This window comes from Castanea sativa, chromosome 6 (genome assembly GCF_040712315.1).
Source record: "Castanea sativa cultivar Marrone di Chiusa Pesio chromosome 6, ASM4071231v1".
Classification (NCBI taxonomy): Eukaryota; Viridiplantae; Streptophyta; class Magnoliopsida; order Fagales; family Fagaceae; genus Castanea; species Castanea sativa.
The window spans coordinates 23,712,621-23,856,799 of record NC_134018.1 but is presented as its reverse complement, the minus strand read 5'-3'; the positions used below and the strand labels follow the sequence as shown (position 1 = coordinate 23,856,799).

The 144,179-nt window shown below is 36.2% G+C and overlaps 9 protein-coding genes and 1 pseudogene across 26 annotated transcripts; 5 read left to right on the top strand and 5 right to left on the bottom strand.

Annotated features, from left to right (window-relative positions):
* Positions 1 to 10,055: 10,055 nt before the first annotated feature.
* On the bottom strand, positions 10,056 to 12,975 carry LOC142637874 (OPA3-like protein). Its single transcript, XM_075811828.1, has 4 exons — positions 12,687 to 12,975; positions 11,382 to 11,516; positions 11,091 to 11,177; positions 10,056 to 10,349 (listed from the first exon to the last, which is right to left on the bottom strand). Exons 1-4 carry the CDS (start codon positions 12,813 to 12,815, stop codon positions 10,188 to 10,190), a joined length of 513 nt encoding a protein of 170 aa, XP_075667943.1. The 5' UTR covers positions 12,816 to 12,975; the 3' UTR covers positions 10,056 to 10,187.
* Positions 12,976 to 21,709: 8,734 nt separating this feature from the next.
* Positions 21,710 to 22,576, bottom strand: LOC142639681 (uncharacterized). Its single transcript, XM_075813827.1, has one exon. It carries the CDS (start codon positions 22,574 to 22,576, stop codon positions 21,710 to 21,712), a length of 867 nt encoding a protein of 288 aa, XP_075669942.1.
* A 5,291-nt stretch (positions 22,577 to 27,867) lies between these two features.
* On the bottom strand, positions 27,868 to 28,758 carry LOC142639680 (uncharacterized). The gene has a single exon (XM_075813826.1). It carries the CDS (start codon positions 28,756 to 28,758, stop codon positions 27,868 to 27,870), a length of 891 nt encoding a protein of 296 aa, XP_075669941.1.
* Positions 28,759 to 34,208: 5,450 nt separating this feature from the next.
* On the top strand, positions 34,209 to 47,585 carry LOC142640834 (histidinol dehydrogenase, chloroplastic). Of its 7 annotated transcripts, XM_075815124.1 has the most exons (16): positions 34,209 to 34,370; positions 34,507 to 34,547; positions 35,009 to 35,160; positions 35,916 to 36,037; positions 36,136 to 36,188; positions 36,316 to 36,388; positions 36,530 to 36,631; positions 36,705 to 36,806; positions 36,936 to 37,007; positions 37,090 to 37,152; positions 37,266 to 37,307; positions 38,619 to 38,678; positions 38,816 to 38,926; positions 44,185 to 44,355; positions 45,397 to 45,487; positions 47,047 to 47,585. In XM_075815124.1, the coding sequence occupies exons 3-16, from the start codon at positions 35,025 to 35,027 to the stop codon at positions 47,328 to 47,330; spliced, it is 1,482 nt and encodes a 493-aa protein (XP_075671239.1). In that variant the 5' UTR covers positions 34,209 to 34,370; positions 34,507 to 34,547; positions 35,009 to 35,024; the 3' UTR covers positions 47,331 to 47,585. The 7 variants fall into 7 exon arrangements, 6 of the variants coding, with proteins under 6 accessions (XP_075671239.1, XP_075671240.1, XP_075671242.1 ...); XM_075815125.1 differs by lacking the exon at positions 34,507 to 34,547 and having other exon boundaries at positions 34,262 to 34,370; XM_075815127.1 differs by lacking the exon at positions 34,507 to 34,547 and having other exon boundaries at positions 34,326 to 34,370; positions 36,136 to 36,192.
* A 24,537-nt stretch (positions 47,586 to 72,122) lies between these two features.
* LOC142639679 (putative mitochondrial protein AtMg00310) lies at positions 72,123 to 72,593 on the top strand. Its single transcript, XM_075813825.1, has one exon. It carries the CDS (start codon positions 72,123 to 72,125, stop codon positions 72,591 to 72,593), a length of 471 nt encoding a protein of 156 aa, XP_075669940.1.
* A 1,319-nt stretch (positions 72,594 to 73,912) lies between these two features.
* Positions 73,913 to 77,353, top strand: LOC142639071 (trifunctional UDP-glucose 4,6-dehydratase/UDP-4-keto-6-deoxy-D-glucose 3,5-epimerase/UDP-4-keto-L-rhamnose-reductase RHM1). Its single transcript, XM_075813169.1, has 3 exons — positions 73,913 to 74,131; positions 74,953 to 76,528; positions 76,619 to 77,353. Exons 2-3 carry the CDS (start codon positions 74,966 to 74,968, stop codon positions 77,060 to 77,062), a joined length of 2,007 nt encoding a protein of 668 aa, XP_075669284.1. The 5' UTR covers positions 73,913 to 74,131; positions 74,953 to 74,965; the 3' UTR covers positions 77,063 to 77,353.
* Positions 77,354 to 77,665: 312 nt separating this feature from the next.
* LOC142639678 (zinc finger BED domain-containing protein RICESLEEPER 2-like) lies at positions 77,666 to 81,412 on the top strand (annotated as a pseudogene).
* Positions 81,413 to 91,391: 9,979 nt separating this feature from the next.
* Positions 91,392 to 106,228, bottom strand: LOC142640842 (zinc finger BED domain-containing protein RICESLEEPER 1-like). 2 transcript variants are annotated; one of them, XM_075815140.1, is made up of 5 exons: positions 106,069 to 106,228; positions 98,790 to 98,870; positions 92,026 to 94,023; positions 91,863 to 91,927; positions 91,392 to 91,748 (listed from the first exon to the last, which is right to left on the bottom strand). In XM_075815140.1, exons 3-4 carry the CDS (start codon positions 93,995 to 93,997, stop codon positions 91,872 to 91,874), a joined length of 2,028 nt encoding a protein of 675 aa, XP_075671255.1. In that variant the 5' UTR covers positions 93,998 to 94,023; positions 98,790 to 98,870; positions 106,069 to 106,228; the 3' UTR covers positions 91,392 to 91,748; positions 91,863 to 91,871. The 2 variants fall into 2 exon arrangements, with proteins under 2 accessions (XP_075671255.1, XP_075671254.1); XM_075815139.1 differs by lacking the exon at positions 98,790 to 98,870.
* A 181-nt stretch (positions 106,229 to 106,409) lies between these two features.
* Positions 106,410 to 118,463, top strand: LOC142640672 (NADH kinase). 4 transcript variants are annotated; one of them, XM_075814866.1, is made up of 7 exons: positions 106,410 to 106,591; positions 113,178 to 113,432; positions 113,580 to 113,660; positions 114,313 to 114,464; positions 114,570 to 114,717; positions 118,097 to 118,229; positions 118,420 to 118,463. In XM_075814866.1, the coding sequence occupies exons 1-6, from the start codon at positions 106,508 to 106,510 to the stop codon at positions 118,226 to 118,228; spliced, it is 852 nt and encodes a 283-aa protein (XP_075670981.1). In that variant the 5' UTR covers positions 106,410 to 106,507; the 3' UTR covers position 118,229; positions 118,420 to 118,463. The 4 variants fall into 4 exon arrangements, with proteins under 4 accessions (XP_075670981.1, XP_075670980.1, XP_075670979.1 ...); XM_075814865.1 differs by lacking the exon at positions 118,420 to 118,463 and having other exon boundaries at positions 118,097 to 118,317; XM_075814864.1 differs by lacking the exons at positions 118,097 to 118,229; positions 118,420 to 118,463 and having other exon boundaries at positions 113,187 to 113,432; positions 114,570 to 115,400.
* Positions 117,237 to 128,975, bottom strand: LOC142640673 (E3 ubiquitin-protein ligase CCNB1IP1 homolog). 8 transcript variants are annotated; one of them, XM_075814869.1, is made up of 12 exons: positions 128,734 to 128,975; positions 127,676 to 128,624; positions 121,981 to 122,054; positions 121,598 to 121,665; positions 120,008 to 120,082; positions 119,848 to 119,920; positions 119,476 to 119,521; positions 119,275 to 119,305; positions 118,912 to 119,171; positions 118,648 to 118,807; positions 117,641 to 117,929; positions 117,237 to 117,563 (listed from the first exon to the last, which is right to left on the bottom strand). In XM_075814869.1, the coding sequence occupies exons 5-12, from the start codon at positions 120,075 to 120,077 to the stop codon at positions 117,557 to 117,559; spliced, it is 936 nt and encodes a 311-aa protein (XP_075670984.1). In that variant the 5' UTR covers positions 120,078 to 120,082; positions 121,598 to 121,665; positions 121,981 to 122,054; positions 127,676 to 128,624; positions 128,734 to 128,975; the 3' UTR covers positions 117,237 to 117,556. The 8 variants fall into 8 exon arrangements, with proteins under 8 accessions (XP_075670984.1, XP_075670985.1, XP_075670982.1 ...); XM_075814870.1 differs by lacking the exons at positions 127,676 to 128,624; positions 128,734 to 128,975 and adding exons at positions 122,167 to 122,239; positions 122,346 to 122,948; XM_075814867.1 differs by having other exon boundaries at positions 127,676 to 128,975.
* Positions 128,976 to 144,179: the final 15,204 nt, after the last annotated feature.

Here is a 144,179-nt window from a genome sequence, read left to right as displayed (position 1 = left end):
ACGAGATCACCAACGTTGAATCTTCTCACCTTCACCCTCTTATTGTAGTATTTGGCCATTGCTCCCCTATACTTTTCCTTCCATTTCGTAACTTCATCTCTCACCTCGTTGATTAGATCCAAATTATTTTTGAGTTCTTGGTGATTCCTCTGCTCTTTGAACGCTTTGATCCGGATATTCATCAATCCTATTTCCACTGGTATGACGGCTTCAGTTCCAAATGTCAATTTGAATGGTGTTTCTCTTGTTGGCACTCTTGTGGTCGTCTTGTATGCCTATAGAACGTTAGACAGCTCTTCTGGCCATACACCCTTTGCCCCCTTAAGCCGAGTTTTGATAATTTTGAGCAGCCTTCTATTTGTCGCTTCAGTTTGACCATTAGCTTATGGGTGTCTTAGAGAAGAGTAGCAGTTTTTGATGCCTAGATCTTGGAAAAATGTTTGAAACTTGGGGTTGTCAAATTGCTTCCTATTGTCTAATATGATAACGTATAGAATGCCGAATCTACAGATTATGATCTTCCATACAAAGCTGGTGATCTTGGCTTCCGTGATCGTAGCTGTTGGCTCGGCTTCCACCCACTTTGTGAAGTAATTGATTGTAATGATGAGAAATGTGTTTTGCTTCCTTCCTATGAGGAGTGGTCCCATTATGTTGATCCCCCATTGAGCGAAAGGCCATGGGGCGGTTATCGGCGTCATTGTCACACCTGGTCTCGTTTGGACGTTTGTGAAGCGTTGGCACTGGTTGCATGCTTTGACGGGGTCATATGCATCCTTTTGTAGTGTTGGCCAGTAATAACCTGCTCTAAGTGCTTTTCCTTCCAGATATCTTGCTCCCGCATGGTTACCACAGATTCCTTTATGTATCTCTCGAAATAAATAGTTGGATTCTTCTTTGTTAGCATAAAGGAGATAGGGGAAGGAGTGTCCTCATTTGTATAGGGCGTCATTAATAAGGAAAAAATGATTAGCTCTGATCTGTACATTTCATGCTTCGTTCCTATCTTCTAAAAGTTGTCCTTCTTTCAAATAACAAACGATGGGAGTCATCCATTCGTCTTGTTCTTGTATCTTCATTACTAGCTCTCCTTCAGTGCTGGATTGTCCCCTTGTCTCCATGCATAACTCAGGAGATATGCCATGCTCGTCTAACGAGGCTAGTCACGCCAAGAAATCAACTTCAACATTCTTTGCACAAGGGATTTGCTGGAACTCTACACTGTCGAAATATTGTAGGAGTTCTTTGACGATCTTAAGATACTTTTGCATTCTTTCTTCCTTCACTTCATAATTTTCTTTTACCTGGCCAACTACAAGCTGAGAATCGGCTTGGGACGATGAGAGTCTTGGCTTCAAGTACTCTTGCAATACTCAATCCTATTAGAAGTGCTTCATACTCGACTTCATTGTTGGATACTGGGAACTACAATTTGACCGCGTACTTCAGGATTTCTCCTTCTAGTGATATGAGGATCACACCTGTTCCTCCGGATTTCTTGGTGGCGAACCTATCTATCTGTACCGTCCATGTCTTCTTTTGAGGCTCTTTTTCTTCTTGAGGAGAAGTAAATTCTATGATGAAATTAGTGAGAACCTGGGCTTTGATTGCTACCTAAGATTGATATTCTATGTCGAACTGGCCAAGCTCTATAGCCCATTGGACGAGGCGCCCTGCTGCATCAATCTTGTTCATCGTCCTTTTTATCGGTTGGTCTGTCATGATGACGATGGGATATGCCTGAAAGTAGTGACGCAGTTTTCTACAAGTGATTACTAGGGTGAAAGCGATCTTTTCTAACCTTGGGTAATTCGCCTCAGCTCCTTGAAATGCTTGGCTGGTGTAGAATACTGGCCTTTGCACACCTTCCTCTTCTCTAATCAGTGCTGAGTTTACGGCTGTGTTGGATACTACCAAACAGAGTTACAACTTCTCTCTTGTTTCTGAAAGGCTTGACAATGGCGGCTGTGTTAGGTATTCTTTTAACTTCGTTAAGGCTTCCTCACATTTGTTTTTCCATTGAAAGGCCTTCTTCAAGACCTTGAAGAAGGGTAGTCACTTGTCTGTCGCTCGAAAGACAAATTTGTTCAATGTCGCAACTTTTTCCTGTTAAGCTCTGTACATCATTATTACCTCCATTATTTTCTTTATCTTGTCTGGATTAGCCTCTATGTCCCGTTGAGATACCATGAATCCCAAGAATTTTCCTAATGAGACAGAAAAGACACACGTTGTAGGGTTTAGTTTCATCTTAAACTTATGTAGTATGTCGAAAGTTTCCCTCAAGTTGTCCAAGTGGTTTGCTTCATCATTGCTCTTCACCAACATATCATCTACATACACTTCCACATTTCTTCCTATTTGAAGAGAGAACATGCGGTTCACCAACCTTTGGTATGTTTCCTCCTGCATTCTTCAGTTCGAAAGGCATCACCTTATAATAGTACAACCCTTGGCTAGTGATGAATGCGGTATTCTCTTGATCTTCCTCATCCATCATGATCTGATTGTAGCCGGAGAAGGCGTCCATGAAGCTTAAGAGTTTGTGTCCGGTAGTTGAATCCACCAGTTCGTCAATTCTAGGTAAGGGAAAGCTATCCTTCAAGCATGCCTTGTTGAGATCTGTGAAGTTGACACACATCCTCCACTTGCCGTTGCTCTTCTTTACCATCACTACGTTTGCTAGCCCCTCAGGGTAGAACACTTCCCTTATGAAGCTTGCCTCCAGAAGTTTGTCAACCTCTCTGCTACTGCCTTATTACGTTTAGGTGCAAATATTCTTCGTCTTTGCTGTACTAGTCTGCACTCCAGATTATCATTGAGATGATGCTGGAAGACTCTTCTGTCGATACCTGGCATATCCTCATGCTTCCACGCAAAAACGTCTTGGTTCTCTCTTAAGAAATCTATTATCTTCGTCTTCTTTGAAGTTGAAAGTGCTAAACCTATTTTCAAGATTTTGGACAGATCCCAGGGACGACCTCAATTTCTTGTGGCACTTATGACGGTTTGGGGATTGGTTCAGATTCGTCTATTATCCACGTGTGGTTTTCTCCTAATGTTAAGGCAACTTGATAGCACTCTCTTACAAGGACTTGGTGTCCTCTGATTTCTCCTATATCGTGGGCTATAGGGAACTTAACCTTTAGGTAATAGGTTGATGTTGCCGCTTTCAACTTGTTGAGTGTTGGTTGTCCAAGAATGATGTTGTATGTTGATAGGAAATCTACAACGAGGAAATCAATCTCCTTGGAGACTTGTGCTAGATAAGTGCCTGCAATTATGGTTAGCTTAACAACGCCTTTGGGAATAACCCTGTCCCCGGTGAAACTTACCAATGGGGAAGTGAATGGTCAAAACCTTTTTTTTTTATTCAGCTTCATTTGTTGGAAGGCTGATAGATAGATGATGTTTGCTGAGCTTTTATTGTCTACTAGTACTCGATGCATGTTGAACTCTTCCATCCTGAGCATTATAACTAGCAGATCGTCATGGGGCTATCTAACGCCACAAGCATCTTTCACAGAAAAGATGATATTCAGTTCGCTGTATCTAGGCGTTTTTTAAGGTGGGAACCGCGAGTGTACACTGTTTACTTCTCTTGCATATGCCTTCTTTAGGGATTTAGAGGATCCTCCTGCTACCAACCCTCCTGAGATCATCCTTATTTCTCCTATGGGTGCTTTATTCCCCTCATCTCTAGCTCCTTTTCTTTCTCGTCCCTCTATTGTCTTCTATACGACTCCGTTCTTTGTACAAACTTCTGTAATTTTCCCTGACGGATTAATGTTTTTACTTGGTCCTTCATATGTCTGCATTCGTCAGTACGATACCCATGGTCCTAGTGGAATCTGTAGTACTTGCTTTTATCTCTTACTTTTGTTGGAGTGTAAATGGGTCTAGACCATTGCAGAGAAGGTTCATCTTTTATTTGCATCAACACTTGCTCGATAGGCATCACTAAGGGAGTGAAACTAGTAAACTTAGGTCTTCGATCTAGGAGGTTCTTCTTTTTGTCCTAAGTATGCTCAATACCCCATGTTTCCTTCTTTCTATCAAGGTTGTGACTGGTTCCTTCATATTTTTTCCTTTTGGTCGTCACTCCTTTAGTTATTATATCGTCCTCTGCGTTTATATACTTTTGGGCATTGTGAAGTAATTCTGCTACTGTTTTCGGCAGACTCTTGGTGATTGAGAAGAAGAAATCTCCTAGTAGCAATCCTGCTTGGAAGGTCATCAGGATGACTTGATCTTTTGCTTCATCCACATGCAGCAACTCTTTGTTGAAGCGCGTCACGTATTGCCTTAGTGATTCTTTCTCTGCCTGGCGTATGTTGAGAAGATGCCCAGTTGGCTTCTTGTGTCATTTTTCGCCAATGAAATGACGAACAAAGCCTTTGCTGAGCTGGTCGATGTTTGCAATGGTGCCTGAGGGTAGCTTGCCAAACCACACCTTGGCTGCGCCCTTCAACGTTGTTGGGAAGGCCCTGCACATTACTTCGTCTGGGGTCATCTGTAAAAGCATCAAAGTCTTAAATGACTCAATGTGATCCAAGGGATCTCTTGAGCCATCAAAGGACTCTAGTTGGGGAAGACGAAACTTTGGTGGGAGTGTACGGTTCAACACTTTTGTGGTGAATGGTGAATCCGTCCTTCAGATCATTCCGTCTAGGTTCTCCATGGCTTTGTCTTTTACCTCATTCCTGAGTTCATCCATCTCCTTCCTTATGTTACGAAGCTCACTCTGCATTCTAGACAAGTTTTCTTCTGAAGTTCTTGTCCTCCTGTTCGCTTGGCTATCTGATCCTTCCTTATTATGGTTTCCTTCGATCCTCTGATGCTTTTCTTTATTCTGGTTCTCCATGATCCACTATCGTTCCTCATTCTGGGATTCAACGGCTCTCCTCAAGTCTTCATTCTGGCGAGTCACTTCTTCCAAGCTGGCTTTTAGGGCTTGGATTTGCTGTGTAGCATCCATCTCGTGCTACGGGGTTCTCGTTTGTCACTTAAGAAAGATGGCTTTGAATGATAAGCATTTCCCACAGACGGCGTCAAACTGATGATGCGAAAAATCACCAAGTTAAGGACCTTGTCTCACTGGATGGACAATCCTGTGGTTGGTTGTGTTCTTGGTGCAAACCTACAAGAAAGCCTGGGAAAGAAGTGTAATACACCAGTGTGGTGTTTGCCAAAAACACTCCGATGCTTAAGTCAGAAAGGGAGAAAATGTTTTAGAGAGAAAAAGTGACTTGGAGTGGTTTTTGGGTGAGTATTTGTGTGTACATTTGGATTATGTTATCCATTCCTTTTATAGTTGTTTCCTCTCTTAATGGGTAATGGTTTTCGGCATTTATGAGCAACAGCTAGTATGTCATCAATGGGGGCTCTGAAGTACACAACTCACTTGTTACCGTTGCTTCGTCCATTAGGTTTCGTCATCAATGTGCGCAATAAATGTGTAACGCTCGTTTTGGTCGTCATTAACGTGGAATGATAATCCCATGTTATTTTCTGACTCATCAGTTCTTTTATCCAATTCATTTGATAATTTGATAAATCCATCTTTATTTATGTATTCTGTGACTATTAAATAATTTTATGTTTCAGTGAAGTTTTTTATAAATTAATTCCTATTGCTCTACACATGAAGTTTTTTTATTGTAGTTATTATAATTTCATCGATAGAATTTCTTGGTCCCTAATTTCCATGTCAACATTTTATGTTGCAAATGTTAACACATTATTATTTCTACAACAAGGTAACGGTGTTATGATTAAGGATCATTGACACATTTTGAGAAAAAATAGGGACCAAATTGGTATTGAAAATTTTCTAGGGACCAAGAAGTATAGTTTAGTCTAATAAGTTCTACATGGAGCTTCCCCCTCAAAAAAATAAAAAAAAGTTCTACATGGATGGTGTGGTCATGGTTTCAACACCCCTTGGCTGTGTGTAACTTCTGCAAAAGAAAAGAAAACCATAGCTACCACCAATATTTTTAAAATTAAGATGTTTGATCTAAATGTTTGAGTAGAAGATATACCGTCTATTTTGGAAGTTGTATGCAAAAGGAACTTTATTCAGCAATAAAACTTGTAGGGACTCAAAAGATAGTTCAGGACCACTTAGAATAGTGGTGTGCAGTATTTTAAGCCCAACATAATTAATTTGTAAGAGAGTGGGCTTTTCGAGTCAACTGCAATGCTAAGTAAGATCCAAGCTCGAAATTAAAAGGATGAAGGCTTCAATCATGAATAGATGATGCACAAATTCAATATAAACTCTTCCTTGGGCTTGTTCGAGGATGGATTGTTCATAAACAGTCAATGCCAATCTCACTACAGATTGATACTCAATTCTCTCCCTTCTTAGTTTCCACTTGCCAATCACATTTCTAGAGGGGTTCCTTTTCTTATATAGCATTTTATATTGCATCTCAGTCCTCCACTTGTACGTCTCGGGGGAATGATTTGGATGCATTTCCCATCAGGACCCTTCTGGAGGTGGTAGTGAATGTTGTGAGCTGTAGAATCACTGTTCAGGTGTCTTTTCCTTATAAATGCGGCCAGATTAGTTGGTGCAGAGTATTGAATGTAAAGGTGACGGTTACCTTCTTCAGATATTTTCTCTCTTCTCTATTTGCACGTCTCTGATGTCTTCTATGGTGTCCCGCTTTTGGGTGTAGGTGGATAACCGAAGCATCCTGAGGTGCTATCATTTCTTGGGCTGGACCTATGGGCTTCACTTTGTGTTCGAATCCCTCCCTCCCACAAAACTTTACTTAGTTTTTTCTCTAAAAAAAAAAGTAAGTTCAGATTGACTATAGGAAGATTCTATATTAAGTAAAAAAAAGAAAAAGAAGAAGAAGAGAAAATCAATAGGAAGGATGATGTATGTTAAAAGGGTTGGGATTGTGTCCAGTGCATCAGTGCACTGGTCATGTTAGATCCGGACACATGTCTAGTTTTAGACATATGTCTATATCCTAACGTGTCTATGTTAAAAAACCATTTTACTAAAATTAATTTAACATGATTCTTTTTTCATATTTTATATCTTTATTGATTGAAAAAAAAAATGTTATAATACTGTATATTTCTTTTAGTAAAAAAAAAAAAAGAACTATATATTTATAAAAATATTACTAGAATCACGATCCCAACATCTAGCTCACAACTCCACACCGATTCAACCCTGTAAACGGTTTAAGAACTATCTACTTCAATTTCATGGTCTGGCAATCAATGATTACGATTTTAGCAAATATGCTAGTAATAATCTATTTAGAAAAAAATTAATAATTATAACAAACAAGTCAAATATTGAGATTTGAAGTATTCTATTTCAGCAAGGATTAAAGCAATTACATTATATCCTTGAAAGTCTTTTTTTTTTTTTTTTTCTCCTAACATGAATTAAAGCAATTTAATTACATATTTCACAACAAATGAATGAACATGCATTCTGCATCATGAAAATCCAAATATATAATTAAACTAAAATAAAAATTCGAGGCAATTTCTAACACAAAATCTTTCAAAATATAATCTCATAATATTCATAAAAAAAATCATTAAAAATCCTTTTTAGGAGGACAACACTTTTTCTTATCTAATTTATCTCAAGTATTAGCAAAATAATGGGGGAAAAAACCTAATCCATATTTGATCGAGATTACCATCTATTTTAATTGTACATCTCTTACATCAACCCTCAAATTCTGTTATATTTTCAAAGAAATTCCTATAGAGTCTAAAATCTTTTAATAAATCATCTAGATTTGGAATCGGTTCTGGAATAATAAGATCACCAATGCAACCGTTTGAAGATTCAAACAATGAAGTAGGCTTCAAGTTCTTGTCTCTTCTACTTTTACTATTCTTCTCTTTTACGATTCAAAATCTCCAAGCTTAGAGAACCCCAAGAATCAACTTTTTTATTGACTTTTACGGTCTTAGTTTTGGTCCTCGATTTCCGAATTATTATTGGTAGCTCTTTGGGACCATGACTTTCTTCCATAGTTACAAGTTACTTTATGCGTATTCCTGTTGAAACTTGAAAGGGGAAGCAAATTCTAGTTGAATAACACAAAGTTGATTTTAGAGTTAAAAAAAGATTTTAGATTGACAATAACTTTAATGAGTTTTCAATTCTCAATGCTGAAAAATGATCGATCAACTTTTATTGGCCTAACTCATAGTGATCATTTACAATGAATTACTCTAAATGTCAAATGATTGAACTACTGGGAGCAATTCACTTACAATGCTTAGTTGACATTCATAAAAAAAATTACCTAATAAGTTGTGAGATCAATACATCTCTTTTAATAACAAAAAGATGGATATTATCAGGGAAAAAAAAAAGAGATTTTTCTTAGAAAGCGGAATTAGGAAGGGGCTTACGGTGATAACTATGGTGTGGGGGTGGTTGATTGAGTTACAAAGCATAGTTCGTGGTGGTCCGTAACATGGTTGCTTTTGTGGACATAGTTGTTGACTAGAGGATTATTTATCATTTTTGTTGTTAATGGAAGCCACAACTTCAAAAGAGATTGACACATGAGCCAATTCTATTACTCCAGTTGATGGTGCAATTGCAAGGGAAGATGTACACAGGGACCAACTTGAGATGCAACATATTTTAGGGATGAACTCAAAATTTGGGTAAATTTTAACACCAATTGATTAGGTTTATTCTAATGTTTTCGTATTGCGGTCTTTCTTAGAGTTACCTGGATAACTAGATGCCTCTTGGTACTGCGTTAAGGATTAGACAACCGATTTTGTGGCACACCTTGTGCTCAGAAGAATCTTGAAAATTCATAACACTGACTTCCCAAGAGAACCTAAATATCAGCAGGAGAACGCAAAAATTTGAATTTTAGCGTTTAGGAGGAAACTAAAATAAACTAGTTGACATCATCATCTTTCTTAGTTGCTTTCAATATCGGTAATATATTGCTGTATTGCAGACTTGCTAGTATCTTAAGACCACCCCTAAGAAATTCCACCTTGCCTGAGGGAATACGTATACGTGTAGGCAAAGGTATAGACTTTGTAAGCTCCTGATTGGAATCTTACAATTTGGTTATCCTAAATCAAATAGGATTTGTGATATTACAAATCAGCCAATACAGTTGGGCTGTAGGAAAAGTTCCATATATTGTACGTAATTTTGATACACATTCGCGTTGCATGCCACAAATTTTACATTACAATTTTCTTTTTTCTTCTATAAAGCTATGCACATATCACATGATGCTACTCTTCATGACTTGGGTTACTTAAAATCGGAATCAATTGCAAACAGGTAGGTGCGACCTTTTACTACAGCTTAAAAATTTCTGACAAACGGTAAGAGAATTTTCAGTCTTTTCCATGTGGTGCCTTGTGTTTTCGATTGTCTTAAAAACAGCTTATATATATATATATATTTGTTTGTATAAGTCGGTTGGAAACTTGGAATACTACTTGAATTCGGAGAAGGGCTTTGCTGGCTTATATGTATGGGGCACAACGCTTCCATTTTTTTTTTTTCAAATTTCAAAGACACCAACACATAGTAATTTGTCAGAAGTTCCATATATTTTGTTTTCTAAAACTCTTTACTGCAAAAATTGTACAGTTTGAAACTCTAATTTCTATAGCATTCCCAAACGGGCTTAGTGCCTACTGAGAGTTCCAATGCTGTGTGTGTTAAATAAGTTGTTGTGTTTTTACTATAGAATACAGTAAATGTCTTACTCCCCCTCTCATATAATACTAGATCTCACTAATTTGATTCACGATGAGATACACTATTTATATGAGATGAATGAGTCCAACCAGAGTATTGTAATATTTCCTATCGAATATGGTGAACAAAGGCCTACTTTTTTTGGACGCAATATTAATTAGACAGTGGCATGTCACCAAGATGACATATGATACATACATCATCTAACATCATTAATGCACTTACTTCCAAAACTAGTTTATTAAGAACAGCCTTCCTAATTCTGCATTTTCAAAAATCCACAGTAGAATATTCGAAAATTTTAGTTAATGTCAGTTCAGTGTTGGTTTCATTTATGAACTTTTTAGCAATAGAACTCAATTTTGCCAAAAAAAATATCTGAGGCCAAGGAAGAGCCAAAGCTTCTAATTCATGGAACCAAAAGAAAAAATACATAATGGTGTAAGAGTCACATTGCATTTATATAACTAGGTCTTCCCCACTTATGCCCTTCCAATGTACCAGCGTGCCAGAGTTTGACGAAATCTAAATAGCCTCTTCCTTGCGCAGATTGTCTGTACTTCAGAACTTCCAATTCTCTTTCTAAATCTTTGTTCTTTTGCTTTAGTGCCTAGTAAAGTGTAAAAAGTGGTTACAGTTATATATCTAATGGAACATAATGGATAATCTTAACCAACTCTCATGGTGTTGAATATGAATATTGTTTAAGAAACAAAAGTTGCACATTGTATTTCTTTCAATTTGTCACAAAACGATGACAACAGGAAAATAGAGTAATCTCGAGAAAATTGATAAAGATAATAGCATCAATAATTACAATGATAGAGCTTTCAGCTAACTTCCAACAAACTAACAAACAGATGCAACCTACAAGGCTATACTGGATTTTCCAAGAAGGGCTATAAAGATTATTGGTTTTTACTGCTGTCATAATGGTTTTTTGGTGAAACCCTTTTGAACATTATGTTAATCAGACATAGTTCTACGGATGAATAGACATCCATTTGAGTTGTAACATCTTTTTTCTTCTTTCGTTTTTCTTTTGACTGATTGAATTTGATCTCACTGCTTCTACACTAAATTAAATGTAGCTTACCATCATATTGGGAAATTTGTGATCAGTATATTCACATTTGATTAGAAATAAATTCAACAATCAAAATATACTTTGCAACACAGCCACTTCAACATGCACTCTCTATAAAAAATAGTTAAACATATTGGAAAGCTTATAAAAAAAGTACAGTCATCACTTTTTTATTATTATAACAGAGTTACTAAAATCTTGACTAGGAACTCATAATTTAAACATCAAGTAGTGTGAGGGAGAAACAATTGCCATATCACTTACCTCCATTTCTTGCTTCCTTTTTTCTTCCGTTCTAGCTTCTGCTCTAGAACTTCTATGCACCTCATATATCAATAAAATACCTGCAACCTAAGTAGACAAGCAGGGGAACTTAATCAACTTATAAGAACCTAATTTTCCCGCTGGTACATACAACCTTTTTTTAGGGGGGGGGGGGGGGAGAAGAATGGTGTGAGTGATGGTGAAAGCCTGCATATTTTGTCTTCGCATAACATTAATTCTTTTTTGAAGCAGATAACGAGGATAGAGTATGACAGAGGGTATAGTAATTACCGTGAACACAAAAAGTTCCCCCAAAAGTTCAAAAGCAAGTTGAACAGCTCTTCCTTCATCCAGAGGGCGGATCAATGCATTAGTTGCATGTCCATATAAGCGTCTTTGCACTGTTGTTGTGAAGCGATGGTTTGCCTGATTCCAAATAGTATAACCATGAGATTGGAAGGTGTAATTGTGAACTCCAAAAAAAATGCTTTTGGAAATGACATGGCAAATTGTCTCTATTGCATTTTGAAGAAGGTCCATTTTGTATTTTATTGAGATTTTAAAAAAAAATTAGTCAACATGTATAGACTATATAGTAGGGGCAGCCTTCTCTCTCTATGGATTGAATCCTAGACCACACTTTATTAAAGGCACAGACATGCCAGTAAGTAACAAGGATTCTATTAATTTTTGGCATCGGTTTATTCAGTTAAGGCCCAATTGTCATGTTAAGGTTGTCACGAATTTTATTGTTTGAATTATTAACACCTCCAGGAATTTATGGACCACGCATTATGGCTTCAGATGTGGTATGCCAACAAATTGAAAACAATCCATTTCAATGGATATTCAAACATAGAGAACACATACATACAAAATCCTCAGTTTATGTATGTGTGCAGAAAGAATTACAGGAACTATGTAGGAGAAACAGGATGAACAAAGCCACAAATTAATCCGCATGAGGTTGTTTGAGTAGTAATAAAAGTCTAATGAGTTGGGCAGTAAGCTTAACTCCATTACTCATAAAAACTGAAATTCAATATTCTTCTTGAAACCCTGGAGATGTCACACCAACCTTAGTCTAATACTGCAAGAAACATTTGTGAGATCATGCAGATAATTCGAATTCTATCAAATTGGCCATTGCCTCTCTTTTTTCTAAGTCAGACAGGTCCAAGTGGTCTGAGATAGACATTGAGACCATTCTATATATGTTTTTACTAAAGATCAAATCAAGGAGATGAAGTAATTATTGTCTGTGACATAGTTACTGTAGCACAATTAGGTTGTATACTTGTATTTATAAAAAAAAAAAAAAAACCACGTACAAAACTCTCACTTTTATCGCGTGAGATCCTTAATCAAGATATTAACATCACTGTTTGAAGAATTATAACTCACCCTTATGATTTTGTTGGTTTGGTCATTTAAAAAAAAAAGAAGCTTTCAGATATATCTTAGTCATGCCTTTCTACAATCCATGCAAAGTCAATCACTAAAAAAAAAAACAAACAAACAAAAGGGTGCAAGCCAATTGGGATTATGTATGAAAGAAAAATTTTAAAAACAAAAGAAAAGGGTGAAATAAAAAACCTGGGCAATATTGATGATGAACTGGCGGAACGTGGGGTGCAAGCCAGCCTCTTTTTTGAGCCTATTAGCAATGGGTTTGGAAATAGTTCTTAGGGCTAGTGTTCCAAGCTTGAAAAGAGGCAGTACCATTGTGCTTTTTTTTTTGGTAACCAATGATGAGTTCAGGCATTTCAAGCACAGTACTGTGGGTGAGAGGCAGATTTTATGTGCGGAAGAGTTGGATGTTTCTTGTAGAAGAAGAAAGAAACCGAAGATATAGCAGCAGATAGGGTATAAGGTTTTGGGTTCTGCCCTTCCCTTGCACTCTCTAATTCAAGTGTTGAGTTGAGGTTATGGTTTTAGAAACCGGATTGGCTGGTTCAATTAAGAACCGGATACTAATTTGATCCGATTCTTTATAATAACCGGAAATCATTAAAAAAAAAAAAGTGAGTTTAACCGAAAACCGCCGGTTTGACCATGAAATCAGGAAACCGGTACGGTTGAATCGGTTTTGTTGAGAAAAGTTAAAAATGACGTTGTTTCAGTTGCTTTCTTCCCCATTCGGCCTTCTCTCATTGACGCAACAGTTACTTTGTCGTAGCGGATGACCAGAGTGAAGGATTTCTCTTCCTTATTTTGAGAAATCTTAAATCTGTTGTTAATGTAGTATAAAAAAAATGTTGCTAATGGGATGTGGTGAATGAAACTTTTAGATGTGTGGGTAAAATAAAATTTGGAGAGGTAAGAGAAGCAACATGAGAAGGGTGGAGGAAGGTATTTTGGTTTGAACTATTGATATGTTGCAGATGCAAAGAGATGGACGGGCTTGACAGAGAAGGTGAGAGAGAGATAGAGACGAATGGTTATGGGAAATTGCTAAATTGGGTTCTGATGGATTTGTTACGGGAAAGTGGAAACTGGAATGGCTGGGACTTGGGAGATGAGTTTTTTTTTTTTTTTTTTTTTTTTTAATTTTATAGGATCATAATTTTTCATTCATTACAATTTGAGATTTATACTTTTTTTCATTAATATTAGATATTTAGAATTACTAATACAACCAAGAGTATCATGAAGTTAGTTTAAAAAATGAACAAATATTACACATTTATTTTGTAGCAAAAAAAAAAAAAGTTTTAATTATATTATTTTTATTTTGAGAATCTAATTTATATGTAGATAACGCAATTTGAAAATCAACAGAAGAGTAACCCTATTTTTAATAGGGGAAAAAAAACTCTGTGCTTTTATTTTACATATATAATTTTTATTTTGAGAACATAATTTATAAGTTGATAAAGAAATTTGCTAACAGGAGAGTGATCTTATTTTTTAGGCCATGTTTTAGTGGGAGTTAAAGTTGCGTTTTTACTGGATTGTTCTTTAGTTTTATCTCTACCTACACATAGGGATATAAATGTATTTTTGAACTAAAAAAATGAGGAATCCAAACAGAAGAATTCCCTTAAATAGTAGTATAGAAGTGGGTGAGTGTTAAATTGTTAGTAACGGCTCGGAGAAGTAACCGAAGTGGGGTGGGTTTTTTTTTTTTTTTAAGAGAAATGATATGTCTATAATATTTTTATAACTAATCATAAGTAGCAGATTGTTATTGGTTTTTATTGTTGGGGTAAAAAAATAATCTTAATATTAGGTTTAAAACTCTTTTCCTTATTTGGTGGAGCTTAGAAAGTCATGTACTCTTTTACATTTTTAACAATGTTTGTGAACATATGTGAATTACTTTTAATATTTAAATGATATTTATTATATAAGTTGTGTGTAAAATTATATATATAACCAAAGCCTCTAAAGTTCCCATAGTTATTCACGTCACCACTATTTTCTTTTTCTTTTTATTTTAAGTTTTATATCTTATATATTTATTATTTCTCTTCAACATTTAATTATCTTATCAGTGCTGCAATAGTTTAGTTTAAGTAAAACTCTATTAGATATATGTTTCAAGAGCTTGAAAATTCCACTTCAACTAAAATTCTATAACAAAAATTTCAACAAATCTATAACATAAAATCATTATATATATATATATATATATATATATATATATATATATATATTAAATCCTTCTTTTACATTTAAAACATGCAGTTATCTATTTCTCTCTTTTTGAGAATTCTATAATAATATATGAGTCTATACGGATCCTGCGTGAAGTCAAGTTGCTCAGGCTTTTATAGCATCCTGATATTTTTGAAATTAAGCGCATCATGTTGCCACCATCAAAGAGGGAGTTCAAAGACATGCATTTACGTTGTCTTTGAGCTAATGGCGTCTGATCTTCACCAAGTGATTAAAGCTAATGATGACTTGACCCATGAATATCATCAGTTTTTTCTTTATCAGATACTACGTGCATTGAAATATACGCATACATGTAATTTTCTTAATATCTTATCTTTTTTTTTTGTGCTTTTCTTTAGTTTTAGTCTTTGTTTAGCTCCCGTGAAATTTGTGGTGCAAAGTATTTAGCATCATAGGTAATACTTAACCTCTTATTCAAATTTGAGAGGGTCTTCAATGTCAGCATTGATTATTTTTATTATCAAGTTGATATTTTAATTGGTTTATCAAGCATGGGTTAATTAGAGGTTGAGGAGTTTAACAAGGTTTTGGGCCTATGGAAAGCATGACTTAATGAATAGCAACATGAGAGAAGTCGATGGAGGGGAGGAGACTGGAGAGTTTTTGAACTTTTTTTTTTAGAGTATTTCGTAGTGTATTATTTTGGGTATTGGGTACTTTGTTTTCTAAGTAGGAAATAGAAAACCTAGGTATAAATAGTTGATTTATTATTTGTTGTTTCATACTTCTAAATTGTTTCCGTAGTTTGTAAGTGTATGGAAAGAATTAGCGTTATTTGGAGTGTGGTTTTTAGTGGATAAGTTTAGAAAAATATATAGAGGTAAGGTTTAGAATATATAGCAATGTATAGATCCTATGAAGTTAGATATGCTATGCATTTTTCTGCAAGGAAATATATGAACTTAACTGAAATTTTACGTGATTAATAATGTTATTTATTTTTTTATTTATGGATTGTGGCAGCATGGTTGAGACTTCTATGTAAAATATAGATGGAGAAAATACAAAAAAAGCTAGAAGTAATAAATGCCTGACATTATTTAATATTTGTTAATTATCATGTGCATCACATGGGTTAGCGACTAGTTATTAATATTATTAAAATTAAATATATGCATCACTTTTATTTTTATAATTTAAAAATTATTAATTAAATTATTTATGATGCTATCAGTTTTTTTTTTTTTTTTGGAGAAATAAATACACACACAAGTAGGGAGAGGGAAAGAGATTCTAACACAAAAACACATCATAACTCCACTCAAAAGTCAAGATAACTTTTAAGAAAACGTGAGACAAGTTATACTAAACACAACACACTCTCTTGTGATGTTATTTATGACCATTAGTTTGATCTCAGTTGGACCATAAAACTGGTAACCAGCCTTTTTTTTTTTCGGTTCTTTGATAGTACTGGTTTTTAAAACCATGGTTGAGGCCCATTTTATTTTATTTTCTTTGTCCCGTCCTACCCTGTTTTTTTCTTTTCTTTTTATTCCTTTTGTTTCTTGTTAAATCTTTTTTATTACATTTATTTATGTTAATGCTTATATCCTATGGTTTTTCTTCTTGGTTCATTTAAATGGAATTATTATTGATGATGTGTCCTTTAATTCAAGAAAATTCCTTTTGTAATGCATATCAGTTGAGATAATAATAATCATTTTTTTAAAGACATACTTAAAATTAAAAATTAAAAAAAAAAAACACAATTCTTTTGCTATGTGTATGCTTTCCCTATCATTAAGGGCTTACTTGTGAAAGAGAAGTTCTATATCCACAATAGTTTCACAACAAATCCTAAGTGACGAGTTGTTACAAGTTATTATTGGTGAGTAAAAATGTAATTACAGTGATAGGATCAAATTAGAACCAATAATAACTTATCACCTATGATTTGTTGTAAAAGTATTATGAAAATGTTGTGGATTTAACACTTCTCATTATGAAAACATCTGCCATCACGAGTAAAAATCCATCGTTTGGATTGCATCAAGATAGATAAAGAATATGCTAAAAGACTTTATTAACAACACTATAAAATGAGGTATACTAGGATAGAGATTACAACTCTATTGGTTTTGATTTGAGAAATTAGGCTAAAATTAGGCATAAGAAAATTTTATAAAATCATTTTTTTGTGAGGGAAAAAGGTGAATGGCTTGTGTAAGAAAAAGGGTAAAAAAAATTAGGCTCACAAATGATGATAATATGTGCACTTTTCATTTTTCATGTGTGAAAAATCCCTATTCTGATTTTCAATGCTTGTTTTTCTCTGTTTGCTATTACAGAGTTGTACCAAATATGAACAAGTAATGTTGAGCATATTTTAAAAAACTGGAATGGTTAAAGAACGGAAAAAGGACTAGTTCTCGGTTGTTCTTGATTATTGACCAATTTTTCATTGATTTTGATCGAGTTTTGTCGATTTTTTTGGTTTTTACTGGATCGGTTTCAAGTTCAATTCTTGATTGAATCGGAGAGTCCAATTTTTCAAAACGGTGATGTTGAGAGAGTATATGAGACTTGAGAGAAAGAGAGAAAGGGAAAAGATTGGCTGCACAAGTTACAATGCTTTTTTATATAAATTTTTTAGAATTAATAGGTTATAATGCTTATATAAAGATGATACTCTAACATTTTGTACAAATTTGAATAGTAATATATAATTGAATGTAAGGCTAATTTTATAACTAATATCCTTACAGTTCAATTGGTTAACACCTTTATAAAAAAGAAGAAGAAGAAGCTAATTTTGCAGTATTTTGTGAACAATATTTGCTATTTGCATTGGGTTTGAAATGAATGGATGTGAAAGCTTTTAGTCCACTAAAGTTTAAAGTTGTAAATGATGTTAAAATTTGTTACAATTTTTGTCACGAATATTGATATTTAATTTGTTGTGATTAGAGTAATGATACTTTCATTTGAGTCACCACTTTTAAAAAGCAAAAATCACAATTATTTGTCAAGCACCTTGCATCTTCTATACATCTAAAGACAACTTCTAATTATTTAAAAATGCCAAGCTCAATAAATAAAATTAGTAGAGCATTATTATTGGTGGTGCTAAAAAGCCATATTGCTATTTTTAGCACCACCAACTACAAAAATGGGGCTGCATTGGTGGAGCTAAAGCCAAAAAGTTTGGTTTCTTAGCTATAGTGGCTGTGCATTGTAGCTCAAATGTTGAATATATCATTATCTATATCTATATCTATATGTGTGTGTGTGTGTGTGTGTGTGTGTGTGTGTGTGTGTGTGTTCACACTTGTAGTACCATTTAAATAATTTATTTTCTTTTCTTATTTTTTTTTCTCTTCCTTCTCATTCTTCCCGTTGCTCTCTCTCTTCACACTCAGTTCGCCTCTCTTCCTCATTTTCTCTTTCTTTCTCCACCGTTAGCCTAATCACCAGCTCAAACTCACTTGTTACTTAGCTGACCCACCCCTGACGTCGACCTATCTTTCTCTACCTCGCCGATCTCCCCTTAACCTCATCAATCTCGCCTTCCCCTCCACCTCGCCGGTGTGGGTCGGGTTTGTCTAGGTTTGTGTGGTTGGCTAGTTTGGATCAATGGTTTTAGTGGTGGCTAGGTTGTTGCTAGGATTGGTGGCTAGGTTGTATATGTTGTGGGTGAAATCAGGTTGTTGCTATTATGGGTGGATTGTTACAGTGGGTTGTGGGTGGGTTGTTGAGGTGGGTTTGTGGTGGTGGTGGTGGTTGTTGTTGTTGTTTCTATTTTAATTTTATTTTTATTTTTAATTAGAGTTGTGGTGGTGGATTTTTGGGTGTTTAATTTTTGGATTTTTGTCATGTTGAATTTTGGGTTTGCCTTGATTTGTGATGGTTGTGGCTTGTGATTTGTGGTGGCAATAGTTGTAGTGGTGGTAGATGTGACTGGCGACGGTGTGGGTGTGTTGTTTGTTCACAAATAGGGAGAGGAAGAAAGAGAAGGGAAGAATAAAAAAATATTTAAATGAAGTAGCTAACAAAATAGAATCATTGATGTTGGGAGTGTTGTGAAATGGTAAGTTAAAATAAATAAAGTGGCTTTTTGTGGGACCAAAAAACTAAAAATTTGTCTCCACCAATGTGGATGCTCAGAGCATTATTATTGGTGGTGCTAAAAAGTAAACTGTAATGGTGGAGCCAAACTTAAAAATTTTAGCTCTTCAACTACAGTGCACAACCATCTATAGTTGTTAGCTGTGCACTGTAGCAAGAAGTTAAAGCAAAAAATATATATTTGATTAAACCTTCAATTAAAATAATGTTTCTTTCCTTTTTTTTTTCTTTTTTTTTTCTCTCCTGTTACATACTCTCTCTTTGTTTCCCAAGCTCTTTGGTTCTCTCTTCCTCCATCTCCCTTGCCCAGCTCCGACCATCTTTCTCCCTCAACTCGCCACCGACCTAACCCCCAAGTCTCCATTGCCGACCCATTTTCGGCATTTGTATTTTAATATGGGTTTTGGCATTTGTGTTTGTGTTTTGGCGTGGATTTCGGGCTGTGTTTGTGTTTCGAGTGTGGGTTTTGGGTTGCGTTTGTGTTTCAGGCGTGGGTTTCGGCCTCTCTCTGCATTTCGAGCCAAGTTTTTGTTGGTCGTTCTCGATCTATGGGTTTTGTTGGTTTTATTCCGATCTGTTGGTTTTTTCTGCACATATTTCTGCTCTTTTTTTTTTCTACTAGTTTTTTTTTGTTCTTCTTCTTCGCTGGTTCTTGATGGGTTTTGGTCATAGTGGTGGGGTTGTGGCTGTGTGGTGGTTTCCATGGCTTTGATGATGGTTGTGGACTGAGGTTGTGTTTTGACGGTTGAATGATATATTACTTTATTGCAGTGTTTATATTATATGGACAAAACTTAGATACAACCTACTATTCCTTAGGTTCCCTGCTCAAATTTTTGCCATCTGGCTAGCTTAACCTTAAACAAACAATGTTAAAAAACTTTATTTCTTTTTTATTATTACCCCAGTCCTGCAAAAGAGCAAAAAACCCCATGGCATCATATCTCTCCTTCTCCCAACATCAATCTAAACCAAACTGAAGCCAACAAAATCGTAAGAAGGGTAGTGAGTTTGGGGTAAAAGTTTAGAAGGTAAGGATAAGAAGGAGAGGGTGTAGATGAAGAAGTAGGAGTTGGGATTTAGGAAGGATAAAGTGGAATCCTACAAATAGATTGGATGTGGGTTTGAACTTCGAAGAGATTTTGCAAATCTTTGGAGATTTGGACATCCTAGGAAGCCATAAGAGTGAATATAAGATTTTTTTTTTTTTTTTTTTTTTGCTGGTGCTTTTTGTTGGCTTCGTGATTTTGGAGATTTGGACATCCTAGGAAGCCATGAAAGAGAAGATAAAAGCTTTTTTTCGCCTTTCTTTTTTGGTGCTTTTGTTGGCTTTGGATGATTTTGGAGATTGGGACATACTGGGAAGCCATGAGAGAGAAGATAAGAGTTTTTTTTTTTCTTTGCCTCTTTGCTAGTGCTTTTTGTTGGTTTTGGATAATGATGCATAGGATCATTCGCATCAAGAATGCTATACTGCTAAAAATGCTATTAATAGCATCCAACACACAAATGCTATATGCTATAATTTTTGACACCTTACTATAGTGAGCTGCCATCTCTAGCAGCAAACTGTAGCAAGGTGTTCAAAAAAACTAATATTATATTTACTCTCTCTCTTCCTTTCCTTAAAAAAATAATTTTCTTTTTCTCTCCCTTTCTTCTCTGTACCAATGCCGTTTTTCTCTCTTTTTTTCCCTCTCTTCTCACCGGTTCTCTTTCCTTCTTCTCACTGATGGATCATGGTGGTGGTGGATCATGGATCATGGCTGAGTTTTGCTCCTTTTTTATGGATGTTTTTGGTCTGATTTGGTGGATTGTGGCTGAGATTCAGTTTGATTTCTTCTCTGGAATCTCCGGTGGTGGCAGAGATTTGGTCTGATTTTGGGTTTTGTGGTGTTGTCTTCAAATCTCCGATGGTGGATGTTGTTTTTTTTTTTTGGTTTTCGTGGTGAATCTCTGTGGGTCTCCATGGATCACTAATTTGAATCTCTATGGGTCTCCATGGGTCACCGATTTTGGGTTTTGTGGATGCTTTTGTTTTTTAGGGTTTTGTGGTGAATCTATTGGGTCTCTTTGTGGGTTTTTTGCTTCTGCTAGTGTGTGTGTGTTTGTTTTTTCCAGTTGTGGTGGTTGAGATGGATATGGGTTTGCTGGGTTGAAATGGAAGAGTGTGAGTTTATTTGGATTGACAAGTGGGTATGGGTGGCTGGAGTTTCTTTCTAGTGGTAGTGGATGGGGTGGGTATGGGTTTGCTGGGTGGAGAAGGTAAGTGTGAGTTTGCTTGGTTGAGAGTGACAGAGAGGAAGAGAGAGAAAGAAATATATATATTGAAGGATAAAGAAATAATTAAATGAAGTGGTAAAAAATATGGAATCTTTGATATTTGATGTATTGTAAAATGAGGTGTTAAAATAAATAAAGTGGTTTTTTGAGATGTTAAATGCTAAAATTTTTTAGATCATTGATGAGAATGCTCTAACAGATATAAGATTTGCTCATTTAATATCTCTACTTATTCTTAGCAAAAGGAACATATCTAGTCTTGCACTTGGAGAGATTTGAAACTGTGGCCATGAGTTCTTTTATGGAGATTAAAAAAAAAGGAAAAAAAAAAGATGTATTTTGATGCCGTTTAACTGAACAGTTTTTTTTTTAAAATTTTTTTTATAGTCAAGATTATAGAACTTTCATTAATTGGGGGATAAATCCAAAGAAAATACATCCATATGAATATGGTCCAAGATGATTGGGGGAGTGTCCTCCACCCATACAATGTAGTCCAGTACCTTACACGCATTTCTAGCAAGCACATGTACTGTTGTGTTACAATTCCTGTGAACGTGTTGAGCTTTCCAAGACTTAAAATTCTACAGCCTGAACTTAGCTCCCTCCACTACCTTCTGGATAAAGCATGGAGTGGTGTCGGGGTCTGATTCCGTAAAGGCCACCATGATGGTCTTTGCATCTCCTTCCACAATCACTTTGCTTAAGCCTAAGTCCCTTGCTAATAGAATACCCTCCTTTGCTGCTTGAGCTTTTGCCTCCATTAGACCCAGAGGGAAATGGAGTTTCTTACTCATCGCCCCTATCAAACAGCCTGCCTCATTTCTGATTACTACACCCATCCCACAACAACCATCTTCTTTAAAGACTACCGCATCAACGTTATTTTTATACCAACCAATTTCAGGAGGACGCCATTGAGATCCAACCCGAGGAGGCTGCCTGGGAGTTTGTATGGTTTGGGAATTGCTATATTTGTACTCCTCTGTGTATCTGAGTGCTTCACTAACAAGGACTTTTGCGGGCTTACATCTCCCCTCATGTTTATATAGATTGCGATTGTTCCATATACACCACGTCATTGTTGCAAATGCAGCCCAATCTATATCTTTTGCCTTTTCCCTGAGTTTCCAGTAAATATCAAAAAAGTCTCGATGGGAATTTTTCCAACTAGGGAGCTTCTGTCCCGATTCCTTCCAAGTTTTAGCAGTTGTTTTACAATCCCATAACACATGACCTGAGGTTTCCTTCTCACCACACCAAGCACAACCATCCCATTCGGTCACCTTCCGTTTAGCCAGGCAAAAGTTTGTGTGCAATATATTTTTTGCAAGCTCTCCACTGGAAGTGTTTAATTTTGCCTGTACACCCCAGCTTCCCAATTGACTTCCATGTATCAGCCATTTTGGAAGGATTGGAGCATTCTCCTCTTTCTCCTTTTTCCTTTTCATCTTTCAACTCCTTGAAAGCTGCCTCATACGCGCTCTTGACATTGAATCTCCCATTATTAGACCACAACCATATTCTGGAATCATTGGGTAGACTCGGGTTGATTGGTATCCCCAAAATAGTTTCAGCTTCAAAGGGGAGAAAGTATTTCGCACCTTTTCGATGTCCCACAAGCCCCTCTCCCTATCCAAAAGGTGCTCCACCCTTTCAACCATTGAACCTTGGCTTCTTGGGCTGACAGCCTTAAAGGAATTAGGAGTAGGGAGCCATCTGTCCCACCACACATTAACACTCCTGCCATTCCCTTTAATCCATCTCAGTCCTCTGTCAATGGTACTCTTGGATTCCTTCAAGCTTCTCCACGTGTATAAGGGATTATTTCCTAGCTAGGCTTTCATAAAACATGACCTTTTAAAATATTTTGCTTTTAGCACATTGTGGAGCAGCGAGTCCGGGTTTTGGATTATCCGCCATTCTTGTTTAGCTAAGAGGGCTAAGTTAAAAGCCTTGAGATCCCTAAAACCCAACCTGCCATCTTTTTTCTTCTGACACATCTTTTCCTATGAAACCCAAGCCATTTTTCTTTCATTTTCCTTCTGCCCCCACCAGAAATTCCTAACTATGGCATTTAAATCCTTACACAACGAGTCCAGGATCTTAAAGCAATTCATGGTATACGTCGGGGTGGCTTGAGCAACAACTTTAATGAGTATTTCTTTTCCCGCCCTCGATAGCAATTTACCCTTCCACCCCACAATCCTTCTTCCCACTTGGTCCTTGATACAATTGAATGCCTTCTTTTTCCCTATCCCCACTAATGGTGGCAGCCTTAGGTATTTTTCATGTTGTTTTATAATTTGAGCCCTGAATAGTTCTTTCACCCCTTCCTTCACTTCACTTCTAGTATTTTTACTGAAAAAGATAAATGTTTTCTCTTTATTCAGCTTTTTCCCCGACTCCTTCTCATACTCCTCTAAGACTTGGCTCACCCGATTGGCTTCTTCCAAAGTTGCTCTACAAAAGATGATGCTATTGTCAGTGAAGAATAGGTGGGAGATTTTGGGGGCTTCTTTGCATATTGTTGTTAGGATGTGTGCCCTTAAATCCTATTGTATGATACTATGTATGACATTATATATGACATTAATGTTGTGATTAATAAAGTTGATTTATTATTATTATCTAAAAATAATGGTAACATGAATATTGAGACATTATCATATAGTCCATGAGATGCATAGTATGCGATTTATGTGAAAAGTCACAGAAGATATAAATCACAAGTTCTTTGTAAACTCAGAATTTTAGTTCGTAGTCGGTGATGAAATTAGGCATTTTATCTGCGAAGACTATAACATATCAACTACGATGATTTGTCTTGATCATAGAAATGGAGATTTCTAGTTGGTATGTTGATATGTTTTAAGAGTTAAAACATATTGAACTAGACCGCTGTGAGATTTATTATTCTCCTAACGACTGTCAAATGAATAATAAACTCACGACTTATATTTAGATGAACTCTTAATCCTGAGAGAATACTGGACTTGATCATGAAGTGTAGGTTACTTTGATATATCAAGAGTGAGATCTAAGGTCACGATCAAAACCTCCGTATGTTGGGCAGTCACATTTAGTGTTGATGGAACATATATTCTCAAGATGGAATTTATAGTCTCTTAACGGAGAAATAAAATATTTCCTTGAGATAAGTTTAATGAGTTTGGTTATTCAGAGTGTTAGGCCTAACCACTTTAGTAAGGAGTTACTAAAGTATATATTTATGAAATTGGATTTCATAAATATATGGTGAATAACTTAAAGGATTAAACCGGGTACTAAAGGAATTAAGATGTAGTAATTTTCAAAGTGGCAGTCTACTTTCATAACTTTGTATTACTACGAATATTTTATGAAGGGGTTGCATGTATAATAAAATCTTGGGATATAATTTATAAATAAGGCTTAAAGTGCAACTATATTTATATAGTGGTATTAAATATAGTTAATGGTAACTTTGGACTTATCAAGAGTTGACTAAAAAGCGCAATGCCCATTGGAGCTAGTGTCTTATAGGTCCCTTTTGGTCCCACTCCATGCCACATACTAAAGCTTAATTGGAAAGGCCCAAAAGCCCAGCCCAATTAGATAATCAGTTAGATACAAAGGTAAAAATATATAAGATATTATGTGTGTGAGATACTATTGTGAAATAGTGTGTATGTAAGTGAGAGATACACTCTTATTCTCCCTTGAACTGATTGAGAGACCACACCTTTTGTACGTTAGTGGAATTGGAGTAAAGATTAAAAGCGTTCCCAAGTGTTTCTGATCTTTATTTTGAAATTCACCGCTTCAAGGTACGCTTTTTTGTTTTTGAATTCTGAAATTTACATAGTGCATGTTATCAATTGCGAATGAAGTAGATTCGTTTATTTTCCGTTGTGTATGTTTTGTATGCAATACAAACATGTATTTTTCCAACAATTGGTATCAGAGTGGTCTTCAATTTTAAATTGTATAACATGTTTTGTGAGTTTTGGAATCAATATGATAGTTTCATGATGTTAGAAAGTTATGCAATTGATTTTCTACATGGTTGATTGAAATTATGTTTTAATGAAAATTGATATTGATGTTATGATGTTGTTTAAGTTTGATATTAAGTATGTTAATTTAAACTTTAAGGCTATAGCATCAATAGAATTCAGTTTTGATGTCAATCTCTGTCTATTATGTTCATATGATGGTTGTTTGTTCATGAAAAATTGTTGAAAACTGACTTAGAAAAATTCTGGAAATTCAAAGTTCACGAGTTTCGATCGGTTGAAAATTGCTTTCAATCGATTGAGTGAAATAGGGGCCAATCTGCTTGATTCAATTGCTAGTCGATCAATCGAATTTTATTTTTCGATTGATCGAGCAGCGATCAATTATCGATCGAGCCAGGCAGATTGTCAGGTTCAAATGTTTTTAATTTTTTCGACCGATCGAGGGGCACATTTGATCGATCGAAAGAAGTAAATTTTGAATTTTTCTAAGTGTTTTCAAATGGATTAAGTGTAAGGCTGTGTGTGATTGGATGCACATGATTTTTAAATAAAAACCTTTAATTTAAAATATCTAGTGGGAGAGAGATACAAGGGTTGGATCTCACGGCCTCCATTGTCGATTCATAGTAGTATGAAATATATACTTTGTCTTTGCTTCGAGCTTAGCATTCCATGCGGAGAGTATTTATTTCATGGTGCTACAAGATTGAACATCCTAGTTTATCGTAGTTTGATCAAACACATTGTCTTAGCCTTGAGTTTTGCATTCCATGCGGAGGGTGTTTTGAATCATGGTACTACAAGAAAAACTTGTTAAGGAAGATGAAATGTGGCTACACATGATTCTAGACAATGGTACACACTAGACTAAATACTATAATATCCTCTATGCTGATTTCTTACTATAATTATTTAGAGGCTAAAGGTATAACATTATATTATTAGTGTTTGACAAAAGTTATCATGAGAGCACTAATAATGAGAATAATTATCAATCAATCATAGTATTTAATATTCACTCTATGCTGAGGGATATTGAATATGAGATTGGGTTGTCGTTGCATATATTATATTGTGGTTTTATTAAGATTCCATGCTATATGTTTATATGCTAAATTGATAATGTCCAGTTTACTTATTATATTCATGTTTATTATTTTTAGATTTAAATCATGGCATCATTTAGCCCACTTGTTGTTATTTTTAATCAAAACAAACCGACTGGATCTAATTATGTTGACTGGAAAAAAAATTTGAACATTGTTCTTACTGCTAAAGAGCACAAATATGTGCTTACTCAACCATGTCAAAAGTTTCCTTCATTAGATGCTCCTCTTGAGGAAAAACAGCGATATGATCGTTGACAGAAATCTAATGAGATGGCCAAGTGCTATATCCTAGTATCTATTTCAAATGTTCTACAACATCAAATGCAGAATGTAGAACTAGCTTCAGACATTATGCTAAGTCTGAAGGAGATGTTTGGTGAGCAAGGTAGTTCTGCAAGGCTTTATAATACCAAAATGGTTGAGGGCACTTCAGTTAAAGAGCATTATCTTAAAATGATCTCTAATCTGAATACACTGGAAGTTTTAAGTTCCAATATTGATGGAAAATCCCAAGTGGATATGATACTCCAGTCACTACCGGAATCATTCAAGAAATTTAGATTTAATTATAATATGAACAAAAAGATTTATTTTTCGTCTGAATTGATGAGTGAATTGGTAGCGGCGGAATGCATCCTTGGTACTTCTAGCGTCGATGCTAACATGGCTGAAGCTTCTACTTCTGAACTTAAGTTGAAAGACAAGGGTAAGAAGAAGAAGAAGAAGAAGGACTTCACCAAGCAAGATGGTAAACAAATTGCCTTAGAAGTTGCCAACAAAAGAAAGAAAATCAAAAGAAAGTGTTTCCATTGTGGTGAGAAAGGACATTGGAAGAGGAATTGTCCAATTTTCAAAGCTGCCAAGAATAAGGGAATGAAAAGTTCATTTCTTCTTGAAGTAGATTCGTTCATTTCTTCAAAGCTGCGAATGAAGTAGATTCGTTTATTTTCCGCTGTGTATGTTTTGTATGCGATACAAACATATATTTTTTCCAACAACTGCTACTCCATTAATCCGCCCCATGCCAACTTCTATTTGAAGCATCTCTGCCAATCCTTCCGCACACAACAAGAACAGGTACGGTGAGATAGGATCCCCTTGGCGAAGACCCCTTGAAGGAATAATCTTTCCTTTTGGTTCTCCATTGATTATAACAGAGTAGGACACCATTTTCACACACATCATAATCAGCTGAATCCACTTTTCCTAGAAGCCTATCCTCCTCACCACCCCTTCTAAGTATCTCCATTCAACCCGATCGTACACCTTGCTAATATCAAGCTTGACTGCCATAAGTCATTTTTTTCCTTTCTATTTCATATTTATACAGTGCATCGTCTCAAACGCTACAAAAACATTATCTGTGATTTGTCTCCCTGGAACAAAAGCACTTTGAGCATCTCCTATGACCCTTGGTAGGATTTGTTTTAGTCTATTTGCAAGGACTTTAGACACTTTCTTATAAATAACGTTGCAAAGGTTGATCGGTCTAGATTCTATAATTTTTTTAGGACTCTTCACTTTAGGAATCAAGTAGATATAAGTTTCATTCAAGGAACAAGGCAGCCTTCCAGAATTTAATATCTCTAAAGCACAGTTTATTACGTTGGGGCCAACTATATCCCAATATTTCTAGTAAAAGATAGAAGACATATCGTCAGGGCTTGGGGACTTTGTGGAATGCATTTGGTTGAGTGTGATCTCCTCAGCTCTGAAAGGCTTAAGCAAGGTATCATTCATCTCTGGGGTTACTTGGTTCTCTAGCCCAATCACATTGACCACATGATCACTCGGGTGCTCTAAGCTGTAAATATTAGCAAAGTAATCCAGGATTATTTCCTCTATTTTTTCTTTTTCCTCATACCACTGCCCATCTGACGCCCATAGGCCTTCAATCCTGTTCTTCCTTTGCCTTTGTGTTGCCGTCACATGGAAAAACTTTGTATTTCGGTCTTTACATCTAATCCATTCTACTCTAGACCTCTGACTCCACATGACTTCCTCTTTTACCAGTGTTTCATTTATTTCCTTTTTTAGTGACCCTGTCTCTTCTGTAGTCTTATGCAAAAACTTCCAGTTCCACCCTTGGAGATGGACTTGACAGCACTTGAGTCTATCTTGAATCGTGAATTCTGGATCTCCTCTAAGAGGGTCCCAAGCTTCCTCAATGATTTGTCTACATCTATCATCTCGGGTCCACATAGCGTCAAACAAGAATCTTTTCTTCACAGGTCTTGATGGATGTTTCTTTTTCAAAAATAGGGCAAGCATACAATGATCTGAAGTAGACATGGTTATATGATGGACAGTTGATTCCTTAAACATACTTCTCCACTCATCATTTGCCACCACTCTATCTAGTTTAATCAATGTCTTTTGCTCTCCTATTCTGCCGTTGCACCATGTATAACGTTGCCCCATAAATCCCAGGTCCATAAGCCCACAGTTACTCAGGCATTCCCTAAACTCCCACATCTGAGTTGCATCCTTTTCTAGCCACCCCAATTTTTCCTCTACATGCATAATTTCGTTAAAATCTCCCAAACACAACCCACGACATATCACATTGTTTGTTCAAACAATCCAATAAAATCCAAGAAATTTTCCTCTTACTTGTGTTTGGGTGGCGTAAAATCCCGTAGCTCTCCACGGTGCTTGCTCCACCTCACCTTGCACCACCACATCTATGTGTGAATTTGAACAACTCTTCAGCCTTATCTCTGTCCCTTTCCTCCAAATCATTGCTAGACCACCGCTTTTTCCATCATTAGGAACTGCAATCCCCTCTGTGTATAATTTTATTATGGAAGCCCTTCATTTTACTGATGCCAGCTTTGGTCTCCACAAGGAAAACTAGGATCGGTTGCTTTGATTTCACCTCATTGGTGAGAATCTTAACCGCCGGGGGTGATCCAAGACCCTGGCAGTTCCACACCAATAAACTCATTGGGCTCGGCGGTGCTGTATCGCAATCACTACCACATCGCCATTCGTAGTTGAGTTTTCCTTCCCCTGCGCTTTTTGAGGCTAACTCCATTTGCTGTGTTTCACCACAAAGCTTTAGAATCAAGATCCTTTAGAGGGGTCGGGCTCTCACGTTTAGCTTTACCTGTGTTTAAGACTTCTAATTTAGTTGGGCTTGACTGATCCCGTACTTCTTCAGCTCGATTCTCTCGAGCTCTCCACTTCCAATGCCCACTTGTTGGGCCTAGACTTTCGGCGGTCTAGCCCATCGCAGTGCTATAAGTCATCGCCATTGGGCCTCGGTCTAATTCTCCTATTTCACTTTTCCTCACATCCGTTGCCACTTCTTTGTTTGGGCCTATATTGAAAACAAAATTTGGGGCCTGCTGCCTTTTTGTCTCTATATCCCACTGCATTTCTTCTCCCACGATTCTTTAGCTTTCATCCTCCTTTTGAGGTTCATTTCCTAGGATAGGAAAGATGCTATTTGAAGGCAGCACTGTAGGACTGACCTTACCCATTTCGTGTTTAATTTCACTTTTCTATATGCCCTCTTCTGTCACTTTTGTCATTTTTCCTTTGTTGTTGCTTCCTTGTAAAGGAATCATTGACTCAGTTCCCCCATCATTCGCCACGCCTCCCTCCTTTGGCCGAGGCGCCGTTGTTTCCTCGTCTTCGCTAACACGCACCACCGCTTCTTGATTTCCTCTTCTCCCATTATCAAGATCTAATATCCTATCCAAAGGGGCCTTACTTCTCGTTTGAGTGACTTCTCTAGTGGACTTCCTTAGTAACTCCCCCCTTAGCCACGCTCCATACTGTAGTGTCTTTGGATCAAGTTGTCCACCACTGATTTTCACCTTGGTGCACTCTCTTAAATCATGACTAAGGAGGCCACAATGATAGCGAAAGTTTGGTAGTTTCTCATATTTAAATTGCACCCACCTTCCTTCCCCTCCTTCAATGGTTACCTTTTTTCCACAAACTAACTTCTTCGTGGTGTCCACCTTGACCCGAACTCTTAAGCATCTACCCCACTGTACGCCTATCTTAGCAACATCCACATCTAGAACCTCGCCAATCGTTGAGCCTATTAAGTGCCCTATTTCCCTCGTTCTACTTTTGAGTGGCAGGTTGTGCAATTAGATCTAGAATGGAGACCATTTGAGAATCATTTCCTTTGGTGTTTGTTCCCCTTCGAATTCCTAGAGGATTATGAGTTGTTTGTCGTAACTCCATGGATGCATATCCAGGACTTTCCTTTTGTCTCTTTCATCCCTAAACTCCACCATGTACATCTCATCCTCTATTTCTAATGTCACACCCCGCCCCCGTATGCATGATATTGTCCTCTTTGGACAGCCCGAAAGCTTTCTTAGTCCCTCAAGGTTTTGTTCTTCCCCAAGTTACGTTGGGGAAAATGCCTCATACATAACAAGGGAGGGCATTTCTTAGAAGCACATCCCCATGTGCTTCCCTAGGCAATGTGGGATTCCATGAAATGCAAGACCCCCTTTTAGGTCACTATAATAGAATTGTGATGCCCTAATTTGATTGCGTGATGTGTGTGGGTGTGTGATGAGTCCCACATCGGGTATTTACTGGGTAGATCTGAGCTTTATTAACAACTACAAAGAGCCTCAATTGTGACTAGTCCTTTTGAGATATAGCGCAGATGTGGCTAGCACTTTTCCTTAGGTCATTACATATGGTATCAGAGCCACCCTAGTAATCCCGTGTGGGCTCGAAAACACTACTCCACAAAGTGGGCCCTAACGAGGACGTTAGGGATTTAAGTGGGGGAGATTATGATGCCCAATTTGATTGATTGTGTGATGTGTGTGGGTGTGTGGGTGTGTGATGAGTCCCACATCGGGTATTTATTGGGTAGATTTGGGTTTTATTAACAATTACAAGGAGCCTCAATTGTGACTAGTCATTTTGAGGTATAGCGTAGATGTGGCTAGCGCTTTTTTTTGGATTGTTACATCTGATATCTACATACCTTTATTCGGCTTCCATACCATTCTGAGATTTTTCTTAGCGCATCCAGGACTATGCTTCTCTGTGAGAGTACTTTCATAACTAGACAATTTTTCCCCAGTTCTCTAGTTGCCTTAGTGTTGTTGCTTCCCAACTCCACCTTCTCGTCCTCTTCTTCGGTGAAGGATAGTTTTGCCAAAGGAATTCTAGCTCTTCATCCATTTTTTGTGAACTGTCTTGCCTAACCCGTGGGAAGGCACTACACTCTTGCAGAGGATAAGACCTCACTGCTTCCACATGCACAAGCATGAGAGCATTGTTTAAGTGAACAGTTAAACTAGCAACATAGCTGAAATTTGAGGGGAACCTAAGAAATAGTAGCTAAGGTACTATATATTTAAGTTTTGCCCATATTATTTTATTATATTGGATGCTAAAATAAAACTACGGATGCTGTTGGGTGTTTTGTAAAATAAATAAGGTAACTTTTTATGGAGCCTATTTGCTAAATTTATGGCTCCATCAATATAGATTTATTTGGTAGGTTTTTTTTTTTCTTCCAAAACAGTGTAACAAAGAAAGAGTAAAAAACTATTTCAAAGGTTAGAAATACCATTTTTAGTTAAAAATTATTATATATTCTATATTATATACCATTTAGAAATACCATTTTATATTTTATATTTAAATCTTGTGTGTTGTCTCCTCCCCAAGTCTCAAGTTCCATTCGCCGCTCTGTCTCTACTCTCTACTTTGCCACCTGACCTACCTATTACACTCCTACCCCCACCCCCAGCGTGCCGTTGCCAGTCACGTGACCATTGTTCCTCTCCAAATTCAAAGGTCATTTCAGTCTTTTCACATTCAATAACATTTATATATGTAAGTATTAGGGTTTCATTTGTTTGATTTAGAGCATCTCTAGTAGCTTCTCCAAATTTTTGTACTGTTTGGAGAGTGAAAAGTTACATCTACCTTTTACCTACCTACTTTTTCAAATACACTTTCCAAGAAACTCTCTATCATTTCTCTATCTCATTAAAATATTATTTCTTCGTTATTTCTTTAATCTTTTTATATTAGTTTTTTAATATTTCTTTATTCTTCCTCTATTAATTCCCATTTATTAACTATATTTTTCAAATTTCTAACACAACATGTTTAGACCAATCATATATTTTTTTTCTTATTATTCATTAACGTAATTAATTTATTTTAAAAAAAAACTTACCATAGTTATCATTAAAAAAAATCCACCACACACCGCATGTTTAGACCAATACTTTTTCTTTTTCTTATTATTCATTAAATTATAATTAATTTCTTTTTAAAAAAACTTACCATACTTATCATTAAAAAAAGTTTATCACACATGTAGATCAATTAATTTTTTTTCTTATTATTCATTAAATTATAATTAATTTCCTTTAAAAAAAACTTAACATACTTATTATCATTAAAAAAAAAAGTCCACTAGATAGGCTCACACCACACTTATTATCATTTGCCTAATTTTTATCTTTTAATTATTTATATTCCATAAATTATCATATATTTTTCTTATTTCATTTGAAGAAACCTATCGAAGCTTAATTTAAGGAATTATTGTTATTATTATTATTATTCATTAATTTATAACTAATTTTCCTTAAACAAAACTTATCATTAATGTCTACACATTTTATTTGAGGGAAAATTATTTGGTACTCTCGGAGTACCATAAATGCATAGTCTTCTCTCTCATATGAATGGTGGGTCCCACCATGAATTTAATTAGTGAGACCCACCATTCATGTGAGAGGAGAGAGTATACATTTATGGTACTCTGGGAGTACACAATAATTTCCCTTATTTGAGAATACATAACCGGCCCTTCCTATTTTTCACATACCTTTCCTTTTGTTTTATTCTCATCAAACACACACACACATACACAGAAAGGAGAAATAGCCGAGAGAGAAAGAAACTGCTGCCTTGCTCCACCGCACCGCCACCACACCCTCGAGGAAGACTTGCCTCACTTAAGCTAAGGACCTTTGCGAAGGCCAGTGCCATAGGGGGTGGCAATTTTTATCCAAACCCCTGAACCCACCCAAAATCCACTTAATTTGGATAAGTCTTAACCCAACCCAATTAAATATTTGGGTTAAATGGATAAAACACAAATGGATAATTCAATTAAATGGGCTTTGATGGATAAACCACTGGGTAACCAATTACCCATTTAAAATTTAAAGTTTAATACTTTGAAAAACAAAAAGCCAAAATCCCTAACAAACAATGATTAGTCTCTGGTTGAAAGTTTTGAGGATATACTGTGCGAAAGCAAAAAAAGAAAAAGAAAAAATCACAGCAGTTACAGCCTACAGCCAACCGCCTCTTCCTCTATCTAATGTAAAAATTTACTCCATTTTCTAGGCATTTTCTCAGCTATCAAACTAGACAAAATCTAAACACCTTTCCCTTCTCGATTTTGCCTTGTAAAACACCCACAAAACTTCACTCACTCACGCATAAAGAAGAAGATCATAGAACGAAAATTGGGGGAAAAATCTTTGGGCTATGATTTGGATTCATGGTGTCAAAAGTAACATTGGGGGGATCCAAGACGATGTGCTATGATTCGAACTCCATGACATCAAAACCATGGATCTCATCCACTTGAATATGTCTTATCAATCTGTAATTACTCTATATTTTCCTATTTTTTTACTTATCTTTTGTTTGGTTGCCAAGAAAAGTTGGGAGGAAAGAAAATCTGCAGGTTAGTTTTAGTGTTCTTATGTTTTGAGGGAAAGGTGAATTAGTTTTGCCAAAAAAAAAAAAAACTCAAATGATTTGCATAGTATGAGTGTTAAAATTGTTCACAAGTAAGAGAATTTCTTGTTGAATTGCGGAATATGAATTTTATAATAGGTTAAATGGGTGGGTTACTAATTAAGAAGGTTGGGTTAGTAATGGATAATTAATTTATATATAAATGGGTCATAAATGGATAAATGGGTAATTACTCATCCAACTCATTTATGACCCAACCCGCCCATTGACAACTAGTCCAGTGGGATCAACCAAATCCTAAGAGAGAGAAGTGTCGATCAGCCAAGTAAGAACAGATTTCATCATCCACCATCGCTCTACACTGCTGCTCATCCTCCTCCCCACGACAAAGTGCATGCATTTGGGATTGGGTCAGATCGGTTTCTTTGTCATATTTTTTTCCTGTTCTTGATCTTTTTTTGTTCTAATTGTAGCTTTGTTGTTCTAATTAAATTGGTTTTATGAGAACAAGATTGTGTTGTGTTTTGATTGTTTATTACTGTTTAGATACATCTGAGAAAGAGAAATGAGTTCCATTGAGAAGGGAGGTGAGTGAACAAAGAAGGAAGAGAAAATATATTTTTTTATTCAACTTGGCATTTTTTTAAGAGATTATATTGTTTTTGGAGTTGCTACAGTGCTCTCCACGTCAAGAGAGCTACTGTAGCAACTCAAAAAAAGAAAAAAAAGAAAAAAAAAAAAAGGATACTTTTTGGATTTTGGAGAGGCTGTTGGAGTTGATTATTTGTGGGTTTGCTCTCCAAAATTGGGTAGTCTATTGGAGATGCTCCTATTATTCGCGTTGAACCGTACATGGCGGGTCTCATTTGCTAAATCTGAATAGTCCATTTTTCTCTTCGTCTTCTTCTGCCCTCTAAGTCCTATCTAACAGTAACACTTCTGGAATTCACTAATAATAATATTTTAATTTTGATTTTAATAATATACTTGAGCGAGTCAGTGTCAGTGTCAGTGTCATATTACATATAATACTTTTGATTAAATGAAGGTGGTGGTAACTGGTAATGGACAGACAGCTTCAGCTTCTTTGCTTTAACCCGACCAAACCCACTTTCCTTAAACCCTACCCGACCCGATTAATTCTTCACCCATTCGGTGCCCCCAAACCAATTTCAACCCGCTCTTGTCGCTTCCCTTCAGGTACGTCTTCAAAGTCAAACTTTTAGTGATTTTATGGTTCTATTACTATAGTGCTGCTGACTTGAAAACTGGTTTGGAATCCTAGTATAGTATGGTATAGATTTTACCATTTTGCTTGTGTATAGTATAGGAATTTTTTTATTGCATCTCTTATCTTTTAGACTTTTATTACAGTGCCCGGCCCCAAATATTGTTTTGGATTTCACTTTGGAAACATATGGGAATTTGAGTAATGGTGATTTTATTTTATAATGACAAATGAATTTGGGAAAGTGGGGAAATGGGTCTTAAGGTGGATGGTTGTTGAGTGTGTGAGCATGGGTATGCTATGTGGAAGAAAACTGTGAAAGAGCAAGAGTTGGGAGTAACATAGGCTGAAAATAACATTTTTGGGTTCTTCTGTGATTATTTTTGCTGATGGCATATAAATTGAAGTTCTAAACATCCATCAAACGAGTATGAAAATTTTTATTAGTTTCATTTTTGTTTGATTATCAATATTGATGCATGCGGGATCAATCATCCTTTGATTGGTAAACGTTTCATGTAACTTGGTTCTTGTGCCTGCTAAAGTAGTATCTCTGTGTGATTTTGGTTTTTGTGAGGAAATCGTGTCTTTGAAATCCTTACTCTATTTTATGGACCCCTGGCTCAAACAGGAAAAAAAAATTCATTCTCTTTTTAATTAATGTAAGATACGTCTTCCTAATAGTTTCTTCTTTTTCTTGATTTTCATTGGTTGTTTGTTGTGACAGGAATTCTTTGTAAAGGTATAAAGTGTTCAATGAAGTCGTACAGGTTATCGGAACTTTCTCAAACTGAGGTTGAAAGCCTGAAGGCTCGTCCTCGTATAGATTTCTCTTCCATTTTCAGCACAGTAAGCTTTTTTGGCTTTTTCTTTAATAATCCTGCAATTTAAATTAGTTTTGTGTTCATACAAGGTGCTTAGATAGATTTGTTTATTTATACTATCAGGTCCAGCCCATTGTTGATGATGTTCATAAAAGAGGCGATGCAGCAGTTAAAGAGTTGGTGCTCTTTTACTTCCCTTTATAAATTTTATATGTTTTGTGTATTATTTCAGAAGGCTTCACTTCACCATGAAGCTTCTTTTGTCATGAGTTTGACTTGATGATGTTCACATTTCTTTTGCAGCTATACTGCAAAGTTTGACAAAGTTGAACTGGAACAGATAGTTGAAAAAGTCTCTAAGCTCCCAGATCCAGTGGTATATTATATAGACATTCTTAATACAAATAATCTTAGTCTTTATGATTTAATTTGGAGTCCTTTACACCAATTGCATTTCTTGTTCATGGAGGTTTTGCTGTTTTGAATGTTTACCCATTATAACTTTGCGTAATCACAGCTAGACGCAGTTATTAGAGAAGCGTTTGATGTGGCATATGACAATATATATGCATTTCATGCTGCTCAAAAATCAGCTGAGAAAAGTGTTGAGAACATGAAAGTAAGTCAATATTGCTTCTTTGTTATTTTGGTTACCTTACTTTCTATTTTCTAATGTGTTCTGAAATTTTCAGGGTGTCAAATGCAAACGGGTAGCAAGAAGCATTTCATCTGTAGGTCTTTATGTTCCAGGAGGAACTGCAGTTTTACCTTCAACAGCTCTGATGCTTTCAGTTGTAAGTTGATCTGATTAATTGTGTGTTTTTTATTTTTTATTTTTTTTATCGTTTCTAATCCTATAATTTTATGTTTGTGGCTGTCTAATTCATCACATTCAGTTGACATATTTTTATCTTGTACTCCAGCCTGCGCAGATTGCTGGCTGTAAAACTGTTGTTCTTGCTACTCCCCCTAGTCAGGATGGCAGCATATGCAAGGTTTTTCCCCCTTAAAAAAGCTTTTGATTGAATTTCTATTGAGGAGATTATGTACTGAGTGCTGATCAATGTCTTTCTGCAGGAGGTACTGTATTGTGCTAAGAAGGCTGGTGTGACTCACATCCTTAAAGCTGGAGGTGCTCAGGTTTGAAAGATCTTAAAAATACTTTCGTATGGTTGAAGTATTTTTTTTTATCATGCAGGTTTATGTTTCTGCACTGTTTAAATTCCAAAGTCTAATAGTTCTGCTCTTTACAGGCGATTTCTGCCATGGCGTGGGGGACAGAAACATGCCCCAAGGTGCTATTTTCCTATGAACTTGTTCCTCAGTGGCTGTTAGCTTATGCAGATAATATGTATAGCTGTTTGCTTATATAATCAGAGTATTCAGAATAGAGTTGATTATAAATCTTCTTATAAAAAAAATCAGATTAGCATTTAAATAGCCTATGACACTGAGGTCCACCCCATTTTGAATAGAACTGATCTTTTTTATTGGTCATTTTGAATAGAACTGAAGGCACAGAAATTTTTTCCTTGTCTTTAACACACTTAAGTGTAAACGTAAGTGGCTGGACCTGTTTGCATAGTATGGGGGTCCTTTGCATGAGGTTTGTGAATGTAAAGTTTTTAACCTACCTACATAAAATTTATACTAATTTTATAAAGAATATAAGTTTTTGTTACCCGTGTCTCTTTTCTGATAGATGAGTTGTTTGTATTAATTTGTCTATGGAAATGTCAATGGCACTGAAGGCATCCTATTAGCTCACAGAATGATGAGGCCTGCATTTTGAAAAATTAAGTAATTTATTAAAACAATGCCAAGGGAGTGCATCCAGAGAAACAATATGAATATGAGAGAGAAACCACACCTATGAGCTTTGACTCAAATGGAACTTCTCCCAAATGGATGGAGGGTGCAGTTGTAGGTTCAAAACCCACTGGGTAATGTTTAACTTACCAATATGAGTCCTTTACCTTAGCAAATGAAGTATATACAAAAGTGGCCTTAAGCTCAAGAAATAGATGTCCTACCCCCTCAAATGACATTTTAGTTTTCTTCAACTCGGAACACCAGATTAGACCATCTTCTGTTGAAGTGACCTTGCCAACTAGCAAGCATCTTTTACACTAGTGTGGTGAAACTCAAGTCAGTCAAAAAAGAGAACCATGAAATACCACTACTAGCAAGTGAAAGAATGATTCAAGAAAAGATGATTGGTTGACAAATATTGACTTTTTTTTTATTCAAGTTGTCAATAATTACAATTTTCTTGAGATGGTGATGTAGTCGTAGAAGATTAATTTGTCACTACTTTCCAAATTTGTGTGTGTTCTAGTTGGCTCAATTGATAAAATGTTTTGTTATCAAATAAGAGATCTGGGGTTAAAATCTTGCCTTCACCAAAAAAACAATTGGTGTCTTGGCCTGATGATAATGAGCAATCATCATGAAGCGGACATCATAGGTTTAATTTCTAATAGATCTATCAAAACACCACTTTGCAAATTTGCCTATTCAAGACTTATTTTATTGGACCCTGGTGTAAGGTCTGAAATTTTATTTTCAATGTTTGTTTCCCTTTTTTACTCCCTTGTAATTTGCAGGTGGAGAAGATTTTTGGCCCTGGAAATCAATACGTCACAGCTGCAAAAATGATTCTCCAAGTATGCATTCTTTTTGTTGATTTAGAGCTCATTCTCATGGATGCAATTTGTATAAATTTTATAATAATGAAATAGAAGTGAATATTGTCGTCCTTATCTCTCTCTTAGTACTTTCTCTCTTCAATTTTTCCCTGCAGAACAGTGAAGCCATGATTTCGATTGACATGCCTGCAGGCCCTTCAGAAGTCTTGGTCATTGCTGACAGTCATGCCAATCCTGTTCATGTAGCTTCAGATTTGCTTTCCCAGGTGCTTACTTGCTTTGAAAACTCTATTTTTCCCCCTAAAGGAGCACTTTCATAATGCAAGCTTGATGCTGTGCTTTGTTTTGTTTTCTGAATAAAATAAACATTGTAGTTGTAAGGTTCAATTTCATGAAGCTCATTCTGCTTTATGAAGTTTTACATCATGGCAAGTTGCATTTTGCTTAGATGCTAAGTTCAATCATGAAAGATAAGTTTACTTCATACTTCTTTTGTGGACATCCAAACAAGCAGTGGAAGATCAAACTCTTATTGAATCACCTCTTCCTACCTTAAATTGCCAAACATGATGTAAGAATTTGTGTTTCTCTGTTCCTTATGTGCATGGATGGTGGATTCTCTTTAAACTTCAAATTTTCTTCATTTATAGACTTCATTAACTTATTAGTTACACTTTTTTGATTGTCTTTGTCATCTTCTCTTGTTCTGTACTTGAGCTTCCTTTTTTCTCTTTTTTTTTTTTTTTGGGGGGGGGGGGGGGGGGGGTGGGATTATTATCTTATACATCAATTGCATGCCTACCAATGCTCACCGTTGGTGGGAACCACATCCCATGGAGTTCAAATGTCGTGAGATGTTGCTTGCATACAACCAATGGACAAGATACTACTCCTTAGAGAGTGTTGGTGGGGGTGGGGGGGGGGGGGGAAGGAAGATTACATGGGTGCGACATACCCATTAACTGGTCTATAATAAAATTACTTAACTAAGTTCTTCAAATTTACTGAGTCCTAAAATTTGCAAATTGCATGGAAAAATTGCTTATTGTATTTTCTTCATGTATGCTCATGTTGTGTTCATGGTGGAATTTGATTGATTTTGCTCTGTTCCTTTTCTAAGAAACTAATCAGTCATTGTCCCCCAATGTTCCCCACGACAATTATAATAAATAGAATGCTGAAGCTTTGAATGTCAGTATTTTGAAGTCTGAAACATATTTGTGGACCTGGTAGGGGGGGGGGGGGGAGGAAGAGTACATGGGTGCGACATACCCATTAAACTGGTCTATAATAAAATTACTTAACTAAGTTCTTCAAATTTACTGAGTCCTAAAATTTGCAAATTGCATGGAAAAATTGCTTATTGTATTTTCTTCATGTATGCTCATGTTGTGTTCATGGTGGAATTTGATTGATTTTGCTCTGTTCCTTTTCTAAGAAACTAATCAGTGCTAGTCATTGTCCCCCAAAGTTCCCCACGACATTTATAATAAATAGAATGCTGAAGTTTTGAATGACAGTATTTTGAAGTCTGAAACATATTTGTGGACCTGGGTTTTCTAGCCATAGGGTGCAATCATAGTCAGCAGACATACTTTATATCAATGACTAATCGTGAAGATGTATGAAAAGAACACTTACATCTAAAATTTTCAGAAACTATAGAGAGGCATCTCCATTTTTTTTTGGATAGGTAATAAAAACTTTATTGATAAGAAAAGTACAATGAGTTTACAATACTCACAGCTAAAAAAAGGGATACAAATAGATCAAAGGGAAAAACTAACAGAATTAAGGAAATCAAACAAAGAAGTACAATGCGTAAAACCCTAAATATGAGACCACTCAACAAAATCCTAGATAGTAAAGAGTTCAACACGTCCACAGTTCTTTCAGTGTCCTCAAATATTCAGGCATTGCGTTCCTTCCAAGTTAACCAAATAAGACACGCCAATACCATATTCCAAACATTGGAAGAATGAATGCCCAACCAATTCCACCATGTAGAAGTTAGAGAGACTACTATCTTTGACATCACCCACTGAACCCCAAACAAGGAGAAGACTTCACTTCACAAGATATGGACAAACTTGCAATGTAGTAATAAATGATCTATGGTTTCCTCCTCACACTGACATAGGCAACACCAATTAACAAGAGTCAAGTTCTTCTTAACAAGGTTATCTATTGTGAGAATCCCACCCCTAGTAGTTGTTCATATGGAAAAAGACACTCTTCTAGGAACCTTAACACTCCAAATGCATTGGCAAGGGAAAAAAACCGACGGAGTTTTTAATAATGATTTATAAAAAGAACGCACATCAAAGACACCACTACGATTCAATTGCCAAACCATGGTATCATCACCCCCATAGGTATTTTGGATGAGATATGCGCAAAGAAAGCACAAAACCTTGCTGTCTCCCTATCCTGAAACTCACGGTGGAAGAGTAAGTTCCAGCTTCTATCACCCTCCATCAGGTGCAATGTCAACCATATTAGAAATCCTAGCTTCTTTATCGATAGCACAAGCAAACAATTTCGGATATAATTCTTTCAAAGAAGTAGGATTACTCTAAGGATCATGCCAGAACCGAATACGAAAACCCTCTCCCGCCGCATACAACACACGACCAAAGAAACTCTCTGCCCCTTTCCTAATGTTCTTCCACATCCCACAGCCATGCGTTCCTCCAACAGCTCTAGCACACCAGCCACCACTACCTTCCCCATATTTGGAGGCTATGACTTGATGCCATAAGTGTGTGACCTCCTTCCCAAAGCGCCAAAACCACTTCCCTAGTAAAGCTTGGTTAAACAACCCAATCCTCTGGATTCCCAAACCACCTGCCTCCACCAACCACACAACCTTTTCCCAAGCAACAAGTGAATATTAAATACATTAGTAGATCTCCCCCATAAGAAATTCCTCTGAACCCTATCTAATTTGTCTGCCACATGTTGTGAAATAGTAAACAAAGATAAATAATAAGTGGGAAGGCTTGATAAAGTACTCTTCAATAAAGTAAGCCTATCCCTTTTGATAGATATAACCGCTTCCAACCTGAGAGCTTTTTTCCATCCTTTCTATAATAGGGTTCCAAATTGAAGAATCCTTATAATGAGCCTCCAAAGGTATACCCAAGTAAGTCATGGGAAAATAGCCAACCTTACAACATAAAATGCAAGCCAAAGCATCCAAATTCCCAACCTCACCAACTGGCCCAATCTCACTCTTACCAACATTTACTTTCAAGCTTGTGAAAGCTTCAAAGAAGATCAAAACCATACAAATATATAATAATTGTTCCCTGGAAGCGTCACAAAAAAGAATGGTATTATCAGCAAACAAAAGATGAGAAATGTGGAAACCTCCTCCTCCCACAATGGGGCTTGCTTGGAAACCGCTAAGAAAGCCTCCATCTTTTGTCTTCTTCAACAAACTACTCAACACCCCCATCACCAACAAGAACAAGAGTGGAGATAAGGGATCCCCTTGATGAAGACCACGAGAACTACCAAAGAAACTAGCTGGAGACCCATTGATAGGTACTGAAAAGCGAATTGTAGAAATACACGCTTTCATCCATCGACCCCACTTCTCCCCAAAACCCATCCTCTCCATATGATAAAACAAGGCACTTCAGTTCACATGATCATAAGCTTTCTCAATATCCAATTTAACAATCACACCGGGAATTCCACTCTTCAATCTATTGTCAAGGCATTTGTTTGTAATAAGAACAGAATCAAGAATCTGTCTTCCCCCAACAAAGGAGTTTTGGGAGTTGGAAATCAGTTTATCCAATCCACATCGAAGTCTATGTGCCAACACCCTTGACAAAAGCTTGCACAAGCTACCCACAAGGCTAACAGGGCGAAAGTCTCTAATATTAACCGTGTTAGTCTTCTTAGGTATCAAACACAAAAAGGTGGCATTGAGAGATTTGTCAAAAATACATTCTTTATGGAAGTCTAAAAAAGATAGCCAAAATATCCCTCTCAAGCACACACCAACATTTTTGGAAGAAGGCCATGGTAAAGCCAGTAGGACCAGGAGCCTTATCACCCTCAGCTTCCTAAAGAGCCGCAATGATCACCTCCTTCTCAAACTCCCTTTCTAGGGAAAGCTGATCGGTTTCATCCAAATTTGCAAACTCTAGGCCAACAACAGTGGGCCTCCAAGATTCCGACTCCTGATATAAAGACTCATAAAAAACCCACCGCTTGATCTTGAATCTCTGACTCTGCCTCATACAAATTACCATCAACCTCCGCACCCCTCATAGTATTAGCTCGTCTATGAGAATTGGCAAGCCTATGAAAAAATCTAGTATTATTATCCCCTTCTTTTAAAAATAGAGCCTTCGATTTCTACCTCCAAGAAATCTTTTCCAATCAGTTCTTGTTTTATCTGCTGTAGACAAAGATTGCACCCCATCTCTCAAATCAAGATCCAAGAGTTCAGACAAACATTTTTTCCTAAAAGACACATCCCCAAAACATGTTTATTCCAATGCTTCAAATCTCCCTTAAGAGCCTTGAACTTCACACATGATAACAGATATTTGATTTTATATTAAAAAAATCGGATTCACAGTATCTTCTCTTTTTACTTTATTAGGAAAATACACAGCTCCTGCACCTCGACCTGCACCAGATGGTAGTCTTTTGGATCAATGGCTGTAGTAACAAAATGAGTACTACATCATCTTGCACTTTTCAAGAAGATCTTTGATGCTAACATTAAAGATTTTCAGAAGTACATTCCCACTACAATGGTCCAGAGTTACAGAACTCTTATGGCATTATTGTTATGCCTGGTAGCTAGACATGGGTAAGCAGTTCTAGATAATAAAGTTTGACTGTTTTGAGTCTTCTGACCATGTTAAGTTGTGGGAGGAACATGCTGTTTTGCTTTGGAAACTGAGACATTGCATTTTTGCTGACTTATCTTACCTTGCTGTATAATTTTTCAAAAAAATAGTTTTAAGTGAGCTTATAACCAACAGCCATTCTGAGCTACCTACTTATGTCACTTGTCTGTATAATATTCCAGCATTAGTTTTGGTAAAGCTTGTAACCAAAAACCATTCTGGACCACCTTTTTTATTTTATTATTATGATTCTCATAGAAAGTACTTAAAATTTCTATTTTTCTCAATTATATTGCTCTGATAACATGATATAAAATAGGGAACTGTATTAATTTGGTTATTATGTACAACTTAAGTTGATTTGATTATCTATATGTACCATTTTTTTCTTAATTTTATTTACTTATGTTATATGACCTGCCATTGTTGTTATGTCATATGTGCACCTATAATTAATGATTGATCTTTCTCAAAACCTTATCTTTTCTTGAGTTTGACACCCTCTTTTCTTCAATTGTGTTTACTGCCTGACATCTTTATTTAAATGCTAGTCCTTTTAACTCACATGCATTAGAGTGATTCCTGGTTTAGTTTGTTGAGAGCTTGTACCTTATATGATCCCCTGAGTAACTAATTTTCCATTTCAGGCTGAGCATGGTCCTGATAGTCAGGTTGTTCTTGTAATCTCTGGGGATGGTGTGGATTTGAAAGGTATAGAGGAGGAAATCAGCAAGCAGTGCCAAAGCCTTCCAAGGGGAGACATTGCTTTAAAAGCATTGAGCCACAGTTACAGTGTGTTTGCTCGTGATATGGTTGAGGTTAGTCCTATCATGACTGGATTTTCAAGCTTCTATCATGCCATTTTATGTGTGTCATTGGGGTTTTACTGTTTTATCATGCATATAATGTTAGTCTATCTTTGAAGTTTTCAGCAATTGAGATTATCTGTTGAATAAATTAATTAAAAGTGTGTCATTTCCTTCGAAGAGCATATAGAGAGTTAAGGTTCCTCTTCGTGTTGCCTTTTTTACATGGATTAGCTTCCTTGGGTAAGATTCCCACTATTGATAACCTGCGCAGCCGGAAGGTCTGTGTAGTTGAATGGAGTTACATGTCTGGGGAGACAACTGATCACTTGTTCCTCCATTGTCTGCATTCAGTGGGTTATGCCTTAGAGGATCATTGATGTGTTGGTATGTTGGAAAGGGAGTTATGTTAGATGGGGTAATGGCACTGTTTGGTGTGCAGTTCCTTTGTGTCTGTTGTGGATGGTATGGAAGGAACGGAATTGTCAAGCATTCGAGGTTTTGGAGAGACCTTCTATGGAGCTGAATTTAGTTTTTTCTGCATGTTTTATGAGTGGATGGCTGTGTTATCCACCCTTTCAGCTCCTTTGCCTACTTTCATTGATAGTTGTACTTTTTTCTTGATTATTTTGTTCTTAAGTATATTTCTTGTATACTGAAAATTCTCAATAAAAAAAAATTTAAGAGAGAGAGAGAGAGAGAGAGTTTACGATCTTCTACTTGTGAATTCTGATCTTTTACATCCCTTTAGGTCATATATACAATAATTATACTTATGAAATGTTGTGAAAATGAAAGTTTTTACTAGTATCACTTTCTGATCATTATTGATATATATGCACACTGGCTTGTGTGTATCAAAATTGGGTTAAACATGTTGCACACAAGTTGTTTTACACAGTTGTACACACATTCAGTTGCTTTTTGGGGTGTGTAAAACTGTGTAAAACAACTTGTGTGTAATAAACACTGCTCATCAAAATTTATTTACTTGTATAATTTTTGAACTGTAGATTTGATTGTTTGTGATGACAACATTATTGGTCTTTGCAGGCAGTCTCTTTTTCAAACTTATATGCACCTGAGCATCTGATCATTAATGTGAAGGATGCAGAAAAGTGGGAGAGTTTCATTGAGAATGCAGGTGAACTGTTGGAATTTTGATGTCATAGTTGTTATTACTCTAGTTTTCCATCCTATGAAGCACGGGTGCGTTTTGGGTGCGGGTGCGGGTGCGGGACTGGGACTCGGCAATTTTTGAAAAAGTAGGGTGCGGGTGCGGGTTTGGCGATTAAAAAATTATTAAAAATATTTTTATTTATATTTTTAATATATTGCTAAGCATACTTTTTCACATTATATAAACATATACCAAATTTAAGAGTAATAGTAGATAATAACTGGAACATGATGTTCATAAATTAAATACAACCCACAATAACTATATAAACTAATAATAAATCAAACCCAAGTCACAACATTACAACTTATATAAAAAATTAATAATAACTATTAACTATTAACATCACAGTTCACAGATTCATAATAACTATATAAATTAATAATAACTATTAACATCACAACATCATAGTTCACAGTTAAAAAAATCAGATCACAACATCACAATTCTGAGTTCACAACATCACAATTCAGACTAAAAAAATCAGATTAGCTTGAGTTTGATACCTGAGTTGAGACTCTTGAGAGTGGGTTGAGCTTGAGAGTTGAAAGTTGAGACTTGAGTTGAGCTGTGATGAGTGGGTCGGTGAGGTTTGAGTGGTTGAGTGAGTGGCTGAGTTGAGACTTGAGTTTGTGTGAGTGGGTCGGTGAGGTTTGAGTGAGTGGCTGAGTGTCTCACACTCACAGGGGAGACGGAGAGCAGCGAGAGGCAGGGAGCACAGAAGAGAGGCGTGAGAGAGAGCTGAATGAATTAGGGACTTAGGGTTTGTTATATTAAGTTGAAACAGTGTTTTTTTTTTTTTTTTTTTTTTCGGCCTGAGAATCGGAGAACACAGAGTTTCGGCGATTTCGCCCGATACGGCCTGAGTCAGTGCCGCGTTGGCGTGCATTGTGGAATGAAAAAAAAAAATGGACGTGGCACTGACACGCAGGCAGCGGCGTCCCTTGTGCGTCGCTGCGTCAGGCCGCGTCTGATGAAGGTGCGGCGGCCGTTTGCCCCATCTGTGCATCCTAGTTTCCATCTATACAAATGTACAGGACCCTTTGATGCCAGTTATTACCCAATGCTGGTCCCACCTAAGTGAAGTCCTAAGAGGTGGCTTTTATGCAGTCCTGTCCTGCATGTTTATTCACCAGTCTTTTAAGATGTGAACATTGCACTTGTGCTTGGTGGCCCGAGACTTTACCATCACATTGGGCAATGGCCCTTAGATGTGATGCCATTGTGGCTCTCATTTTATTTTGTAGTGCATTTCAGGTTCTTGTGATAAGTATTTCCCAACCATTAAGAGTTAACATATGCACAATTAAATTGTTGCCCTTGTGTTTTCATTTTCATCACAATAGTTAAACACAATTTTCTTCTTGAAAATTCTAATTATAGCATAGGATTGTCAACAGATCCTTCGGAAAAAAGTTACTAGGTTATAGAAGATCCAAGTTATAGTGGAGATTGTCAGCTCTATTCTTACATTTTTCCTTTTAGGTCTCAAAGAATTAATCCTTGCTCTATTACCTATGCAGGCTCGGTATTTTTAGGGCAGTGGACACCAGAGAGTGTGGGAGATTATGCAAGCGGGACGAACCATGTCCTTCCAACCTATGGGTATGCTAGAATGTATGGTGGGGTGTCTTTGGACTCCTTCCTGAAGTATATGACTGTACAATCTTTAACTGAAGAAGGTCTGAGAAATCTTGGCCCATATGTGGCAACAATGGCGGAAGTTGAGGGACTGGACGCCCACAAGAGAGCTGTAACTCTTAGGCTTCAGGATATTGAAGCTAGGCAGGTTTCTGGTATAAGATGATGTACCAGCTGCGAACTCATTCTCATAATGTGGCCTTTATGGGCTCTGGGGTGGGGTAGCATTGGTTCTTAAAAATATCTTGATTTTTTTTTTTTTTTGCTGAATAAAAATATCTTGTTTATGCCATATGTAATTTGATCAGATATGTAGACATCTTTGCATTTTTTGCTGATCTATGTATTTTGATGAAATATCTATACATTTATTTTGGAATAAATTTTTTTCGTAGTGACAATTTTACATATTTTTGTCAAATCCTTATATTGTTATTATTTTCTGATTAAAGTACAGTTGGAACGATTCTATGAAAATTAGAGGTGCTGACAAACTAAATGATACCCTTGGGAAAGCATGGAAGCCTAAAATATGGGTCTGAAGGCACTATAAGAACGTAATTTTGACCCAACCCTTAGCTATGACACTCTTGGAGGTGGTATATGGTGTACTTGGCATATATAATTATAATCATCTTTTCACATAGGGGTAGATCCCACAAACATGACTCATCCTTATGTAACAGGTTGGTTACAATGCTTAATACACAATTGGTTTTCTTCATGCCTTGAGGCATAAATAAAACATCTTTGAAAATGCGAGTAGTTTTTCAAAAATACTTTTTTCGTGAAAATGTTCATGTTTTTAAAACTGTGCTGAAAAATGTATATTTTCTTTTTTGATAGGCCGAAAAATGTATTTTGATAGTTGGTGCGCATGAAAAATAGTAAGGTTTTTTTGTAATCCCAAAAGTCATTTATAACCTCTTTCTCAAAAAAAGAGTCATATATAACTTAGAACTTTTGTTTGCTGTGTATATATATATAGTTACAAGAGGCATCACATATTCTACAGGAGTTGGGAGTAAAAAGAAACTTAGAAACAATGTTTGACTACTATTCTTAAATGCTGGGGGGAATCTTGCCCGGAGCGTTAGTAGAAAGGTAATATACAAACAAATTTGAAACCAGCCCTGTTGTTACCGATTAATTGTTCACCATCTCATGCAAGCAAATTGAGTCCAATAACTCACAATCAACCACATTCAGCTGTCATTGCAGCTTTATGGTGAATTTATCAAGTACACTAAATCCCAAGGAAAATCTCCTTGATACTGCATCTATTGGCGTAGGCTTTTGACTGGGCAAATCCGAGCCTTTTAAACTGTGAAATAGTGTTGGGTTTTCAACAGGTAGTTAATGGGAGTTGCATTAACGTAAAACAAGTATTATACCCTTATTTTTTGCCGTCCATATTGTCAACTCTTCCAGAGTAGAAGGTTCATCATACAATTTTTTTGAGATGAAAAGTATCTTCATTCACATGTTCCAAACGTCATAGTTCTCAATATAAAGATGGGAAATGAGGTTTTGAACATAAGCAAAAGTGCACTCACTATTGACTGTAGCTATAGCGAAGGTTTATGTAAGGAAAGGATTCAAACTCTTTCTTCATATAAACAGAAGCCACAAAACAATGCTATGGCTAACCAGCAAGTTTATGTACTTATGATGTTAGAAAAACCAGTTTTGCATTTCATACAAAACCCACAGCGAAAGCAACACAATGTTCTACTTCATTCATGAGAGATAACATGTAACCTTGAATTTTTACACAAAGAAAAGAAAACATACCTTGATGCAATGAAATTCAAAAACAAAAACTTGAGAATACCTTCAATCTTCATCCCAATTTCACATGGTGCCCAAGATGAGTGGTCTCTCAATCAGTTCTTGTGTACATTGATTTTCCTTTGGAAAAGTGTATTTCCAAGATTATGTAGAGAAAAACTATTTTCTCTTTCTTTTAATTATACATACGTTTTAACTGTTTTGGCAGTTACTTTATTAATAACTCTTATTAAATAAAAACTGATTATCTAATTGGATTAGCCTTTTGGGCCAGCCCAATTGGGCTTAAGTGTGTGGTTTGAGATGGGACCAAATGGACTAATAAGGTTCTAGCTCCAATGGACCTCAGATTTATCTGTTAACTCTTGACAAGTCTAAAGTTACCATTAATTATATAACAAGTATCACTATGAAAATATAATTGCACTCTAGGCCTTATTAATAAATTATATCCCAAAACTCTAATATGATATCATTTGACCCCTCTATGAAATATTCATAGTGAACAAAGTCATAATAAACTGTCACTTTGTAAACAACTATTTTATTCCTTGAATACTTGGTTTAATCTTTTAGTTATTCATATTTATGAAATCTAATTTCAATAAATATTAACTTTAGTAACTCTTTACTAAAGTGGCTAGCCCTGGATAACCAGTTCCCATTAAACTTATCTCAATGGGATATTTCGTGTCTCTATTGAAAGAGATTATGAATTCCATCTTGAAAATATCTGTTCCCTCAACACTACGTGTGGTAATCCAACATATTGGGGTTTTGACCATTAGATTTCACTCCTAATATATCAAAGTAACTTACATTTCATGATCATGTTCACTATCCTCTCATGATTGAGAGTTTATGAAATTAGAAGTCATGAGATTAATTATTCAGGTGACAATTGTTAATTGAATAATTAATTTCATAATGGTCCAGTTCAATATGTCTTACACACTTAAGATATATCAACACATCAACTAGAAGTCTCCACTTCCATGATCAAGACAAACCATTTTAGTTGATGTGTTATAGTTTTTGCAAATGAAACACCCAATTTTATCACAGACTACGAACTATATTTTGAGTTTACAAAGAATTTGTGATTTATATCTTCTGTAACTAAATCACATAAATCACATATAATGTATCTCAAAGACTATGATTATGTCCAATTTGTTCATTTACAAATAGTCTCATATAATTAAACAATTTAATTATTTATAACATGCCAATAAATTGGATTTTAAGGCACAAACCCTAACATATGATTGGTATATTGAAGTGGGTCTTGAACCCGTAACCTCATCTTTTCATTCTATTATTATAGGAGGAAGAAGTGCGGGTTGAGGTATAGCTTATTAACAGTTATCATAGAAATCTAATTATCAATATATATAGATATATATAAAAGCAGAGACCTCGTGCAGAAGTGCATAAGGTTCTGCCATGTGTCACTTTGTATGAGTACTTTTTCGTTTAGCCTTTCACCTTCCATCTTCTTATTAACGATTAGTTTAAGCCATAAATGTTGAAAATTACTAAAGATTTGGTTCTACTCCCTTTTCCAACTTTTTGAACTCTTTCATTTTTAATATCATTAATTTAAGAAATGAAAGGTTTTCTCCATTCAATGTTAGTTTTCATGTTCTTTTATATATTCCAGTTTCACAAAATATCAAAAGGCCAAAAGAAAAATAGGACTGGAGAGATAGAGAGACAAAGAGTTAGAAATTAGTGTAAAAAAGAGTATGAAATTGTCTTTGGTTTTAGGTGCATATGCTCTAAACTCCTTAACAATACTATCAAAACTTGAAACAATACTATCAAAACTTGATACAATGCTTTCATAACATAAGGGGTTTCTAAAAGGTATGTGCTTTTTGTTTTTATTTATATTTTTAGAAAGTGTTTAATCTTTGTAAGTGATTAAGGTACTCAGACGTAAGTAAACTCATTAACAACACTATCAAAGCTTGATACAATCTTTTCACAACATATGAGGTTTCTAAAAAGTATGTGTTTTTTGTTTTTATTTATATTTTTGGAAAGTATTTAATCTTTATAAGTGATTAAGGTACTCAGATGTAAGTAAAATTAAACGTAAGATATGAAATAGTATAAGTTTATATTTCCCTATTCAATTATTGTTTTATTTTTAATCTCTTGGCATGTATATTTAGTTTTAAGAATTAGAAATTATAAACCTTAAATTTTAGATGTTTAGCCTTCAAAAGTTTATGTGTTTTCTTTAAAAAAAAATACTTCTAAAGAAAAGAAAAGGAAATAATAAAAAAATTTATATTGGAAATAGTCAAATGTAAGAACTAAATATACATGTACATCTTATCAAACATAAAAGGGCATATAGTGATATTTTTAAAGTCTAATTAATTATGGTTACTTATGGATATATTGTGTTACAATTTTTTTCATTCATTATATTTTAGTGATGTATAATACATAATCGAAATTAATTTTTCAAACATTATAACACATATGAGTATTATAGAATAACTAATAACGAACACGCGCATTGTGCGGGACATCCACTAGTTGTATTTAATGATGATAGCTATTTTTTTTAATAAAATTTTTAAGCATTAATATGAACAGGTTCTCTCTCAGGTTCTCTAGAGGCGTCAACATGGACTGCATCAACTAAAATCATTGAGTGATGAGCTGAGCAAAGTAGCATGGTACAGAATAATTTATGCTAATACTTGGAAAGGACAACTATTTTACAAAGCTAGTGAACATAAAAGCATAAAGAAATGAGAAATGTTATGTCCACAATATTTTCACAACATTTTTATAACAAATCTTAAGTGGTAGGTTGTTACTGGTTGTTATTGTTGAGGCCAAAAAGTAATCTTAGTGTTAAATTCAAATTTGAACCAATAACAACTAACTACCAATGATTTGTTGTGAAAATATTGTGAACATAGCATCTTTCTAAGGAAATTAATTGTGGATAGCCCTATATTTATCTCAATGAACTTTATTTTAAAATTCCACGTCCTAATTAATTTTGATACTTTAAAGAATTTTAGGACTAGTTAATTAATGAGTCTTTAAATATGGTATTGTGAATTGTGCTTTAAATTCCTAATTTGACTAGATGTGTAAATACATAAAAAAGGGCAACTCCTAATTCTTTAAAAGAGTCACACACGCGGTGGCCCTTTGCAAATGTGTGCATACAGTTTGTTGATAGTGGAGACGAGTATGCAGTTGAATGTCTCGTTCTACTTCAATAATAAGAAACTCTTAAGGAAAAAAAAAAAAAAAATCTAAGAGCGAAGACAAAAAGAATAGATATGAATTGACATCCATAAAAAGCTGCAACAATAATTCTCACTTTCTGTCTCTCCCTATAATATGCTCAACAAATTCATTATTCCAATAGTACTTGATTAATCAAGGATCTGATTACACAAACAAAAAACTATTGTTTTACTTCTTTGAATTGCCAACTTGAAGTTGAAGCAGCTAGAAGGACTAACTGAGAGATGGACTAATTAATGAAATAGCATTCAGTTAAATGTAATTTCACAAGTGCTAGAAAGCCTTGGGAACTTCAGTATTTTCTTAAGAACACGAACCTTGTCTACTGAAGTTTGAGGATCGGAAGAGAGTGATACTTTCTTTAAGACTCTTGCCCACTTTAGGATATGTCTAACGAGTTTCAGATTATCCTTTGGCCCCCTAAATCCTTCAAATTGAAAAGGTGTAAGATGTGATGTTAGACATATAGGAACATACCTTATCAAAGAGTTGTATCACATATCCCGTAGGACGAATATAGCTAGACACATAGTTCAAGTAAACCAAATTATGAAGCATGGGATGATCACAATCAGATGCATTGCTAAGGGTTTGCAAGACAGCATGATAATCGTAAGTCCCAACAACAATATCACATTAATAAAAGACCATGATAAACGTGCTCTACCTCTGAAGTAGCTGAGAGCAAATGCAAGGATTTTGTTAGGACATATGTGATTCATGTTAGGAACATATGTCAACATTTTATGTAATTGGCTAATCCTTTGACAAAATGGACTTTACTTGTATTTGGTGTTAGGATTAGTGCCCTTAAATCCTATTGATAAAGTTGTTTTATTATTATTTAAAATAATGGTAACATGAATATGAGACATTATCATATGGGTCCGTTTGGATAGAACTTATTTTGCCGAAACTGAAAACTGAAAACTGAAAACACTGTAGCAAAATAATTTTTAAATGTGTGAATAGTGACGTGGGACCCATTTTTAATAAAAAGTGGATGAAAAGTGGAGTTTGGGGGACCCATGAACAGTGCACGAATGCACTGTTCACGGCTGAATTGGTCAACAACTGCGGCTGAAAAAAAAAAAAAAAAGCTGAAAACGCGTAAAGTACTAAAACGCAAACGTGAACGCTGGATCCAAACGTCACCATAGTCCATGAGATGCATAGTATGTGATTTATGTGAAAAGTCACAGAAGATATAAATCACAAGTTCTTTGTGAATTCAGAATTATAGTTCGTAGTCGGTGATGAAATTAGGCATTTCATCTATGAAGACTATAACATATTAACTAAGATGATTTGTCTTGATCATGGAAGTAGAGACTTCTAGTTGATGTGTTGATATGTTTTAAGAGTTAAGACATATTGAACCGGACCGCTGTGAGATTTATTATTTTCCTAACTACTGTCAAATGAATAATAAATCTCACGACTTCTATTTACATGAACTTTTAATTCTGAGAGGATAATAGACTTGATAATGAAGTGTAAGTTACTTTGATATATCAGGAGTGAGATCTAAAGTAATGGTCAAAATCTCAGTATGGGCAGCCACATTTAGTGTTGATGGAACATATATTCTCAAGATGAAATTTATAGTCTCTTAATGGAGGTATAAAATATTCCCTTGAGATAAGTTTAATGGGTTCAATTATTCAGAGAGTTAGGCCTAACCACTTTGGTAAGAAGTTACTAAAATATATATTTATGAAATTGGATTTCATAAATATATAATGAATAACTTTAAAGGATTAAACCGGGTACTCAATGATAAGATGTAGTAATTTACAAAGTGGCAGTCTACATTCATGACTTTGTATTACTACGAATATTTTATGAAATGGTTGCATATATAATAAAGTCTTGGGATATAATTTATAAATAAGGCCTAGAGTGCAACTATATTTATATAGTGGTATTAAATATAGTTAATGGTAACTTTGGACTTGTCAAGAGTTGACAGAAAAGCCCAAGGCCCATTGGAGCTAGTATCTTATTGGTTCCTTTTGGTCTCACTCTAAGCTACATACTAAAACCCAATTAGAAAGGCCCAAAAGGTTAGCCCAATTAAATAATCAGTTATAAGGAGAGACATATACATAATTTTTATGTAAGCAAAAGATAGACATCATTGTGAAATTGTGTGTATGTGAGAGTGAGACACTCTACAATTCTCTCTTGGAAACTGATTGAGAGACCACACTTCTTGGGCGTAAAGTGGAGTTGGAGTGAAGATTAAAAGTAAAACCGAGTACTTCTGACTTTGGTTTTGAAATTCATCACACCAAAGTACACTCTCTTGTTCTTGAATTCTGAAATTTACATAAGACATGTTATTAATTACGAATGAAGTAGATCTGTTAATTTTCCGCTGTGTATATTTTGTATGCGATACAAACATATAATTTTCCATCATTTGGGTAGATCTAGGGTGTGCTTAATGCCTCAAGAAACAAGGTTTTAAGTTTAAGTGTTAAAGTCATGTAAGTCTGTCTAAGAAACAAGTGAAGAAGTGCTGATTCATTAAAACCCAACAGCTCTCAACACCTCTTGATAGCTCTCAACAAGTGAAGAAGTGCTGATTCATTAAAACTCAACAGCTCTCGACAACTAGCTCGACAGCTAGTATTTTTATGTAATTGGCATATCCTTTGACAAAACGCACTTTACTTGTATTTGGGTAAATCTAAATAGGTTCAAGATGATCATTACAAGTGGTTAAGTTGAAGACATGAAGATTACTCAAGAATTGTTAAAAAAAAGTACAATCGAACCTCGATCTGTCGAGATTCATTAAAGCTCGACACATGTCTCGATCTATCGAGCTTACGGGATTCAAACTATAGCCAGTAACGTTTTTACTCTAAAAGGCTATTTGTTTATGGGTTTGTGTAATCCTTATTGGACTAGGAAAGCCCAAGGTTTGTGTAAACCTATATGGAATAGGAGAGCACATTAAGCTCCTATTTAAAGGAGGTGGAAAAAGAAAAACATAACCCTAGAAAGTTTCATAAGGTTTTCTTTTTGAAACCCTAGCCTCCTCCTACAGAAGAAAGAGTTCGTGTTGCGTTTCTTGTACGCCTTTGGGTTCTATAATCAAGCAAAGTCTCTTGCACCAACATTGAAGATATTATTAGTGTTTCTATGTGAAGTTGCTGCAAATTAACTATAAAAATCAAAGGGTTGCTATGGAGTTAGTCACGTACTTGAATTCGTGCAAAGGAGTAAGCCGTTTACTGGGATCCGCGCATCGATTGGTTAGTCACGTACTGGGAGCCGTGCATTAAAAGGAGAGATTGTCACTACAAAACAAGTCCAATTAGGTATTGGGGTAAGGGTTCAACTATAGGTTGGTATAAGGTACTGGAATTCCTTTATTGGTAACTGCTTGTTTTGATAATAGTGGATTCTCGGAGTGGTGACCTTAAATTCACCCGGTGGGGTTTTGCCTTTGTGGTTTTTCCCATTCTTAAACAAATCACCCGTGTCAAATTTAATTTCTGCTACATTTAGTTATTTGGTGATTTGTTTGTACTACCACGCATTTTGCATGTTAATTAAAATTAATTAATTAACTTGGCTAATTAATCAATTAATTTATCATAAGGGGTCAATACATTTTTGGCCTATCAGATTTAACATTGCAAATTGCTCTCATGAAGGCCCATAACCTATTTCTATAATCTCTATGATCCTTAATATAAATACATAGCACCACTTCAGCAATAGTCAAGTCACATTCATCTTCTTTCATTGTACATTTCTCGAACCTTCAAATGGACAACGAACGAAAGGATGGATGGGTGAGACTGAGGATAACTCTGTTGCGGAATGCAGACGTAGGAGTAGGAGTTAAGAGTATTCCCATAAAAAATGTCAAAAAATGTAGCATTTAACATCTCAAAACACTACTTTATCAATTTTAACACTTCACTTTATAATATACTATACGTCAAAGGTTTTATTTTTTTTACCATTTCATTAAAATATTATTTATTTATTATTTATAATTCATTTTTATTCTATCTTTCTCTCTTTCTTTGCGTGTGTTTCTCTTCTCCTGGCAAATCCAATTGACCCATCCCCCTCATGGCCACCACCAATCACCACCCATTCAATGTCACCACCCTCACCACCCAAGCCACCACCCACAACAAACCGACAACCAACCACCAGAGAGAGATCGATCGATCCAAGGCCTCAACACCTAGCAACCCACGGCCTCGACCCATCAGCACGCCATAATCAACAACTACCACAAACTCACCAGAATCTGCCAAAACCCAAAACAACAAAATCATCCACCACCCATAAACCCACCACAAGCTTATTTGAAAAAATCACAACCACTATGATCTAAATGGGAATAATCACTTACCCAAATGACAATCACCTCCTTCGGTCCAATGCCCAATCCTCTACCCAAAAAACAACAAAAAGGACTAGAGACCATCGACCCAAATCCAAATCCAAAACCACTGACCAAAACAACGAACAACCACCACCATAGCCGCCGATCTACACTTCGTAGGATGCCACCATGGCTCTAACAATCTTCAACCTCACCCATAACACATAACACAAACGAGAGAGAGAGAGAGAGAGAGAGAGAGAGAGAGAGAGAGAGCTTGAGACAAAGAGAGGAGAAAAGAAGATTCTGGAGATCGAAAGAAAGAGACTCGAAAAGAGAGTGAGAAAGAAAGAGAAAATAATAAAAAAAATATAGCAACTTGTTACAGTAAGGTGTTAGTTGTAGCAACTTACTGTAGCAAGTTGCTAAATTTTTTAGATTTGGCACCTTTGATGTAGAGCATGTATTAGTGTTTTGAGCTATAAAATAGCATTTTAGCACTTTTAACATCTTTAATGTGAATGCTCTAAATGAAATTTGGTAAAAGTAAAGTGAAAGCTTGAGACTTAGCAACTACAGCCAAGCCACTACAGGTGCTAGGAAGGGAACCTTTGTTAGGTTAAATACTTCAGACTCAAGATGTGTCTTCACTATTCACCCTCTCTCTCTCACATGTAGGGTTTTAGGGCATGTTTGGTTGGAAGATTCTTACTTTTTTTTTAAATAAAAAAATTGAAATCGAAAATAGTTTTTAGATAATAAATTTTACATTATATATGTTTGGCTCCTACTTTTAAAAACAATTTTCAAAATACTAAAAACAAAAAATGATGTTTGACAGACTATTTCTATTTTTAATATTTTTTTTTATAAAAAGTTTACCAGAAGTAACGTGTAGAATCTATAGATTACCCTCTCTTTTTTTGTTGATAATGATAGGATAGTGACCAAAAATACCTCAAAAATAGTAAAAATGACCAAAAATACCCGGAAAACTCTAAAAGACAAAAATACCCAAAACTTGTAAAATGATTAAAATAATAGCCCCACAAGCACAAAATGACCAAAATGCCCTCAATTCCTCTAGAATGAGCAAAAAGACCCTGAAACTTCTAAAATGATCAACATATTGCGAAATTGCTAAAATGATAAAAATACCCAAAAACCTGTAAAATGATTAGAATACCCCCAAAATTGCAAAAATGACCAAAATAACATCAAATCCTCTAGAATGAGCACGAAAACTTGAAATCTCTAAAATGACCAAAATATCCCAAAACCATCTAAATGACTAAATACCTCGAAACTTTTAAACGGGCCTAATATACTCAAAACCTTCAAAATAACCAAAATTTTTTGGGTTATATTTTGTCATTATGTGGTTTCAGGAGTATTTTGGTCATTTTTGAGGTTTTAGGATATTTTTTTGACCATTTTAGAATGTAAACACAAAATTTCTCAATTGCGAAAAATCAAACAAATTGAAAAATGTGTTCCATAAATATAATTTTGTATTAATCAAGTAGTGAGTACAATTTTTGTTTTGACTCTTTTACAAAAAGTGCTCCTCTGATTCTATCTTCTTTATGTTCTTGACTCAAACACGAAATTTTCTTCAATTTGGTTGGAAGATGGATCAAATGATCTTCATAATGAATCTCTCGCTTTAAGCTTGTTAGAGATTTGTTGTTCTTCAAGTTCTTCAAAGATTCTTCAAGTCCTTTGAACGTTCTTCAAGTTCTTCAAAGATTCTTGAGACAAAATTTCTCCAAAGCTTGGGCTTCTTGAAAACTTGGTGTTGAAAATGAGAGGGGATGTCCTCTATTTATAGAGGTTTTAGAGGATAAGCTCCACTTTGAATTGGTATACTTGAAAATATGTAGTAGACTCTGTGAGCGGCTGCGAAATTTGGGCCCTCTCAAAAAGAGATTCGGGTGCTTGTAAAGGCACCTCTCTTTTGGGGTTGTGGTGTGGAGTCGCCACTTATTTTTTATACAAAAAAAGAAAAAAAAAATATAGATAACATGCTTAAAATACTTCGACTATCATTGATTAAATAAAGAAAAATACAATTTTGGTATATTAACCTTACAAGGCTTTGGGTCCTAGTTACAATCTATGCAAAAGAATACAAAGTTTTGATCCTAGTTACAATCTACCAAAATCAAAAGACAAAACACTAATCTGCCTACCCAAAAACCCTAAGCTCGAGAGCTAGGTTATAAAATGAGAAGGTGTCAGGCACCTATTCTACCCAGACAGAGTCTGGTTTTCTAGACTCTAATGACAAACACTTGACAAAAATTAATCTAAGTACATTTGCCTTATGAATATGTCCTCCTTTTAAAGAAAAATCAGATCTATTTTGACATTTAAAAAAACTAAGACTTGGTTTGTAAAAAAATTAGATTTGTTTTTGTAAAAAAAAAAAAGAGATTTTGTTAAAAAGAATCAAATATGTTTTTGTGTAAAGTTAGAAAAAAGTGATTTTATCAAGAAAATAAGATCTGTTTTGTAAAAGAAAAGAAAAAAAGAGATTTTGTTAAAAAGAACCAGATCTATTTTGCAAAGTTAAAAATAATTTTAGGTTTGTAAAAGAAAAATTAGATCTGTTTTTAGAAACAAAAAAAATAAATAAATAAAAAGACTTTTTGAAAGAGGATTCACATTCATGAGGTAAATTTATTATGCATGCATCACATATTAAAAAAAAAAAGACTTCAACCTAAATTTTAATCCTTTCTTTTAAGGAGTCAAATTTTGCAATTTTGTAACAAAGAAAACTTTTTCTAAAAAAATTAGATCTGTATTTAATGAAAATACAGATAAGTTTTTGAGTTTAAAAAAAAGAAGATTTGTATTTAATGAAAATACAGATTAGTTTTGAGTTAAAAAATCAGATCTGAAAATACAGATCAGTTTTGAGTTAAAAATCAGATTTGAAAATACAGATCAGTTTTGAGTTTTGAAAAAAAATCAGATCTGAAATACAGATAAGTTTTGTGTTAAAAAAAACAGATCTGTATTTAATGAAAATATAGATCAGTCTTTGATTTTTAAAATCATCTTTGATAGTCATTAGTAGATTTTGAAGCTTAAGAAAAAGAATTACGATAAACAATTAGAAGAGAAGAGCCTCTTGCAAGGTAACCAAGGGTGTTGGGTTAAAATGAATTGACCCCTTGCAAATTAATTAATTACCCAATTTAATTAATTAGATCAAATTACATGCAATAGCGTGACAACACAAACAAATCACCAATTTATCTATATGCTGCGAAAAATAAATTTGACGTAGGTGATTTGTTTACGAATGGGGAAAACTACCGAGGCAAAATTCCATCGGGTGATTTTAAGGTCACTTCCAAGAATCCACTATTATCAATCACAAGCGGTTACAAGTATAAAGAATCTTTCCAAACCCTTTAGTGTATCCCGAAATACCAACGTACAGTTGAACCCTTCCCCCAATACCCAATTGAACTTGTATTGTAACGGCAATCTTTTCGTTCAATGCATGAATCCCAGTACGTGACTAACCAATGATGTACGGATCCCAGTACGTGACTAACTCTAGCAACTTAAAGAGGTTGTTGGCTGCAAAGTTCTTCAGTTCATCAACAATGAAGATCAAGAAGCTCTTTAGTCACAAAACTCTTGGTGTAAAGACGCAGTAGCTTCTTTAGAGAGAATAATGAACTAGGGCTCTTTCTACATGCGCGACGGCCTTTAAAATAATCCTTATATATGTCTAAGGTTGTGAGAAAGAAACCCTACACAAATATACAAGCATGAGCTGAAAATCAGATCTAGAATTTCTGATTTCATAAGTCTCGACAGAAATAACTTGTGTCGAGCTTCGACTTTAAATCTTGATAGAAGTCTTTCTATCGAGATTGCTGTCGAGTTTTAATGAACAACGGTTCTTCACTTATTCCTTGGTCAGATCTTCATGGCTTTAACAATTGACTTGAACAACATATTTCTTGAAGTCTTAAACCCATCCTAGATCTACCAAATTACAAGTAAAGTGCATTTTGTCAAAAGATTAGCTAATTACATAAAATGTGTCCTTAACAATCTCCGTCTTTGGCAATCCATGAAAAACCACAACAAAACAAATTATCATGAAAGAAGTCTTAAATCACTAAACTCATAACCACTTGTTGTATTACAAAATAAATCTCCTACTACAAACTCATAAAAAACCTTGCAAGAAGAGAGTTCATTGCAAGATAGACTTTCACAACCTGTCTTTCTGAAATACTTAAACAAAACTCATCAAGGCATCATGTGTGAAACAGAAATAAAGATTTTGTACATAAAGAAACATGTGTATAAAGGGAGAAAAGAAATAACACATGTAGAGGTAGGTGAAGAAAAACAAACATCATCATCATATAAATGAGAATAAAGTACAATGTATGTCATAATAATAAAGTGGTCACAAGAATGATGTATAAGAGGCTAATGTAAATAAAAAGAAGAAAATACACAAAGTCCTCACTACATCCCTCAAAAAGATATACACACTCCCCCTAACAAAAATGTCATATGCTAACTCTCCCCTTAAATACAAGACTACTCTTAAAACCTAAAACTACTCCTCCTTTTTGTCACGAATGACAAAGGGCAAGTCATTGAGAGGTCGTCATCTCATCATCATCGAAAGATCTAGCATCATCCTCATCATCTGCATCATCTACAGAAGGAGAGGCCGCGGGACGCTTTGGAGAGGGTGAAGGAGCAAAGCCAGCCATGCGAGCTTGTCTGCGGGCAATGTGATGGACTCGGGTGTTCATTTGACACATCTCATCTGTGAGATAGTCAAGATGACCACCAAAGTCAGCCTTCATCCATTGAAGTTGTGCTATGATGGCCTCGAGAGTCACACCACTAGCTGCGGAGGTAGAAGGAGCCAAGGACGAGGGTGGAACAGTAGAAGCTGCAAGATCTGTCGTCTCCACTCGTGGCCACTTTGGTCGAAGTTGGGCCTCGTTTTGCCGAACATATACAGTGCTAATGGCACTTATGATGGCGAAAAGAGGAGAGAGAGGAATGGGAATGTGAAAGTGTGTGAGGATACGTGTGATAGCCGAAGGGAAGATGAGCTTATCACGGGTAGCAGTGTCTTGATACACATCTAGAATAGATGTGATGAAGTGAGAGGGAAAGTCAATGGTAAGACCCTCCATCAAAGAAAGAAGAAAATGAGCACGAGGCTTAGTGATGGAGTTATAGTGAGACAATGGTGTGAGAGTGAATGTCATCACCATGTTAAGGAATCTCAGGCCTTTAGCAAAACTTGAGCATGGAGTGTTTAGCTTACTACCCCATATGGAAGGAGTCTCACAAAAGCGAGAGATAAGCTCGTCTCTGGACATAGTCCTTAGATGATCACAGCCAGGGTAATCAGGACGCGCTACCTTAGGGATGTGTAATACCCCGGATATAAAATCTGGAGTAACTACGATACGTGTACCTCAGAATGTGGTAACAAACTGAGGCATAGAGGTGCCGATGCCATGTATGTTGGAGTAAAACTCCTGTATAAACACGAAAAAACAACGCACGGGTTTCTCACAGAGAGATTCCTATCCTTGAGTTTGAATGACATCGGGTAGCGTAGTGTCGGAGAAATCCGACAGAATGACCTGGCGTTCCGGATGAACGCCACGGGCCTGGAAGTTCTCAAAGAAGTCTGTCTTGGCCTTCTAATCGCAGAACTGAATATGAAAGGGTATGGCAGGAGTAGAAGAAGAAGATGGCCAGGAACCTTGATGAGGGTTGGAGTTGGAGTAGATTTGCACTGTTTGGGTGCCATGACGCAGTCTATTCGAGCGAAAGAGAAAGAAAGAATAGAAACACAACACAAGATCAAAAAGAAAGAAGGAAAAGAATGTATGCATGAAAAATGCATGAACATGTGACATGAGAATTTAAAAGCATCATGGGTAAAACCCAATCCAAACCTAATAACAATCACATCAAAGATCAATCACACACATCTAAATATGTGATAGGCCAAAAATGTATTGACCCCTTATGATGAATTAATTGATTAATTACCCAAATTTATTAATTAATCAAATTAACATGCAATGTACATGGTAGCACAAACAAATCATGAACTAAAATAAAATGCAGCAGAAAATAAAGTTGACATGGTAATTTGTTTACGAATGGAGAAAACCTCCGAGACAAAAACCCCACTAGGTGATTTTAAGGTCACCACTCACGAGAATTCACTATTATCACAATAAGGGGTTACAAGTAAAGGAATCTCAGTACCTTATACCAACCTACAGTTGAACTCTTACCCCAATACCCAATTGGACTTGTTCAGTAGTTACAATCTCTTCTTTTAATGCACGGCTCCTAGTACGTGACTAACCAATAGATGCGCGGATTCCAGTACCCGACTTGATCACCAACTTGAGAAGGATGTTGGCTACAAAGTTCTTCAGTTCATCACACGATGAAGATCACGAAGTTGCTTGGTCACAAACCCTACGGTGTACAAACACAACAGCTTCTTCAAGATGAACTAGGGCAAACTAGGTTTCCGATCACAATTTTCATGAATAACTCTTTGTTTCACACTTGTGCAACTGTGCTCTTGTGACGGCCCTTAAAATAATCCTTATAAATGTTTAGGGTTGTGAGAAAAAAAAACCCAAACACATACTCACAAATTGGCATGAAATCAGAACTGAAAATCTGATTATCACAATTCTCGATAGATACCCTATTTGTCGAGCAGTTGTCGAGCTTCATGTTTAGACAGCTTTTTAAATCTCAATAGATACTACCTGTCGAGTTTTAAAAACCAGCATTTCATCACTTGATTTTTGGATAGACTTGCATGGCTTTAACACTTGAACTTGAAACCTAATTCCTTGAAATATTAAACACATCCTAGGTCTACCCAAATACAAGTAAAGTGCATTTTGTCAAAGGATTAGCCAATACATGATAACATATGTTCCTAACATGAATCACATATGTCCCTAACATGAATCACACATATGTCCTAACAATCTCCCTATTTGGCAATCCGTGACACCATAACAAACAAATGAACATATGAGAGAAGTCATAAATCACTTAATTCATACTCACTTATTGAATACAATAAAATCTATCCTAACACAAACTCTTGAAAAACTTTGCAAGAAGAGAGTTCATGGCAAGGAAGACTTTGACAACCTATATTTCTGAAACACTTTAAACAAAACTCATCAAGGCATCTTAGTGTGAAACATAAATAAAAGATTGCATACAATATATAAGAAGCATGTGCATAAAGAGAGAAAAGAAACAACACATGAAAAGATAGGTGAATGAACTGTAATAACAACCTCATCATATATATATCGTCAAAAGGTACAAGGTTTGCTATCACAAAGTGGTCACAAGACCAAAGGTACATGACTAATGTATCTAAAATAGAAAGAAAAGAAAAAGATACATAAGTCCTCACTACATCTCTCAAAATATAGACACTTTCCCTAACGAAAATCTCTAAAGTACAAACTCTCCCCCTAAATACATGACTACTCTCATCCTAAAACTACTCCCCTTTTTGTCACGAATGACAAAGAGTAAGTAACTAAAGCAGTCATCGCATCATCACTAGAAGAGCTAGCATCTATATCCTCAGCATCAGTAGCATCACCATCACCATCATCGTCCTCATCCTCAAAAGTCTCTAGAGGAGTAAGAGAAGCAACAAAGCCACCAAGGTGAGCCTGTCGTCGTGCAATACGACCGACACGAGTGTTCACCTGACACAACTCATCGTTGAGAGTGTCAAGGCAAGCATCCATGCACTGAAGCTGCACCATGATCACATCAAGAGTCGCACCGCTAGCAGAAGAAGAGGGAGCAGATGTGGATGGAGCTAAAGAAGCTGGAGGAAGCACCGTCCCGATCCGCCTCGGTCGAAGCTGCACCTTCCTCTATTTAATGGTAGTTGCGTCTATGGCACATATGACAGAAAAGTTGTCTAACTCGAGACAGGAGATAGAAAAATGGTGAATAATTTGCATGATAGCCGAAGGAAAAATGAGCTTATCACGAGTCACTGTATCCTTACAGACATCTATGAGGGATAAAATAAAGTGAGAGGGGAAGTCAATAGAAATGTGCTCAAAGAGGGATAGCAAAAATCAAGACGGGGCTCTGTGATGGAGTTTTAGTGAGACAGAGGATGTAGAACAAAAGTCATCACCATATTAAGAAACCTCAGACTCTTAGCAAAAGTCGAGCAACTAACTGAAAGAAGGAGAGAGATAGAGAGAGAAAGAGACGCAGAAAAGCACCAACACAGATCAATATAAGAATATAAAGAAATGAAGGTACGTATGCATGAAAAATGCATGAACATGTGACATGCAAACTTAAAAGCGTTATGGGCTCAGCCCAATCTAAACCTACCAGCATATAAGTTTGCAACAAAGTAAATACACATTTAAAATGCATGAAACATTGTTATAATGCAAATATGATGCAATGTATGATGATTTAAAACCATTTAAACAAGACCCATACCAAAAATTTCACAAAACTTCATCAATTTTGAAAAACTCCAAAATTTTTCAAAAACCCAAAAAGTTAGGTTAAATGCATGAAATGCATGAAGAATGAAGGATTTAGGACCCTTACCAATGAAGAAACACTAGATCTAGGTCGAAAATCAACTGGGAATGAAGTTTTGAGTGAGAGAGAGGTGTTTGGGGAGGTGAGAGGTCAGAAAGGATCGAGAGAGATTGAGAAAAATGAAGCTGGAATTGCGCGGACCCTATATATAGAAGCTCATAATTCTCGATGGATCAAGAGGTGTCAAGAATTAAAAAGGTTGGAAGAAGTTATCGATGATCTGTCTAGTGGTTTCCACAGCAAAGAGGCTCGATGGATTAAGAAGCTATCGAGCATCTATCGAGGAGACAGAAACTTTCTCGATGGATTGAGAAGCTATTGAGAAGCTATCGAGATTGCAATAAAGAGAAGTTGAAGAGCTCGATAGTTAGCCTAGTTGTTGAGAGGTATCGAGAAGCTGTAGATATTGCTTAAAAACAGTTTTTAAAAGAAGAGAAAAACCCAGACATGAATGCAATCAAACATGCTACTCAACCAATGATCCAAATAACAATTTTAGCTCTCAAAAAATCTCTCAACCAAGAAAAATGTCATGCATTTAGATCCAAAACACACACACATACACACACACACACACACACACACACTAAACACATCTAACCAATTTTATATTTCAAAAACAAGTGAAGGAAATTTAGTGGGTATACATTAACACATATATACTTTATGACGGCCAAATCACATTGTATCTGCACATGTATCAAAAGTAGCAAAAAATATTGTGTGTTGTGTGTGTGAAAAACATCACAAGATTGTATAAGTGTCTACATGTTATGACAATTTGAGATATGAGTAAATCACTTTAACTTACACACGATCATAATTGCTTGATGAGGATTATCACCTTCGAGGTACATCCTATAACTCCCACATCTCCTAGAATACACGCTTACCATCATATTTTAAAGTATTTTGATTTTTTTTGCTTTAGTTTTTCTTTGCATATTGTATTTTAAGCATATCATGCATGAGCATATAAAAGAGAGAAAAGAAATATCCAATTATGTTAAACTTCTGACATTGCACTTTTGCTATGCCGAAGCATATCAATGTCATTCCATGATTGGCGGGCAACAATGGTGAGATGATTATTTATACCTTTCTTTTAGGATTTTTTAGTTCTTCCCATCAAAAAGAGTGATATGAGTGTTAACTACAAGAGATAACTTAATGTTACTCATCACAAACTCGAGCCACAAAGCTCACTTGCTTAGTTGTGCATATAAATGCTTATCTAAGCTACAAGAGATATAAAGTTTAGAGACCATTGTTTCATTGGCCATTCAAGGTACATAAGTACCAATGTATACAAACACACACTGTTTTTGTCTTTTTTTTCAATTTTTTATTTTTATTTTTATGGAGGAAAACAAAATAAAAAAAAACTAAAAACTGAAAACAAACAAAACATGTTAAGTAAAGCAATGCATGAGAACTAGACTGACTCAAAATAATAAAGCAAAACACACAAGTAATGCAAACATACAAAAAGAGAGAGAAAGAGAGAGAGAAAAATGACTAAATCACTTGGAGCTTTTCCTTTCATACCTTGGAAAAACCTTTCCTTTTAGTGAATCCTTGAGCCCGCGGAGAAGGGGAAGCATTGCAACCGTTCAAGTTTGAAAGGAACATGAGGGCTTTGAGGAGATCTCCAAGAGGAGCAAGAGAGGATGGAAACTAACTTAGATTTCCTAATGAGACCATATTGTTACTCTGTTGAGTGACTTGCCACTTGTAACAATTAGGTTGAGTATGTCCAGCTGCTCCACAATGATGACAAAGATGTTGCTTCTTTTGTTTAGGCTTTTGAGCATTGCTCTTCTTAGCCCTAGGATTTTTGTTCTCTTTCTTAGTAAGCTTAGGGGATGCTCCTAAGATAGATTTACCTTTGTCTACATTCTCACTAGCTAACATAGTTTTGACATCATTATTCTTAGATTCAATATTATTACTAGGAGAAATAAAAATAGTAGTATTGGAAGAAGCAATATTAGGAGAAGAGAAATCGTACCCTAAACTGGTTCGATCAGAAGCAGATTTCTGAAGGCTGAGCATCTCATCAAGCTTTGCACTTGAAGTCCTCTCCAATTGAGCTCTGACTTGAAACAGCTCCGCTTCAAGCTTCTTGCTCTTTTCAGCCAAGAAATTATTTTCAAACCTTAGTGCTCCTATAGTCTGATTGGCTTCATCAAACTTTGTGAAGAGTTCTTCTCATTAAAGCTCAACATCATTGAGCTTCTTGGTGGCCAACCTATACAACTTCTCATGCTTTTCCGAGACCTTGTATAACTTTGCATAGGTAGTGTGGATGTCATCTTGTTCATCCATCTTCTCAAACTTTGATTCCACCAAGTCTTCTTCTTCATCCACATCTTCTATAATCCCCTCAGTAGGATTGATAGTGGCGGTGAAGGCATTTAGGATTTCGTCATCTTCATTTTCGGAATCATCCTCAAGTTTGGTGTTGCTTAAAGTTACAGCAAGTGCCTTGCTTTTCCCAATGGACTTGAGATAAGTAGGGCACTCTTGTTTCATGTGACCAAAGCCTTGACACCAGAAATACTTAAGTCCTGAGGGAGTCGTGTACTGACCGTCATCCCTAGCATCCTTCTTCCCTTTGTCTTGGCTTTTAGACTAAGAAGAACTCGACTGCCTAGGGTCCTTGTCGAAGCCCTTTGCATTGACATTCTTCATAAACTTCTTGAATTGCCTGGTGATTTAGGACTTCATTTTAGAATCTTCATCGTCGGAAGACTCATCCGTGTCACTGCTCTTGGCCTTCAATGCCATGCTCTTTCCCTTACTAGATTTCCCTATCTTTGTCAAACCTAACTCAGAGGTCTGCAGATTGTCAACCAGCTCTGTCAAAGGAATTTTGTCAATGTCCTTTGATTCCTCAATAACAGTGATCTTGGCATGAAATCTCTAGGGTAGAGATCTGAGCACCTTTCTCATAATCTTGGGTTCAGGAATGGTTTCCCCAAGATTAAAGGCAGAGTTTACTATGTCCTTGAGCTTGGCATAGAACTCATCAAATGAGTCATCCTCCTCCATCTTAATCTCTTTGAAGTTAGTTGTGAGCCTCTGAAGCTTCGAGTCCTTGACAGCCTTTGTCCCTTTATAGGTTGTCTGAAGAATGGTTCATGCTTCCTTTGCAGTTTCAGTGGAGGATATCTTCTTGAACTTCTCATTTTTGACCACACTAAATAAGGCATTCAATGCCCTACTGTTGAAGTTTGCTGCCTTGATCTTAGCATCATCCCAATTGGTCGGCGCTTCCTTTGGCTTGGACCAGCTATCTCCACAGGTTGCCACACTTTCTTATCTAAAGACTACAAGAAAGCTCTCATGCACTTTCCAGTATGCATAGTTAGTACCATCAAACAGAGGAGATATAATAAGTGACTGTCCTCTATCCATGAGAAACAGGGGTCAATGGATCACACAGCAAAGATTAAAACCTAATCAGAGTGTGCTTGCTCTGATACTACTTGATAGGCCAAAAATGTATTGACCCCTTGTGATGAATTAATTGATTAATTACCTATTATCACAACAATCGGTTACAAGTAAAGGAATCCTAGTACCTTATACCAACCTACCGTTGAATCCTTACCCTAATACCTAATTGGACTTGTTGATGGGGATTTGGAGAAAGACATATTTGTCCTTTGATTTGATTTTGTCATGCGTGATATAGAGAGAGCCTTTGTGTGTGAGAAACGTTAATGTTAGGACTCTTAACATACCAATTTTTCATTAAATTGGTCACTACATGTGTCACTAATTTTTGACACATATCAATATGCAGCAAGTACGGCAACTCCTTCCCCATTTGTAAATTCTAACAATTATAGCATCTTGTATTAAAAATTATCTTAATTAAATAAATAATATAAAAACGGTGTGAATTGTTGTGTGCCCCACTTCGATTATATTGCCAACTAACAGGTAAGGCTGAATCACATACGGGTTTTGAGGAGAGATTAAATGAGTCCAACGTGGAGGTAGTGATGGGAGAATATGAGATGGGTGGGCTTTCTCAAAATTCAACAACTGTTGTTGATAAGCCCACGGATGACTTTGGGACATCTTCTACAATGCCTAAACCTACATGGACCCATATTAATAGGATGGATTTTGGGCTTGGGGGTTTAGCTAGAGCAATTACATTACCATCACTTGGGAAGAGGGATGTAAGGGAGACCAACAATGGACAAACTGAAGAACATGAGACCAAGAGAGGAAGGGTACTCAATGAGGGAGATAATGTTGCTGATATATCGGTGGGGGTGGACAGCCACCCTTGCAGGAAGCAATGAGGCTGATAAGTTGGAGCTGTCAAGGGTCTGGGAACCATTGGACAGGTAGAAGCCTTCGCAAGATTGTGAGGGAACAAGCTCCCACAGTCTGTTTTCTTATGGAGACAAGACTGGACAAGGATGGATTTGAGAATCTGTATAATAATTTGCCTTTCCAAAATAAGATTATTGTTAAGCATCCTAATGTTGGGGGAGGATTAGCTTTTTTATGGAAGAATACTATTAATTTGGAGATTATTAATTATACTGCAAACCATGTTTTAGCAGTGGTAAATGAGGAGGATGGGTGCAGATGGTCCTTGACTTGTTTTTATGGATGGCTGGAGGCACAATAGAAAGAAAGATCTTGGAGGTTATTGGAACATTTGAAGACCTTTGTGGAGGGACCTTGGATGGTTATAGGGGACTTTAATGCTTTTTTTACATGCTTCGGAAAAGAAAAGCAGAAGACCACCACAAACTTCATAGGTTGATGCATTTAGGGAAGCTTTGGAGTCTTGCCAACTTCAAGACCTTGGCTTTAAGGGTTATCCATTTACATGGAATAACAAGAGACTGGGGGAAGCAAATACAAAAATTAGGCTGGAAAAAGGTGTGGCCAATGAAGCTTGGAGAAGGAAATTCCCATTGAGCAGAATTACACACTTATTAGCACATGCATCGGATCATTTACCATTGTTGTTGTAGGTACAATCTTTTAATCATCAAAGGTAGAGAAGGGAGAAAAGCTTCAAGTTTGAGGAGTCTTGGCTGTTACAAGCTAAATGTGAGGCCATGGTGAAATAAGCATGGGTAAGAGACACTATTTCTACACACGGCCTTGAGCCCATAAAGCAAAAAATCCAAATGTGTGGAGCAAAATTATTGAGATGGGGCTCGGTATGGACTGATCCGGATGTTGAAGCTATCAAAGACACTTAAAAAAAATTGGACCGATTGAATGAAGAAGAATTATCAGAATCCAGCAAGGCCGAGTATTTGGATTTGAGCAAAAAGATGGATGAACTTCTCCAAAAACAAGAAATTTATTGGGCCCAACGGTCTAAAGTTTCTTGGTTGAAGCATGGTGATAAAAATACAAAAAAATTTCACTCCAAAGCTACACAAAGAAGAAGGAAGAATCACGTTAGGGGTATTAAAAATGCTCAAGGGTAGTGGGTTGAGGAAATAGAAGACGTGGTGGAGGTAGCTTCAGATTATTTTCACACTCTATTTCATGCAAGAGCTAGGGATCAGATGGAGGAATACTTGAATGCTGTTCAAATAAGGGTGACTAAAGATATGAAGGTGGTCTTATCTAGTGAATTCATTGTTGAAGAAGTTAGAAAGGCTCTAGGACCTGACAGTATGAATGCCTTTTTCTATCAAAAATTTTGGCACATAGTGGGTGATGATGTTGTTTTTGCTGTGTTGGATTTTTTAAATAATGAGAATATGTTACCTGAGATAAATCACATAAATCCTGTTCTTATTCCTAAAGTGAAAGTTCCAGAAAAAATGTCTGATTTTAGGCCAATAAGTCTATGTAATGTGATTTATAAGATATTTCCAAGGTGTTGGCAAACAGATTAAAACAGGTGCTTCCACATATTATCTCGCCCACACAAAGTGCTTTTGTACTAGGAAGATTAATTACAGACAATGTTTTGGTGGCCTATGAGACACTACATACAATGCATGCTAGGAAGAAGGGCACGAAAAGTACCTTGGCATTGAAGTTAGATATCAGCAAGGCTTATGACCGGGTGGAATGACAATTCCTTTAGGGAATTATGGAGAAAATGGGCTTCCCTACACAATGGATAGAAAATGTGATGAGTTGTGTTACCACACCATCCTTCTCTATTTTGGTGAATGGGAAACCTTATGGTATGATATATCCTTCACAAGGAATACGCCAAGGAGACCCACTGTCACCATACCTTTTTCTGTTATGTACAGAAGGCTTTACAGCCTTATTGGCAAAAGCAGAACTGGAAGGGAGGATAAAAGGAGTTTCTATTTGTAGAGGAGCACCCAAAGTTGCTAACTTATTGTTTGCAAATGATTCTCTATTGTTTTGTCAGGTTATATAGAATGAAGGGAGGCCATTGTGGAGATTCTCCAAACATATGCAAATGCTTCAGGCTAGAGCATAAATTTAGAGAAGTCTTCTGTTTATTTCAGCACTAACACAGCAAGAGTTCAAAAGCAGTAGATATTGCACATTTTGGGTGTCAAGGAAGTGATGAAATTTGAGTCTTACTTAGGGTTGCCAACCTTGATTGGAAGGGCTAAGTACCATACCTTTTCTTATTTAAAAGACAGAATATGAAAGAAGCTGTAAGGATGGAAAGGAATGCTATTGTCTAGAGCTGGGAAAGAAATTCTTATCAAGGCAGTTGCTCAATCTATATCGACATATACTATGAGTGTTTTCCAACTTCTTATGAAATTATGTGATGAACTAGATTCTTTATGTGCCAAATTTTGGTGGGGTCAAGTAGGCAATGAAAGGAAAATTCATTGGACTAATTAGGACAAACTTTCAACTTCAAAGATGGAGGATGGCATGGGATTTTGGAATTTGAGAAATTTTAATTTAGCAATGTTGGCTAAACAAGGTTGGAGAATGATTCAAGGCAATGACTCATTGTTATACAAGTGTTTCAAAGGAAGGTATTTTCCTAGGTCCTCTTTTCTTGATGCTAAAGAATCTCTTGGATGTTCTTATGTGTGGAGAAGTTTGTTGGCTGCACTTCCTATTCTTAGGTCAGGTTATTGTTGGAGGGTGGGCAATGGATCTTCAATAAGTGTGCTAGGGGATAAATGGATACCCAATCATCCCACAAACAAAGTTCTTCATCCAATTAATGAGCTGGCTGATGAGATGGCTGTTTCAGAATTAATTGATTCAAAGTTGCATGTGTGGAGAAGTGGTACGATCATGTCATTGTTCCATAAAGAAGATGCTGATGCAATTACCAAGATTCCTCTTAGCAGAAGGGTTGTTCCAGATTCAATCAGTTAGCTGCACATTAAAAATGGAAGTTTACTGTCAAGTCTGCATATATGGTAGCAAGAAGACTGCGAGGCAATGGGAATCGGGCTGAATCTTCAGGAGGCTGTGCTGGGAAAACTATTTGGTCAGTCTTGTGGAACCTATGTATACCAACTAAAATTAAAAATTTTGGGTGGAGGGCATGCAATGATATTCTACCTACAAAGATCAATTTAGTAAAGGGAAGAATTATTAATGAAGACAAATGCCATATTTGTACCAGGGATGAGGAATCAGCAATCCACGTTTTATGGGACTGTGCTGCGGTGACAGATGTGTGGGCTGGAAGCATACTGAAATTGCAAAAGGGAGTTTCTAGTTTCCGAGATGTAATGCAACTGATGGAGAATCTGGTGACTAGGCTTTCCACTGAAAAATTGGAGCTGTTTTGAGTTCAATGTTGGCTCATATGGAACCAACGTAATTGTGTATTGTATGGAGGGCAGTTGAAGAACCCGACTAGTCTTAACAAGAGAGCAGAGGAATTCTTGGAGGAGTTTAAGCACGCTCAAGTGCATTTAACAGTGAGTCCGATGGAGTAACAAAGTACTGAAGTCTGGCAGCCACCTCCACCAATGGTTTACAAGTTAAACTTTGATGTAGTAATATTTTTAGGGATGGAGAAATCTGGTATAGGAGCAATAATTCGAAATGAGAAGGGCAAAGTCATGGCTAGTATGTTTGCTATTGGGTCGAAGGTGGATACAAGTGAGGAAACTGAACTTTTCGCGTGCAGAAGATCTCTTGAATTCGCTGTGGATGTTGGTTTCACTAGACTAATGATAGAGGTAGATAATACCAATGTTATGCAAGCTATTTCTTCAACTGTGGCTAATTATTCATTTCTAGGCAATGTGGTTGATGATATTCGCCATTTGATGGCTGGGTTACAGTGGGCTAAAACTAGTAAGATTAGGAGGGGAGGTAATAAGGTAGCGCATATTCTTGCTCAACATACTAGAAATTTAGAATATGATTTGTAGTGGTTAGAGGACTCTCGCCCACCAACTTCGGAAGCCTTATGTCAAGATTTGTTATTATTATGATTACATGAATGAAGTTTCTTTATTATTATGATTAAATGAATGAAGTTTCTAAAAAAAAAAAAAAAAAAAAAAAAAGAGGTGTGATGTTGGTTTTGTTTCGTACAGTAGACTCTGGACATGCGAACTAAGGGGGAGGGGGATCCCAAAAAGAAAAGAAAAGTAAAAGTCCCAGAAAAAGGGGCCCCACAAACCGTGTGAAGGCGTAATATGAAAAGGGAGGGAGGGCATTTCAGTGATTGGAGCAGGTGTAATGGCTCGCCTTAACTGTCTCAGCAATGATTTACATATTAGCGACAGCATATATATATACCTCACCTCTCCTTCACCTTCCCTCTTTCCCTTGCAAATCTCTGTGAGCTATTTATTTAAACTCTTGCTTGTCAGAAAATTTCATTCTCTCCCTTTTTCTCTCTCTGGCCTGTTCTTTCCTAAACATAATTGGTCTTGATCTGTAGAAATTTGGTAAGTTAATTTGATCCTCTGTTTTTTTTTTTTTTTTTGAGCACAACTAAATGGATTCTGTATTGTTTGGTGCTATCTGTGATCTGGGTTTTTCTCAGTTTTGTTAGATCTGTGTACAAACAATGTGGAAAATTTTCATGATATTTATTTGCTTGAATTTAATTACAGACATTTGCTTAATGCGATCCGGTTGTTTGATTCTCTCTATCTCCATGGCAATAGAATTGGGATATGGTTGTAGAAATCAGATCTATATGTGGGTTTTGAGAAATCTTTTTAAGTATGGGTTTTGTGAGCAGTGCATGGATCTGGTGATCTGGTGATTGTTTTTGGTTCTGGAGAATGTGTTGGATCTGCTAACTTTAATGAACGTTGTTGTATTATATTTTGGTCTGTTTAGTTGCTTGGAAAGAGAGGAAGCTAAAAAGACTAATTGAAGCCTTACATCACATGCATGTTCTGTTGTTAAGATTCTTAGAGGCTGATGAGAATCGATTTTTTTCAGCAATTAATTATACAAGGTCTAGGGAGGTTTTTTGTGTGCGCGCGCGTGTGTGTGTTGTACATGTAAGAAAATGTGTTATTCCATTTCAGTTTTGGTTACTATGCAACCAAATGGAGATGGGTAGTCTCCTTGCATCTTCAATTTGTGTTATCAATGAAGCTTTCAGTAATTCTTATGTTGGTTATTTTAAAAATGATAGCGGTGCTACTTGTTATGGGATCTATTGCTTTTTTATTTGTATGTTTATTTGCTATAAAACTTTACATGTATCATGGTTCTGAAATGAATATAGTTATTTTTAATGTTTCTTATGTAGACATTGCTTTAAGATGGCTACTTATACCCCTAAGAACATCCTCATCACTGGGGCTGCCGGGTTCATTGCATCCCATGTTGCCAACCGGCTGATCCGTAACTACCCTGACTACAAGATTGTTGTGCTTGACAAGCTTGATTATTGCTCGAATCTGAAAAACCTCCTACCCTCAAAATCATCTCCTAATTTCAAGTTTGTGAAGGGGGATATTGGTAGTGCTGACCTTGTCAACTTCCTCTTAATCACTGAGTCTATTGACACTATAATGCACTTTGCTGCCCAGACCCATGTTGACAACTCATTTGGCAACAGCTTTGAGTTTACCAAGAACAATATCTATGGTACCCACGTCCTTTTGGAAGCCTGCAAGGTCACTGGCCAGATCAGGAGGTTCATCCATGTGAGTACGGATGAGGTCTATGGGGAGACAGATGAGGATGCAGTTGTGGGAAACCATGAGGCTTCTCAACTCCTCCCAACAAACCCATATTCTGCCACAAAAGCTGGAGCAGAAATGCTTGTTATGGCATATGGTAGGTCATATGGGTTACCTGTGATAACAACACGTGGGAATAACGTGTATGGACCCAATCAGTTTCCCGAAAAATTAATTCCAAAGTTCATCCTCTTGGCCATGCAAGGGAAACCTCTTCCAATTCATGGGGATGGTTCTAATGTGAGGAGTTATTTGTATTGTGAGGATGTTGCTGAGGCTTTCGAAGTCATTCTTCATAAGGGAGAGGTTGGTCATGTGTACAATATCGGGACAAAGAAGGAAAGGAGAGTTATTGATGTGGCCAAAGATATATGCAGGCTTTTCTCGATGGACCCAGAGAAAAGCATCAAGTTTGTGGAGAACAGACCATTTAATGACCAGAGGTACTTTCTAGATGATCAGAAGCTGACAATTCTGGGGTGGTCAGAGCAAACTACATGGGACGAGGGGCTGAGGAAGACTATGGAGTGGTATATTAACAATCCTGATTGGTGGGGTGATGTCTCTGGGGCACTGCTTCCTCATCCAAGGATGCTGATGATGCCTGGTGGGATTGAGAGACACTTTGATGGGTCTGAAGAGGGCAAATCTGCATCTTATGTCTCAAATAATACCCGGATGCTGGTTCCACCTTCCAAAAGCATTGGCTCTCCTCGAAAACATTCCCTGAAGTTCTTGATCTATGGTAGGACTGGTTGGCTTGGTGGTCTGCTTGGGAAGATATGTGAGAAACAAGGGATTTCATTCGAATATGGAAGAGGGCGTCTAGAGGATCGATCATCGCTCTTGGCAGATATTCAGAATGTGAAGCCAACCCATGTTTTCAATGCTGCTGGTGTGACTGGTAGACCCAATGTAGATTGGTGTGAGTCTCACAAAACCGAAACAATTCGTGCAAATGTTGCTGGAACCTTAACCTTAGCAGATGTTTGCCGAGAGCATGGGCTATTGATGATGAATTTTGCTACAGGATGCATATTTGAGTATGATGCTGCACATCCTGAGGGTTCTGGCATTGGCTTTAAAGAGGAAGATAAACCCAATTTCATTGGTTCTTTCTATTCCAAAACCAAGGCTATGGTAATTTATTCATAATCATTGTCTCTATTTCTATATTCTTTATAAGATTATGCATTTGTTCTAACAGGCTCTCTCTGATTTTTCAACCAGGTCGAGGAGCTGTTGAAAGAATATGACAATGTCTGCACCCTCAGAGTTCGGATGCCAATATCATCTGACCTAAGTAACCCACGGAACTTCATAACCAAGATTTCTCGTTACAACAAAGTCGTTAACATTCCAAACAGCATGACCATCTTGGATGAGCTTCTTCCCATTTCAGTTGAGATGGCGAAGCGGAACTTGAGGGGTATATGGAACTTCACAAACCCTGGGGTTGTGAGCCATAACGAGATTCTGGAGATGTACAAGCAATACATTGACCCCAACTTCAAGTGGGCTAACTTCACACTTGAGGAGCAAGCCAAGGTGATAGTGGCCCCTCGAAGCAACAATGAGCTGGATGCGTCAAAGTTGAAGAAAGAGTTCCCCGAGTTGCTATCTATCAAGGAGTCCCTGATTAAGTACGTATTCGAACCAAACAAGAAAAACTAAGCAGAATAATAAGCAGTTTTGAGCGGTAGACCTCAGTATTGACTTCTGCAGTTTGAACTAGGCTTCATTTTTCAGCTTTCTTCCCTATAAAACGTTGATTATTCCCCCCAATTATTATTCATTGTTAGCTTCATATCATAATATTTTCTACTGTTCTAGGAGGTCGTGAGGATAATTCTATTAGTTATGGATCTTTTATTTTTGACTTTCCCGTTTGTATTTCAGTTTGCTTGGTAAAAGAACATTCTGGTCAATAGCTTCTTTATAATGGACGTGATCTACTACAAACAAGCCTGAAAGTGTATTAAATTTGCAGTCTATGTTATGAAATATGTGTGGCCTTTAATTCTTTAATTACTCAACTTTTTTTGTATCCATTCAATAAAATTAGGCTTGTATTCTTATGGTACTCAGAATATCCAGAAGAAAGTCAATGAAAGTGTTATCTACTCTTTTACTTGTCTAATAATTAAAGGGTTGCAAAGAGGCAATCTCTCTCTCTCCCCCCCCCCCCCCCCTTTTTTTTTTTTTTTTTTTTTTTCGGAGGAAGAACACTGCTTAGCTTATATTATATTAAAAAGGCCGAATCAGCCTAAAGTACAAATGACAATTGATTACTCAATTCTCCACATTCATTCTCACTTCTCAGTACCTGGTCCCCTCACCTGCGCTAAGAGATTAAGTTACTATATTTTGAGCGTACCTCTCTCTCGGTTCTCGGCTAATGCCTGTACGAAGTTCCATCTTTTTTTAAGTATGAAAATGTTTTCTCCATTTTTTTTTTTTTTTCTGATCGGTAGTGGTGGCAACTTTTATTTATATTCATCAACCTATTCATAACCCACTTCATTTAGATAAGTCTTAATTCAACTCATTTGAATATTTTGGTTAAATGGGTGAAGACTCGTTAGGTTATTTAATTAAACAGGTCTAAATGAATAAACTCACTAATACCAACTAAATCTATCTAAAATCTAGAATTTAAATAAATAACATAAACTCTAAATATCTAAACCAAAAAATTCGGCAAGCTCTCAAACTCACTCTCCTTAACGTTAAAATACATTCTTTCTCTTAGATTTTTTTCAATAACCAAACAGGTAAGAGCTTCAAATTAAGGAAAATTTAAAGAGAGATGGAAGGTACTTGAAGAGCAGATTTGAGGTCAGACTTCGACGGTGGCGTAGAAGTGAGAAGGCATTGTTGAAGGTCATTTCTATTCGTATCTCTCCCACTTTCCCTCTCAGAAACTTGTTGAATGCCATATTAGAGTGCAACATGAACTAGGATTCCAATCTTCACATCAGATTTCTCAAGCAAGTCACTCAATTCTTGGGTTGAGTTCTAAATTAAAGTTTTCGAGAATTTTGGGTTTGGGGTTTTCAGAGACCAAAAACAATATTCAGGTTTTTGCTGTAATTTCTTGTGTAGACAAAGGGAAAGGCTAAGTCAGGTCAAGTGATGAGTTTGTAGATTCTTAGAAACAAAAATTGTCTACTGCCCTTTTATTTCAAGTAATCTCTTTCATAAATTGCTCTTTCACTCTTTGTTGCTATATAATTCTTGTTTATAGGTTTTTGTATGTCTTTTTTCTTTTTTGGGTGTTTGATGATTTGCATCTATCCTCTTTTACTTTTTGGCTTCTGTTCAAATTGTTACCTATATTTTTTCCTGTTGTGATTTTGGTTGATTTGAAATATATATTTGTAGAAATTGTCATTTTGATTGTCTTGTCTTTTTAAGGTGAACCATGTTTGTATCGAGGGGATGGATGAATTTGAACAAATAGATTCAAGTGTTAGCAAAAGAAGTAGGGGTAGGACTTTTGAAGTGTGGAATGATTTTGAAATATTACCTTTATATGAAGATGGCCATCGAAAATTCAAGTGTACAAAATCTACTAATATTTTAACGGCAGATAAGGAGAATGGGACTTGTAATTTACACCATCATGCTAAGAAATGTTATCAAAAAAATGATAGTGAGCCTTATCATCCTCCCCTTGATCAAGATATGTATCGTGAAAAGATTGCAATGATAATTATTAAGCATAATTATTCATTTTCATTTGTGGAGCATGAGATTAATAGAGAGATTCATATCCTTTTAAATCCTAATGTTAAGCCAATATCTAGGACTACAACGAAGTCAGATGTTTTGAAAATCTATAAGAGAGAAAAAGAAAATCTTAAATGTGCTTTAGAGTTAGTCCTGAGCAGGATTTGCTTAACATAAGATTTGTGGAAGTCTTCCACAACGGATGAGTACATGGTTCTCACTGCACACTACATTGATGCAAATTGGGAGTTGTAAATGAGGGTTTTATGTTTTTCTCATATGCCACCTCCTCCTAGTGGTAAGATTTTGGCAAAGAGATTATTTAACATTCTAAAAGAATGGGGCATTAAGAAAAAAGTATTTAAAATCACTTTACACAATGCTTCTTACAATGATACCTTGGTAAATAGTTTGAAGAAAAACCCTTCTTTTAGATCATCTTTTCCTTGTAGTGGTGAGTTCTTTCGTGTTCGTTGTGGTGCTCATATTTTAAACCCTATTATACAAGAAGGTTTGAAAATTATAGAGCAAGATGTGCACAACATATGTGAAAGTGTTAAATATGTGAGAGGCAATGATATGAGGAAGTTAAGATTTGCTGAATGTCTTCAAGAACTCCCTACTCTAACTAGTAAGAAAGTGTGACAAGCTATGCCAACAAGATGGAACTCGACATATTTAATGATTGAGACTGGTCTTACATTTCAGGATGCATTTCACAATTTGAGTATTATTGATGGAAGCTTTCGCACTTGTCCCTTAGATGATGAATGGGATAAGGCCTGGAAGATAACAAAGTTTGTGAAGCTATTTTATGACATCACCACTCTCTTTTCAGGCACTTAACACCCTACTTCCAACTTATACTTTCATGGTGTATGGAAAATTCATTTGTGTATTTTAGAAGAGATGGAAGATGATGATATCATAATTAGTGACATGGAAAAAATCATAAAAGAAAATTTTGACAAATACTGGGATTGTTTCAGCATTATGCTATCATTTGTTGTAATTTTAGATCCCCAGTATAAGTTGCAGTTTGTGGAGTTTAGTTAGATGACTTTATGGCACTAATGGGACAAAAACGGTGATGGATCTTAGTGGCAAATTATATTCCCTTTTTGATGGATATTTACGTGCCACTAATTATGAAGTACACAATATGGCTGAAAATGCATCTAGTAGTGGGGCTAATGAGAAGGTGAGAGATTGGATTCTAACGGGAGACAATCTGAGATTGAGGAAATTGGATTTTGTGGATTGGTGCATTATGTGCCGTCATTGTGGAGAGACGGTAGATCACTTACTTCTTCATTGTGAGGTGGCCTATCGGTTATGGAGCTTTGTTTTCATAACTTTCGGCCTGGCTTGGGTGATGCCTAGATCGATTCCAGACTTGCTTTTTGGATGGTGGAATTGGCTGGGGAAGCATTCGTCTCAGATTTGGAATTTAGTCCCGTTGTGCATCCTTTGGTGTATTTGGAAGGAGCGGAATCGGAGGACTTTTGAGGATTTAGATTGCTCTAGTGATCAGTTGCTTGCTTCTTTTAGTGGATCTCTTTTTGATTGGTCTCGGGCGTGGGGACTCACGTCTAGTGATTCCCTCATTTCTTTTCTCTACTCCCTTTTCCTTTTGTAATTTCTTTGTTGTTTGGTTTTCTCTCTTGTTTCTCTTTGTTTTTTCTTCTTGTATTTTCTGGGTTGCTCTGTGTTTTTCAGGCATAGAGTAGCCGTTCGTTTATATATAATTCTTACTTATAAAAAAAAATTAATGAGAAGGTGAGAGATGCTGATATTGCTGGTTTTGATACTTTTGAGAGTTAAATTTTTGGTTCAATCGATAGTAAGTCACAATTAGATGTGTACTTGGAGGAGACCCGGTTCGACCATAACACTCATATGGACTAGGATATTCTTCAATATTGGGAATCAAATTGTAGTCACTTTCTAGAAGTTTCACTATTGGATTGTGACATTATGAGTATTCCTATCACTATTGTTGCCTTAGAGTCTGTTTAGTGTTGGTGGTCAAATTCTCGTTAAGTATTTTAGTTGTTTATTGCGACAAAATGCAGAGGTTTCGTTATGTTCCCGCAGCTAGTTTTTTGTGGGCAGGGTAAATCTCTTTTTCATCTACTTGTAATTTTTATTAAATTATGCATTCTCTCTTTTTATATTTACTTACTAGTTTGTTACTTTGCTAGTTACTCTGATCATGATGAGGAGCACCTTGCGGAGGATTTTGAACACCTATGCAATTCTGGACACGTTACATATAATGAGGAGGTTTAGGTAATTTTAATAATTCCAGATCAATTAGTTCTAATATAATGCCAAGTATTTTTTCTAGACTATTTGTTGTTTTTAATTTATTTCTTAGTTTTCTTATTCTTGTATTGCATTTGGATTTGGCTGAAATATATGTTATAAGAGCTTGTGGATTTGTTCACTAGTGATATTAATCAATATATATTAATGGTATTTGATCCATAATCCTATTTTTATAATCTATGGCAATTAGGTGGGTACAAATCAAAAGTATGATTGTTCTTTGAATGGCTTTAGAAGTAGATTGTTCATAGCCTAAGAAATTTAACAAGGATAGATTAGGAGATGATAGTGAAGTTCTGGTGCTCTTCAATATGAAAGTGTCCTTTACTCAAGGTGAACCCTATAATTGTTAAATTGGGTGGTAAGTTATAAATGATGTCATTAGTTGGGGGAAATACTTACAATGACTAACAGTTTGTTTTTGAGCTACATTTGTTCAATTCTTAGTAATGATTTATATGTGCATTAACTTTTAAAGAGAAAGTTGGACCACATGATGAATATATTTAAATTTATTACTATATCTTCATGTGGTGGAAGATTATAAGGCAGGAATCATATCAGTAGGGATTGGTGGTGCAAGATCTAAAATTGTGCCTTTGTGGTGCAGGGAGTTGATAGTTTTTTTTTAGTCGTATAGCCAATTGATGAAGATATTGGAACATTGGACATAAGTAGAAACTTTATGCTGCATCAGTTCCAAAATGAATTTCTTTTGTTACTAAATTTCAGTTTCAAGCTTTAGTGACTTAAGATAATTTGTTCACTATTGAGTTATAAAGTTTAAGCACTTACATACTTAATAAATGAGATGCTAAAAAATTAAACTTTAGTCCTTTAACTCATGTTCAAATAGCTAGCAGAGCAATGATAAAAACTGTTTTGGTGAATTTACTTGCTACAATGAGTTGCAGATTTATTAAGGTCGTTTTTTGGTTGATTGAGGATGTTAAAAGCCATTTATCAGAGATTTTAGTGGTACACTTCTCATAAGTTTTTATTATGATTTTTTTTTTTATGTTCAATTAGTTTGTTTCATTATTGAGCTAAGTTGGAAATAGAAACGTCTAGTGCACAACTCTGTTTCTGCAGAGTAAAGGTTTTAAAATTCATAATAGATATGTCTAGTTGTTAGTGCATTTTTGCAGGAATGTGAAAAAACAACTCTAGTCTCTTGTTCAGCTGTTAGTTCACCTCTTTTCTCCTCCCTTTTTAGATTAGTGCAGAGGACTCTCTTAATGCAACAAATTGGTGACCTTTTGGAACTATGAACTGAATTGTGCTCTCTTCATTACCAAATGTAGATGATATTTAATCCTTTGGACTTTTTTATTTACAAATGTAATTTTTAATATAGTTCTGCTCTATAGGATGGAAAGGGGTTTTCTATTCATTGTTTTTTTCTTCTCAATCTTGTTCTCAATCAGATGTATATTTATATCTTATTTTTAATATAGTTCTTTCAGAATTGTGCTCTTTTTAGTAATTATTTGTCTTATTTTTGAGCATTCAGCTGCTTATAATCAACCTGAGGTATATTCTTGTAGTCTTTTAGACCTTTACTTATTTTCAATTTCTCTCTCTTGGGTATATTCGTATGTGTGTTATTCCTTTGGTGCTATGCTCTGTACATACAGAAGCAAAAGTTTCTAATTGGTCTCATTCAGACGGTTCTAGTTTAAAATTACTTGTTATGTTTCTTCCTCCTTCATTTTGATTTAGTGCTGTTTCAATGGTCTACAAGTCATCTTGTTTCAATGGTCTACAAGTTTTTCTTATATTTTAAACACTAGATGATTTTTATAATGATGATTTTTATAATGCTTCCTTAGATGCAACAAATAGAGTTTTATCCTCCCCTGTTTCTGTTAATGTTATCACATCGTTTTCCTTGGAGTGAAGAAATTGATGTTTTGGGCATGATATTGTCTTATCAAGAAATATTACATTGTATTACCAAGAAATTAATTTTTGGACATGATATTGTCTTATAAAAAAAATTGAGATAAAAAAAAAATTGACTTATTGATTTGCCCATTAGGAAAAGGAAAAAAATGATATTTTTTGCTAATCAAATGTTGGTGTCTTGGGAATTTTTGGCTTTTTAGTGTCTTTTGTGTAATCTTGGACATTCTAGGGGTATTTTGGTAATTTTGGATGTCCAAGGGTATATTGATAATTTGGAAGTGTAGGGGTATTTAAGGGTATTTTGGTTTGGAAGTCAATATAGGCTATTCAACTAGTTTAGAGTTATTTGAGTCATATTGGATTAAATTGGTAGGTTACTAATTAAATGGTGTTGGGAAATTTAGACCCCGGTTGATAGAATTAACAAGTTTTAAACCTAAGTTGTTAATTAGATTTATTATAAATAAACCTTGTTAAAATAAACTAATATCAATATCATGCACAACAGAATGGTAAATAAGACAAGATATGATGACCCAAGAAAACCAATGAAACAAACTAGTTTCACAGTAAAAAACTTAGGAGGAAACCTTCAAAAAAAGGAATCCATTATAATGAAGAGAAGTTTCAAATCTAGTACAAAATCTTTGTCCTTAGACTCTACAATCCCCGTAGATGAACATACAGTAGAAACCTTCTACCACTTCAAAACCTTTAAACTCTTCAATATATGAACGCCACCCTTTTGCACGAATCCCAGTACGTGACTAACTCCAGCAACTTAAGAAAATGTTGTTGGTTGCAAAGTTCTTCACTTCATCAACAATGAAGATCAAGAAGTACTTAGTTACAAAACCTTAAGGCATAAAAGACACAATAACTTCTTGTAGAGAGAATAAGACACTCGATCACTTTTTTATATGTTCTCTATGTGCATACCTACTATGACAACCTTTAAAATAAGTCTTATATATGTTTAGGATTGTGAGAAAAGAAATCCTACACAAATATTTCAGCATGGGCCAAAAATCAGATTTGGAAATTTTGATTTCGTAAATCTCGACAGATTCAGCTTCTGTCAAGCTTTTTTCATTAAGTTTCGATAGATACTGTTTTTGTCGAGATATTTGTCGAGCTTTAATGAAAAACTTTTCTTCACTTGTTTCTTGGTTCGATCTTCATGGCTTTAATATTTGACTTGAACTCTTGTTTCTTGAAGTACTAAACCCATCCTAAATCTACCTAATTACAAGTAAAATGCATTTTGTTAAAGGATTAGCCAATTACATAAAATATGTCCTTAACAATCTCACTGTTTGACAATCCGTGACAAAACCACAATAAAACAAATAATCATGAGAGAAGTCTTAAATCACTAAACTCATAACCACTTGTTGTATCACAAAATAAATCTATCCCTACTACAAACTCTTGAAAAACTTTGCAAGAAAAGAGTTCATGGAAAGATAGACTTTCATAACTTGTCTTTCTGAAACACTTAAACAAAACTCATCAAGGCATCATGTGTGAAATAGAAATGAAGATTGCGAACATAAAGAAACATGTGTATAAAGAGAAAAAAGAAACAACACATGTAGAGGTTGGTGAAGATGACATACACCATATATATATATATATATATATATATATATATATATAGCAAAGATAAACACAATGTATGTAAAAATGGTCATAAGACTGATGTACAAGAAGCTAAAAGAAGATCTTAAAACAACAAGGAGGTGAACACTCACCCTTACAAAGGCATGTATTTCTTCCTGTAATATGTAGAATCTTAAAAAGAAACCACATTTTCTCCCCCTTTTTGTCATGATTGACAAAGGGTACAAGAAGTTATTAAACTTCACCCAGGAAACATAAAGATGATCAAAGATGATCAAAGGGGCAAAATGAATCCATAAAAATGTATGAATGTAATGAAACAAGATGTTATGGATGACAAGGTAATAGAAAGATGCAAAACATGTGAAAAACAATGCATGCAAGAGGGTCTCGACAGATCGAGAAGCTGTTGAGATTCTATTGAGAGAAAACCCAGAAATCTCGATGGATCGAGGTTTGTCAAGATCTGTCAAGAAAAGAAAAAAGAAGGGCTCGATAGAAGAGAATCTGTCGAGGATTTGTCGAGAAGCTATCAAGCTTGAAGAAAAGGTGTTTTCAAAGAAAGAAAAAACACATAAAGATGAATACAACAAGCAACTCAAACAGAGATCCAATCAATATATTAAGCTCTCAAAACATCTTTCAACATATATGCAAAGCATTCAGAGATCCAAACACACACACACACACACAACAAGTCTAACCGATTCTATATTTCAAAAAGAAGTTAAGACAGTATAGTGAGCATATATTAACACATGTATTCCTTGTGATGGCCAAATTACATTGTACTTGCACATGTATCAAAAGTAGCAAAAAATTTGCGCGTTGTGTGTGGAAAACATAGCAAGAGTGCATAAGTGTCTCATATTATGACGATTTGAGATATGAGAAAATCAAATACACTCACACATAATCATAACTGCTTGATGGGGACTATCACCTTTAAGGAACATCCTATAATTCCCACATCTCCTAGAAACATGCTTGCAATCATATTTAAAAGCATTTTGATTTGTTTTGCTTTTGATTTTTCTTTGCATATCTTCTTTTTGAACATATAATGCATGGGCACAGAAAAGAGAGAACAAATACCCAATTATGTAAGCCAAAACATCACAATTTTACTATGCCGAAGCACATAGATTTTATTCATAATTGGCGGGTTTTAGTGGTGAGATGGTTATTTATGCATTTCTCTTAGGATTTTCTAGTCATTCCTGTCAAAAAAAGTGATATGAGTATGAGATATAAGAGATTATCTTAATCGTACTCATCACAAACACGAGCCACAAAACTCACTTGCTTAGTTGTGCATTGAGATGCTCATCTAAGCTACAAGAGATACAAAATTTAGAAAACTTTGTTTCAATGGTCATCCAAGGTACATAAGTACTAATATACACAAATATACAATGTTTTTGCATTTTTCTAATTTTTTACTTTTTTAATTTTGAAAACAAAACAAAATAAAAACAAAACAACCAAACAAAAACAGACAAATAATATGAAAGCATGAAAGAAAAATGCAGATGCATGAAAGCATGATTCCAAAAACTAATAAGAAATCAAGCAAGAAATTCCTACTTTAGATAGAAAGAATTAAAGTAGAGGACAGATAGAAAAGACAATTAAGCCTTAGACTCATTTCTCACCCATACAGCACGAGTCTTTGGCCGTGAAGATGAAAATGCATGTGTCCTAGTATGTCTACTAAAGGACATAGAAGATTTAGAATTCTCTTGAAATTGAGTTAAAAAGCTTAAAACTTTTAATAACTCTCCAAAAAAAGATTTAGTTCCTTGAGAGGAAACCTGTGATTGTTTGGACACTTGCTTTTAAGGATACAACTTAAAGCAATTAGGATGAATGTGTCCAAAAAGACCACAATGGTGACAAACATGAGTAGTTTTAGGACTACTAGACTTCCTAGAGTGAGGTCTAACAAAGGGTTTAGAATTAGACAAATCAGTTATGGATTTCTTACCTTTATCACCTTTTTTAGATTGGGACACAAAAACAGTTTTTAATTCAGAAGCCATGGAAGAGGAGGGGCCGGAAGAAACAACATATCCTAAGCCTGTCTTATCAGAACTAGGCTTTTAAGCACTCAATACTTCATCAAGCTTTGCACTAAACATCCTTTCCATTTGAGTTCTAGCTTCACTAAGCTCAACCTCGAGATTCTTAACCTTCTCTTCTAATGAGGTGTTCTCCACAACAAGAGTCTCAACTAACCTTGTAGTCTCGTCTAGTTTGACTAACAGTTCAGCTCTTTTAATTTTTACCTCATTAAGCTCTTTTCTATAAAGATGAGAAGTCTTTTCAGATTTTATAAATTTAATGCATAGCTTATCATAGGCTTCCTGAAGGGTTAACTTCTTTGGTACTTCATCATCAGAAGAATCCTCATTGTCACTAGCACTTTCCATAATCACCTTATCGGTTGTGGCAGCAAAACCCATAAAGTGACCACATTCATCCACATACTCATCAGAATTCTCAGTATTACTCTAGGTAGCAACCAACCCTTTATCTTTTGACTTCTTGGTCTTTTCCTTCATAAGATAATTTGGGCACTCTATTCTCATATGACCAAAACCTTTGCATTCATGGCATTGGATGGTGGGTTTTTCATTCTTGCCCTTCCTAGAGGATTTAGATTTCCTAAGAGGTTTGTCCTTATCATTTTTCCTATATTAAAGAAGCTTGATAATCTCATTAGCTATAAAGGTTAATCCTCATTCTCACCATCATCTTCATTTTCATCTTCCCTTTCATCTTTATCTTTAGAGTCATCAATCTCTTCCTCTATATCCTTAAAAACCAAGTTTCTACTTATTCCACATTTTCCCATTAAACCTAATCTCATCTCATAGGTTTGAAGGTTCCCTACAAGCTCAGTTAAAGGAATTTGATCAATGTCCTTCACTTCTTCAATGACAGTGATCTTGGCATGGAATCTTTCAAGTAAGGACCTAAGGATTTTCCTAACAATTTTGGATCCTACTATAGATTCTCCAAGGTTCAAGGCAGAATTCACAATATCCTTGAGTTTAGCATAGAACTCATCAAAGGTCTCATCCTTCTCCATTCTTATTTCTTCAAAACTACTAGTGAGTCGTTGAAACTTCACAGTCTTTACTGCCTTGGTACTTTCATAGGTGGTCTCAAGAATAGTCCATGCTTCCTTGGCAGCTTCCGTGGATGATATTTTCTTGAATTCCTCATTGGTCACCCTACTAAACAAAGCATTCAAGGCTTTACTATTGAAATTTTCCGTTTTGATTGTTGCTTCATCCCAATCCACCGGCGCTTCCTTTGGCTTAATCCAGCCAACCTCGACAGCTTGCCATACTTTTTCACCTAGATCCTACAAAAAAATTTGATACGAATTTTCTGGTACGCATAATTAGTGTCATCAAATAAAGGAGGAATCAAAAGGTATTTTCCACGATCCATGACAACAGGGGTCAAGGATCACACTCAGGAAATTAATCTAATTAGAGTGTACCCGCTCTGATACCACTTGTTGCAAAATTTAGACCCCGATTGATAGAATTTACAAGTTTTAAACTCAAGTTGTTAATTAGATTTATTATGAATAAACCTTGTTAAAGCAAACTAACATCAATATCATGTACAATGGAATAGTAAATAAGACAAGATATGATGACCTAGGAAAACCAATAAAATAAACTAGTTTAATAGAAAAAAAAAAAAAAAAAAACCTGAGAGGAAACCTTCCTGAAAAGCAATCCACTATAATAAAGAGAAGTTTCAAATCTAGTACAAAACCTTTATCCCTAAACGCTACAATCCCCGTAGATGAACATATAGCAGAAATCTTCTACCGCTTCAGAACCTCTAAACTCTTCAATATATGAACACCACTCTTTTGCACAAATCCCAGTATGTAACTAACCAATGATGCACGGATCTCAATACGTGACTAACTCCAGCAACTTGAAGAAGATGTTGTTGGTTGCAAAGTTCTTCACTTCATCAACAATGAAGATCAAGAAGTACTTGGTTACAAAGCCCTAAGGCGCAAAAGATGCAGTAACTTCTTGCAGAGAGAATAAGACACTCAATCACTTTTTCATATGTTCTCTATGTGCATACCCACTATGACGGCCTTTAAAATAAGCCTTATATATGTCTAGAGTCGTGAGAAAAGAAACCCTACACAAATATTTCAGCATGGGTCGAAAATCAGATCTGGAAATTTTGATTTTGTAGATCTCGATAGATTCAGTTTCTGTCGAGCTTTCTTCATTAAGTCTTAATAGATACTATTTCTGTCGAGATATCTGTCGAGCTTTAATGAACAGCTTTTCTACACTTGTTTTTTGGTCCAATCTTCATGACTTTAATACTTAACTTGAACTCTTGTTTCTTGAAGTACTAAACCCATCATAAATCTAACCAATTACAAGTAGAGTGCATTTTGCTAACGGATTAGCCAATTACATAAAATATGTCCTTAACAAATGGGTTGGGCGGGTAATGGGTAATTAATTTATATATAAACGGGTCATAAATGGATAAATGACTAATTACACACCCAACCCATGTATGACTCAATCCATTTATAACCCAACCCACCCATTTATAACTACAGTAAATTGTGTACTTCTTACAAGGTGATGTGTCCTTTGCCAACTCATAAAAAATTCACATTTCTAGTCAGCAAGCCCACAATACTCCTACAAGTATATCTAAAACTTGTAACCAAACACAGTCATCCATATCTATCTTCTTCTCATTCTTAGATCTATTTCAACATCTATAGAAGCAAAGATTGTCAATAGTATTTCAATTTTGCTCCATTTATTTTGAAGTAAAATATTTCTGGAAAATATTTTCCTATTTTCAAGTGTTTCTAGGTAAAATATAGTCAAACTTGTAAAATATTTTTTGTTGACAGTAAAATCCTTTATAAAAAGTTGTGAAATGTTTTACCTTTGAAAATTTGGTAAAATATTTTCCAAAAACACGTTGGCTTTCCCTTCCCCATCTGGTCACTAAGTCACTGGTCTGATGGCTGGAGACATCGCTTCGACGACTGATGCTGGTAGTTTGGTGGCTGGAGACTTCACTCCAGAAACCGATTATGGCAGTTGTGATCGGAGACTTCGCTCCAACGACTGGTGACAACAATTTAATGGCCAAAGACTCTACTTCGTTGACAAGTGTCGTTAGTCCAGTGTCTAGTGACTCTGTTCCGTGACTAGTGTCAGCGGTTTAGTGTTTAGAGACTCTACTTCAGTGATTAGTGCCAACAATCCAGTGGTCGATGACTTTGCTTTGCGATCTATGTTGGCGGTCTGGTGGCAAGATATATCTCATCGGCAATTGATGATGGCAGCTTGATGGCTAGAGATGCCTCATTGGCAACTGGTGTTGACAATTTGGTGGCCAAAGATGTCGCAACACAATCAGTGCCAAATGTCTAGTAACCAAAGACGTTTTGTCGACTGAAGTTGGTAGTTCAGTCACTGAAGATACCTCTTCGACAGTGCTTGTCAACAATTTGGTCTCATGAGCCATTACTACTTTCGATTCTAGTAGTCTGGTCACTAGACTTCGAGCACTAGTGGTTGCAATGTTGAGCCATCGGTTTTGATAGTTTGTTTGAAAATTTTACTTGTCATACCAAATACTTGAAATTATTTTACTAAAAATGTTTTACATATAAATTATTATATTTGAAAATATTTTACATCAAGACAAACGATGCGGTAGTTCAAAGTTCTCATTTACCATTTGTTACAAGTAAAATAACCCATGCTTATATATATAAAAAAATAATCGCATGCATGTTTCCACGTGCTAATGGAGAGTCGTCATTCAACTTCCATGATAGAAGCATACAATGTCCACAATATTTCTTCTTCTTTTTTTTGAAGACCACAATATTTCGTCGGATTACTATGACTATTACTATTGGTATCAGAGAATCCCCATTTACCATTTGTTATATGAATTGAATGATTAGGGAAAACAACAATTGTTATCAATTATAAATCAACTAGATGGAAATCAACTGCTCCAAAACAGTCGGCAAATCGTTCGACATGCAACTTTTGAATTAAACACATTTTACATCCCAAATAATCAAGCATGCAAAAATATTGAAGTAAGTCATTGTGATTGTCAATGCCCCTTTATGGAAATGAGAAATTATTTGTAACATGCAAAATGTGCTCGATTAACTAGGAGATGTACAAATTAGTCAACCGACTATGATAGAATTAATGTTTAAAAAAATTAAATAAAACAATTCTACAATAATTAAAAAAACTTAAGCTGTGATAAATATGATATGAAATGCATTACTCTTCATTAAATTTAGTCCAAATTGCAAAATAATAATAATAATAATAATAAAACGACCCTAAAAAAATTATCATACGCAATGTGTGGGTCCGTGACTAGTTTCAATAAAAAGGGAGAGGATACACATCCTGAAAGCAAGAGCTCACACCTGGAGAAATATATGGAAGGGGTGAAGAACCTTTTCTTTGGAGAGAGAGACAGAGGGTCCCTCTAATTTAAGCATAATTGTAAGGATCTAATTGCTCTCATAAAATGTACATTGCTTCTTAATAAACAGCTAGAAGTACTCAGCAATTTATCTAATTGTGACATATGAACATTCAAAAGAAATATAGATTTGATTAACACCACATGAGCTTCTAGAATAAGGCCCGAGTGTAAATAACAATCAGACGCTATCTTTTCAGCCGAACGTTCCATTAACCTTGCATGACAATACCATCAAACCAAAAATAAGTTAGTCGCACTTACATAGTTAACACCAGAAAAGTAAATATTTTGGGGAGAATGCATGATTACAAAACCAACAGAAACATACCTAGACAAATTAACTTGGTTCAATGAGAAGTGGTAGGGGAGAAAGGCTTGAGGATGAATTGACATCTGATACAGGAGAGTAGAAGGTTAATAGAAATAAACTACCAGTTAAGATGGTTCAAAGTAAAATTCAAATATGCATAGTTAAAATTTGGTGCACATACCCCCTGGTTCCATCCGCAACCAATCTTGTGTGCATATCAAAGCCTGTCGAGTATTTGCATCCAATGAACTTCTACAATGATCAAGCACTCTACCTCCAATGTTAAATGCTGACTCAGGTGCCACAGTCGACATAGGAGTCCCAAGAACATCACGTGCCATCATGGACAGGATAGGGTACCTTGGCATATGAACTTTCCACCAATTCAATATGTTGAAATCACAATTACGAGGAAATACTGGTTCCTCTAAATATTTATCTAAGTCTGATATTGCATTTTGACTCTGAGAAGTTTCGTGAAGAAATTTGTCAAAACCCCTTAGTCTATCTCTAGTGTCATTACTAGTACTAGGTAAGCTGCTACCAGGCAAAGCTGAACCTTGATCAACCAATGTTGAGCAGATAGAGTATGCATTGAAAAGTTCCTTTATACCATCAGAAACTTCCTTGATACGATCCAAAGCAGTACTACCATAAATCTGAGAATAGTAATATTCAACTAACTTCATTTTGAATCGAGGATCTAAGATTGCTGCTACTGCCAAAGCCAAACTGCACTTGCTCCAATATTTATCAAACTTGGCCTTCATCTTCACTGCCATGGAACTAAGAAAATTATCTGGGCTCTTGCACCATTCTATCAATTGGATGTGAACATCACATACCTCAGGAAAATACATATTCGCAGTTGGGAATTTGTTGGCAGAAAATACATTAGTGATTTCAAGAAAAAGTTTTAAGTAACCAGTAACAGAACTAGCCCATTCCCACTCTGTATCAGTTAGAGCTGATATGTAGTCAGGATCGTGCTCTTGCAAGAGAGAAAATGCACCCCTGTATTCTAAGGCCGTTTCAAGCATGAGATATGTTGAGTTCCATCGAATTGGACAATCAAAAAGCAAGTTTTTTTCACTGTTGATTCCAACTTCTTGTGAAATCTCATTAAACTTTCCTTGTGTTACCTGTGAACTTTTAACATATTTGACACTTGCTCTAATCTTTTGGGTCACCTCTCGCAATGCTTCCATAGCATCTTGAACAATTGAGTTTAAAACATGTGCAGCAGATCGCACATCATACAACTGACCAGTACTTAAAAGAGGCCTTTTATGAGAGATTTGTTCTTTAATTCTTATGACGATGTCATCATCCGTGGAACAATTATCAAATGTCAAGGCAAACAACTTACGGTCAACATCCCAGTCCATCAGGCACTTATTAATCACTTCAGAAAGCATGTCTTCAGTATGAGAAGAATCAAGTGTGACAAAACTCAGAATCTTTTTCTGCAGTTTCCAATCCTCATCAATATAATGTGCTGTCAAACACAAGTACTCAACATTTTCTGGTGAAGACCACATTTCAACGGAAAGGTTAATTCTGCCATGCAATTTATTTATAGTCTCGTACACTTTCAGTTTCTCTTTACCATAAATTTCCATACAAGCTTGCTCAACAGAATTATTTGGCACAACCTCAAACAACGGCTGAAGATTCTTGACAAATACTTTGAATCCAACATGGTCAACCATGGCCAATGGGTAACCATGTACTATAATCATGCGAGCAAGATCAATCCGACTCCTCTCTTGGTCAAACCTACCACTTCCAAGGTTAAAAATTTCATCCTTTTTCTGTTCCTGATCAAATTTCAAAATTGTTGGCTTAATATAGTCATCTTTTCTCTGTCCTTCATCAAAACTGATATTTGCAAGGCTCACAGTTGTATCTTTTTTCCTTCTCTTTGCTGCAAGTAGTTGAGACACATCAATAGTGGATGATCTTTTTAGACATCGCATCAAGTGGTTTCTTAGATGTGTCGTTCCACTATTACTTGATCCACTGAGTCTCTTGTTACAATGTATACAAACAGCATAACAAATATCAGCCTTTCTGACCCTCTCAAAGTGATTCCAAACAACAGATGTCAACCTCTTTGGTTTCTTCACAGCTAAATCATTTGATAATTCCATCACATAGGCTTGAGTTTTACTGAAGTCTGCACAATGAAGTGGATACAAATAAGCAAATACTCCTAGCACATAAATATTATGAACCTTGAATATTGACAACCCAATGAAGTTGTGATTCTTTTGAAAAACAAAAATTTCTTTAAAGATATGATTAGAATGCTCTATTTCAAAGAGATGCAAGTGGTTGAACCACCCAAATTACAATAGAAAGTCACTTCAGAATAAATTGCAGGACTAAGCAAAACACGAGTAAATTCTACCCTAAATCCATCATTTTATAATCCAGCTGGAGAAACCGATGTACTGGATACTTGACAGTAGCAAAACAAAAATCAAACCATCAATCAGTTAATTCCTTAATAATCTTCACTGACAGTTTCACCAGAAATTAAATTTGACAATTGTCATCGAAAATTTTGAAAACGTCCTCAATACCTTGTAGAGTAGAATCTTTTTAAATTCTTTTTCTCTCTCTCCCTATTCAATTCTTGTTCTTAGGTCCATTCTTGTAGAGAAGAATCTTTTAAATTTTTTTCCTCTCTCTCCCTTTTCAATTCTTGTTCTTCGATCCATTGAGAGAGCCACGTTGAGTGCTTCAGGACAAGGCCTCCAATCCCTCTACCCAGCCAACCCAACCCCAAAACCTAAATAAAAAATTTTGGGCCAGGTCTTTTATACTCTAACCAAGAGACTTGGTCAACCAACCCAGCTGACACCTTCAAAGCTTCATAGTTGTAATTGGAATTTATTAGGATCATTGAAGGTTTTGAAAGTTCCTTTCTTTTTTCTTTTTCTTCTTTTTTCTCGGAGGGGGGTTTTCAGTACATTCTATGATTTGACCCAAAAATTCTTCTCCAACCCACTGATATCTCAGCCACTCTGATATGACAGCCTCTTTGAGGCCACACTTGAGGTACTGAACCGATATGCAATTGAGGCTGCTGCGGCAGTAAGTTGTTGGCACTGCATCCATCAATTTTTGAAGTGGTAATGGGCGCAATTTTTGTCAACAAGGGTGGGATAAAGTAGGCTACTTAGAATATCTAAGTTCTTAATAAGTTGTGATTCTACCAAGATTTTTTTTTTATAAAGTGGACCCCCACCAAAGCAAGGCCCTTTGGACCCACCCTTGGAGAGTAAACTACACCGATACATGACCCCCAAAACAGCAACTTCCCGCTTATCCAAAGTTTCTTTCATAGCTGATGAGTCTTCCAGCCCTGCTTCTATTGAATTAACCTTCTTGTCCATTGAATTTACCTTTTCACATAAGTGGTTCAAAGTCTTCTTTGATTGTTCATAATCTTGAGAAAAAACCTTATACTAGGACTCTAATTATATGTTAGTCACCATTATCTGTTATGAAAAATTTTGTCTAGCAGTTGGCGGAAGAAAATTTTAACAGAAAACTTTCTTTTCTTTTCTCTCTTAGGGTTATGAGGTTGTGTTAAGAATAAAAAGGTGGTTTGATGAGTTATTTGAGGCCTATTTGGTAGAAGTTAGCATGTGGAAATTTAGGGTTTTGATGGATAAAAGAAAGGGCTTACTTTGGGGTTGAAAAGAAGAAGAATTAGAGAAGCTTTTATGATGTTCAGGGGCTGTATGAACAGTCTCCGTAAACAGTAACTTAGAGAAAGAAAAGAAGCAAAGCAGAGAACGAAATGAACCCACAAAAGCCAACATGCCTCTATGCTTAAAACATTCAATAATTTTATTAATCAACTCTCCCTCCTCAGATACTGCCTAGGTGTGGTTTTCCAGAGAAATGGAGGCGATGTATTTCTTTTTGAATCTACATTGTATGCTTTCTGTCTTAAGTTAACAGAAGCCAGTGCGGCTTTTTGGAGAGCACCAAAGGATTACATCAGGGTGATCCGTTGTTCCCTTTGCTTTTTGTAATAGTCATGAAGGCATTGAGTAGAGTGATGGATAAGGCGATAGGAGGTCTTTTGTCCAGATTTAAAGTTGACAATAGGAAGAAAAATGACCTCATAATTTCTCCCCTTCTATTTGCAGATGATACACTGATTTTTCGTGAAGCTGAATCAAGACAGAATTGGCATCTGAAATTTCTGTTTACTTGCCTTAAAAAAAAAAAAAAAAAAAAAAATTCTGTTTACTTGGTTCGAAGCTATTGGGTCTAAAAGTTTATTTGGGCAAATCTGACCTGGTTCCTGTAGGGGATGTCAGATGTGACCAATTCGGCAGGATTGGTAAATATTTTGGGGGTGCAAAACGGCTTCTTTCAAAAGATTTCTCTCCAAACTAATTTGGAGAAAAACCCTTAAAAACTCCTCCTATATCTTTTTATTAGATGTGAATTTTAAAAACCCAACTGTTGAATTGCATATTCTTATTATATCCTTCATGTTTGCAAAATTTCAAGAAGATCAAAGATTAATAGCTACGTCATCAATGACATGTTTAAATTTCAAGTTTTTGTGATAAAATATTATGCATAAAAAATAAGTTCATTGATTGAATGAAAAATCACATCCAATTTGATCGAAATTTGACATGCATGTTAAAAACATAAAGAATATGCAATCCAAAAGACTATATTTTCAAAATTCACACCCAATCAAAAGATATAGGAGGTGTAAACGTTATCCCTAATGAAATATTTAGGCCTAGCTTTGGGTGCCAAATTCAAAGCAAGAACTATTTGGAATTTTGTTTTGGAGAAGATGGAGAGGAGATTAGCATGATGGAATGAATGTATTTGTCAAAGGGAGTAGACTTACCCTGCTCAAAAGTACTCTTACAATTTTACCAACATATTTTTGTCTTTGTTTCCAATTCTTGCAGATGTATCCAATCAAATAGATTACAACGAGATTTTCTTTAAAAAGGCTTGAGTGAGGAATCCAAATCCCACTTGGAGAATTGGGACAAAATTCATACTCCATACCAAATTGGGGAACTGGTTGTTCAAAACCACTATTTATTTAATAAAGCTTTATTAGGGAAACGGTTGTGACAGTGTGGTGAGGAAAGAGGGCATTGTGGAGGTGGGTAGTAGATCAGAAGTATGAACCCATTGGGGGTGGTTGGTGCAAGAAAGATGACAAAGGGCTGTATGGGGTTAGTTTGTGGAAGTATATTCAAGAGGGGAGGACTAAATTTTCTCAATTCATTAAGTTTGAGGTAGGTGATGGTACAAGAACAAAGTTATGGCTTGATACCTGGTGTGGTGGTGAACCCCTTAGGGAGTCGTTCCATGAGTTATTTAGCCTCCGTTTGGATACCACTTAAAAATGAAATTTATTTCACTATTCAGCTTATTTTTGCTATTATTTATGGGTCTCACTGCACTTTTTGGTACTATTCATAGGCCCCATTATACTATTTCAACTAACTTTTAACTTTATTTACAGTACTTTCAACAATAAGTTTTCAGTTTTAGAATTGCTATGATAAGGAAGCGTTATTTCGAATTGCTAGGATAAGGAAGCTCTGGTAATGGATCATTTGAGATATCACAATGAGTCTGTCCATTAGGAAATCCATTGAAGTGCAGGGATTTGGAGATGATAAACTAAGTTGGAATCTGTCTACTCAAAAAGGTTTTGAGGTTTGTTCCTATTTTAGAGTTTTAGCCCATTGAGAAGATGTGACATTCCCTTGGACAGGCATCTGGAAGCCTAATGTTTGGGGAAAAAAAAGTGGGCGGATGGAAAAGGAGTAAGGAAAAGTGGGGGAGAAAACTTGCATTGTCCACTATTTGGTAAGTGGCAGAAAATGGTGGGTCCTGAGTGTTTTTCACCAAAAACCAATCTCTCCAATTTGGAGAGAAAATACGGAGGATATGGGGGCTTGAAAAGAAAATTACACAAATGCCCAATCTCTCCAAATCAACAACCCACACATGGCCACACTATGTTGCTTCTTTTCCTTCATCCTTCTTTCTTTTATATCTTTGTCTTTTCTTCTTCTTGCCTTTTTCTTCTTATTTTCTATATAATTATTTAAAAAATGATTTATTGATAGGGGCATAAAAGTATAATTATACTAACTATCTTTTCCATCCTCTCATTTTTTTTCTCAATCAAACAAAAGAATTTTATATTAGTTTTCCATCTTTCCACTTTTCTATCCTCCCAACCAAACATACATGGTGGAAAAATAAAATCTTTTTCTATATTCTCACTTTTTTGTCCTCCCCACATTTCCATCCTCCAAACCAAACAAGGCCTAAAATCCCAACAAGGACAGCATTCTCTCTTCAGGCTGCCTCATTGTGAAAAATACATACAGAAAATAATTTGAGGAAGTGCAACATTGTCCTCATGAGCTGGTGTTCATTGTGGAAGAGGGCTGGAGAGAGTGGATCATCTGCTGCTTCATTTCCCTATTGCTAAGGAGATACGGAATATGGTTTTTGCTCTTTTCAGGGTTAAGTGGGTGATGCTAGGGAGGGTGGTGGATTTACTAGCAACTTGGCAAGGTTATTTTGGGTGACGACATAATAGTGAGATTTGGAAGGTCATTCCTCACTATTTAATGTGGTGAATTTGAAGGGAGAGAAATGCCAGAAACTTTGAATGGAGAGAGCGGTCAACACCGGATTTGAAATTGCATTTTACAAAAACTTTGTTCCAGTGGACCAGTGGTCATCAGCTCCAGGGAAGTTTTCTTTCTCAAACTTTTTGGAGTTCCTAGGTCATTGTACTTTTAAAATTTAGCTATTCTTACATCTAGTATGCCTCCTGTGTACGAGATGTTCAATATTTCTAATAAAACTATTTTTTTATATATAAGTAAGAATAATTTTATTGAAAACAGTGGTTACCTTAAGTCCACTGTTTATGGTCTCGGGATTAGCACAGGCCACCTTCATGAGTCACTAGAATTCACCGTCAATGGCCAGCTGCTGCCATGGCAATGATGAACCACCATTAATTACAGATACACTTCCTACTATGTGCGTTTGTTACGGCCTAATTAATAAATTAAGCCAATATATTTGATTTAGGCACAGCCTTTTACAGTCTCACTTTTTTTTTAGGTACAGCTTTTAGTCAACCCTAGCTTATTTTTATCTCACCAAAATAAGCTATACCAAACACACATTAATTTTACTGTTAGTGACAAACTATCAGCAATGAAGCATAGCAATTCTTTTAAATTGCATTCAATCCAGGATGGAATAAGTTGTTTTATATCTAATCCAATCTAGTCTGTTATACCAACGAATACCAAACACACACAGAACCTACAAGTCACCTTTCTACATGAGAACAAAAATTCCTTGACTCTAAGGTTACCTATCAAAAATGAACCAAAAACTCCATTGGCTCAAAAATCTAATTGCGCATGATGTAATGTAGTCTCTAATAATGAAAATATTCCCACTGTAGCAGCCAGCTAAATGACAAGCATGTCCCATATTATCACTTCAGCCATCGTTGCCAAAGGAGTTATGCAGGAATAACATGAGTTTCACGTGATAAGTCCTCAACAATTTTTATATTTCCAACAGTTCTCTCACCTAAAAAGTAGCAAATGCCATACCAAAGAAACACTTTCGTAATCTCTCCACATTTTGGAAGTACCAGGCATTACCAAAAATTTCAATTCTTCTACACCTTTTCTTTCTATTAATAGGCAAGTACAACTCATGCAAACATGCACGTATATTGGATTCAAACTTTGATCTCACCCTCTACTTATTATTTACAGTGGGAGGAGATGCCATATGGTTTAAAAATTATGGATGCAAAAAATCCAATCCCACTACAAGATCTTAATATAAGCATTAATATCCCTATTGTTATTAATGATTTCTGTATATCCCTTCCCCACTGACTAGTATGAGAATACATTATAAAAATTAAAGCACTCTACATCAAAGCTAGCCAAGAGATTATAAAATAATAATAATAATAATAATAATAATAATAAAAACTTTTGGCAATCACATTATGTTCTAATCTTCCGGAATGTTACTATTTTCAGAAAACAGATAGTCTATACAACCAAATACACCAATAATCACCTTGATGGATTACTTCATGTTAGAATACCCCCTATGACTGGCTGTGTTTAGTGTACAGTTCGCACAAAACTTGAAGAGTCAGAAAATGAAATACGGATCACGGAAGAAATAAAAGTCACTATTTAGTATTTATATTTCATATATCAATTCATCACAAGCCAACGCATATCTGGCTTTCGCATTTATAAGGCAGGCATGAGAAGATCATTCTAGGTTATTATCAGTTACCAAAATAACAGGAAGCATACAAGTCTTAAACTAGCAGAATTTTGACAAAGAGGTTGGATGCACAGTCATAGACCTTCACTATTGGCCTATAGCTATGCTTAAGTTGTTTATATCCAACAAGATGCCAAAAGATCTTGAGCGCACAATAAACAACTTCCCATGTTCCTCCACAACTTGTCTACACAGTCAAAACAGACAAGCACACAAGCAGTCATTCCTTTCTAACCACTGTCAATCAATAAGGTCAATAATGCATACAACGAGATAACTTCACGCCACACATGATATGCATGCACTATGGCCACAAGAACCAATCATCCACAATAGACCCATCCCTCACTAATTAAACACCAACATAGTAAGCATGAACATAACAATATCAATCCAAAGGCAACAAAGAAATAATCCTGCTTGAGTATGAAGTTAAAAATGAGGCAAGTAAGAAATGCATATCATAACATGTATGTAAAACAATCACAATGTAAGAATGTGCTCTAGAACACAAGCCAGTGAGCTATGGCTCAAATGGCACTTCCTCTTCCAACAAGGGTAGATGGAGGAGGACAAGGTTGTAAATTCAAAACCTATTGAGTGCATGTGTAACTTACCAATCAAAAAACACTCTAGAACACTATTCTTTTTTTTTTTCTTTTTCTTTTTTTTTATAAGTAAAAAAGCCTTATTAGAAATAGGAATTACATAGTCCTTTATACACAAGTAATGTACTCGGGCACCTACACAAGCACTCTAGAACACTATTCTAAATGAAGCCAAATTTTAACAGGCAAAAACATTGTTAGTTTAGTTGCTCATGGACATATAATAAAAGCAATTAAAAAAAAAAAATATCAATGTCAAGGAAAAAATCTAAAACAAATAGGCCACAAGAAACTAATGAGCTCTAGCTCAAATAGCACATCCTCCCTTCATATGAATGGTGAAGGGTAAGTTCATGAGTTCAAAACCCACTATGTGCAACATGTGTTTGTATCTTACCAAAAAAAAAAAAAAAAGAGTAAATTACAACAATCTCCCTTGAGATTTATCAAAACAACGCCCCCCAAATTTTTTACCAAAGACACTCCCCTTGAGGTTTCTATAAATGTAACAAATAAGTCCACGCTTGACTTTTCAAATGAAATTTTTATTAAAATAAAATAAAATAGAAAACCTAGACTATGGACGAAATGACACTCCCCTCCCTTAAGGTTTGTATAAATGACACTCCCCCTCAAGGTTTTTTTTCTTTTTTTTCTTTTTTTAAGTAACGAAAATTCTATTAAAAAAGACAAATCTAGGTACAACAGGAGTGTACTCAAGGAGAAATACAAACAACTCTCAAACTAAAATGCTCAACCAAATCTAAAAGAGTAAAACAAGGAGAAGGGTGAAAAGCAACATTCCAATCTAACAAGGTATGGAGGAAGAACGCTTTAACATCGAGGATAAACCATTCAAAACCCTCAAAACTTTTGGCATTCCGCTCTCGCCAAAGGCACCACACTAAGCAATGTGGCATAGCCTTCCAAAAGGCTATATTTCTATGCCTTCCAAAAGATCCTTGCCAAGCTGCGAACAAATAAATAAACCTCTTTGGCATAACCCATTGGAGCCCAAATAAACAGAACACCATTGTCCACAGCTCATAACCTATAGGACAATGTAGGAGAAGGCGGTCCACAAACTCCCCACACCTCTTACACATGCAGCACCAATCCAAAACGATAATACCACTCTTCCAGAGAATGTCAGGGCTTAAATTTTCCCTAGAGAAGCTGCCCAAGAAAAGAAGGCCACCTTAAGTGGGACTTTCGAACGCCACACCAATTTTCACAAGAAAGACATGCTATTAGGAGCGGATAGGGAGTGATAGTAACTACAAACATCAAAATCCCTGCTCTTGGCAAGTCTCCAACAGGGCCTATCCATACCCTCCACCCTAATAGGCTTGGAATAGATAAGATCCAAAAAAGCAACTAGAGGCTCCAACTCCCAATCTTGGACCAATCTAGAAAAATGAACATCCCACTAGAAAGCTGATGAACATCATATATCATGAATTCTTTATGAGTGATACTAAATAACTCCGGGAAAGCCAACTTAAGTGGGCAATCACCACAACACACGTCATGCCAAAACTTCACTATAAAACCATCCCCCACATCAAATTGAAGAAACTGGGAAAACATCAACCATCCCCGTCAGATAAATTTCCAAAGGCTCACGCCATAGAGCAAGAACACCAACCGCCCCATTTGTTTCCATACTTAGCGTCAATAACCCTCCTCCAAAGATGTACCCTCTCAGTCCCATATCTCCACAACCATTTCTCTAATAAAGCTTGATTGAATATTCTCAAGTTTCTTATACCCAATCCCACATGCCGAAACGGCCCCTTGAGATTGTACAAACGAGTAGAAATATTTTGATAAAAAAGTGAACATTTTGTTTGGGAAGTAAATATGTGAGAGAGCATGGACTTATCTGTTGCATTTATAGAAATGTGAAGACTGTCATTTATACAAACATTTAGGATATAATTTGACCAAGAATTAAAACAGAAAAATGCACGTGTGGGTCTACCACTTATAACAGAACTATTAATGGTAAAATCGCCGTGAATCACGTTTCAACCCAATTGACTCCCAAATTTTCAAAATTCCTTGAATTCCGTTGATTGCCATAATTAAGCATGTTTTGCCCATTCAGGCCACCACTGGCTGCCAAACCAACACTGCCAGCATTTTCTAGAGTCACCCCGACCAACAGCCTTAGTTATTCACAGGATAAGAAATAGCCTAACTCTTTCTGAAACAAAGACCACCCAGAACGGTTAGAGCTTTCTAGTATCACACAACCTCGATGAGCTCGACCATAATAAACCGCTATAACCACAAAGAGGCCAGCCTTATTCGATCTACCACAAAATTCTAACAAATTATTATTTTCCTGGAGTTGCTTACAAAGGAAATCATTCCCCAAAACCCAATCACATATATTGGCAAAACAAGAAAGAATCCATTCCATGCCTTTACGTCCTACCCAAATAGAACTCATGACACTACTCTCATGAGCAAATGAATCAGACTGCCCACCATCAAAAGAGAGAGAAAATATTTGCGTTAATATGAAAAATCCCTTGCTGCTTCCGTGATCAGACAAAGATGTCGGTGGGATAAAGTGTGAGGATGGTTTGGTGGAAATATTTGGGGGGGATAGAGGGGCAGCAGATAAGAATGTAGGTTTAGGCACTAAAGGAGGTTTAGGCACTAAAGGAGGGTTAGGCATTGAAGGTGACTATGAAGGAAAGCTAGGCATTGAAGGTGATTGTGGGATAGGCAATGTTGAAGTAGAGGAATAAAAAAAGGGGCATGGGAGAAAGCCAAAAGGTGGTGGAAGCTGTGGGAACAAGAAAGAAAAAGGAGAGGGTGAAGGAATATGTGATGGTGGTAGGAAGGGAAAAAGAGATGGAGGTGGTGTTGGCTGGGGGTGAGCGTGGAGGTGGGGTGGAGGAGGCAGCGCAGAAGTCATCTAGTCATCAATACTCACCATTGGATTTCAAAAAAAAAAAATTGTATTCTAAAACATCATTTAATAGCCATGGAGTCACTTTAGTATCCATTATTGCTCTTAAATTGATATTTGTTTAACAATATATGTATATATGAAAAATAAATGCTTAACAATAAAAATATTAAAATAAAAATACATTTTTTTTAGATAAATAACAAAATAATATATATTAGAAAAAATGAGTCACCGAAGAATACATGAAATATACTGGGGTGAAATAATCAATTACAAAAATTGCATAAATCTAATAAATCAACCATAGAAAAGGAAAGATTCCTCAAGGCAGTCAACTAGTCCAATAAAGTTTAGAAAAAGAATATTTTGAGATCAGGCATAGAATGCTCGGTATCTTCGAAACTTTTACTATTTTTTTCCCTCCAAATGCATCACATCAAACAATGTGGGATAATCATCCAAATGTGACCATTTCAATGACGACCAAATTGATCTTGCCAGCAAGCTAGAAGCTCAACTACAGATTTTGGCATCACCCAAAAATAAATAAAAAATACATTTAATAATTAATTAACATACGTATCCCCACCATGTCGTAACCTATTTTTTCAAAAATTGCCGTATTGTCATGTCGTACTCGTACTCGTGTCCACGCTTCCTAGAATCCCTCTCCCACTGTTACTTCCTTAATGGAATATTCCATTTTCAAGAAAAGATTCCTATTCATTTATACAAACCTCAAGAGGGGAGTATCATTTCGTCCATAGTTTGGGTGGGAATTTTTTTTTTTTTTTTGATGAAATATTTCATTAGGAAAATCAGCTATGGCCTTCTTTGTCACATTTATACGAACCTCAACAGAGTTATGTCATTTCGTCCAATATTTTCTTTTGGTTGGGTGTCATTTTGTAAAACCTCAAGTGAGCTTGATAGAAGTTACCCAACTTTTTTTTATGTATAATCCATGATATAGACCAAGGTCAACTACCCTAAACCCAAGATATGTGCCTAAACTTGATGAAATTTGCATCAAGCAACAAGCAATTAAACTCAAGAACATTAGAACTTCAAAACAATTTTTTTTTTTTTTTCAATCCATGTAATGTAGGTAGAAGTACCAAAAATAGAGATTTCAAGAAGACACAAGAAAGATACATGCAGGAAATTAAATCAATTGAAAGGGGACTGATCAAGCCAACCCTAATTAGTTGCCATTATGGCTTAATTGAGCTATGCTGCATTGGAGGTCAATTAGAAATACAAGTTACATAATGGGACGTAGATCTCTCCTGTCATTTAAATTCTTCCAATCCTTTTCTAAGACTAAGACACAATTTAATCACACATATGTACTATGATGCCAAAAGACGTTACCAACAAATCAAAGCATGAGTTTAGATCATAACACCTAGAGCTAGGTAGACACAACACCTACCCCCCTTCCAAAAAAAAAAACAGAGAGAGAGAGAGAGGGAGCCTACACTCCACAAGTGTGATTTCACATATATCACAAATGAAAAAAGTGTCCCAATTAACCCTAACCCAATATGCATGCTTTCAAGTGATTTATAATGACATAACAGGTCAATGAACTCTAGCTCAAAAGACAACCTATGACTATGAGTGTAACTTGCCAAATTAAAAAAATATGTGTATAAATATATACACACTAGGGATCAGAACTTCAACAAGATTCTCCAGCTTCATAAACCACGAACAAATTTGGATTGTGAACAAAAAAACATTTTTAAGAGAGAGAGGAGAAGAAGAGAGACAGAAATTCATTATCAAAACATGGTAGTAATTTTTCACATAAAAAAAAAGAAGAAAAAAAAGAACGATTCTAATTTCAAATCCAAGCTTCCTAATAACCATAGTTTGACGTACACATCTCAAGTGGAATAGAACAAAAACCAATGTGTTTGCCTGCACTTGATCAAACACAAATCATGAAACTAACGGGTCATTCAACCCGCAAGGAAAGACCCTCTCATAATTCGGATCAAAACCTCAAAACAAATTATGCTTACATAAGTTGCTAACCTTAATAAAAAAAAAAAAAAAAAATTATCGTCCAATTTGCATAAACAAAATCCAAAACCCAGATAAAAGCAAAGGACCACAATCTTAGCTCATAATTTCTCTACAGCCATAAATTCAGCATGTAAATCAAAATAAAAAGTGGGTCTACCAAACAATCATCCAATTAACAAAATTCAATTAATATGAGAACTCAATAAAGAAAGAAAGAAAGAAAGAAAGCTAAAAGATTAATGGAAGTAAATGATAAAAAAAGAAAGGGAGAATTGGGTCTTACAGAGGTAGAGCTAGAGGTAGTAGCAGAAGCTGTGTGTCCTGTAACCACCTGTGTGTAGAGTTTGAGGAAGAGTCCGAAGGGAGGATCCGGGTTGGAACGTGAGACAACCTCAGAAGAGACATAACCCGATCTCAGAATATGGGTTGGACCCAGATCGGTTTTGGTTGGATGGGTCAACGCCTTATTTATTTGGATAGGATTGGAATTGGACCCGAGTCCGACTTGGGTTAGTTTCACGGGTTTTTGATTTTTTTTTTATATAAAAAAAAAAAAAAAAAAAAAGACTTCAGTGTTCGCACATAGAATATATACTAAAATAAAATAACCAAACAAAAAAAAGAAGGGCAGGGATAGTATAAGTATGAGAACGTATTAGCATTAGTATTTGTATTTGTATGTATTCAAAGCAACTCTCAACGTTGTGCAACATTTGATTGTGATGCCGAAGAAGCGACTGTTGTTGCTGTTGAAACCCTTCGACTTGCGCCAAACAAACGCTCATTCTCAGATCACCAACCCTCAGGTCATTCCTTTTTATTCACTTCAGTCTTTGTCTGATGCTTTTTTCATTTTCTTTTTCCAACTATTGCTTCGGCATTTGCCTTAGCACTCAAGTTGTTTGATAATTTGTCATACTTGCTATATTTACTTCACTGCTAAATCTCCATGCCTCGTTTAGTTTCTAAGAGCATTCTATTCAAAACCAACTGCTTTTTGCCTTTGATGCTGGGTAAGAACAAAATTATTTTACTAAAAAATATTTAAAGGGTCAAGTTGTTTGGTAAAATTGGTTGATTAGGATTTATTTTTTTTAGTTTTATTATTGGTAATTTTTGTTGTTGGACTCATTTTTTTGGGCTTGTATATTTTGTTGTTTTAGATTATATATATACATATATATGTGTGTGTAAAAATGTATTTTTATAAAAACAAAATTGCTAAATAGGTAATAAGACATTTATTAAAATAAATAAATATCGTGTTCATGATGATGAACACTCTAAAGAAGAAACAAATACAAAAAGTTCAAGAACTAAAGCTAATAGATTGTAAGAATTTAGAAATTGAAATACATTGCGTAAAACCCCAAATACGAGTCCACTGAAACGAAGTACCAAAGAGATGAGATTTTAAGAGGTCTAAGGGTCTCTTATTGTCTTCAAAGGTACAGTATTATGTTCCTTCCAAACTAAACACGTTAAACATGCAAGGACAATATTCCATATAGTTGACAGGTGCTTTCCAAACCAATTTCTCCTAGCAAAAAAGAAGAGAACTAAACGTTTTCGACATTACCCATTGAATCCCAAACACCTCAGAAACTCCTCTCCATAAAGTGTGAGAAAACTTACAATCGAGTACATGATGATCCACAAAATCTCCATCACTACAACAGAAGCAACACTTATTAACCAAGGACTGACCTCATTTTTTCCAAGCAAAAGAAGGGAACTAACTATTCTTGGTATTGCCCACTGAATCTCAAACACCCTCAAAAACTTTACTCCATAACGCGTAGAGAACTTACAATAGAGTAGAAGATGATTCACAGATTCCCCATTACTATGACATAAGCAACACTTACAATAGAGTAGAAGATGATTCGCAGATTCCCCATCACTATGACATAAGCAGCACTTATTAACCAAGGACTGACCTCATTTCTCCAAGCAAAAGAAGAGAACTAACCATCTTGGACATTACCCACTGAATCCCAAACACCTCAAAAACTTCAATCCATAAATTGTGAGAAAACTTATAGTGGAGTAGAAAATGATCCACAGGTTCTCCATCACAACAACACAAGCAACACCTATTGACTAGAGACTGGCCTCATTTAACTAGATTATCAATGGTGAGTATCCCACCAGTAGCTGCTATCCATAAAAAAATAATAATAAAAAGACACCCATTTAGGCACCTTTGCACATCAAATGCACTTCCAAGGAAACACATCAGTGGGAGGATCAGACAACAACTTATAGTAAGTCTCTTCTTCATTTTTTCGATAATCGGATTCCCCCCCTCCCAGTGGCATAACCAAATAAGTCATAGGCAGGCTACCACCCTACATCAAAGTACACAAGCCAAGGCATTAAGATTCCCTACCTCACCTACTAGAACAATCTCACTTTTGCCAACATTAACTTTCAAGTCATCGGCGTGTGGTGCAAAAATAACACAAAAAAAAGCAGTCAACCAAACCAGTGAACAGCCAAGAAGGTCAATCAACCAAAAGCGTTGTTTACACAAAAACATGATCTCAAGTGTTTAGAGTCTAGAGTTCAGATAAAGACAGTCAAAGATGATGTTTAGAGTTATAGAGACAGGCGGATGGAGGAGGTTGATGATAGGAGGATTAGGTGAAAGAGCCGTACACATAATTATGAAGAGAGAAAAAGAAAAAGCAGAGAGTGGAGGAGACAAAGGAGACAAATTCTAGAATATGAAAGATAATCACATAATAATAATCGCAATCTAACTTATCAAAAAATAATAATAATCACTGTCTAACTTCATAGCATTTTTTTTTTTTTTTGGAACCCCCTCCCCAAACAAAAGAAAATTCCTCTCAATACATTGGCTATCAAATTACACCATAGACTTGTGTCTCTTTAGGAAATGTCCATGGAGCTTGAGAGATTATTTCTTTAAAGACTATCCGCAGGCTGCAGCTCTCTTTTTTGGCCACTATTACTCGTAAAGTTTGCAAGGCAGGAATATCTGACATACCTAGGGCCACATGGCCATTCTTTCTTCTAAACCATATATATATGCACCTAATGGGTTTTAAACTCACAAGCCACAACCTCACAAGCCACCCATTTTTACAGAAGAAGGAAGTGTCATTTGAGCTAATTGTGATAAAAACCTTTGTATTTTTTCGATACTGTTAGTAATGATTTAATAATTAAATTTACAACTTAAACTATTGGGACTAGTGGTTGCTTATCATGTTATCAAAGCAGGTTTTCTTTAGTTCGAACATTATCTCCACTCTACCTCTCGTTTAAAAAGTTAAAAATTCCACATCTTGCACCCCACTTATTAAAGTAGAGTCTGGGGCCGCACATGAGAGTGCGTGTTAGAATAATAAAGATTAACTTCCCACTTTCCTAACATCTTAAGCTTTTGTTACTAGTGGTAGTTTATCGGTGATAGAACTTATGGTAAAAGCATTAGGACCTATATGGGGTTCAATTTCAAAGGTGTCTCGGATGGTTTCTTTCAGCATTTGGATAGCAATGTCCTGAAAGATTTCAACAAAAGATCATCTTTGTAAGAAGAATATATTATCACTTAGTTTGTTTCTGTTGAAAATATTTCTGTCAAGAAATGACTTTGTCACAACCCTAGGAAACTCTAGTCACATTTGTGAAAAAGTATTTTGTATCAAATGATACCACGTCATTTATATCAAAATCCAATAAACGAGAAACGTGTGCAAAAATATCTATCCACGAGCACATCTTTCAATTGTTAGTGGGTTAGTTATTTTTTGCTAACATGCTTACACTTATTAGATTTTGATATCGCTGACATGGTATCATTTGATACCAAATACCTTCTCCACATCTGCACTATAACAAGGCTCCTTGTAATTGCTTATATAGCCCAATTCAACCTAATATGCATCCGATGTGAGATTCAACATACGCTCATGCAATACATACCCTTACATAATCTAATCCAATTCAAACAATATGGAATATCACAATCTTTCTCCCATTTAAACCTCGAATGTCCTTGTTAGGACCTACCCTCAAGCTACATAGTGTTACTAAGTTAGCTCTGATACCATTTGTTCCCAACCTGAGAAAGTGCTAGCTACATCTACACTATGCTCCAAAAGGACCTGAGGATCTACAATTAGGGCACCTAATTATCACTTTATTTTTTTTATAATTAATAAATTTTTTATTGATGTGAAAAAAAAATCCATAAGTATACAAGATTAATAGCACATTAAGTTCTAAGATTACAATGATCCATAAAATCTAATGAGTTATCAAAAGGATATGCTCCTGTCACCAACATCAACTCCAATGGTGTTCTGCAACTCTAGTTCTAAGATAAACCATTCACACTCAAAATTTCTAGCATTTCTTTCTCGCCATATGCACCACATCAAGCAATGAGGGATTGCCTTCGAAATTGTGTTGTTTCTACATCTTCCTACTTGGCCTTTCCAACTAGTGAGTAAATCTGCAACATCATTAGGCATCACGAATGAACTCAAAAAATTAGCCCAAAAACCGTATCCCATAGTTCTCTAACAAAAGAACAAGCAAAAGCAAATGAGGGACCATCTCCCCGTCTTTCTTACATGTACAACAAAAACTCACCAAATTATATATCTCCTCCTCCAATAATGCACTCTTAGGGTCCGGTTGGTTGGAGGGGTGGAAAAGTGGGAGGATGAAAAATTAGTGAGAGGATAGAAAATATTTGCTTTCCCTTATGTGTGTTTGGTTGGAGGGGTGAAAAAGTGGGAGGGTGGAAAATTTTTTTTATTTGGTTGGAGAAGAAAAGGGGAGGATGGAAAATGTAGTTTATATAAATTGACTATTATTTCCTTGTTATAAAGTGAGAGGAGTAGGTGAGTGCAAAAAGTGAGTGTATTTGTGTAAATTACATCATTCAACATCTTTTCCTCCCCATTTTCCTCCTAAATTGGGAGAATAAAAAAATGTGGGCCCGGAGGAATTATTTTCCTCCTAATTTTCTGTCTCTCTTGTTTTTTCTCTTGAACCAAACGGTAGAAAATGCCATTTTCTACCCTATTTTCCTCTCCCTATTTTCCATCCTCCCTGTTTTCACCCCAACCAAACATACCCTTAAAATTCTCCCCAAAGATGCAGCCCAAACAAAGAAGGCTAAGGAACCTTGGTTTTCCAAATGCTCTTCCATGGAAACTTTACAGGTCCACCGGGGGCTAGAGCTCTATAGTAAGAGCTCACCTCAAAACATTTCTTACTAGCTAGCGTCCAACAGATTGTATCCTCCCCTTGACTTCGCATTGAAACAGAGTAGAGCAATTCCAAAAAGGTTGAGAGAATCCTGCACTACTTTAATAAAATTCAAAGCCCAATAAACTGGGTCATTATGAATTCCATGTAATCTATGACTAAGACCTTCCTTATTTCTTGCTATCTAGAATAACTCAGGAAATGATTCTCTTAAAGGCATACCACCACATCACACTTCTTCATCCCCTTATTATATATTTCCACATGCTCACCCCATAAGGCCCATTCACTGCATTGGTACACCAACCTCCCCGCACAGAACCATAGTAATTCTTGATCAAAGTAATTCTGCCTCATAATCACTTATGTAGCCTAGTTGACCTACTAATCACCGCATGTGAGTCTTAGCACATGCCCAGTTGCCCATTCACACTTATCCAATCTATCAAAACAGTCTGTCACAAGACTTGTTTTCTTTAGTTTGATTACAACCTTGCAATGATCTCGCAATGATCTCGAAATCATTCTCCAGCATTTGGCTTGCATGGAAAATCGTTAATATTTCCTGTAGGCATGATGATAGTGGAGATGGTGGGGGTGGGGGGTGATGGCTGCAGTGAAGCCGGTGTGAGAATGTGGGAAATGGTGGCTTGGTGGTGATAATGTTGAAGTTAGTGTGGTAGCAGTGGTGGTGGCGCAAAGGAATGGAGGAGAGTGAGAGCAAAAGGGAATGGCCGAAAGTGATTTCCGCTTCTCAAAAGTAAACAACATTCTCTGCCTCTTTTGTATTTTCTGTTAACTTCAGGAAATATTTTCCATAGCAACAAACACCGGAAAACGAAGAAAACATTTTGCTAGAAAATTTTATCATTGAAATAAACAATAGCATAATTATCGATATTCATTGTTCGGTGCCAAGATAGGTTTGGTCATTTGTGATCTCATTATTTGATGTCACATGGGTAATGCCAAAAAAAGTGACTCAGCAATTCGTTTGTTGACAAGGGAAGTTTGTTCAGCATAAATGTAAAAATATATGGAAAGTTAGTCATGTGGACAACTTGGAGAGTAAAAGTATGATTTCGATGATGTTGAGCATCCTTGGCATGAAATTTAGTCTCCCTTATTGAGTTCTTTAGATCATTAGTTGATTGTTTTAGACAGTGTATGGTCCATGTCTTTCCTTGATTTTTTTAGATCTTTTAAATTTGGGAATGTAATTCTTTCAGAGTAGCTCTGATTTACTCTCCGGGTATATGAGTTTTACTTCGTTATTTGAAAATTTGTTTCACTTACCTAGTAAAAAATAGGACCTGGTGTTACTTATCAAAAAAAAAAAAAAAAAACCCTTTTGATCTAGTTTCTGTCTCTAGATCAGAATTGTGTATTTATTTGTTTGAAAACTGATTCCTAAAAGCCATTTGTTAGAACTGTGTGCCTGCTAGTTGAGTGAAACTTAGACTCAGGATTTGCTTGCGACACCTAATGGATAGGTTCTAACAACTCGGTTAAACTCTTTGCTTCCAATAATTTAGTGCTCTAAATTTAAGACAGTAATATCCCAAGTGCCCCCTTAGACCCACGCTACCACTATTTCTGAATATATTATATGCTTTATTGATGCCCCCAAGAAAATGTTGTTCTTCAAAATCATTTTTTTACATTCTAACATAGAAATTTACTTATTTTTAATTTGGTTTCAAGGCTTCATTTATTTGGATGATTAGTGGAACCCTTATCCCCATGAACCTGACCACAATGCTAATCGGCCTCTGGAACAATAGTCCTTTCATGTCAATAATTAAAAATTTTAAATTATGGAAAATGTGATATGAGGATGACCATTTCTAAACTTTCTACAGTTTAAAGTTTTGACATATATTGGCTTGCACACCAGCATTTTTTTTTTCTTTGTTGTGGTGGGTGCATTTTCAGTGCTTCAAGAATGTATATTCAAAGCTCAAGTTTCAAAACTTGCTTGATACCCATTCTCTTGATTGAGAAACTTGTGGTTAGGAGATCAATGTTATGCTTGATTTTTGTGAACTTTCTGGTTTAGCTATGTTCTCTTTTGTCTCACCTTATATTTTAGTGTTTTTGTCAATTTCTTTCAGCATTGTGATTTAGTTACTTTTGAAGACATTGCAGATTTTACATCACCTGGAGAACAGGCGTAAGGAGCACATGAATGCCATAAAATTTTGTCAGAATGTTCTGCAACAAAAGCCAGTTGATTGGGAACCCATATTACGGAACAATCTATCACAGCCTATCTGTAACGTGGACCTGGTTATTACAGTTGGTGGTGATGGCACTCTTTTGCAGGCCAGCCATTTCATGGATGATTCAATTCCAGTTGTCGGAGTGAATTCTGATCCCACACAAATTGAAGAGGTTAGTTTGATTCTGCTTAAGCTACCTTCATATCAAGTATGTGTTTCCATGGGTTCTCTTTGTCATTCTCAAATAAACAGAACAATTTCCGGGGCAGGGATCTATCCCTATGAGGAAATTTTATTTGACATGTTTTCTTTGGTATAGGTGGAACAGTTTAGCAACGAGTTTGATGCTAATAGAAGCACAGGCCATCTTTGTGCAGCAACAGTCAACAACTTTCAACAGGTAAGACAAGCTCACTGCTTTGACGAAATATAATTGGTATTTCATCTCCCTTGTTTTAGAGTACATTGGAAGCAGCTTTTAAGGGAATAATGAAGCTTCAATACGAACTTTAATGTATGTTCAAATTTTTAGTTTAATTTGCTTCAAAGGAGGTTAGTGTTAACTGCAATGGCATGCAGTATTGTGTTTAAGGCATCCATAGAGATAGGTATGTCTTGTGTTCAAGTCATATATTTCTGAACAAAGATGAACACTAAGGCACTGTAAAAATAATAATAATGGTAATAATAATTATTAATATTAAATTAACTTGCTCACTAGGTCTTGAACTCACAACCTCACCTTGCACCTTGCTCTTATAGGAGGAGGAGGTCTCATGCCTATATGCCACTTCCATAGATAAGACACTTACATAAATATGCTTCATTAGTTAGAATCAACATTTCTACCTTTTCCCGTTAATACTTAAAAAGCTTCTTATACCTATGTTTGAATATCTGGAGTCATCAATATATTCATGGCAGAATTGGACCTCAGATTGTAGATTCAGATTTTGAAAATTCTGCATTGTTTTTCAGCTTAAAGCACAAATATCTTTCGATGACAGGCAAATTTCTGGCTATGTTATATACATGTTAGTACTTTCTTTCAGGTACTTGATGACATCCTTGAGGGTCGTAAGGTTCCTTCCAAATTATCAAGGATATCAGTACATGTAAAGTCACAACTGCTGTCAACATATGCTCTTAATGATATCTTAATTGCACATCCATGTCCAGCAACACTCTCTCGGTTCTCATTCAAGTAAGGGTACCATTGGGGGGGGGGGGGGGGGGCCCAGGAAAAAAAAAACACCTTTTTTCCTTTCTCTCTCTGCCAAAATAATTAAAAAGAAATGTGTATCTGCAGAATTAAGAGGGAGAACCGGCCATTTTCCCCTTTGGTAAACTGTCGATCAAGTGGTCTCAGAGTTTCAACAGCTTCTGGTTCTACTGCTGCAATGCTCTCAGCTGGTGGATTTCCAATGCCCATTTTATCTCAGGATCTCCAGTATATGGTAAGAGAACCAATTTCTCCTGGAGCAGCCTCTAGTTTGGTGCATGGATTAATCAAATCTGATCAGTGTATTGAGACCACATGGTTCTCTAAAGAGGGTGTGATATACATTGATGGTTCTCATGTTTGCTATTCTGTCCAAAATGAGGATACCATTGAAATATCTTCTAAAGCCCCAATTCTGAAAGTATTTTTGCCTCACCAATTATTATCACAGAACTATACACAGAAACATGCGTTGCATATGCAAGACTAAAACATGGGTTGGAGACCTAAGCTACAAGTACATAGCAATACAAGAATCCTAGATTGCTAAGAGAAATCTGTTTTAATCCCATAGATCTGGCCTTTCTTCACATGATTGGAGTCATTGCACGGTATATAGTCCTGACTCTGTTAATATTCCTCTAGTGGACAATATTGGGCCAATTTTAGTTCCCTCTTGAGATGGAAAGATGCTTTAGTTAGGCAGTAGGCACCCCCTTCAACGTGAGGCTGCTTTTTTGAAACATTAAAATCTGGACTTTGAGTTGTTTTTCTGTAAATTAGGGCTGATCTCTGTGGCATTGTCTGGACCTTGGAGCCTTGCCACATCTACCATGTCTGACATGAAAATTTATTCAGTTTGCTCTTACTCTAGTAAATTTAAAAATGAAAAATAATTTTTTTTTTCTTTGTGTTAAATGGATTTGATTATTGATGTTGAGTTTTTATATTCATAATGAAATTGTCTCCTTTAATTGATGAATGTGCCATCCAGGAAAAAAAAAATCCCAGTAAATCTGTAGGTTGAAGAACCATGAAATGTTGCATTCAGTCCAATACAATTACTTGGAATTTTTGAAGAAACCAAATAATGTATAAAGACAAATCAAATAGTACAATCAAACTTTCATGAGTTTTAAACTTCAATCTATCAAATGCTATAAAACCAAGGATAGTGTTTGCAGCTAGTTGGTTTGTACAGTTTTTGAGTCTCTGCAAGGTATCCTATGCATTAACGTGATGGGGTTGCATGAGAAATATGCAATTGAACAAATATGCTACCGATACTTCTGAAGAAATTCCTACCCTAACAATTTGATGCTGGGATTAAAAACAAAACTTAAGAAAACAAGAACGAAAGAAAAGGGGGCCCATGAGTTCTAGCTCAAATAGCAAGTGGGTATTGTTTCGCTGTAAGAACTACATATTTCGGAATTTAGATTTTAGATGGCACATGATGGTTGGTTGAAAAATTGTTGCAATTTCAGACATTTGATAATCTGGGCTGCTTTTGATCAAATTCATGTACATCTCTTTTATTTTTTTAATTAGCGTTACAGTTAGTTTGCTAGGTCAGTCCCAACCTAATTCACCCTCTGCTCAATGTAATGAAAAACTGCTGCTTCTTTTTTAACGCTATTTGTATCACGTATGCAGCCCTAAAAATGCTAATTTTTGGCACTCGGTTTTGATGGAAAATCAAACACTCAAATTGTTCAAATCACCTAAAAAAGAAACCATTACCTACCAAATACAAAGCACAGCGGAAGTGGGGGGGGGGGGGGGGGGGGGGGGGGGAAGAAAGTGGGTACATGATACAAATGACATAAGCAGGAAGGACAAATAGAGAATGAATAAGTAAAAAGGGGTGAAGAACTCTAAACATATCTCAATTTAAGAGTATGCTACAATATGTTTAAATGTCAATTTGTAATTAGATTACAACACTTGCACATGAGACCATCAAAAGTATTTAGTGAAAAAGTGGATTTGAGTACACTAATCACAAGTTGACACTTACATTCTGCTTGTTTTGAAATAATATATTCAAATGTAAAATTATAGATAAAAAATTTTACATGTAGAGCATTTTCAAAAAAATATTTTAGATGTTTAGTATGACAAGTAAAATTTTTCAAACAAACCACCAAAATCGATAGCTTAGCCATTGGACCTATTAGTGCTAGAGGAACGGTGGTTTCGACAACCATTGTTAAAGTGGTGTCTACAACCACTGGACTGCCAACACAAGTGGCTAGAATGGTGGCTTTGTTTATTGAATATCTGGCAACTCTTGTAAAAAACAGTGTCTCCAATGACTGGACCCTCGACACCAGTCGTCAGAGTAGCGACTTCTGCCGCTTAACCGCTAGCACTAGCTACCCAATCCACTGGACTAGTGACCTAGCTACCATATAGGGTGAGAGAAGCCTTTGTGATTTTGTAAAATATTTTATCAATATTTTAAAGGTAAAAACATTTTACAACTTTTTATAAATCATTTTTCAATCAACGGAAAATATTTTACAAGTTTAATCTTTGATCATATTTCACCTACAAACAAACATCTGAAAATGAGAAAACATTTTTCAAAAAATATTTTACTTCAAGACAAATGGAGCATTACACATGAATTTGGGTGTCCCTAGAGTTTTCCTTGTACAATTAGACAAAATGGAGTGCATCATTAATATCACCCCAATAACTGGGGAACATAAAGTATTAAAATGTTGTAGAACTTATTGACTAAAAGAATCGTAAAGGGAGACTGCTGCCCATGATTAGAGATCAAATTATTGCCTACGGTGTCCAGACTCTCCCCAAATGTTTGGAGATCAATCAACATTTCTAATTGACAGGCAGCTGCTTAACCCAAAGGAAGCTCACAATACTCTACATAGCATATCAGCAAAGGAAACAGAAACTGCAATAGAACATTATATGCTGGTTCATGTTTCTTTTGCAACTATACATTTTTGTTTTTTTCCTTTTTGGGTCAAAATGAGGACAATGATTGAAACAGATTATCCAACACCTCTCAGATCTGGCAAATGGCAAGTCCCTCAACTTCAGGCTTAAAACCTATAAAACATAGAATTCATTAAATGTCAGAAGTAGGTATCAAAGTAACACTTGGCAGATTGAAATCAAACACTTACGTGAACATCTGAGGGCGGTTACGAGAGAGCTGAGGCCTCTTAATTGGGGAGAGTATCAAGTTCCTTAAAGTCATTGAGGGGTGGTTACTAGCTCCAGCTCCAGCTCCAGCTCCAGCTCCAAAAACAGGGTGTGCAGCAACCCTTCTGGTCCCAGCATCCACTGAGATGACTGGTTGTTTCACTGGTGAGCCGACAGAGATATCAAAGGGACCCGAGTTTGAGCTATTCTGTCTCGCTGGCCATACATCCTCTCTAGGCCCTGGAGTGTCAGGAGTGAAAAGCGACCGATCTGCAAGAAATAAGTCAACCAATTTTCGAGATATTTAAGCAAAAATGCAATGAAAAGTGAATATTTTCAAATATTATAAGAAAACTTCTTTTCTGGTGTTCTTTGTCGCATTTAGAGAATCTACTTAGATGTGCTGCTCAAGTATCTGCTGTATTTTGCTTGTGCAGCAGAATGGATGCAAGAGATCACATAATCTTTGCTTAGTCTGGAGTAATCTATCACCTATGACTGATTGGAATGCTAGAATCAATGGAGAAGAATATGCTCCAAAGGCCAACTGGTGCAAAAAGTGCTTTTGATGTAAGAGGCAGATTGTCTTGTGCAAGAATGCTGGAAACACCATTCAAAATAGAGTTTTCTGCAGTCTTTGGTGATACCTTTTTGATGTCTTTACTCTTTGATAGTTGATGTTAGGCTTGGTTTTATTTGTAAAGTTTTAGTTGTGGGTCAAGCTTCATTTTTTCTGACTTCTTGCTTGTTCTTGTTCCAGGGGGAAACTGCTCTTTGCTGCTTCTTGTTTTTAGCTTGGGTTTGCTCTGGGTTTTGGGGTCAGTTTGGCATTTTTTTTTTTGTTGGGTAATCTGGACCTAGGTTTGTGTTTGTTGCTAATGCAACTTGTTGTGCTATGTTTTGATCAATTCAGTTTTCATTCGTCAAAAGTAAGAAGATTTCTTTTCTGGTGACAATAAAAAATTTTATTAAAAAAAAAAGGAATTACCTTTTCTAATAGGGTCTCTATTATCCATCATGTTGGCAGGGTTAGCAAACAAATCAGGCTCATTTCTTGAATAAAAGTTGGCTGCAGGTTGGATGGCTGCTCGTTTGACTGACTCGTACTCACCCCTCAATTGGTCATACATTTCATCTAGTTTTCTCTTCTGCCTGGTATTAAAATAATATTTTGTATAAGGTCAAATACCAAATTACCTAAATACAGTATCAATAATTGGTAACATTGGGCAAAGACAATGTAATAATAGACTGGCCTGGATTTCTCTGAGAATTTATCCTGGAGCTCCTGCTTGTCCTTTGACAAGCTCTCAATCTCTTGCTCCATCATTTGGCACCTCTTAGCCATTTTCTGGTATGCAGTATGCACCTGTTCCAGCTTTTCTGTGAACTTTTCTTGCATTGCTTCACATTTCTGCCGGCACTGAGCAACTATTCTGTTCATCTTGCACTGCCATTCCAATTCCTTTTGCCCGATATAGAACATCACACTTCTGTATGAACTTTTCATCACTGAGTTTGTTTAAGGAAAGATGCATAGCCAACATATCCTCAATAACATTTTACAAGACATGCAACTCTTTCTCATTATTGGAAAATTTTGATCAAAGGATACATATCTGTGGAGACATTCCGACCATGGCCATCTGCAACAGAATATATTGAAAACATTAGCAACGAGCAATTGGTAAACAAGGAAAAAGGGAAAGGAAGAGTGAGAAGCTTGGTTGGAATTCATCAAATAGTGAATAAAGAGATTGAGAGGTTCGGAACAGGTGTACATAGACAAAAAAATTACAGAGATACGATTGCTTACATTTGTCCATTCATCATTTGGATTGATATCCAAAGGTTTCATAAGACTGACAAGTGCAAAACCATAATAAGGTAAGAGGAAATAAGATTATACATATGTAAGTTGGAAACAAGAATAAGCAGTCCATGACACTCCTAATGATAAGCTAGTTACTTATTATCAATGAAAAATGTAATGATATTGCAGCATGCTCTTTGTGGTTCCCATTGAATTCCTCGAACATGTTACTAAGGGAAAATAAATCTAGACTGGGCCACTAATTCCTAAAGATGACCTAACTCAGTCTATTCAGTAACTATGCCTGTGCAGATGCTTCATTTAAGCAATTGATTTTATGAAGAATAAAATATTGAAACCACATTAAGATATTACCTTTTAGATAGCACTTGGTCACAAATGGGACACGCTCCATCATTACTGAGGATCTTGCTGGCATCATCTGTGCCTTTTACACTGTTAAGGAAATGTTATGCAAAAGTGCCAAAAGGAAAAATAAGAACAAAAGGTAAATTTTCTTCATGCACCCAGATACATAAAAGGTGACCACATGTGGTGGAAATGGCTCGCCCTTCCAGTTCTCGCCAGCACGCATTGCATCTCATTTCAACTGTCAAATATAATCTTTAAGTTAGTGCCATATATGGGGATTCATATGACCTGTTAAGAATTTAAAATAAATAAATAAATAAAAACAGGGGAGATCTTCAAATAAAAGTTATGCCCCTCCTATTCTAAGTTCCACAAGAGAGCCAGCAAGTGTTGTTTCATAATATGCAAAGAAAAGCAAAAGCTATGTCCCACTAAAGCGAGCTTTAATCATCAATGTCTTTGATTGCAAACATGGGAACAGCATAAAACAGCCATGGTAACAACTACAAGGAGGTGTTCATCCACTTAAAGGTTCATCATAGAAGTGGACACAATAACACATTTAGAATTTGTAGCCGTCAATGCTAGACAGTTGAGCACTTAAATTAAAAAGATGCAAGAAAATCAAATTGCTGCAGGACTGTTTTTGGTCAACAAGTAGGTCACTGGATTTTTTTTTTGTTCTTTCATTTTATTTTATTTTTATTATGTGCCTAAATTACAAAATTTAGATTTAGAGCCTCTCAAACTCAGTAATAACTTGCAATGTCAGGATAAAAACAGATTTTAAGGCTCACAAAATTCCACCAGAAAATTCAGAAATTGCAAATCATGCATGCATATAAGTACATGATGTATTGAGGTGTTTTAGGAAAGAACTTCAGCAAAGATGAACTCTGATTGCAATTTCTTTTCCCCAAATTCTAGGCCGGCATAGAACTTGAAATCATATGCAATGCCACAGTTGTATATAATTCTAAATGAAAAACATGTCTCCACCTTCATTTACCCCTACTAAACTTCACATGAGAAGTAGTAGTGCCTCCTCCATCACAGAAAATTCCATTTTTACTATAATACACAATTTGACCAGAAACAAACATCATCCATGAACTTCCAGATTTTATTAATGTTTTTTTTTTTTTTTTAATATTGGTAAGTTACACATACACGTGGGTTGAAACCATGACTGCACCCTTCATCTTGCTTGTACAAAAGGGAGGAAACATATGAGCTTGAACACATTTGAAAATTTTATTTATGTAAATTATAAGAATTTAACTAGAAGACTTTCTTCACATATGAATTCTCCAAAAAGATATCTTCCCAAGAACAATCCATATGGCCTTCCACAACCATACTTTGGAAAATGACAACTAAAGTCTCACTTGTTTGAAGGTAACTAATTCCTTTTAAAGCTTTTTTCTATCTCAATGAAACCTGATCCACTATAACTGACATTGGTAACAATTTTAATTAAAGCAAGTCTAACTATAAATAATTATACCCTTAGCATTATCAGGTTAAACAAACCCAAACCACAACCAATAAGTCTCAAAATTGAATGTATCACATATGCGGACATTAGCAGAATTTCTAAGCAAACAATTTGCTTTTCTTCTCCATAAAAGGTTTTGAATCAATCTACGATTTATTATTATTATTATTATTATTAAAAGATTAGAAAATTATAGTTGAAGAGAACTAAAATAAATAACAGAATGCAATGGAAAAACAATCGACATGAAAATACCTCAGAACGCCCTCGGATCAATCAAGCTGGAGATTCCTTATTCAGGGAAGATCGTTAGGGATATTGTCCTATGATGACAATGTGAAAATTAATCTCAGTGAGTTGTGGATATATATATATAGAAAAATAAAATCTGATTCAAATTCGTCGTCAATTCTAAACTGAACAAAAAGGGAAAGTGGACTCAACAAAGCAGCCAGAGAGCAGCTGTATTCTATTAAATGAGCAATTTATATATATATATATATATATATATATATATATATATATATATATATATATATATTTTTTTTTTTTTTCAGGTCCTAAACGGCAAATAATCCATGCTTCAGGAGTTCAAACTATTTTCTTTTCCTACATTTTCTCAGAATTTAAAGCTATACCTGAAAACTTCACAGAAAATTGTGCACCGAAAATTCAACGCCCTTGCTTCTCAATCAAATGCTCAGAATTATTTCTGAAAATTCATACAAAAAAAAAATGAGGATCACCAGATTCATTAAATTCGCGGATGAACAACAAAGTATTAGCAAAATGAAATTAAAAGATCAAAATACAAGTGAACTGACTATGATTCTCAGCTAATATCGTACTTCAAGCTCTGAAAATAATTATGAAACACTAAAAGAAAGCTTTGAAATTCTGCGAATGTGGCGGAATATACGGTCAAGAACTTCCTGTACGATCAACAACGAAACAAAAAATCCGAAAGCACTAGAAGGAAGTAGAGAATTCAAGCGGTTTTTACCTCTGAAACACTCTCTCTGTCTGTCTCTGAGATTTGTTGCTGAAAGCAGAAAAAGAAATTCTGAATTTTTGTTTTGGTTTAGTTGAGCTTGTTTGGATCGAAGAAAAGGAGGAGAGAAATTATTGTGAATGATGAGACGCAGCGAAACCCTAGGGATGAAGATTTGGCGCGAAAAGTTCTTGCTCCGAGTATGAGAGAATCTCTCGGTTGTGGATTCGAAATTTTCAATAGGAAGGGAGGGAAGAAATGGCTTTACGTGCTCTCACTGACACTGTTGTATCTCTCTAACTTTTGCAGCAAAACCAACCACGTTTTAAGTTTAAAAGTTTAAACCGAGTTGGGCCCAGTTTTTGCGGTAGATTTCTGGTCCAAGCCCATTTTAGGATTTGATATACTCCCCGTAACTCACTGAGTGTTGGCCTGAACAGCACGCTCTAGCATTACACCACAGCTGATCCAACTTGTTATTATTGTATTGCATCACATCCATTCATCGTATAGCAGCCATTCATCACAGCACTCATCATCCTCCTACCACATTAAGCATTCATCACAAGCTCATCATATGATCACTATCTAGAGTGTGCACTCAATCCATCAATCCTCTAAAACTAACCTGATTCAACACAATCCGCTAGGTTGGATTGATTTTTAGGGTTTGGTAAGTTGGATTGAATTCTCAAAAAAAAAAAAATTTATGGTTAATCGAGTTAGGTGCAAGTTAGTAGATTCACAAATCTGCCTAGCTCAACTCGACCCACTTATATTTCATATAAGTGTTTGGAATTACAAATTTATAATTCCTCAAAGTTTTGAATTATGATGTGTTTGTATACAACTTATTTTGCTGAAACTAAAAAATTAATGTTGAAAATACTGCAAATAAAGGTAAAAGTTAGTTAAAATAGTATAGTGAAGTTATGAACAGTGTCAAAAAATGCAATAGGGCCATGAATAGTAAAAAAAATAAGCTGAATAGTAAAATATTTTTCATTTTTCATTTCAATCCAAACAAACGCTTAGTCCAGAAAAATCCCTAAGAAATTAAATTGATAAAGAAAAATATACCCATAGGCCCATTTTCAACAGTTCAGCCCATGGCCCCTCCAAATAGAAAACCCCTTTCTCCTTTAACAATTCCAGAATTCAAATGGTAAATACGAAGAAAAAGAATTTAAAAAAAAAAAATCATTCTTACGGGCCATAGGGATACGAGCTGCCCACTGCTACCTCTCCACGGTTCTAACCTCCAACACACACCACCAACAACCACTACTAGTATCTCTCCCTCTCTCACACTGGATTTCTTCACTGTCTCTATCTCTCTTTGGATTTCTTTAATGTGAGCTCTCTTTGGATTTCTCACTTTCTCTCTCATGCACAGTACATAAACACTTTCTTTTTCTTTTCTTTTTTTGTTAAAAGGCTTGATTATAAAGAAACAAAACAACCCAAAGCAACATTACAAACTGGCCACAGAGGCCAATGTTGTGGCTACAAGCCTAAGGTCAGATCGACCATTTACATCAGATACAAGCAAATTAACTAAATCAACAGAGGGTGGGGCATCAAAAATAACAAATTCTTCCCTCATAGAGTAACCCCTCCTAGCCAAAAAATCGGCGCATTTATTAGCCTCTCTAAAAACATGGACCACCTGAACCTACGTGAGCCTTGCCAAGAGGGACCTGCAATCATGTAACAGAGGGGAGTGTTTTTTGTTAGAGCAATGATTGTTGTTAATCATCTCCACCATTACCTTGGCTTCAAGTTCCACTTCAAGAAAATTTATGCCCAGCTGAATGGCTAAATATAGGCCATCTCTCAATGCCCACAACTCAACCATCACACTAGTCGTAAACCCAATAGATCTCAAAAAACCTTTTATCCAATTCCCTTGACTATTTCGAATAAGGCCTCCACCACCAGCCTTACCTGGGTTACCGAGGGATGCACCATCAGTATTTAACTTATGCCAACTTGATGAAGGTTTAGTCCAGCTGACTGAGATGGCAATTTTGGATGCTAAGTTCTTAACTTTGCTGACACAATAAAAGCATTCCTTAGCTTGGCTAGTGCAAACTCTATCTAAAAATGGATTTGGAATGGTGTTATCAAAAACAACATTGTTTCGATTTCTCCATAAGGACCATATAGCAAACAAGAACAACATGGACCAAAGGACTACACATTTATGCCCCACCGTGCTCAAACGGTTCATTTTCAACCAACTATCTAAATTTTCAGTAAAAGAACTTACAAGTGAGGGAGGGGCCTCCAATTTTCTCCAAAATTCTCGGGCAACTCCACAATCCCGAAGAAGGTGCAAAATGGTTTCATCTTGGCATTTGCACAATGGGCAGACCCTATCACAGTTAATACCCTATGATGCCAAGACATCTCTCACAGGGATGCTACCATGCATGCATAACCAAAGAAAGTTGGTAATCTCAGGTAAAATGTCCAATTTTCATATCCACTTCCCATGAAATTGAGTGTCTAAGATCTCTCCTTGGTTAGCAAGTTGATAAGCCGATTTTGTGGAGAAATCCCCATCCTTAGAGTACTTCCACATGATAGTATCTTTTCCATCCCCAAACAATCGTATTGGGACTGCTCTAATCCTATTTTTGAAACACTTGGGGAGTTCGAAAGAAATACACTCCCAATTCCAATCATGGCCACATCTTAAATTAGCCACCTTCATGAATTGCTCCTCCTGCCTTAGAGGACCTTCGATCATGGCCCTAAGGGAATCACCATTAATCCAATTATCTAACCACACACTAACTCCTGTGCCATTACCTATTCCCCAGAAAATTCCTTTCTTTAAGGTGGGAAATCCGAGATTGATAGCTTTCCAATTTGGAGAAGAAGGGAGTTTCTCCAAATCTTTCGATCTCACTTTCGATGAGGATTAATATTTGTTGAGGATTACTTTTGCCCACGGAGCATCTTGCTCTTGATACATTCTCCAATTTAGTTTTGACAACAAGGCTATATTTTTTGCTCTAGCCTCTTGTATCCATAAACCTCCTTCTTCCTTGGATTTAACAATTTTATTCCAACCCACCATGTGCATCCTCCTCTTTTCATTAGTAGAGCCCCATAAAAAGTCCCTATTAATTTTATCCAGTTTCTCACAGACATGTACTAGCAACGCTACCCCTTGCATCACATAATTAGGGATAGCAGACATGACTGATTTAATGAGAACAGCCCAACTAGTGAAGGAGAGGAATTTTGCTTTCCACTCAGCAAGCTTATTCATAACCCTCTTCGCGATGAAATTATAAGGATTTCTAGAGGTCCCTCTATCCCTAAGTGGAAAAACAAGATATTTCCCAATGTTATGTGTCTCTCGGATCCCTAATCTCTCACACACTTCCTCTTTCAACTCATCATTGACATTCGGAGAAAAATATACTCGTGATTTGTCCTGGCTGATTCTTTGTCCAGCTTCATAACAAAATTTCTCCAGCACTTCCATCATTGCATCACAAGCACGGGGATCCTCTTTGCTGAATAGGATGATATCATCCGCAAAAAGAAGATGGGAGAAGCCCAAGTGATTCTTTGAAGCCTTCAAAGGGACCCAATCACCATCCACACATTTTTGTTCAATGAGGTGTCCCAAATATTCCATGCATAAAATAAAAAGATACGGGGACAAAGGATCCCCTTGTCTTATGCCCCTCGTTGATTCAAAGGACTCCAAGGCACCCCTATTAACCAAAATGGAAGTGCTTGTAGACGTGACACATCCTATGATAATCCTTGATAACTTTGGGGGAAAATGGAAGGCATGAAGCACTCTATGGATGAAGCTCCATTCCAAACGGTCATATGCTTTTTCCAAATCCAACTATACAGCCATGTAGTCGATTTTTCCTTTCTTCCTATCCAAAGCATAGAACAACTCTTGAGCGATAAGTACATTATCAGTGCCCCTATGACCAAGAACAAAGGCCGTTTGCATTGGCGAAATTAACTTGCTAAGATGGGGTCTGATGCGCCAACTATAATCTTCGAAACAATTTTATAAACCGAATTACATAAGCTAATGGGCCTATAGTTGTTCAAAGACTCTGGATTTTGGCATTTGGGAATCAAGGAGATTAATGTCTCATTTAGATAACTTGGCACAACTCCTCGAGCAAAAATTTGTTTAATCTCCATACATACAGAATTCTTAACATCTGGTGAGAAGTGTTGGTAAAAGCCTGCATGAAGCCCGTCAGGTCCTGGAGCCTTAAAAGGCTTGAGAGCCCATAAACCTAATCTAATCTCCTCATCTGTCACTACACCATCAATTTTGTCTCTATCTTCCTCTTCCAGAAAACAACAAGAGAAATTTGAGACATCCGAAGTCATGAAGGATATATTATTCTCTGTGGTATATAGCTTCTTAAAACCAGCCCTAATATGTTCCTTAATTTCATCCTCCCCAGTCAGCCAATTCCTAGAATCATCCTTAACACATCTTATCTTATTTCTATGCCGCCTCACTAAAGTGGAGACATGAAAAAAGGAAGTGTTCCGATCCCCAAAGGTATTTGCGTTAAGTCTGGATTTAAGAGCCCAAAACTCCTCTTCTTGCAAAAGAATTAGGGAATACTCTGAAATTAACAGATTTTCTAACTCCAAAAGAAACTCATTAAGATGATTAGCTAAGGCTTTTTGAGCACCATTAAATCTAGCTAACACCCTCATTTTTCTTGCAAATAAATTCCCAAAAACTTATGTATTCCACCTTCTGACTCTATCAACAAAATCCAAAATTGCTTCCTTCAAAATTCTATTCTCTGTCCAAGCTTGTTGCACTACGCTCAAAAAATCCTGATGTAGAAGCCACATCGTTTGGAAGCGAAAGGGCTTATTCCATTGATTCACAGTAGCCCTACACAACTCAATTAGAACTGGACAGTGATCCGAGAAGGTTCTAGGCAGGTGTGTCACTATGGCTTCTGGGTAAAGAAGACGCCAAACAGGGTTAGCAAAGCATCTATCTATTCTTTCCAAAATAAGATTAGAAATTGGCCTACGGTTTTTCCAAGTAAACTTGGGACTCGCAAAGCCTAAATCTAGCATATTGCATTCATCCAAGCATTCCTTAAACTCTAGGGCTTTGTTCAAATTAACTTGATTCCCCCCCCCCCCCCAAATTTATCCTCCCCACATAGTACTTCATTAAAGTCACCCAACATGAGCCAAGGTAAATTGTGGAGATGAGCCACAGTTTTAAGGTTATCCCATAAAATTCTTCTTTCCACTAACCTAGAACTAGCATAAATTGCAAAAATAAGCTAGGTAAAATTAAAAGAACGCACCTTAACAGATGCATGAATCTCCTACTCCATGGAAGAAAAGCGAAGCACTTCAACATCTTATGTTTTCCAAAGCATCCATAATCCTCTAGCATAGCCAATAGTATCTGTAGTTATAAACCCATCAAAAGGCAGCCCCTCTATTATTTTCGCTGCTCTATCTCCACCCACTATTGTCTCCATAACCACCAAAATAGATGGACGATGATTTATAGCCATTTCAAAATTCTTCTTTTGAAATCAGCATTCAAAGCTCCTCTACAATTCCAGAGTAGAATGTTCATATTGACAAACTGACCTAAGGGTACCTCTATCTCTGACGGGTTAGCATTCATCGAGGTTGTGTCTACCATACTCCAACCCATCCTCCTTAATAGGTCTTTAGACACCCCCTATTCCGGCTTCCAAATTATCATGTGTTTCAGAATACCCGAAATCTCCTCTCTGCAGTTCAAGAGTACCTCGCACCTTTGCACCAAAGCCATAAGCTAAATCAGCTTCAAGGTAGGATCCTTTCCCCAATGAGCTGTGGCCATTCCCCTGAAATCCACTAGCTTCCTCTCTTGTATGATCCACCTAGATTCGTCCCAGTGTGGCATGACTGATGGCCGCCTTTGCTTGCTCAATTCCTTCGCTGTTTCCAACAATATCTCTGACACGTCTGCGTAGAATTTCCACCACGGGTTGGGCGTGAGGCTCCATGCATTGTGGTCTAGAGGAAGCTTCCCTGATCTGATGCTCACTGGAGTGATGGTGAACAAATGTTTCCAAGCATACCCCAGCTTTGCCTCGAACCAACCCAGAGTTTCTGTCGGCGCCGCCCTTATCTAGGCTATTATCTCGTTTGGAATCACAATTGCTCTATTCCTGAACCATATGGCCCATCCCGTTCTTGGCATTGAGGTCATCCCTACCAAAAGTCCCTCCATTTTCAAGTGGACTACCCTTGTCCCTAGTACAGAAGGAAAGACGTAATTGGCTTTTAGAGCTCTTCAAATTTTTCGTACCCTTAATCCCCAACCCTTTGTTACCCTTAGACTTATTTTTGAGTAAAGCCTTACCTTTCCCCTCAAAATGCTGCCTCAGGCCTTGTTGAAAATCCTTATTTGGATAATCTTTGCACTCCCCATCTTGCAATCTTTCTCCATCCCGAGGGTATGCTGCGGGTTTTGGGCTGCTACAACACGTGTGATTTCAGTTCCTAGATTAGCTAAATCACTGGGATTTGACTTCTCAAGACTTTCTCCTTCTGCCTCCAAGGCACGTGCTTGTAAATGGTCTGAATTGCCCTTCTCTTTTATTTGAGCTATCTGGTTGGTTTTAGTTGGCCCACTAGCTCTACCTAACCTGTTGGCACTTTTTCTCCTCGTAACCACCATCCAAGGCCCATACTTGGAATCGAATTGAGCCTCCTCCCTAATTTCGTTAGTTTCGTTAGTTTTAGGAGTAACTTGTCCATCACCCCCTTAACATTTTGCTTCACATAATAGCTACAGTTTTCCTGTTTATGCCCAATTCTTCCATAGCAAAAGCATAAGGAGGATATGCCTTCATACAAAACGCCTTGCACTAGTCTCCCCACCCGGATTGAATTTATGAATGGCTTCTCTAAATCTATCTAAACACACAGCCTCGCATAATCACCTCTAGTTTCAGAGGCTGTGTAAGAATCTATCCTTAGTACCGGCCCTATGACACTTCCAATCTCCTTAAGCACAGATGTATCATAAAATTCAATTGGCAATTCAGGGAGCCTCACCCAAACCGCAACAGAAGTTAGTTTGGCCTCGGAAGCTTTAAAATATGGCTCCCATGGTTTGACTGCAAGAAAATGGCCCCCAATGAACCATGGTCCCCCACAGAGCACTTTATCATAATCATCAGTACTACTAAATCTGATCAAGAAAAAACCTCTACCTAAATTTACACAATCCATCTTCTCCATTGGTTTCCATAAGGCATTGATTTTGAAAGTGAGATAGTGAAAACCAACTGACCTACCATACACTTTCACTATCAAAGCCTTGGACCATGGTGCTCTGATGCGAGATTTAGTTTCCTTGGAGAGCCTTACCTCAGCCATACCTTCTGTCAAAGGCTCTAGTTCAGCATCAGACTCATATTCTTCATCCCCTCCTCTGTCTAACTTGAATGCTTTCTCATAGGCTCCTGGGATGTCTCCCACGAGGCAATCCTTGTAGCTGACAAGACTCCTAGGCTGCAAGAAGCTTCTTGCACCGTTGCTTTCCTTAAATTTTTTAATATTGCGATGTAGTTCATCGTCTTCTTCGCTTGAGCGTTGAGTTGGCGTAGTGTACTCTATCTCCATCCTTTCTTATACAGTAAGTCACTTTTCTTATATGATTAATAAACACTTTCTAATTAATGAGAAACACTATACGGCTGAATCTGTGAATAGTTTATGGGTACTTGCGTGTTGATGTTCTAAAAAAAATGTACTTATGTTGGTATAAAATATTAATAAATGGAGTAATATTAAGTTTGTATAAAATATAAAGGCCAAAATTAGAAATTAACACTGTTTGCCAAACAATATAATTAGTAGGCACTGTTTTCAAACTATATATATTACTAACATCTCGAGTTTAAAAGACTCGATTTAGGGCATATAAATCGAGTCTCAAAGACTCGTTTTCCATGGTCTGATCACGTATGATGTGGCGTTTTTCCCACATGGCGTCCACCTGGAAATCGAGTCTCTAAAACTCGATTTATAAGCCGACCCTTTAAAAAGAACACCATTCTATGTTTAGGAAAAAAAAAAAAAAAAAAAATTTAAGATAAGATTAAAAACATCTTTCGGCCTCTCTTTCTCTAGTCCCTCTGCTTCTCTCACATTAACAACCAACAGTGACCACAACCACCGCAAAAACACCAACAACCACCGCATCCACACAAAACAAAACAACCACTGATCTCAATGCTACCATAAGCAACCCACAAACTCACTGATCGCAACCCACGAAAACCCATTCACCGCCAAAACACCAACAATCACCATGACAGACGAACCCCAAAATCCAACCCATCGTGACCGCCGCACATAGCCCAAACACCCATATATACTGCCGACCCAAAACACCCAACTCGCAGACCCACATTCGTTAACCCACGACCGACTAACCAGTAGCCAAAATCAACGGCCTCCGCCTCTACAAAAACCCCACCACCACCAAACCGGTGAACCGAGTTGACTCAATGGCTGGGTTTTTGTAGTTCGTAGTCGAAACCACCACCTATCCACGTCGTCGCCGCCACCTAGCAACCCAGCATCTTTGTTCTGTGCTCCTGAAAGAAGAGAGAGCAGACATAGTGAAAGAAGGGAAAGAGGACTGAGATGAGGAGAGATGTCTGAATGATTGGGAGAAAAGAGACGTGACTGTGCATTGATTTGTGTTGTACAGCTTGCTAGCACTGATAATGTTTGAATAATATTAAATGTAAAGTGTTTTGTTTTGTTTGCTCGCACATACAAATTGATGTTTAAGGGGTGTGCTTATAAATCGAGTCTTAGAGACTCGATTTCCAGGTGGACGCCACGTGGAAAAAACGTCATATCAGACGTGATCAAACCATGAAAACCAAGTCTTTGAGACTTGATTTATAGGCCTTAAATCAAGTCTTTTAAACTCGAGATGTTAGTAATATATATAGTTTGAAAACAGTGCCTACTAATTATATTGTTTGGCAAACAGTGTTAATTTCCAATTTTGGCCTATAAATAATTTCAAGCAAAAGATGCTGAACACAAGTTTTATGTGCAATTATTTGATTTTGTTGAATAGTAATAATTTACAATTTATTATCTACCACTTTTTAGTTATGTATAATAAAAACTCTTTTTTTTTTTTTACAAGATAAAATTTCTACTTTAGCCTAATTTAAGTGTATATGTATGTGAAACTCCCTCCTGGAGACTTAAACCCCGGCCCTTACCCCCCACACCCCACAAGTATTTATACTTATAGAGTGATCATCGCACCAAGGGAGAGCAGTGAATTATGATAAGGGTAAGTGAGAGAGATAAAAAAAATTATTGTCAAATCTAACTTGACCCCATGAAAAAATTTCTTAGCTCCACCATTGGGTCCAATCCAATCCAGTTGGGTTGGGTTAAGTTGGACCCTTTATGATGGATTGGGTTGAGTTGGAACCTTTGTCTAATTTAAGTGTATATATGTATGTGAAGCTCCCTCTTGGAGACTTGAACCCCGGCTCTTACCCCCCACACCCCACAAGTATTTATACTTATAGAGTGACCACTGCACCAAGTGAGAGTGGTAAATTATGATAAGGGTAAGTGAGAGAGATAAAAAAATTATTGTCAAATCTAACTTGACCCCATGAAAAAATTTCTTAGCTCGCCACTGGGTCCAATCCAATCCAGTTGGGTTGGGTTAAGTTGGACCCTTTGTGATGGGTTGGGTTAAGTTGGATTTTTTTAACCTGACTCCATGTACACCCGTAATCTATCTCATATCCATTATGCTACACATATGCATGGTCATGCTGTCATGTTTTTGCTTACCTCAGTGTGCCTCTACAACTCCACTTATTAAGATATGTGAGAGATCAGGGTAAAACCTATGGGGTACTCTCAGAAAAGGGTGTAGGCATCGGCACCTTCCTTTTTCAAGATCATATGGAGTCGCCGCTTATTTTATAAATAAAATAAGAAAACTATACAAATTACAACATATCTTGAATAACACACATTCTCATTGATTGAAAATAAATACATCTTGATAGAAAGAACTTTACATAGCTTTATTTCCTAGTTACAATCTAGTAAAGAAATACAAGACCTTATTTCCTAGTTACAATCTATCCAAAATAAAATAAAACACTAAATCCACCAATCGAAGATTCTAATTTTCAAGGGCTAGGTTACAAAATGGGAATGTATTAGGCACCCATCCTACCCAGACAGAGTTTGGTCTTCTAGACTTTAAATGTCCTTTTAAATACCAATTAAAAAGGTGACATGCAAATTTTTGTGTTAATATTCCTAGATCTAAAGTTGGTTAATGTGCAAAATCCTAGATCTGTTGCATTTCTGCAGGGAGAAATCATATCTGAATTTTATTTGTAGGAAAAGGACTTTTAAGAGAAGTTCAAACTAAGCCAAATGAAAAAATGGGTCTGATTTTTCATTACAGGGAATAGATTTAAAAAATGGTTTCTCAAATTTGATTTCTTAATTAAATAACAGAACAAATCTCCAAAAGGAAAATTCAAACTTGATTGTTTAATTAAGAAACAAAATGGTTTTCAAAAAAAAAAAAATTGGAAATCTAGTTTTTCCAAGTGAAAAGAATGAATTCTTATAATAAAATTCAGATCTGATTTTTGGTTTTGGAAAACAAAGGAGATTTGAAAAATAATCCAGATTTGATTTTTAGTTTAAGAAAACAATGAAGATTTTGAAAATTAATTCAAATCTGATTTTTAATTTAAGAAAAAAAAATAGAGATTTAAAAAATAAATTCAGATCTAATTTTGTTTCAAGAAAACAAGAGAGATTTGAAAAATACATTCAGATTTGATTTTGTTTTACATAATGTTACATAAAGCAACAAATCTAGGATTCAATCATATGCATCACATAATTATATGAACAAAACACATATACATAAATTGACGTTCATCATATAATCACTAGAAAGAAGAATCAACACAAATAAAAGAAAGAGCATGTTATAAATAGCATGGAGAATTGAATTAATCTCATGGAGATAGAAAGATGGAAACTTACTTGCATGAATGTATTCCACAAGCACTAGAGATCAAGGAGGATGAATTTTTAAAGATCTAAGTAAGGGCCACTTTGCAGAAAAGAAATTCCTAAAGTAAAGCTTCCAGAATTTCTTTAACGTAAGGGGGAGAGAGAGGTTAGAAAAGAGGGTTCTAATTTCTGATTTTAACTCCCTATTTATAGAGGTTTGGTGCTTAGAAAATAAGTTAGGTTTGATCAGATACGAAATAGGGCAAATTCTTATCCCTAAACAATCAAACTAGATGTGTTTTGGCTTGGTCTAATGATTTCTAGGTTGGGCCTCGAAGTTATACCAATTGGTACTTGCCATGTGCCAATCGGAACCCTAAGAGTACCGATTGGCACTCTCAAGTGCCGAGCCCAATCCTCTCTTTTAGTTCAATCTGGACTCTTTTTAGGGGTTTTCTAAGTCAGGAATTGCACTTGGTCATATTTTCAACTTGTATTCCAAAATAAATCCATTTTATTTTGATAATCACATCCTTAAACTAATAATTATCTAAGGGATAAATATTCTAAAAAGACTTAATTATCAAAAATCCCCTTGTTATCTGATTATCAATTTAATTCATGTGCAACCAAGTTTATTTTTTATAAAAACCAACAACCAATCACATAAATTATTCAATTAATTTTAATTGTTGAGCAACCAAAATTAATTTCAATTAATCACTCGTGATCAGCTTCACCCATATACAATGCATGCAGACTGTAAAAACTTGATCTTGTGATATCTTTCAATCCGACAGTCCGATTTGGGAATCGAGCATATCATCGCAATCGTTAGAATCTCAAGATCATTTTTATGATATGTGATGAATGATTTAATGCATGAGATGAAACTATGATTTTTTGGGTAATTTAAGTGGTCATTTCAATCATCTTCCTAGATTAAATTACGGGTGAAAAATCAAGTGTCTACAAAACGCCCCTCATTGACAGAGCTTGAAAAGCAAATGTCAACATAAAACAAAGACACTGATTTTAGCAACCATGATTTAATCAAGGTTGATTTTTCAAAGATTTCCTAACCCTAGAACCTAGAACTTTGGAACATAGAACTAGTGTTTCACTGTCTTACAAAAAAATGAGAAATATGGACGTCTAATATGGAATATTGAATGCCGATGAGGTAACGGAGAATTGTATTCACTCGATCTAAAATAAGTTAATCGAGAACTATATTCGTTCGATCTAAAATGAGGTACCTAAGAACTGTATTCAACCGATTTGGAAGTTGACTAAGAGCTATATCTGCCCAATCTAACTTGGAATGGGTGAGAACTTTATACGCCGAATCTTAGATAATGTGACTAGGAACTGTATTCGCCCGATCTAGAATAAGGTAACCAAGAATTATATCCGCCCGATCTAGAAGCTTACTGAGAACTTTATTCGCCCAATCTAACTTGGAATGATTGAGAACTTTATACGCCCAATCTAGAATAAGGTGACCAGGAATTGTATTTGCCCAATCTAGAAGCTGACTGAGAAATCTATTAGCCCAATTTGACTTGTAATGATTGAGAACTTCATACGCCTAATCTGAAGTAAGGTGACCAGGAACTATATTAGCTTGATCTAGAAGTCAACTGAGAACTTTATTCGCCCAATCTGCCTTAGAATGATTGAAAAATTTATACGCCCAATTTGGAATAAGGTGACTAGGAATTGTATTCGCCCGATATGGAATGAGGTAACCGAGAATTATATTCACTCAATCTAGAAGTTGACTGAGAACTTTATTTGCCCAATTTGACTTGGAATGATTGAGAACTTTATATGCCCAATATGGAATAAGGTGACCAAGAATTGTATTTGCTCGATCTAGAAACTGACTGAGAACTCTATTCGCCCAATCTTACTTGTAATGATTGAGAACTTTATACGCCCAATCTGAAGTAAGGTGACCAAGAACTGTATTCACCCGATCTAGAAGTCGATTGAGAACTTTATCCACCCAATTTGACTTGGAATGATGGAGAATTTTATACGCCTAATCTGAAATAAGGTGACCAAGAACTGTATTCGCCCGATCTAAAAGCCGACTGAGAACTCTATTTGCCCATCTGAAAATCCGGAAGTGATTGAGAACTGTATCCGCTCAACTGAAAATCTATAAAGAAAAATCAAATTAGAATTTTGATGATTGAGACTTTATCCACTCAACTTAGTGAATTTTTTGCTTCTTTTTATTTCATTGAAAATAATCAATGTTATCCTTGTGAAATTCTTTTTCTTCTTTTCTTTTTTCCTCTTTTTTTTTTTTTATTTACTACCCTCTTCTTTTTTTTCTTTTTTCTTTTTAAACTTGAGTCATTTATTTGAAAATTTTCTCTCTTTTTCTTTTGTGGTGAGCAAACTCAAGTTTTATTGAGTTAACTTGGTCAAGCCTGAGTTGACTCAACAACTCACGTGACTTAGGGGAAAGGAGGCCGAATTTTTGGGCCCCTTTTGTTTCATTTCACCATCATTTTCTTCTTCTTCTTCTTCTTCTTTCTTCCTCTTCCTCCATTGTTATTATTCCAAGCTCCATTCCTCTTGCATTTTCTCTTCTTCCATACCATTTCCTGCTTAGAAAATCATTTCTCTAGACTTCCAAACTTGATTTTTATCATCTCTTTGAATATTTCTTCAGATCCTTAAGTTTTTAAGCATCTTTGAAAAACCCATTTTTTGAAACCCATTTTCCATTCTTCCTCCTCCCACTTCCATGGCATTTCCTCTTGGACCACCTAAATCCCTTACATTTAATGGGAAGAAGTATATTCCATCCATAGAATGGAACGATGACGAGGGACTTCTTCAAGACCCAAGCACTCATGCTCCACACCCATCCAACAATGATTTCAAGGTGAGCTCATTTTTTGTTTTTGTTGGTTAATTTGTTGATTTCTTGTTTTGTTGAGAAATTTATGGTGAGGCATTGTCATTGTTGGTTATTATTAGCTCTTGTGAAAATTCTTGGATGTTGTATGATTTGGATGGAAATTATTGTGTGGACATGTTGATTTCTTTTGTTTGGGCAATTTTGAATTGTTGAATTGTTGAATTGTTTGGTATTATCAAGTTTAGACAATGTTGGTCATTGGTTGAGCTTTGTGTTGGATGTGGTTTTGAACATTGTTGGACATATTTTGATTGATTGTGGGAATTTGGTCTGTAGACCAAATTGGATAAGCTCATTTTTTATGGGCATGCAAACTTTTGATGTAGATGTTTGGGCATTATTTTTCATGGGTATGAAATTTTTTTTCTTTGGGTTGGATATATGTTTGGGTCATTGTTGAATGAGTTCATGGAGATGAAAGATTTTCATCAATTGGGATATTGTTAGGATGTTGTAGAATTTAAATTTGTGAAATGGCATTTGGGTGCGGCTAATTTTTGTGAGCAGCATCTTTATTTGTTTGTTGGGATTTTGAGTAAGTATTTTTGGAATAGGGTATTTTTGTGGATATCATGATGATTGGCTAAGTTTTGTGTGTTTTTTATTTTGTTGTGGATGTTTGTGTTTATTTCTCATGTGAGGTATTCTTGTTAATTGTAAAATCTCAAGAGCCAAGGTAGTCTTTAACTACTGAGGCAAAGGTGGGCAGTGTTATCCCTAGACATTAGAAATGTCATCAATGAAGTCGGCTTCAGAACTTTTTTCCAAGCTCTTTTGGATCATGACACCACTAAGTACATTCAACTACTTGTTGCATTGTCTGAGCGATTCTAGGATTCCACTTGTACCTTTCTTTTTCCAGGCATTGGTGGGGTGATGTTTACACCGTATGACTTCTCAGCCATTACTGGCTTAAAAATGGGCAGTGAGAGAATTGAGGGTTAATGGTGGATTAAACTAAGTTTTATTTATCCATGATGGTCTTCCATGACCAAGTTACATCCAAACTTTTTTACAAGAAATGAAGCCCAACAAAAGCATCACGGATATAAATAGGATTGGTCCATGAGTATGATGACCGTCCAAAGTGACCTGGTTGTCCATGTCACTCAAAGACATGGACGACCAAATAACACTTAACAAATATTTGGAGGATTTTCTCTAAAAAATACTGAGCTATCAGACCATGATCTATCCAAAATGTGAGGAGGATTCCTTGAAATCTGCTCCATTCTCTCCACTTACCACACATATCTCCCATGATGGTAGTGGATTCGAGTAAGTAGGCCCACTAAAAACTCTCTATAAAAAGAATCTAACCCCATTGGCCCAAGGTACGTTTTGTCTGTTCACTAACTCTCCATCTTTGTGTTCTATAGAGAAAATTGACTTAAACGTCGGAGGGTCCTTGGTCAGTTCACCCCAGTCGCCCTTAATAGTCCTTTTTTTTTTTTTTTTTCTCTTCAGGTCTTCAAGTTGTCACTGTAGTTTGGAGCATTTAGCCTACTAATTCTCGTGTATTATCAGTTGGCGGCATCTATAGGAAGTAAGTTAAGTTTCTAAGCATTAATTGCCTTACTTTCCAAGACAAAAAGGCTGTATGGTTCGGACTAGGTTGATGGCCAACAGTCTTGAACATTAGGAGAGTGGAAATGCCTCTAGTCATCCAAATTGTGTACTAGCACTGCCACCAGCGTCTATCCAACAACAGCTGCAGTCCATGGTAGCCGCAATGGTGGACTTGACACAACAAAACTAGGAGTTAACTAGAGAAGTCAATAGACTACGTTGACAATGACACCTCGAGGAACACGAGCAAAATTTGAAGAATAGAGGGGTAGAGAACGGCATTGAAGGAGGAGATCAGTCCAGAGGTACCGTCACTCGAAGGGTGCCACACTTGGAGAGAGAAATAGACCAGATGAAGAAAGCCATGGAGGAGATGAAGGACTCCATGAGGAGAGCAAACCATGTGGATGATCTTGTCCATAGAACTAACTCTCCCTTCATCGCGTCTATCATAAGTCATTTGCTACCCTCCAAGTTCAAAATGCCTACCTTGGACTCATATGATGGCACATGAGAACCTTGTGATCACATTGCCACATTCAAGATGACCATGCATCTCCAAGGCGTTCTAGATGAAATCATGTGCAGAGCTTTCCTTACCATGTTGAAAGGCCCGGCCAGGGTGTGGTTTGGTAAGCTACCACCAAACACCATAACTTCGTTCCAAGAGTTAAGTTGTTTGTCAACAATTTTGTTAGAGGCTAAAGGCATAACCGTTCCTTGTCTAGCTTACTGAACATAGAGCAAGCAGAAAATGAGAATCTTTGGACCTTCATTAGTCGTTTCAATAGGAAAGCCCTATTGGTGGATGAGATGGATGACAAAATCCTATTGGCAGCTTTCTATAATGAGTTACTTCAGATTTGTTCATCCACAAGTTTTATGACCAAGAACCATAGATGATGGCTGAGCTAATACACTCAGCCCAAAGTTTCATGAATGCTGAGGATATGATCACCACCAAGAAAAAGAAGAAGGCTGAACGAGTGGAATTTGGTTATGTACACCATCTAGAGCAAGGCCCTTGTCCAAAGAAGGCCAAGACAGGAGAAAAAAGAGATCAAGATGGAAGGAAAGCAAGATCGTCCTCAGGACGATATTCCAACTATACTCCCTTGAATACCCCACTTGACTAAGTGTTGATGCAAATCAAGACGACCTGTCTTTGAAATGGCCAGAGAAGATGAAAGGAGATCCTAGCAAATGGAACAAAAAGCAAATACTATCATTTCCATTAAGATCACAGACATGATACAGATGAGTGCTATGACTTGAAGTAGCAAATTGAAGTTTTCATTAAGCAAGGAAAGTTGATGAATTTCCTTGGACGAGACCACAAGGACGAAAGAAAACCATTGAAAGGCAAAGCGGAAGAACCAGTGCGTTAGTCACTTGGAGAAATAAGGGTCATTATAGGAGGAATGTCAACCAGGAGATCGTCCAAAGCCAAGAAGACTTACTTGCGGGTAGTTCAGAATGTTCAACTCACTGGCCACCCGATAAGGACGTCCAAAGTAGATAAGCCTGCTATTACTTTCCCAAACGAAGATGCAAGGAAACTACATCATCCTCATGATGATGCAATTGTTATCATTTTGACGATTGCAAACTACACAATAAGAAGAGTGTTAGTAGATATTGGGAGTTCAGCGGCTATCCTTTTACTATTCGACCTTTTAGTAAATGAGGATTAATAAGGAATTACTTTGTCCATTAAATGTGCCTTTGATTGGGTTTGGAGGAATGAAGGTTCTACGAATAGGCATAATCTCCTTGCCAGTCATGGTCTGTTCTTACCCACGACAAGGTAATAAGGAAGTAAACTTCCATGTTGTGGATTGTTCATCCTCATATAATGCCATCATAGGACAACCAAATTTGAATAGTTGGAAGGTTGCAACGTCTACATATCACTTGTCTGTTAAATTCTCAACGGAACATGGCATCGGAGAAGTACAAGGAGAGCAACTAGCGGCTAAAGAGTGTTACTTAGCTATGTTAGCAATGGACGAGCAGATGCAGATGATGAACATTGAAGAAAAAAGAATAGTTGCTGAACCGATTGAAGTATTGGAAGATGCCCCCCTGGACAAGTCTAACCCAGAGAAGTTTACTAGAATCGGAACAAGCATGGAAGAGAAGACGAAGCAAGATCTCTTCCAATTCCTCAAGAAGAGCACAAATGTTTTTGCTTGGAGCCACGAAGACATACCTGTGACTGACCTAAGTGTGATTACTCACTGTCTAAATGTGTCCCCATCTTATAAGCCCGTCCTTCAGAAAAAGAAGAGTGTTTTCTCCAGAACGAGACAATGCTATCAAAGAAGAAATCCAGAAGCTAGTAACAGTAAAGTTCATCTGCAAAGTCTACTACCTTAATTGGCTAGCTAAAGTAGAGATGGTCAAAAAAGCTAACGGCAAATGGAGAATGTGCATGGACTTTACAGATTTGAAAAAGGCATGCCCCAAATATAGTTATCCCCTTCCACACATTGACCAGCTGGTAGACTCAACAGTTGGGCACCGATTGCTGAGCTTCTTGGACGCATTATTGGGATATAATCAGATTAAGATGGACGAGGCGAGCCAAGAGAGAACATCCTTCATCACAAGTCAAGGTTTGTTTTGCTACAAAGTAATGCCTTCTGGTTTGAAAAATGCAAGGGCCACTTATCAAAGTCTAGGCAACTATATGTTTCATCCATAATTTGGACAAAATGTTGAAGTGTATGTAGAAGATATGTTAATCAAAATCGCAAAGGAGACGTGGCATTTGGATGACTTGCAGGAGACTTTTGACACGCTTAGACGATACAATATGAAGTTAAACCCAAGCAAGTGCGCCTTCAGAGTTTCATCAGGACAGTTCCTTGGTTTCATGGTTTCACAAAGGGGAATTGAAGCAAAAACTAATAAAAATCAAGCGATACTAAACACGGAGCCACCAAAGAATGTTAAAGAAGTACAAAGTCTCACTAGACGAGTAGCAACCCTCAATGGGTTTGTCTTAAAAGCTGCTGACAAGTGTTTGCCATTTTTCAGTGTTTGCCATTTTTCAGTGTTAAAGAAAACATTTGAATGGACGAATGAATGTCAACGAGCATTTGAAGACCTTAAGGCTTATCTCACTTCAACTCCTTTGTTGAGCCTGTCCAAACTAGGTTAAGAGTTGTGTCTATACCTAGCGATATCCCTCATGCAATGAGTTCAACCTTAATTAGGGAAGAAGAAAATGTGGGAGTTTATGCCCTAAAATCCAATTTATTGGCATGTCATAAATAATTAAATTGTTTAATTATATGAGACTATCTATAAATGAACTAATGGGATATTATCTTAGTCCATAAGATGCATAGCATGTGATTTATGTTAAAAGTCATAGAAGATATAAATCACAAGTTCTTTGTAAACTCAGAATTTTAGTTCGTAGTCGGTGATGAAATTGGACATTTCATCTGCGAAGACTATAACATATCAACTAAGATGATTTGTCTTGATAATGGAAGTGGAGACTTCTAGTTGATATGTTGATATGTTTTAAGAGTTAAGATATATTGAACTAGACCACTGTGAGATTTATTATTCTCCTAACAACTGTCAAATGAATAATAAATCTCACGGCTTCTATTTACATCAACTCTAAATCCTGAGAGAATAATGGACTTGATCATTAGGTGTATGTTATATCAAGAGTGAAATCTATAAGCCACGATCAAAACCTCAGTATGTTTGGCAACCGTATTTAGCGTTGATGGAACATATATTCTCAAGATGGAATTCATAATCTCTTAACAGAGATATAAAATATTCCCTTGAAATAAGTTTAATGAGTTTGGTTATTCAGAGTATTGGGCACAACCACTTTAGTAAGGAGTTACTAAAGTATATATTTATGAAATTGAATTTCATAAATATATGATGAATAACATAAAGGATTAAACTGGGTACTCAAGGATTAAGATGTAGTAATCTTCAAAGTGGCAGTCTATATTTATGACTTTGTATTACTATGAATATTTTAATGAAGGGGTTGCATGTATAATAAAGTCTTTGGACATAATTTATTAATAAGGCCTAGAGTACAATTATATTCATATAGTGGTATTGAATATAATTAATGGTAATTTTGGATTTGTCAAGAGTTAACAGAAAAGCCTAAGGCCTATTGGAGCTAGAGTCTTATTTGTTCCCTTTTGGTCCCACTCCAAGCCACATACTAGAACCCAATTGGAATGGCCCAAAAGGTTAGCCCAATTAGATAATTAGTTATATATAAGAAGAGAAACGTACAGAATTTTAATAAAGGGGTTTTAATTATAGAATATATATAAGTGGTTTTTCATTAAGAATTTAAGATCATATAAGAACATGAAAAGGTTTGTATGTGAGTGTTGGACACTTTCTAATTCTCTCTTGAACATACACATATAACTGATTAAGAGACCACACTTCTTGGGTGTTAGTAGAATTGGAGTGAAGATTAAAAGTGTTCCCAAGTACTTCTAATCTTTGTTTTGAAATTCACCACACCAAGGTACACTTTCTTATTCTTGTATTCTGAAATTTACATAGTACATGTTATTAATTGCGAATGAAGTAGATTCGTTAATTTTTCGCTGCGTATGTTTTGTATGTGATACAAACATGTATTTTTCCATCAGAAAAGGTGCAGAAGCCCGTCTAATACACCAGCAAAGTTTTAAGAGGAGTTGAAGGACGGTACCTACCAATAGAAAAGTTAGCCTTTTCATTGGTAACAATAGCAAGAAAGCTCAGGCCTTATTTCCAAGCTCACGTCATCAACATCCTAACAGACCATTCACTCAAAAAGGCTATGAATAAGCTAGAAGTAGTTGGACAATTGATTCAATGGGTGGTTGAACTTAGTGAATTTGATGTAAGGTATCAACCAAGGGAAGCAATAAAAGCTCATGCTCGTGCCAACTTCATTGTAGAATTTACTCCTACCCATGATCAACAGAATAGAGATTAGGGGGCAAGAGAATGGGTCATCTGTGTAAATGGTTCTTCCACACAGCAGGGGATCGTCTAAAGTATGCCTTCCATCTACTGTTCCAGAAGATCGACAACAAAGCTGAGTATGAAGCCCTCCTCTAGGGCTTGGAGTTGGCTAAGTCACTAGGAGCAAAGTCAATTCTCGTCCAAGGAGACTTGCAGCTGATTATAGTGAAGGAAAAATTCTGGTTTTGCATCTCATGCAAAACCCACAGCGAAAGCAACAAACAGTGATCTATTTCATTCATGATTGATAACATGCACTATGTAAATTTCAGAATTTAAGAACAAGATAGCGTACCTTGGTGTGGAGAAATTCAAAATAAATATTAGAAGCACTTGGGAGCACTTGGGAACACTTTTAATCTTCACTCTAATTCCACTTTACGCCCAAGATGTGTGGTCTCTTAATCAGTTTTCAAAGGGAGAATGAAAGTGTGTCTCACACTCTCTCACACACCGTTTCTTATTTCGCTAATACAAATTCTGTATGTTTTTCCCTTTATAAGTAACTGATCATCTAATTGGGCTGGCCTATTAGGCCTTTCCAATTGGGCTTTAGTGTGTGGCTTGAAGTGGGACCAAAAGGGACCAATAAGACACTAGCTCCAATGGGCCTTGAGCTTTTCCGTCAACTCTTGACAAGCCCAAAGTTACCATTAATTATATTTAATACCACTATATAAATATAATTGCACTCTAGGCCTTATTAATAAATTATATCCCAAGACTTTATTATGCATGCAACCCCTTCATTAAAATATTCGTAGTAATCCAAAGTCATGAATATAGATTGCCACTTTGAAGATTACTACATCTTAATCCTTGAGTACCCGGTTTAATCCTTTATGTTATTCGTCATATATTTATGAAATCCAATTTCATAAATATATACTTTAGTAACTCCTTATTAAAGTGGTTGGGCCCAACACTCTGAATAACTAAATCCATTAAACTTATCTCAAGGGAATATTTTGTATCTCCATTAAGAGACTATGAATTCCATTTTGAGAATATATGTTCCATCAACACTAAATGCGGATGCCCAACATACTGAGGTTTTGACCGTAACTAATAGATCTCACTCCTGATATATCAAAACAACATACATCTCATGATCAGGTCCATTATTCTCTCAGGATTTAGAGTTGATGTAAATAGAAGTCGTGAGATTTATTATTCATTTGACAGTCGTTAGGAAAATAATAAATCTCACAGCGGTCCAGTTCAATATG

Bases quoted from the DNA above. Each gene is read 5' to 3' on its own strand.
- LOC142637874 (XM_075811828.1), bottom strand. From the start codon at position 12,815: ATGGTACTGCCTCTTTTCAAGCTTGGAACACTAGCCCTAAGAACTATT. The intron at 11,517-12,686 runs GTTTTTTATTTC...ATTTGGAATCAG, and splicing joins TCATCATCAATATTGCCCAG to GCAAACCATCGCTTCACAAC. The intron at 11,178-11,381 runs GTAATTACTATA...TTGTCTACTTAG, and splicing joins GGGAACTTTTTGTGTTCACG to GTTGCAGGTATTTTATTGAT.
- LOC142639681 (XM_075813827.1), bottom strand. From the start codon at position 22,576: ATGAAAAGGAAAAAGGAGAAAGAGGAGAATGCTCCAATCCTTCCAAAA.
- LOC142639680 (XM_075813826.1), bottom strand. From the start codon at position 28,758: ATGCATGTAGAGGAAAAATTGGGGTGGCTAGAAAAGGATGCAACTCAG.
- LOC142640834 (XM_075815124.1), top strand. From the start codon at position 35,025: ATGGACAGACAGCTTCAGCTTCTTTGCTTTAACCCGACCAAACCCACT. The intron at 36,632-36,704 runs GTAAGTCAATAT...TGAAATTTTCAG, and splicing joins AAAGTGTTGAGAACATGAAA to GGTGTCAAATGCAAACGGGT. The intron at 38,679-38,815 runs GTATGCATTCTT...TTTTCCCTGCAG, and splicing joins CTGCAAAAATGATTCTCCAA to AACAGTGAAGCCATGATTTC.
- LOC142639679 (XM_075813825.1), top strand. From the start codon at position 72,123: ATGGAGGATGGCATGGGATTTTGGAATTTGAGAAATTTTAATTTAGCA.
- LOC142639071 (XM_075813169.1), top strand. From the start codon at position 74,966: ATGGCTACTTATACCCCTAAGAACATCCTCATCACTGGGGCTGCCGGG. The intron at 76,529-76,618 runs GTAATTTATTCA...TTTTTCAACCAG, and splicing joins ATTCCAAAACCAAGGCTATG to GTCGAGGAGCTGTTGAAAGA.
- LOC142640842 (XM_075815140.1), bottom strand. From the start codon at position 93,997: ATGGAATTATCAAATGATTTAGCTGTGAAGAAACCAAAGAGGTTGACA. The intron at 91,928-92,025 runs GTATGTGCACCA...CTCCTGTATCAG, and splicing joins GTTGCGGATGGAACCAGGGG to ATGTCAATTCATCCTCAAGC.
- LOC142640672 (XM_075814863.1), top strand. From the start codon at position 106,508: ATGCCGAAGAAGCGACTGTTGTTGCTGTTGAAACCCTTCGACTTGCGC. The intron at 106,592-113,177 runs GTCATTCCTTTT...TTACTTTTGAAG, and splicing joins CTCAGATCACCAACCCTCAG to ACATTGCAGATTTTACATCA. The intron at 114,465-114,569 runs GTAAGGGTACCA...GTGTATCTGCAG, and splicing joins CTCTCTCGGTTCTCATTCAA to AATTAAGAGGGAGAACCGGC.
- LOC142640673 (XM_075814867.1), bottom strand. From the start codon at position 120,077: ATGAGATGCAATGCGTGCTGGCGAGAACTGGAAGGGCGAGCCATTTCC. The intron at 119,522-119,847 runs GTAATATCTTAA...TGCACTTGTCAG, and splicing joins GACCAAGTGCTATCTAAAAG to TCTTATGAAACCTTTGGATA. The intron at 119,306-119,475 runs GTAAGCAATCGT...ATTCTGTTGCAG, and splicing joins CAAATGATGAATGGACAAAT to ATGGCCATGGTCGGAATGTC.